Source organism: Candoia aspera, chromosome 8 (assembly GCF_035149785.1).
Source record: "Candoia aspera isolate rCanAsp1 chromosome 8, rCanAsp1.hap2, whole genome shotgun sequence".
Classification (NCBI taxonomy): Eukaryota; Metazoa; Chordata; class Lepidosauria; order Squamata; family Boidae; genus Candoia; species Candoia aspera.
This window is the reverse complement of record NC_086160.1, coordinates 55561480-55705658: the sequence shown is the minus strand read 5'-3', so window position 1 is coordinate 55705658 and position 144179 is coordinate 55561480. Positions and strand designations below refer to the sequence as shown.

The 144179-nt window shown below is 38.4% G+C and overlaps 1 protein-coding gene across 1 annotated transcript; it reads right to left on the bottom strand.

Annotated features, from left to right (window-relative positions):
* Positions 1-73310: 73310 nt before the first annotated feature.
* DKK2 (dickkopf WNT signaling pathway inhibitor 2) lies at positions 73311-131592 on the bottom strand. Its single transcript, XM_063310370.1, has 4 exons — positions 130761-131592; positions 79870-80020; positions 77693-77842; positions 73311-76153 (listed from the first exon to the last, which is right to left on the bottom strand). Exons 1-4 carry the CDS (start codon positions 131007-131009, stop codon positions 75903-75905), a joined length of 801 nt encoding a protein of 266 aa, XP_063166440.1. The 5' UTR covers positions 131010-131592; the 3' UTR covers positions 73311-75902.
* Between the last annotated feature and the right edge of the window lie 12587 nt (positions 131593-144179).

Here is a 144179-nt window from a genome sequence, read left to right as displayed (position 1 = left end):
CAGGGGGAGATGGTAGTAAAACGGTGGAGCAGGATTCTCTGATGGAGGCTGGAAGGCTGGGAGAAGCTAGGGCACATGCTGGAACTGGGATTGAACGACCACAATCTGGAACACCACTCGAACTAGGCTGGCACCAGAATGCTGGGTGAGACTGAATGGAGCCCCCTGGACAAGTCTTGGTTCTGAGGACAGGACTGTACTATACTCAGTGACTCAGGCTGGACTGGATACTTGAAACTGGGGACTCGGAACAAGGCTGAGAACTCAAAGCAAGACTAGATTCGACTGGAGGCACTGGGCTGGGCTGGATACTCTGGACTAGAGACTCGGAACAAGGCTGAAAAGTTGAAGCAAGACTGGATTCGGCTGAAGATTCCTGGCAAGGCTGGAAGCTAGGCACATGACAAGACTGGACTGGAAGTTCTGGACTGGGCAAGGGACTTGAGACATGACAGGACTGGACCACAGGTTCTAGACAAGGTTGCAAACCTGGTTCACAACAAGATAGGTGTGAAGTTCCTGAGCAATGTCGTGCAACCAGGGCGCAGCTAGACTGGGCTGAAGATCCAAGGCAAGGCTGGAGATTGAAGGCACAATGAAGCTCTACTGGAGACTTTGGACTAGGCTGGGAGCTAGAAGCATGGCAAGGCTGGACTGGAGACTTGAGGCAAGGCTGCAGACTTGAGGCATGATGAGACTGGACTGGAGACTCTGGACATGACTGGAAACTCAAAGCAAGACTGGAAGCACACCTGGAACGCACACAAGGAGGACGCAGAGGTCCAAAGCTGGATGCGAGACTAAGGTTGCTGGGTCTGGCAAGGAGAAGATCCTTGGTGGCAGTGGATGCAGGATCCAAGTCCTCTCTGATGGGAAACACTGGCGCTGATTCCTCTCCAGTTACAGACACTGTTTCTGACGTGGGTAAGGACTCTTCTGCTGGAACTGCGGGCTCGAAGGATCGGTTGTCTCTGGCAGCTTGCTCTTTGCGTGTCTGCCTTTTATGCCGATCTTTTGCGTGCCTATTCCTTTCTGCAGCCAATCGGGCTGCCTTCTCCTTCGTGCGCTTTTCTGCCCATCATTGGCGCACGCTGATTGGAGGATTCAAATCCTCCTCCAAAGACTGGCCAATCAGCGTCTGTGACTCTTCCCATGCTGCTGACTCATCTCTGGGTTTCGCTTTCCTGGTTTCAGCCTGGTAAGTTTCTATTTCCCACTCTGACTCCGAAAGGGTTTTGTTTTCTGAGTCAGAGGCTGGCTGGTATCTCACAGAAACTGGGGATACTGAAACAGCTCAATGTGTGTTATGGTACTGTAGAATCTATAGGGATATCCACAATGCTTAATCTTACCCCAGCTTCATCAGTACCTCAGAAGAACAGATAGCTTTTATATCAGTTTACTTTTCTCAGACTTCAAATCTTCTATAACCCCAATTGTAGCAAAATACTGTGCAGCCACAGTGAAAATGAAGCACCAACTAATGCAAGGTTTCCCATAGTTATAACTCAATTTATTTGTTGACTGCCTTGATATCATCCCATGTTTTATTTCATGTTATCTTTACTAATGTTTAATATTACTGGACCTTGGCTGTAATAAAGAAGGAGAAGGACAGTAATATGTTGGAAATTTAAATGGGTGAGGGGACACACATGTGATGTGGGTTTGCCCTATTATTGCCTTATTTTGGTTTAATGTTCATAAGTTTGCTAATATGGTTTTGCAAAGTGTAATATGATTTAATGATGTGAACATGATTTTGAATTGTGTGTGGCAAATAAGATTCTTCTTCTTTAGTGGAAAGTTAGTGCCACCCCAGACTTACAATCTTGCATTGATTATCTGTGTTTGGTCTCCGCTTATGAACTGATTATTTACTGATGTAAGTAAAAGGCAGATCAATATTATTCAATATGTCAAAGCTTTAATGATGAGTTCAAAAACATAGCTGTTTTCTATATATTACAGCTTGATCTTGCTTCTTTTTCTTTACATTCTCTGTTTTGGGAGGGGGTATATCTTTTTTTTCCTGGATATTACAGCAATTTCAATAATCACATTTAATCTCTTTTATTATGCTTTGCTTCATTGTAATTAACATTGATGTACAATTCATTCTAACTACCTAAGATAATTTTGTGTTTTAGAAACTGATATCCTCCCAGGGCCAAAAGAACCACCATAGTTATAGTGTTCAGTGGCTAAAGATTTGTTTCCTAACTAAACATAAGATTCAGAACTGTATTTCTAATTTTAATGCACATTGTCATGGATTGAACGAGGAACAAGAGAAAAATATAAAGAGAAATATCCCAATGTGAGTATGAACTCGTTACTATACAGGAAATATTTCATTCTATGATGACTGACATGGAATGACAAGGAAGAGACCTTTACTAGCATTGTGTGTCTCTGTGTTTTAAAAGGATTTTGTATGGAGCAATAATTATGTTTGGCTCACACAGTTTTGTTTTCTGTGCAATCAATATGTGCTTTTCCTGCATGCTGCAAAAGAAAATTGCATTTGAACTTATTGCCAAAGAGACTGACGCTTCTGGGTAAATCATTTATGTGTTACAAATAGTAAAACAATTGCAAACTCCAACCCTTTCTTAGACCTTAGTACCAAGAGATTCCTTCATAATCTCACATGTTATATAAACCTGAAGTTTTAGTCAAAAGCCACATATGCTGTGTTATAGTGTATGCCAGGAGCAGAACTGACTGGTCCCATTGCTGAGGCCAGTAGGATAAGGGGCAGCACTTTTAATATAAATAAAGTTCTCTCCTGACTAGAGGAACGCACATTACAAGGCTATGAGGAACAGCCCTCAGTCTTCCTCAATGGGGCATCCTGCTTTGTGGCAAAATATCTCCTAGAATTCAGAAGGCATTAGTTAGGAAAGGCTGGCCTTGCTATCTTTCCCAAGGCCTTACACATTATTTACCATGTTCAGTAGCCTTACTCTTCATGATACCAGCATTGGAAGAGGTTATTTTTCTCTTCCAGAGTAAATTCCTGCTCTTGGTCAAGAGCAGTTGGACCAAAGGAAGGTTCCTTGATCTTCAAGCAAAGCTTGCCATGTTCAGAGGAGCATGCCATCTTTGATTTTTATATCTGAAGCACATTCATAACTTTCTACTATTGCCAAAAGGGAGTACATTTCTCATAAGCTGCTTTCTCTCCCTTCTTACAGTATCTATTACAAGTGTAAAAGGAGATAGAATTTACTCCAAGGTCACTGCCACCCTGGGATGATGATGATGATGATGATTTGCATGGCTGCCCATCACATCTAAGTAACTCTGGGCAGCTCACAACTGGTAAAAACAACAATCCAATAAAAGCAAGTTAAAAAACTAATATACAAACATGAAACTATTGATCAGTATCAGTAATTCAAAAACTTGCTTAGCCAGGCAAATTCAAAGTGACATCTTATGTTTCATTTTTATTGTTTTCATGTGGTAGTTTCATTCTGAAGCTCAAAATACATCATTTCCAAATGCTCATAGGTATCTTGTCCAAGAAGATCATTTATGGCCATTAATATTTCTGCCCACAAAATTTGGGTCTTAGGACATTTTCATAAAATATTAATTAACAGAGCACTAAGATGTGACCTTTCTGGCATACATTATCCATTTGCCACACTCCCTAATTTTGTGTAAATCTTGGTATTTTATAACTGCAGAAAATTAAATCTGCTATTATAACAGACTTCTTAATCCTGAGAGTGTCATAAAATTTTAATGCCTTTATTATTTAGTGTGTTCTGTATGTTTAGAACAGTTCTTCTGTTTTTTCTCCCTTTTTTCATGGCCTCAGAGCCTTTTTTTAAGAAGGGGCTGCAGGATGCATGTCCCCCTTGAGGCATCTCTATGTTTCTAAAATAAACTTGTGTGGTGTCACAGAATGAGTTCAAGAGCAATTCTTTGGCAATTCACAAATGATATATTTTCAGATACTGCTGTATGATTGGCTATTTAACAGCCAGACCTCTGTTTCTCTCATAATATTTCACTAATGTACATTTCTTAATTTCACCATAGTAATTTTCACAGACACTATCCAATTTTTCTCCTCTGTAGCTCTGGCCAGCTGTGATTGCCTTTGTGTTACATTCCATTAGTTTGCTCATTACCCCATAACATATTTAGATAAAATATGCAGAGGAGACAATTTTCTGCTGTACATTGTGTGGCCAAATTTTCCACTCAGATGATTATTTAATTTCCATAGCTACTATTTTTCTAGTTTTAATCATATCTACATTTAGATACAGGCAGGCCATGCTTCAGGCTATTTGAAATGGGGAACATAATTATCAGGGACCATTCCTATTTTCTGGTATTTTCTTAGAAAGCCACAGAGCCCCTGCATCCTCTCATCTGAATTTTAGGGCTGCATTGTCTTTTTCTCTGTACTGGTGAGCACATGTCCAGAAAAAGCACAGGGCTGCAGCCTCACAGTATTTTACAGCAGGTTGTCTTAATATTTGACATGTTTATAAAGGATCTTTGAGAGCCAGTTTGGTGTAGTGGTGAAGGCATCAGACTAGAACGGGGAGACTGTGAGTTCTAGCCTCGCCTTAGGAATGAAGCCAGCTGGGTTACCTTGGGCCAGTCACTTTCTCTTAGCCCTGGGAAGGAGGCAATGGCAAACCACCTCTGAAAAACCTTGCCAAGAAAACTGCAGGGACTTGTCCAGGCAGTCTCTGAGAACTGGACACAATTGAACAGATTAAAAAAAAAGAATCTTTAAGACAAAGGGGTGGATCAGGTGAGCCTGATAGATGCCAAGGACATTATCCACAGAAACATGATGCTTAGAGATCCTGGAAATATGTAGATCACACTATCATAGATTTGGAAGGGGAGTGCATTTAGGTCATCCCAGAACACCAGAAAAAGGAAACAGACCACCTATACAACATCTTCCAACAAAATGGATATCCACGCAACTTTATCAAAAAGTGCCTGACCACTCAACTCACTACAGCACAACCAACACAAGCTATGAAAATGATAACACTGCCATATATCAGAACCATCTCAGAAACAACCAACAGACTCTTCCAACCACACAGCATCACCATAGCACAAAAACCAACTAAGGCCCTCCAAAACATCATAAGTAATGCAAAAGACCTAGTAGCCCTAGAAGAAAAAAACAGGAGTCATCTACAACATACAGCCACTATGTAGGACAGACAGGCAGAAGACTAGCAGAGCACATCAACTCACAGTCAGGAGACAAGATGAAAACTCCTTAATCTCATGACACATGGACAGAACCAACCATACTTTCAACTGGGAAAGTGTGAGCATCCTAGACCAAGCTAAGTCCAAAAACGCTAGGGAATTCCTGGAAGCTTGGATTCAAACAAATCAGCCATCAACAGAGACAAGGAGATAAACCATATTTACACCATTCAAAAGAGACAATAAAAAAGCTAAGAAGGAAACAAAAAGACCAGAACACATCCTCTCCAGCAGCCAACACCCAGATAAGCAGAGATTAACCCCAGACAAACCATCTAGCAGAAAACAGTACCCCAATCAAGGAACTACCAAGGAGAAAACCACACCTCCACCAACATTGTCATGGCAAGCTACTGCATATAAACAAGGAGCAAACCCCACACTCACTAGCACTGATGATGTCACCTAGTCAGGTAATGAAATGTCTGCAAGCAGACAGCAGACTCAGAGAGCACCAAGGACTCCACAATATCTTATTTTTAGGAAGTTCCACTCATCTTGAGCTCCCTTTCACATTATCTTCTCTGCTACGGGAACCTATTTATTGTCTTTATGAAAGTGTGCTTTTCTGAAGTCCAAGATGCATGTTTGACTGCACTCAGTTTTGGTTTCAGGAACTCCAGCGTTACATTATGACTTTTCCCCAGTGTTCCGGCTACTTTCACTACCTAACTACTCTAAGTCTTCCCTATTGATTAGCCTGAAGTCAAGGATAATTGATCATTCTGTGTCTCCCTCCACCTTCTGAATGAGAAAGTTATCTGTGAGACAGTAATTTCCTGAAAGGACCATGCTTGGCAGAGTTTTTTTCTCTAAGTTGTACTGATTAAAGTCTTCTGTTGGTACTACTTCATGCCTCTGTAGTTTGCCTTTGAAATGCATCAACCACATCTCCTTGACTGGGAGAGTAAACTCCAGCTACAGTATTGATTTTATTCATTCTTTCACTTATTTTAACGCAGATCTACAGATCTACAGTGTTGCCAAGTAGATCAAGTTCTCCTGTGTATTTAAATATGCAATACCACTCCTTCTTTTTATTGCTTCTCTTCCTTTTGAAGAAATGATATCCCCCCTCTCTCTATTCCACTTGTGGGATTTATCCAAACACTTCTCTATCATATTTACTAAATCATATTTGTCTTTGTATATGAGGAGCTCATCATGTTTAATTCTCTTATTCATACTCTTTGAGCATTAGTGTACACTTAATGAAGGCCATGAACTTTATGACACATTTTTTCTTTAAGTAATTTACAAGTCACCATTTCAGCAACACACTCATTTTCTAAAGTGCATAAGTCTTTATCTGAGGCTCTTATTTCCTACTTTTTAACCACTCTCCACTGGGTTAAGTTTAAGGCCCTAATTGACATTGTTGCCTTTGACCAAACACATTTTTACCAGTCCTTCTGCAAGGTATCTGTCCTGTTCAGACTATGCAGCCAAGCAAGTTCTTAAAACACACTTTATTAAGTAACTATTTACAATAATTAAGTCTTTGGATATGAAGACTCAAATAAAAAAAACCAACTGGGCACAACAGGCAGCAAAACAGGACTCTCTCACTGGACAGGAAGGTTGGATACAACTGGAACACAGTGCTCTGGAAACAACAGATCTGGAACTGGAACGGAGTACTGGAGCTATTCTGGCACTGAGTCACTGGCAATCTGGGACTGGATTGGGACTAGACACAGCAACTGGAGCTTGGAGCAGGACTCAAACTTGGAACAAGGCTAAGCTCAGCTAAAGGACTTGGACTAGATGAAATTCTCAGGACTGGAATCTTGGAACAGGACTTGGTAATTGGAGCAAGGCTGGGAACTGGACCCAAGGCTGGACTCAGCTGGAAGCCCCGGACTAGGCTGGATTCTCTGTACTGGGAACTTGGAGCAAGACTGGAGTCTGGAAGCAAGGCTGGACTTGGCTGGAGCCCCAAAGTGGCCAAGAACCCAGATCCTAAACAAGATAGTTGTGAAATCCCAAAGCACGGCTGAGTCTGCGAAGCACGGTTGCACCGGACTGAGGACAAGCAGTGGTGCAGAAACTTCTTGACTTGACTACGCTGCTGAGGAGATCATGGAGCTTCAAGGCTGGCTGCAGGGTGAAGGCTGCTGGGCACGGCTGACACTGGTTCCTCAATTGCAGCAGATGCAAGATTCAATTCCTCTTTGGAGTGGAGCTCAGGCACTGATTCCTCTTCGGCCACAGACTCTGCCTCTGATGCTGTTAAGGACTCTTCTTCTGAAGCTGCAAGCTTAGAGGATCGGTTGTCTCTGGCAGCCCGCTCTCTGCACAGCTGCCTTTTGTACTGTTCTTTGGCACACTTGGCACACTGTAGCCAATCAGGCTGCTTTCTCCTGCACGCGCTTTTCAGCTCATCATTGGCACACGCTGATTGGTGTATTCAATTCCTCCTCCGAATCTTGTCCAATCAGCACCGTGGATTCTTCCTGCACTGCTGGTTCAGACTGGAGTTTTGTTTTCCCAATTTCAGGCTGGTAAGTTTCCAATTCCTCCTCTGACTCTGAAAGAGTTTCACTTTCTGAGTCAGAGGCAGGCTTGGTTCTGACAGTATCTCATTGTGTACTAGCAGTTCATTCTTCAGAAACCTCAGAAACCAAACACAACTCATTGACACGTTTTGTGCAGGCATTCATTGCCTTGCAATATTCTTTCCAGTTTGCTTCCATGGGCTGGAAGCATGGCCTTATCATGAGCTTTGTTTCATGGTTGACCAAGAATGTGGTGATATGCGTGCATGTGAAAAAAAGAGACAGGGCTTTGATCACATGGTCACACCTGCTATTTTGACTTTTTTAACTCTCCCCCCATCCCCAGGATGCTCTTGGTTGCAAAGGCATTAAACCTTTGCTCTCCACGGGTTCCCAATGAAAAGCTTACATTGACCCAATAAAAGTTTTCTTCCAGTATAAATAGTTTTGCAGGGAATCCCTGAACTGGATCAGGAACACAGCACAGTCATGGGACAGAGAAAATTAAAGCCAATATTTCATCTCATACTCAGCAGGTTGAACTCCCTCTAGGTACAATTTAATTTTAAAATTACCAATTAAATGAATAAAGTCTTTTCTAGTTTGGCTCCATGTAAACCTTCCTTCAGTTTAATCCTTCATTCTGATGGCACTTCAGCATAAATGGTGATGTATTTTTGACTATATAAATGTCATATATGGAACGAAGGCAGTAGCTGTAGGAGAAGAGGGAAGGCTAAGTGGTCTCCTAATTTAGTTCTATGCAAATCTACCTGAATATCACCTCTTACAAACTAAATTAAACTTCATATAGGGAATTTAACATGAGTTACTTTCACATCCACATCATCAGCAAAGCATTGTAATTCTACTCCTATTGTTATAGCTGCTCATTGACTGAAATTGGGAATCAGTGGAGAGCTGGAAGACATTCACTTAGATGGGGCAGGATTAGTTTTAAGTGATTTCAGCTGATGTGGACCTTCCAAGTCTAACTTTGCAATAAGGTTTGTATTATTCCTGAATTCTGTCAAGAAGGTACTTGCTCCTCATTTAATATCTAAGCAAGAACAGAGTTAACGATCCCTCAAAATACAACAGGCCATTATTTTTCCAGTAATGGTTAAGAAGTTTGACTAGGTAGGCACAGCTTGATGAACAAAGGTCTTACTTCTTAATGATAGACATTCTTGCTCTGAAGCCAACAACAGTACTCATGTGTAAACCATTCATTCACAGATGTTATGATGGGCAAGAGAGAGTCATCATTATAACTGAAAGATAGGAGAGAACAGTGTCAACAATTAAAGATCAGACAGTTCAAAAACTGTTTTTATCTAAACATGAATAAGCTAAAAGTGGGGAACTTTTAGAGCTGGGCACAATTTGGGGCATCACAGTTCAGCTCTATATCATCTTTTTTTTTTTGATGATGATGATGATGATGATAAGAATTGTAGTCCATCCATGTAAAGATCACTAGACTGGGAAAGGCTGTTACCATATCACCAGAATAGTTCATATTCACAAAGGGTAGTCAATAATAATAATAATAATAATAATAATAATAATAATAATAATAATAATACCCTAAATACTGTATGAACTATTGTTTTCATTCCAGTCATTATGGTTAATATGTTCCTTACACTTGTATCTCTCCTTTCCTCAATGGAACTCAGGAGAATGAAACTATTTTGTTTATTCCCGATAACAGCCTTGTGGGAATCTGAGAAATGATGAACCTGAGAGCTCATTCAGTAAGCTATCTAATATAATTTATTACAGAAATGGGATTTGAACCTAATTTCCTGATCCAAATTCAGGTCTTTAGTCATTATATTGCATTGTATCACTTGCTGTGATCTGCTTCTTGTTAGCTTTGCCTTCTGCATGTTAGGACAACATTTGTATTAGCCCTGTGCTAATTTTTCCCTGTTCTTTTTTTTTAAATCATTCTCATTCACTTTGATGCAAAATAAAGTCAGCAATTCAATCTCTTTTTTCTCCCATGTTGTCAGACATTGGCTACCTATGGTAATTTGTTTCAAAATATGCCAATAATAAAAAGTTATCAATGTGGATTTCAAAAATTAAAACACAAGCTTATAGCATTATAGAAGCCATTTAGCCTAGCTCCTTGTCAGTATCCCAAACTAATAATGTCTCCGCTTGAACACATCCAAGGAAAAACTTTCAGACTTGCAAGATTCTGTTAACGTAGCTTTACAATAAAGTAGAAATAGCTCATCTGGTGTGTCTCCTGCCTGGTTTACCTGGGAGGGCTGACATCAATCTTGCAAGTCTGAAAGTACAAATCTCCCACTGTCCCTATTTACTGCCTGATCCTTAGGGCAGGTCCTTTCTAAGTTTCTTTTTCTACTTTCTTACTCTATGGGTGCCCTTACCTAGGTTGTTCCTACAAGTAAGGGGGAAAACTAGAAAGGACATTGGGGATATTGGCTATGAGAGAAATGCTTCTTTGAGCATTATGTCCTAGTCACCTCCCAATTGGATTACTGTAATGCACTCTACATTGGGCTGCCCTTGAAAAGCTTCAGCTGGTGTAAAATGCAGCAGGGCAAGCAGTTGTGTGTGCTTCTACAACAGCACATGAAACACCTCTGCTCTGCAAGCTGCATTGGTTGCCAGTCTGCTTCCAGATCCAATTCAAGGTGTTGTTTTTGACCTGTAAAGCCCTTCATGGCATGGGGCCAGGTCATCTGAAGGACTGACCAACTTTCCCAGATTACATCTGCCTGTCCCATCAGATCCGGCAGGAGAGGCATGCTGTGGGTCCCGTCTCTCAGGGAACTATGGTTGGCAAGGCACCCACCTTATGGAACATTCTCCACCCCAAAGAGAGGTCAGCACCATCCCTACTTATTTTCCAAAAGTCCCTCAAGACTTGGCTGTGTCATCAGGCCTGGGAGTGCCAGGGGACTGGTGAGATCTTGAGATGACTCCCTTGCTAATCTAATCTCTTGTGTGCCTTCTGCTTTTTAAACTTTTTAATAATGACTGTTTTTTGACATGTTTATTGTTTTATATCTTTGTTGTACACTGCCCATAGTCACTTCTTGTGAGATGGGTGGCCATATACATTTGATATATAAATAAATAAATAATGTCACAACGGTGCGGAGTTCTCCACTTTAGTTCCTTTTCATTGGGTGCTTCCAGCAGTGGAAGAGAAACTCCTAATGTATGGAATCAGTCTTGTTGCTGACAAAGAATGGGGGTGGGGAAAAATACAGATTTTCTGTTTTCCTTACTTTCCCAGGTCATATATTATATCTGGTCCTGCCTTTACCTGGATACAGAATGTTCATTTCCTCAAAAATACTCAGAAGAATATTAGAAAGTATATTTAAAAAAAAATAAAAACCTCACTGGTGATCTGATCTGCAAAGACTGATATATATATTCTCACATTAATTCCTTATGGCACTCTTCCAATCTGTTCCACACACTTCTCTAGGTATTATTTGTTTCTCTCTTCTCTCTCAAGGTTTTCACCTATTCTGTTTGTTTCTTTGGCTACAGTTCAAAGGACACACTTGTAGTGCCAATCATGATAACCTCATATGTCATCCTGTAAGTCCAGCACAGTTCAGCTGGATCTATACCATCTCAAAGAACAAAGCAACAAATTATATGCATGTTGGCCATTTTTGAAATTGTAAAAAGCCATTAAGAGTCAGAGCTTCAACTTTTATCCAATTTACTATATATCTGGAGGCTTAGCCAATGCTATTATTGTGTAAAAGAATGGAGAAAATTGAGAACAGGGCTCTGAGATTGTTAACAAAACATGACCCATGTACACACAAGCTACAGATTGTCAATGCCAGCAAGAATTCTTTTTGTATTTTTTTAGTGCCTAATTAACTGTGTCAGGAGTTCAAAAACAATTAGGAATTTGAAAGAACAAGGAGAGAAAGGGGAAAAAAGAGGGCATTGCCTAATTCCTCAGTACATAAATATTTCCATGTTATGCTGCAGGACTTCATCAAACTTAAAAGAGCACTTCAAGGTAGTTTTCAGAATGTTTTAAAATCTTTCCCATTCAAAAGCTCTTTTTTGCTGTGCGTAATCACTCTTTAGAAGTTTGATGTTAAAATCTGTTTCCTCCTGACATTTAAAATGATCTGTTTGATTTTCCATGCCACTACAATGCAGTTCTTTCACCCTGGCCCAAGTGAGTTGCAGCTAGAATGAACTTATGACTGGCCGAAAATACCTGTGTCTACATCCTGACATGACAAGGATGCATAAGCAACATATTAAAGTCTATTCCCCTCTTAATATTCCTTGTTGTTCCTCTCACCATCTTCTCAAAAACACATGTCAAGAATTAAAGAGCTGCAAGGCTGAAAGCAGATAGGAAGGTCCTTAAAAGTCCAGTTCATTCTACTGACTACTTTGGCAAGGCTGCCTTTTTAAATGGTACTTTTAAAGCTAATACTTTTTAATTAAAAATAATAATCAGACTCGCTGTGTTGCACTTAGCTTTTTTTTTTTTTTTGACATACAGGATAGTTAATCATTTGCTTCTAGCTTTAACTAGAAGTTGCATAAGAAAGTTGCATAAGAACACCAGCAGTTGGCTGTTTGCACTTGTCTTTCTTCTTCTGTAGTGCTTCCTGGAATGACCAAGTGTCATGTTTTAGAATAGATCTATACTGTATCTTAACAGTTTATGCAAGGTGTAAATTTGCTGCATATATCAGATTTGTACCAGCACTGCCTTAAAAGCTGAACAGACTGCCTAAATTTCCATTTATAAAAGACAGAAGAGTTCTATCCAGTATTGTGATGCTTAGTTATTTGCATTACCCAGATACATCCTTCAGAGGTGTCTCTGAGTTGGCATTGTTGTACAATTGCCAGGACCCCTACTGCAACAAAAGTCCAGCTGTATTATGTGTATAAATAATGGCTCTGCTTTTCTCTCTCCTTGATGTCTGTTGAACTAAGTGAAGATTCTAAAAATCCCCAAAGTTTAGGAGGAAGTATAGAGATCCAAACTCTTAAAATCTAATGTAAATCTAGAATTGACCTGCTATTCTTTTAAAGTCCTTGCTAAAAAATCATCTGCAATAACCTCTTTTTCAGAACCTTGAACATGTTAAAGTGAGGGAATGAATAGTCTGATTTGTGTATTCTTCTAGATGTTCTATTCTTCTGCTTGTATTTTGCTAGCAGGATAGTGGGGCATCAGCTGTTTTTCTTTGTGGGAGCCAGCAAAGGCCTTCCCTTTGAAGCAAATTACTGCATTGAACCACGGCCTATCACAGCAGTATGTGTGTGTGTGTGTGAGTGTGTGTATCTACACATAAACATACATGCATGTATTACATTTGTATTCTACCCAATCCTGAAGGCTCTAGGTAGCTAACAATATCAACATAAGATTTAAAACACCCATAAGGAAAAAAGAACCCTCAAACACATAAAGAACAAATTAGAATTTAAAAAAACCCAGGAAGTACAGAAGTGTGCTCACAGATCTGACTTCTAAACAAAGCCTACCCTGCTAGATGGAACAGATGCATCCTAGCAGCTTCATTAAAGGAGGACAGAACTGACCAAGTTGCTATGAGAAAGGAGTTCCAAACTGTGGGGGCAGCTATTGAAAAAGTCCAGTTCTGAGAGTCTGCCATATGGTCATCATGTAAGGATAAGATCTGGAGAGAGTTGACCTTGTTTGATCTGATCAGTCGGGCAGAAGGTGGTCACTTAGATAACTAGATCTAAATGACAACTCAGTCCTGTGAAACGTGTAAGAAAGAAACTCAAAATAACCTCATCTCGATTCTGTTTAGTATAAGAGGGATGGTAGGGAAACTCTGGAATGCTTTCAAGATTCTGTCATTATACTATACAACAGTAGGGTAGCATTTCTGCAGTTCTTGTGATGTCTGTTTCCTCACCTGGTCTACCTCAAAAGGCTGACAATAATAAGGGCCTCCAAGCAGAATTTTTCTTCTCCCTCCCCTCCTCCTGGAATTGCCCATTCAGGAAGGAGGAATATCACTTCGAAACAGTGCTCACCACTTTATTCTCTTCAAGATGATGCAGAAAGATACCAAGATTTTTGGTATTAAAATCTGCTGCAAGGTCAAGGAGGACTGAGAGAGTCATTGTCTCTCCATAGGTTATCCACAATTGCTACCAATGCAGTATGGGCCCTTCTGATTGTGGAAGCTTCAGCCCCAAGCTTCAGCTCCAAACTCTGATTCAAATTATTCATAATGACCCTCAGATCTGTGGAACTGATGCAATTGATAGATGATGATGATGATGATGATGATGATGATGATGATGATAATTCAAATTTGCATGCCACCTGACTTCCAATGACTGGGAGGCTCACAACAACTAAAACAGAGAAAATACAATAATAACCAGTTGATGATGATGATGATGATAAATAGATGGTGAAAATGACAGACTGGACAAGGATGAAGCAAAGTCTCTTCACTCTCCCTCACCAAAGGCCTGGGTGAAGAGCCAGGTCTTCAAGACTCTTCTAAAAAACAGCAGGGTAGGGGCCACCTGTATCTCCGGAGGAATCTCATTCCAATTAAAGAATCGAGCTACCAAATCCATGCCACAAAATTCAGATAACCAATAAATAGCAGGAAAAAGTTAGAGATCTTAGTATTTCTTTCCTGCCACCTAGTGGTTGTTTATTTGTTTGTTTATAGCCCAAATCTGTTAACCCTACAAGAGAGTCAAAGGGATAAGAAACACAAAAATGCAAAACTACAAGAAAAGCACCTTGAAAGTATTTGGAGTCACTGATATTCCTGAATGAAATTAAATGCATTCTGATTGTGTTGAGGATGGTGATATAAAGCTTTTTGTATAAAGCTTTCAATTTGATGGTAGCTAGGATTAGAAATGACACATGTTCAGGTGTGTTTCTGTGACTTGGTGTCTTGATCTGGCCCTAGATTAGCTAATTGTACTTTGCTTCAGTTTGTATGTCATCTTTTCTTGTATGCTCGATTAACTGGCTTGGCTGATTCTTGACTATCTCTAGACTATGTTTTCTGTTTGGCCTTCTGTCTGCATATTGGTTGGGAAAAGCTTTAACCCAGCTAACTCTGGTAATTTCCCCAAGAGTGACTTATACTACACATCTAACCATTGCTGAAGTCATATAGACCTATCAGTGCAATGATGGTTTAGTGAGTCACTAGTGGGGAAAAAACTTAAATTTGCTCAACTTTGCTGAGTCTGCTGACAAATCTGCTAGGAAGCGTATCACCTGATTCCTTGGAATGGCTCTTCCACAGGTGTTTTAGGAATTATTCTCAGAAGAGAACAAATAAGAAAGCCTGAAGATTTCTTCTCCTTGAAAATTTCAGAAGTATCCATTTGAATAACATTGCTGCTAAAGGCAATAGTGTTCAGTACAAATGATTATGTAGAGTTGAAAGGGACATTTTGACAATTGAATTCAACTCTCTGCTCAATGCCCCCCCCCCAATGTTTATCCAATCTCTGCTGAACACATTCAGCAAAGGGAAGCTCAACATCTCTCTAAACATCAAGCTGGGATTGCTAGAAATAACCTTCATGATAATAATATCAAGCATACTTTGTGATTGTGTTGGGATATTGTGCAATGCCCTGAAAATTAAATTATTAAATAGTTTTGTATAATGGATAAGACATGTATGTTCTAGGGCTGACATGTACCCTAGTGGACACTCTATTCTATGCAAATTAGTGACTTAGCACAGAATTAATAGTACAAAATTCATCTATGGGTTTGTGTGATGCTGGAACTAGGCTTGCTGAGATTAAACAGTTCAGGATTTCCCAAACTGCGAGATGCAGACAGAGTCCAGGACAGGTATGAAGAACCTTTTAGTTGTACATTGTTACAATGAATCCACCTTTCCCAAAGTTTCATTGTATTGTTTTCATTGTTCATTTTTGTTCATTATGGTGTTTGGATTTTTAGGGGACATTAAGATTATACTAGGGAGGTGTGATGGCAAAAAGTTTGGGAACCCCTGATACAGTTAATTGCAGCTAAGGGCAGACAAATCTATCTCACTTCAGTGCTTTGAGATGTGTAGGATTTCAATGTCCACAATCCTAATTCAGCCTGTTATGAATTGGAATAAAACTTGTGAGAAAAGCACTAACAACAATCATTTCAAAGTCTTTTTCTTTTCCCAATGCATTGTAGACTAACTGAGAGAGAAAGGAAGTTATGGGAATTGTTCATTTGTGATCTCCCTCTTACTTTCTGGTGGGCTTGTTTTCTATTAGAAAAATGGAAGGAAGAATATCCTTTTAGTCCTTCATCAGTTGGGAGGATAACACATTCTCCACCTATTTCTTTTCCATTGCAAATTATTCACCAGCTATCCTCCCTGGATTCAAATGCCCTCCAAATTATGTACATACGTGGGTTTACTATGGGCACTGAGTGCAATCTGAGACAGACAGACAGACAGACAGAGTGAAGGAAAACACTATTCACTTGTTTTTTGCTACAATTTTTAGGCTGAAATCAGTCCTTTCTAGAGATTGAAGAGAATTCTGCACATATCTATCTTAATAAAACATGTAGTTGGCTTCTAAGAACCCAACTAAACATATGATCCAAAAATATAATTAAATCCAAGACAGCATTCTTTAATATTCAGCTATGTAGTAGTTTTAGAAATGTGGCATCTGATCAGATCCCTAATTCAGTGAAGGAGATAAAAGACAATGAGCCTTGTATTGACTTATAAAGTCTTACATCAGGAAACATGGGATTCAAATGACTTTGCATTCTCTATTGTCCCTTGATTATTCTTGAATGAATCAGAACACCTGATGAAAGTATAATCTTATCCTTTGATACTGTGGAAGATACTCTGCTACTTCTTGGAAGGTGTACATTTTTTATTCAGCCCAAAAAATTACATACTAGTTATCAGTTAGTGATTTTTTTTAAACAATGAAAAAAGGAAAAGCTTGAGTTAATTATTCTTTGTTCACAAATTTTCTCTCATGAAACAGAATGTTATTTTACTTTCAGGGCATGGAGCAATGAATAGAAGACCAAACATTTACTCCTTTTACTGTCTTTAGTTATGGGCCATTGTCACAAAGCAGTGACCCTTCCTAATAATAAGATGTTGAATACAATAACAGTTGTGGAGTCCTCAGTGCTCTCTGAGCTTGGTTGTTTGCTTGCAGAGATTTCATTGCCAAATTAGGTAACATCATCAGTAACAGTTTCCCAAGGGGTAGCTGTATTAATATTTTTTAAACAAAACAATGAAGAGTCTTATGGCTCCTTAATTTAAAAAAAAATTATAGGATTGAGGTTTTGTGAATCACAATCCACATTAGCCAAAGCACTGAGCGCAGTTTTGTGAAAGGAAGATTAGATATGTAGAACTGTTCTTGGGAAAGAGGGAAAGGAGGGAGAAGAAATAGAAAATGAGAAGTGGAAGACAGTGGGAATTACCTATGGTGACCATAAACAAAGTAGTAGTTGGAATTCACACATACATTTTTTTCTTAGGTTGTTAATACAGTATACAGTGTGATAAGAAGCCCTGGTCCTTGTTTAATGGCACAGGACCAGGCTATTTATGGGACTGCCTGCCTCCAACTGTTTTTGGAGATCTGACAGACTGGTTATGCTCCAGGTCTTCTCTATGAGACAGTGTCATCTAATGGGACCCAGGAGATGTGCCTTCTCTGTCCTAGTGCCTGCCCTATGGAAGAACTTTCCCTTTGAGATCCAGATGGGCCCAACCATGTCGGCCTTCTGTAAAGCCTTAAAGACCTGGCTGTTCTTGGCTCAGGATATTCAGAAGGCATGGTTTGTATGATAATTTGTATGTTTGAGTGGTTTGAGTCAAACCTTAGAATATGGCACTATATTGGCTGCTTTTATACTTATTTTACTTATTTGTGCTGTTGTTTTTAAATTGTTGTTTAGCTGCCCAGAGTCATGCAATGAGATGGGTGGCCATATAAGTCTGATAGGTAGATGATGATAGATAGATAGATAGATAGATAGATAGATAGATAGATAGAGATCAACAAATCCTTGAGAAATTATGTAAATCATCAAATTCATTGCATGTTTCACTCAAATGTTAACTTGGATATTTCACTCAAAACAATCTGTAATTTCTTTTCTTCTTCTTCTGATGATGATGATGATGAGAGAATAGCCTGAATAGCCCAAATTTATGCTTCATAATTATAACATTTCTTACTTTTCCATCTTCTGCTCCTTTCTTTCATTTTTCAAAATGGGTAAAGATATTTAGGTAGACAACAGTTCCAGGGCCACCAATTTGTATTGGGTCAATAAATGATAAACAGTTATTTGCTATAGACCAGCTATTTTTCAATGGGTTTAAATGGTAACATTACTGTTTTTATTTTTGTAGCCACACTGAAATCCAAGCATGGGAAAAGCAGAAAATGAATTAATTTAAAGGATGCGATATACTCAACAGTTGACATTACAGAAGTTGGATATACCAGTGACTTAATAATTACTTGCTGATTTAGTAAAGTCAAAGTTGGTTGTCAAAATCGATTAATATAATGAATGCCAATAAGGGTACACTGTTTAGATGACTGATACATAAACATTATTGTATTAAAGACTGGCCATTCTGTTTGCTTACTTCTAGGGCTCACTAAATTTTCTTATCTCTTAAGTATGGAAAGAAAATAGAAGATATTTGTCCAGCTACTTCCACCTGAAATCTGATTCTCTCCACTTGATTTGATTCATCATACTATCTTTCCTTTTCCTCCTCAAAATACTTCTTCAAGAAGGGAAAGTTTCTCCTGTGAACTTCCTAAGACGTTTGCTAGGCCCACGTCCAAATGCTTCCCAATGGGGAACTTAATCCTTTCCACTGAGTTCCATTATTCATCTTTCCATTCATTCAGATTTTCAGTAAAGCCTTTGCAGTAGTGCTGATGACACAAGCTGTTTTTTCGGTTCAGGTTTACAATTTACATTGAAAAATCAGATTGCTTATAGCAGGGATGTTTCATTTCATTTTTTTAAAAAATTCCATCATCCAGACATACACACGCTCATACATATGCACACATACACATGCATACACACACAGTTTAAGAACCAATGTCTTCAGTAAACAAGAGAAGAGGACTCACACTGACATTAAAATTGGGGTAAGAATCAGATTAAAGAGAGACAGTACATAACATCCAGCTCATTTTCCCATGCCTTAATCTGAATCTAGATTTAATTATACATAAGATATACCTATAGAAAACACTGGGATTCTGTCGTCATGAATTAACAATAGATCTACTCTAATTTATTGTTTGGTTTATTTATTTATTTAATCATCTTATATGGCCACTCATCTCACAGATGCAAATCTGGGTGGCTAACAACACATAACAACAGCTGCCTATTTCATATTTCTAATTTTATGCTATGTCTTTAGAAAACAACCAGCACTAAATCCTAAAAAAATGTTTTATGTAAAAAATAGATAACATCTCCTTTAAATCAAGCTTAATGTTGATTTAAATATCAATGCTGTTTTTGTAGCAGCAATGGAAATTACTCACTGTCTTCTTCCAGTAGAGTTCTCCATCCCTCCCTCTGTCTCTCCTCCCCTCTCCCCATTTTTCTTCCCTGTCTAATCTACAGCTCTGGAATTTTTGAGTGTGGTCTCATCCAAGCAGTAACCAGATCTTATCCTACTTAGTTTTTTGAGATCAGCCAAAGTCAGCTAGATGCTGCCACCTATCTGCATTTTCTTATGCTAGATATAAATATATATTTCTGCACTCCATAAAAAATAGTGTATTGAGAATTAGGCTCACTGAAAAAGAAAATTTAGATATAGATGGCAATATAGAGAATATACATTTCATCAGCATAAATTTAGAAGAAACCCAAAATGGGAAAGCATCACTTGGAATTCCAGAAGGAGATACTTGAGTGTTTTCTGCTGGCCTAGAATCTATTGCTAAGATAAAGGGCTTTATAATATTTTGATGCTGAGAGAAATGATACAAAACCATTATCTGATTTCACAATGGTTCAAAAGATGGTTGGTTTTAAGGATTTTTTTTTTAAGAGTCAAATCATGGTATTATCTAGCTTGCCTTCGTTAGTTGTCAAGATTCTGTAAACTTCCATTCAGGAGCTTTTGAAGTCCTCTTTGGAGATGCTAGAGATAGGAGTGGGCAATTTAATTTAATTTAATTTAATTTAGTATTTGTTCTTAAAATGTTTCTACCAGTTCTTAGATGAAAGAGATTTTGCTTAGAAATTCTTTCAAAGGAGAAAATAATTTCAGAAAAATCCTTGTGAATGCAGTAGGTAAAGGTAAAGGTTTCCCTTGACGTAACGTCCAGTCGTGTCCGACTCTAGGGGGCGGTGCTCATCTCCGTTTCAAAGCCTTGGAGCCGGCGTTGTCCTTAGGGACACTTTCAGGTCATGGGGCCAGCATGCAGTACCATGCATTTATTTCATTTGGAGTTCGCCAAGAAGTGTGAGCAATCATTCTGCCTTTCTTTGTAGAATCAACTCTTCCATATTCTTCAGGCTCCCTGGCTTCTCACACTTCAGTTAAATCCCAAGTGTAGATCTCAAGAAGGATTTCTTCCATGGATTCTTTCAGGACAGTGCTACTGTCCTTGCTAATAAAAACCTTGAGAACTATTGGAGTATTTTTGTTTATTTGTTTATTTTATATGGCTACCCATCTCACCAGGCAACTCTGGCTATCTAACACCCTAAGATCATCCATATGATACATATAAAAATTAATAAACACATACAAATGTACCAAGCAAATAGCAAAGAATAGCATCTGAGGATAAACCCAACAAATTCACACAACTAATGAGCTCAGCTACCTCCTGATCCCCATATCTGGGAGAAAAGCCAGGTCTTAAGAATTTATGAAAGGCAAGCAGGGTCAAGACCAATTTAATCTCAGATGGAATGGTATTCCAGGGGTCAGGTGCTACAATGGAGAAAGCACACTTCATGCATCCTGCCAAATGACACTCTTTAATAGTTGGGACCCAGACCCATGACCTCCTATCAGATCTGATTGGATGAGTAAAAATCATTAAAGAGAGGTGGTCCCTCAACTATTTTATTTGTTTGTTTGTTTGTTTATCTATCTATTTATTTATTTTATTTATCAAATTTGTCACCACCCATCTTCTTCTACCAGAGGGACTCTGGGCAGTTTACAACAAAATAATCAGAAAGACAATACATATATAATACAATTACAATATATAAAAATATACTATATAAAACAATTACAAATAACAAATATAGATACAAATAAAGTGCAGATGGCTATGATCTAATTCAGTCCGTGTATCGGAGGAGCATTTTAGGGCACTAGCCATCCCCAGGCATGACTATTCCCCTCCCTGCCCCAAGCCAGGTGACAGAGCTAGGTCTTCAGATTACTCCGGAAGGCCAGGAGCAATGGAGCTAACCTCACCTTTGGGGGCAGGATGTTCCAGAGGGCGGGAGCTACTGCAGAGAAGACCCACCTCCTGGACCCTGCCAGATGGAATTCTCTTACTGATGGGGTCCACAGCATGCCCTCTCTCCAGATTGGGTGGGACAGGTTGATGTAACTGGGGTGAGGTGGTCCCTCAGGTAGCCTGGCCCCATGGATGTAGGGCTTTAAATGTGATAACCAACACCTTGAATTGGACCCAGAAGCCAACTGGTATCCAATGCAGCTTGTGTAGTAAAGGTGTTATATGCACCTTCTAGGGACGCCAAAGATAGCCCACATGGCTGCATTCTGGACCAGCTGTAGCTTCCGGATACCCTTCAAGGGTAGCTCCATATAGAGTGCAATAATCAATATGGGAGATAACAAGGGCATGAGTGATCATTCAAAGGGCCTCCCAATCCAGGAAAGAGCATAACTGGTGCACAACATGAAGCTGCGCAAATGTGCTCCTGGCCATGGCTGCCACCTGCTCTTTCCTCTTTCAGGAGGACCCCCAAATTATGCACCGGGTCTGTCTGGGGCAGTGCAACCCCATCCGGAAACAAAGATGACAAAGTCCCAGATACGGAAGAGCCATTAACCCACAGCCATTCCGTCTTACCAGGGTTCAGCTGAAGCCTGTTGTTCCCCATCCAGACCCCTACAGCCCCCAGGCATGGAGAGAGGGTGGTCAGAGCATCAATTACCTCACCTGGGATGGAGATGTACAACTGAGTATCATCAGCATATTGATGATACCTCATCTCGTGGTGACGGATGATCTCACCCAGTGGTTTCATGTAGATGTTGAATAGGAGAGGAAAGAGTACCAAACCCTGAGGCACCCCACAAAGGAGGGGTCAAGGGTCAGATCTCTCACTCCCTATCACTACTGATTGGGACCGGAGGAAGGAGGTGAACCAGTGCAAAACCACATCACCCACCCTTAACTCCCTGAGCTGCCCCAAAAGGATACCATGGTCTATGGTATCAAAAGCTGCTGAGAGGTCAAGAAGACCCAGGATGGATGCACTGCCCCTGTCCCACTCACACCAGAGATCATCCATAAGTGAGACCAATGCCGTTTCTGTCCCATAACCAGGCCTGAAACTTGACTGAAAGGGGTCTAGATAATCCGTTTCATTCAGAACCCTCTGGAGCTGCAATGCCACCACCTTCTCAACCACCTTCCCCAAAAAGGGGAGTTGGGAGACTGGACAAAAATTGTCCAGCATAGTTGGGTCCAGCAATGGCTTCTTGAGGAGGGGGTGCACCAGCGCCTCCTTAAAGGCAGCTGGGAACACCCCCTCTCTCAAGAATGTATTTACCATCACATAGACCCAACCACATGTCACCTCTCGAGCTGCTTTCACCAGCCAGGAGGGACATGGGTCTAGATAACAAGTGGTGGCATTTACTGTCCAGAGGATCCTGTCCACTTCCTCAGGTCCAGTAGGATCAAACTGTTCCTAGATAACTAGGTAAGTACACTCCCTTGGTATCTCCACGGACCATGAGTCACTCTTGGAGTCTAACTTGGAGCAGATACAAGCGATTTTATCCTGCAGATGCTCAGAAAACTCCTCTGCACAGCCCTGTAGGTGGGTCACTGGGCCCACCATCCCCAAAAGGGATCAAATAATTTTAAAAAGGGCCATCAGGTGGCGTTCTGTGGACATAATAAGAGCAGAGAAATATTGATGTTTCGCCACTATTATCGCCACAAGGTAGGCTTTAATAGTGGCTCTAACCTGTGTTCAGTCGGATTCGGTCTTTGTCTTCCTCCAGCAGTGCTCTAGATGTCTCTTAACCCTTTTCAGAACCCTCAGCTCCTCTGTAAACCATGGGGAATGTCCGGCTTGATGGGGCAAGAGAGATTGCACAGGCGCAATCCTGTCCAAGGCCGCTGCTGCCTCCCTATTCCAGACAGTGGCCAGGGCCTCTGCTAGACCATGTAGCAGATCCTCAGGTATAAACCCCAGCTCCCTCTGAAACCTTACCAGGTTCATCAGTCTCCGGGGGCGGACCAGTTGAATAGGTCCTGCCTCCCTGCAGAGGGGGGGGGCAGCATAAGAGAATCTCAGGGCCACCAGGGCATGATCTGACCATGACAAGGGGGACAGCTATAACTCTCCCCTCAGATCACATTGCCACTGCTCCAACAAGAAAACGAAATCTGGGGTGAGGCCACTCTCTCGAGTCAGGTCCCAAATAATCAGGGACAGGCCAATGGCTGCCATGGTGGCCATGAACTCCCAAGCTGCCTCTGAGGCACACCCCAGGGACAGCAGGTTGAAGTCCCCCAAAACCATAAGTCTGGGGAATTCCACCGCCAACCCCAAGACAGCCTCCAGCAGCTCAGGCAGAGAGGTTGCTATGCAGCAGAGAGGCTGGTACAGTAGCAACACTCCCAACTGTTCTCAGGAGCCCAACTTGAAAAACAGGGCCTCACAGCTGGCCACTTGTGGAGCAGCACCCCTGAAGGCCATTAGAGACTCTCAGATGACAACCGCCACCCCTCCTCCCCTGCCCTGGGGTCTTGGCTGGTGACATACCGTAAACCCAGCCAGGCACATTTCTGAAAGGGGCACCCCACCTTCAGGGCCCAGCCAGGTTTCAGTAATACATGCCAGGTCTGCCCCCTCCTCAGTGATCAAATCACATATGAGGGTGGCTTTGTTGTTGAGTGACTTGGCATTAAGCAGCAGCAGCTGGAGACCAGGGCCCCTATTAATCTGCTGACCAGGGCCTGGGTTTGAGCGCAGAGGGACAGAACACGCCACTGGTAACAAACACCGGGGGCATCTTCCCTGAAGATGGCCTGCCCTCCAGCTCCCACCATAGCAACCCCTACCCATCACCACCTCAATGGTATGACCTGCCCTCCAACCCCCAGAGACTCCAAATCTATCTGGCCCCACTGCTGCACCTCCAGAGTCCCTAGTTCGAAGTAGAGGTCCCTCCATCCACTCACACACCCTCACACATACAAAATTACCCACAGGGCAATGGCAGGCCCTCCGGCGCACCAGCTTACACTCTTGGTGCCGTCAGGACTCAGCCATCACCAACCCATTCACTATTCACTCACAATGCCTCCTGCTCAGCCTCTCTCACTGGTCAGCAAGGGGGCATCTCATTTTCTCCCTCTCACCTCCTGTCTCTCACTCAGGAGGTGAGTGCTGTCCCACACTATCAAACACTCCTAGACTCCCCCTGTCTCTCACCCCCAGGAGGGAGTCCTTATTCGCACTGGAGGGGCCCCAACAGCTCTCTACCATCTCTGGGCAGGTTGGGAGGGGATGGCCATGTTCTCAATTCCAGGCCCACCACTCCTCACCACCAAGGCCTGCTACACCAAGGTCCATAACTATCTCAGCCCCATACCATTTCCCTGCCCATACTTTTGGTGGGAGACTATGGAAGAAGAAGAAACAGACAAAGCAAGTTTTCTTTCAATGAGCTAAGCCCTTTCTCTGCAAATTGTTATTTCATGAAATGGGTGGAAAGGATTGATGGCTGTGTCTTGTTTATACCTTGGGCCCTGGGCATATGAAAGTGCACATCTGGCTTGGTGCACTTCCCTCGGCCCTACCTACTTGTGACATACTATTTATCAAAATAATGTGAGTTAATTCTTCAGCATAGTACTTTAAACCAGATCATGTTCTGGTTCTTTTTTTCAGGCTAAACATGATATGATTTAAAAGGCCCTTTTTCCCATCCCACGCCTTTGATAGACAACAATATTAAGAGATTGAAAAAGCACACTGAAATGAAGTCAAAGTCTCACACAACGTATGTGCAACTCCCACTTCTGCAGACTTGCTTGGCTGCAGCTGCAATCATATGCTTAACCTCAGAGGTTGAAAGGTTCTGCAGAACTGGAGAAAGCTCACCTCTGTCTTCACAGGGGATTTCTAAGCACTTTCTTGGCAGCTGACCACCTCCAGGTGACCCGCATTGAAACATAGCAGGCAGACAGTTCTGTGTTCTTATGCAAATATTCCCTCCTTCATAATTGGCATATTGTTTTGATTCCAATTTAATATATTTAAGTATTTCTGATTCCTAATACTTCATTTAGAAAAAAATATTTACGTGAGAATATATAAAATATATACATTTTTCCTTTTCATTGTATAAGCTGGATAATTTCTACCTATATGCCATCTTTTTGAGGAATACTTCTATGATTTGCCTGAGAAAATAAGGGTGATACAGTATTGTAGCACAAGCTTTCATGACCTGGAATATTTTAGAATGGATAATATGGAATCTAGTCCCCCAAGGCTTACACCATAATAAATGTGTTAGTTTTTAAAGTCCTATTAAGGCTCTGCAGTTATACGCTAACATAACTTCTCCTCTAGCAGTTGATACTCTGGTTGTAATTAGCTACACTATATATTTTCAATGCATTGTACAATAATTGATAATTCCTCAATGCAATTTGCACTGCATGCTAAAAATGGAAAGGAGATTCATCATTTCTCACTTACAGTTTTCTAATTATTTGTTTGATTCATACAGCAATTGCAAATCAAGAACTTAATAGGGATTTTGCCACATCTAGCTTCTTCTCTTCTCATTCTAGCAGAGGACACAGGCAACAAACAAGAATCAGACCTTTGATTAATGTTGTATTTGGATAACTGCTGAGGCCCTAGCAACTATCATGACAAACCATAATCACATTTTCTTGGGCATTTTAAATGTTTGCAATGATTTTGTTGTGGTTGGTCACTATTTTGCTTTTTTCCCAATGGAATATAATGTTAAAGAAAATTTGTGGGTGGCTTTGTAGGGAAGAGAGTCAGTTTCAAGTAGTGGTTAAGGCCCCAGGCTAGGAACCAGGAAACCATGAGTTCTAGTCCTGCCTTAGGCACAAAGCCAGCTGGGTGCCCTTGGGCCAGTCACTCTCTCTCAGCCCTAAGAAGGAGGCAGTGGTAAACCATTTCCAAAAATCTTGCCAGGAAAGCTGTAGGGACTGTTTCATGAACTCCATTCTGTTGCTGCAGAAGTGAAGAAACAATTTCTGTCAGGCTTGATTGAACAGAGACTTGAACTGACCTGACTTTTCAGTATTTGTTTCTTTTAAAGAAAGATTAAAATAATTACCTGTGGCAACCAGTTTGCCAGGCGCTAGATCCTAACAGCTAGCCAAGATCCCAGAGAACTTATTATTTGGAGCCACAGCTAAAATATATGGCACTTGAAGGCTTTGCAGGAAAAGCATGACCCCTGGACCACTGGTTGTCTTTCCTCAATTCTAAGTATGGATCCTTTTCATTCTACCCTATAGAGGCATCTATTTTGGGTTGCAAAGCAGAGAATTTAGCCTCAGATGTGGATCTCAAAGCGCAGAAAGGTTCCTATGAGAAAAGGTAGCTGCTAAATTATCCTACAGTGCAAACAATTTGGATTTTAAAGATTAGAGCTAAAAGTTTGCAGTGAGCCCAGAAAACAACCCACACCGAGTAGTATCTCCAGTCATGGTTCTCTCAGCATGATTGACAAGAGAAAGGCAGGGAAGCATCAAGTATAACACTCCTCCTTAGCAGAATTCATTTTATCCTACATAGCCTATATCAGTAGTGTAGATTAGACAGAATAATGTGTGTGTATTGTATAGTGGTGGTGGTGGGTAGAGTCAATCTTTCTTGGTAAAGCAAAGGGAAATATTGAAATGAGCTCACAGAAACTAAAGTTGTTAAATTCCATTTAAGGGCCAATGGACTAGGATCTTTTCCTGTATTTCTTGATTGCTGAACTACAGAGAGCAACACCACAACCCTTCCCCCAAGCAATGACAATGCCTGTCTTACAACTTGGCAAGAAGTGGATATTTAAATGGTGTAAAGTACTGCAGCATATATTTCCTTTGGTTTCATTTACAGTTGGCTGCATGCATTCTTAGGATTGCATGCCACAATTATGTGGTCAGTGTGATACTCAGTGTTTCCGCCACAACAGACTTCATGAAACTATCCAGGTACATTGGCTCTGAGGTTGCGGGTAAGTCTGCTAACCCTTGGCCTGTTAATCTTTTCAAAGATTTCTGCAGCATGTCAAATGTGAAATGCCATTGCTGTCACGACAGATCAAACTTCTTACACACAGTCCTTGGAGTTATTTTCCTTCTTTGTTACTAGGATATTATTTACATTAAAAAAAGTTTCATGTAGGTTGTAGCTCTGGGACATTGGAAAAATCTTTTAGCATCACTCAACACATAGAACTAAACCATCTGTTATGAAGCTTCAGATAATTGAGTCTAATGAATTATCTATGGATTTAAGCCATTCCCAGTTAATTAAAATTACCACTTTTCCAAATCTGTTCTTCACCCCCTACCCATTCAAATTATTCTTTCAACCACTGTTTAGAAAAACTGCTGGTTTGTTTCAGCTCTGAAACTAATTACTAAGGATTCATTACTCCTAGTTACTTTGACTAACCTATACATCCTCAGTAAAATGTAAATTAACCTCATATTTCTCTGAGTGGCTGGTGATGAGCAGTACACACAAAGTAAATGTTCTGTCTACCTGTATTTTCCCAGCTTGTTCACATAATTTTGCCAAAATAAAAAAGATAATCACAGTCAATCACTGCCGTAGGGAAGCAAAAAAAAAGTTAATAGTTTTAACTGGATGTGGAATTAAGAAGATTGGATGCATACTAATAGCAGGAACAAATGTAAAATTACAAGGACTGGTGATGAAGTCAGTGTTGGATTTGAGGAGCTATCTCAGAATCCACTTCAGAGAAAAGTTAAACAAACAGCTTTCAGCCCAGCCTTTCCTAACCTGGCCTAGCCTTCCAAAGTACTTGGAGGACACTAAGCTCTGGGAGGCTATTCTGGCCTACATTGATTAAACAATGAAATACAGGATACTCACATACCTTTCAGGCTGTATGTAATTAAGTTAAGTACAAAAATCTTGCAGCCCACTGTTTTTTTAACTCATTAAAATTCATAGGCTTCTGCAGGACAGAACAAAGGGAGAAAATGACAAAGCATGCATCATGACATCACAGTGCAAACTACTTGACTTCAGTACTTGTATCTGACATTGCTGTGCAAGCATGAAAGGCCAGGGTCTGCACTGCAATATTGCATCACACAGCTCATCACAGTTTTATCAGTGTGGTCTGCACTGGACACTTACGAACCCCATTCTAGTTTTTTGGGGGGGAAAAGCCATAATCAATTTCTTTTATATCATATTGGTTGTGTAAAACCAGAAGAATCCTTAAGCCTATCATTGGTACCAACTGGACTTTAATACAAACCAACCAAATCATGTGCCTCTAAAGATGTTAATTGGCTTACTCACTTAAGTTAGCTGTGGTCACCATCCCCTAAATCTATCCACCTGCAAACTGCACATGGGAAAGGACTGTATGCCATTACTAATTCATACAAGGAGGAATCCTCATACTGGAGAAAACTTTTATCAAGCTTTGTATTATTTATATTATTACATCATTTACAATCAATCCTTTGCTGCCATTTTAAACTTCATTATGAATTGTATACATTTATGGAAATCATCCAGTTCCTTGGAATGTGTTCATCAGTTATGTTCATTAGTCAGGTTGTCCATTATATTAATAGTCAGAATAGTTTTGTGTGTGTGAGTTAGTGAGTGTGTGGCTATATTTACTTCAACCTTTTGCTCCTAGTTATTAAGGTTTTGCCAACTAGCATTGTTAGCATTTATTTATAAGATGATTGGCATATTTTAAACAGAAAATTAATGAAGAATAAATACTTCTTCATGATTGTTTGGGTAAACTGCTTTGATAATATTTATAAACTTTCAGAATTAGAAGTTTCAGAGTGACAGATATCCAGATATGCTCCAAGGCTCAATCTCTGTATCCAGTTAGAAATTATTAGTTCAATGGGCATATTATGGAGAACAGAATTTCAATCTAATAGTACAGAGGGCACCACGTTCCAGAATAGAGTCCAGAAAGTTATTTTTTTGGTTTGCCCATAGAAAACTGTCCATTATATGGGAAGAGTCAGAATCATTGTAAGGAATCATCACTACACACATTAGTAAGCTTATTATGGCATGCCTTTTCACAAATCCAATGACCTACACTACTACAATAAAGCCCTTGAGTCTGACAAAATCTGATATATTCAAATGTGGATCAGGCCTTCCAAAGTCTAGTGCTCTTATACTCATTACTAAAAAAGGGAAATTTGTCATTAAAAAGAGGATGAGAGAGATGGGTTTTCTACATGCGTGTGTGTGTGTGTGTGTGTGTGTGTGTGTATTCAAGACAGAAGTTTCCATAGCTTATATTGGATGAAGGCTTTGGGAACTGTACATTTTTATCTCTTAGAAGTGACACTGCTTTTTACTATGTATTTACTTGAAATAGGGCTCATTGGATCTCTGTGCAAAAATCCAGATGTTCAGTAGATGGCAGCAAACAGGGGTTTCTGTATTTCCTCACTCTCACCTAGTGGTTGTCTAGATTTTTGCAGCCCAGAGCAGTAGTGTGCTGGAAAGCAAGACTGGTTTTATGTTTTTATACTTATCCTCAAAATGGAAAGATCATTTTATATTCATTGAGAAGACAGTCATGGACCAGAGGAGATTTTTCTGTAAAAGCTTCCTTCTGGGAAGATTGTCTTAAATTCAGGGTTGTTTTTGTTTTGGATAAGTATACCACACTATGCACACATCTGCAGCATCTAGATGTCATATAGCCTCAAGGTGTTTTCATAAAAATCCAGAGCAGTCTATGGAGAAATGCTTTTATTTTTATTTGCTAATTGAAAAGCTTATGTTTTAAGAATCATCTCTTAGATTATAATGCAGCTGACTAGGCCAGTGGCCTAGTTTTGTTATGCTTTATGCAACATTGGGTCCAAGATAGTTGTAACTGCCTTGGTTACAGTTGCTGTGGAAGAGAATCTTTAAACTGACTAAACTGATTAGGAAGTTCAGTAGATATGGATTAGAAATGAGAAATCTCTAGCCAATATTTTTTAACAAGGAATTTAGTAGACAGTTGCAGAGCTACAGTTGGTAAACATAGAGCAAATAATAAAGGACAGTTGAGAAATCAGTGGCTCTAACTCTGTCCCACACAAATGACCCATTAACTAATCTCTCCACTTTTCTTTTGGAGAGAAAAAATAAGTAAGATTGCAGAAACTGGGAGGACTTCTAGCCTTCTTTAAGACATCTAGTAGGGCTAAAATGTGGTCATTGTATAACAGACTCTGGGTGGTGTCATGCCAGCATACAAAGATGAATTTATTGACTGGATGAGTGGGTGGCTGGATAATTTGTGTTGTGCAAACACAACCACAGAGTTGGCCTGTATGAACCTTGAGGGAATGAAGCTCAAAGCAGAGTGGGGATTCCAGAGAGAGAAAGAAACTAGCTGAAGAAGGCTTTATGGCCAGAGAGTTGGTTGTAAAGAAGCTTCAAGCAGAGGGCAGTCTACCTTTAAAAGGTCTCAGAAACTTAAGGTCAAACAAGGCCAAGTCTCAAAGTTTTAAAAAATTAAAAGCAAGGTTGGAGAAAGGAATGAGATAAATGATATTGTGGAAGATGGGCAGCATCCACCATTTTTTCTTTCAGAAAAGCAACTGATTTGAGATTAATTCAAGATTAGCATATTTCTTTGATCTAAGCTCTAGAAAAAGATGCAGCTAATGGTTGTTCCAATTCCAGACATGGAAGCCTATATTTACAAAGCAATGTGTATTGTGTGTGCACATATAATTAATTATGGGATTTCAGCACTCAATGTGTATGTTTTTAAAAATATATGTAACAGCTACCAGGAAAGAAATATAACAGGGAGTAGAAGTTAAATTCTAAATTCAAATTTTGCAATGAACCTTCAAAAATTGGCTTTTGGATTTATAAAGAAGACAATATGTACTTTAACTCCCTTGTTAGTTGTCTTACTGATCTATTTTTTCAAGTGGCAATTTCTAACAAATCAAGACTGGTATCCCTACAATTGTTCCACTATACTCATATCTCTAGAACAGGTTAAGAAGCTAACTGGTTAAATCTCTAAGGATTTTTAATATATATGGGGATGCAAAGCCTAACAGCATGGAGACAGGTGTATCTTTGCTTTATCTTATTCCAAACAATTATTATGAACTTTTATAGGCCTTATTATTAGCTACAGTATGAATTATTATCAGTGGAAACTACTGCAAAATTTCAGCTCAGTTTCAGCTCTTAGCTGGAATTCAGTTCTGTCTTGAAATTAGCTTTTCAGAAATAAAACTTGTATAACTGAGTATTGGACTTTAACTGGGAAGAATGGAGTTCATATTCACACTGAGCTATGTGCCATGAAACTCACTGGGTGATCATCATAAAATCTCTATCTCTTAGCCTAATCTATTTTGCACAGTTATGGATTATCTTAAAAAACAACAACACCAACAGTGTAACCCTCACTTATGCCACCATAAGTTCTTTCAACTTTCTCATGTTTGACAGTTCTATATACTCAAAATACTGTAAGATTTTCATCCCCCTCCCCTTTTTTTTCCTTTGAAGAAGACTTTACAGAATCCAAAATAATTATTGGTTTCAGTAACTGGATGGCTTGATTAACTGCATTTTAAGACATGTTTATTCTTTCTACTCCTTTTCATGTTTCATACATTATGTATTCTTGTGGTATTATTTCCCTGTGATGTTCTGCTGAAAGAATACCATGGAATCTAACTGTATGCCGTCAAACTCATTTTCTCCCCAGACATGCATGGGGTCTGACAAACAATTTTGGTTTGGGGAAAGAATTTCTGCATGCCTTGAATTTCTCCTACCACATGCACAGGTGGCCAACACATTGGATGAAAAGTGTCCAGCCACAAGACTGGGTTCAATTAGGAATCTCAGAAAGCCAACAGTCTCATACCATAGATCAAGTCACTAACTGGGCTACTTGTCAGGGCAAGCTGATAAGTGCTTGCTGCAAAACCTGTTATTCCTAGAAAGCTATTATTACACATATCTGCACCACCGAAGGCATGGTGCAGGCCTTTTATAAGGAAGGGAAATGCAGGCCTCACATGTGGAATGGGCACCCCTAAAAGTATGCTGTTATAAGTTAAATAATCAGTTGGGCTGACATTTTTCATTTTAGGCAATAACTTTATTTGAATATTTTGGCTGTCCTCCATACTCTCATTTACTGAGCAATTGCCTTCAATGAAAAAAAAAAGAGTGGAGGAAAAAAATACTACACTGAGATATGAGACAAAATGGTGAGAGACAAAAATTCTGCCTTTGGCCTGTCAAAAAGGTCCTGGGCAGAAGCAATTTATCATTTTCTAATGGCAGTGTTTAAATGTTTTTCTTTTAAAATGGAAAGAATATAGATGAGTGTGTGTGAAATATGTAGAATATTTAGAAAGCAGAAAAAAACAGTGTCCTATGGTCTGTTTTATGTTTTGTGTGGATGGTGTAAGGAGATTCCTGAAAAAGATGAAGGAAAATATATCCAGTACTTGTAAGTTAGAGAACAAACAGAAACAAGCAGGCTATGACAATTATTAAAAAAATAAAATAAGATGCTTTAGAGAACAACCACTGTAATCCTAAAAGTAAGCTCCATTGAAGTCAATGGAAGTTAATTCTGTTCTAAGTAGAGGCAAGTAAGAATTGCCTACTTCATTTTTTCCATGAAGGACAAACCAAAAAAATCCGATTTCTTCCTTTGTAATTTCCATAATAATGCAAAGTTCTTTTTTGAGTAATTTGTCTTTATTGTTCTTTCTAAATATGTCACCTTGTTTGATGAGGTCTTGCTTCCATTCTGTTGGTCTGCAAACAATAGTGAAATGAGTTCTGTTGATTTGCCACCATGTTAGAAGGCCTTTTATTATAGCTGGAAATCACTGTCATTTCACAGATTCATCACAGCTGTTCATAGTACAAGTCTCCATGCAAATATTAGTCTCTACCTCTTTGTTTCGATTTAAATTAGAACATAAACTTGCTAGAAGAACAGGTTTATTTATTAATTATATATTTAAATAGCATTAAATATATAATAATGAGAAAGACTGTTGGTTAGAACATGGATGTGGTAAATATAAGTAGAATTGTCACTGTGTTTAACTATATAAATTAATAATTCTTATCCTGAAAATTCTATTTATTTATTACTCATAGATGTTCATACATATTACACCAGTGTCACTGGGAGTTGAGTGGCATACAACTTTAATAATAATAATTATTTCCATATACTTTTGTGGGCTACTGTTTGGTAAAATTTAAATTACATAATATGACATTCATCTTAAAATTACATGTATTATACATTCCTTATGTGACTCTTCTATATTCACTTATGTGGTGTATTATATTCTACCATCAGATTGTAATGTATTTCAAATACAATGAAAAGATAAGAAGTGCTAAATGAGACATTATATAAACCTGTTTCCAAAATTTCCAACATCTCTGCAGATGTTTCAATTGCTACTCTGCAGGTGAATCACTGGACCATGGCAGCAGGTCTTGAAAGTCCATCTGTTCTGTCACGTGGATAATGGTATTTGCTATTAGCATGTACGGTAATGGGAGAAGCTTATATCTGTATTTCTTTCATAATAGACCTCAAGATGTTTATATGGAAAAGACTCAGCAATGATGCTGTATCAACATGCCTTTTCACTTTCAATCTGAGATTGGTGATGAAGCTGGAAGTATCAGAATATCCTGTTTTTATACTTCTGAAGTCTGCGATGTGATGAATCAGTTCTCTGAGTAACAGTGATACCATGTTAGCAGTATAACCAAAGAACTCAGGATACGTTACAGAATAAATTGGGCCAGCGTCTGTTCAGCTTGATCTACAGGTAGTGTGTAGACATGCCACTCCCAAAGAGAAATGCCAGATTTAAATATATTTTAGCAACAACAACAACAAATACCCTTACACTTTGATGACTTCTAGGCAACCTTCATATGAAAAGGCCCCAGAATATATAGTTATTTCTTGTCCAATTCTATATTACCTTCGGCTGCTGTAACAGGAAAAATACAATACAGTATAACATGTCCAAAAAGCAAAACCTTTCTTCCTCCATATAAACACCTTCATACTATCCTGTTACATTTCTACAAGAATATTGTTATATGAATATCAATGATTTCTCCTTTGTTTCCTAAAGTAAACACACAGCTGCCTTAGCAATTTTAAGAGCTCTTGGGAGCTATCTTGATGAGTCCTTCTAGGAAAAAAAAAACATAAGACTAACATCTCAGCTGCTGGAAATTTGCATCTTTAATGCTAATGTCAATAAAAAAATCCTGATGTATCCCAGCTAAGATGCTGCACCACATTTATTAATATATAATTAACTTGTTGGATGCAGAGACCTTTTCAGGAGATGCAACACTGCCTTATGTCCAGCAGTTCTATGACCTCCACACTTAGTTTTATTGTGGGACACATTCAATGTGCATTTTTCTGCTTAGGGTTTTTTTTCTTCTTCTTCTTCTTTTTAAAGGCAAATAAGCAAGGAGAAAATGTCTAATGCTATATACTGTTGTAATAATGTAATCATTAGCTTACATATGAAAGATGCTACATGGAATCTACATGTACTGAAATGCTTCCAGGGGCTGTAATATCTGTTGACAACAGCTACCATAGTGACCTCAGGGAAAAGTACTTTAGCCTGTCCTCAATATGAGCTCTTGACTACTCACGTCCTGCGCACATTTTCTCACTTTCTAGCAAAGGTCCTCTTCTAGGAGCTGTGGAAAATAGCAAATGATATTTTGTTCTATATAGCTAACACTTCCTTGATCCTCCAGCAAGAAATGAGTCATTATCAAACAAATGAAGCAAATGGGTTAACAAAGAAACACTGATAAGAAAGGAAGGAAAAACATGTTTTGTGGATATAGTAGCTTCAATGTCTCCAGACTATAATTAGGACTTCTGCTTCAATCACATCCTAAAGTTATAAATGAAATTCATGCCTTATAAGGCTTTGAAGGAGCAGAGTTGACACTTCTTGACTCCAACTTCTGTGGTATTTTACAAAGAAAATCCAGAATGCTAATACTTCAAGAAAAATGTAATATGCAAAGCAATTTTGAACCATCTTATTAGCTCCTGTGCTATTGCCCAAAACAGTCCAAAATGCATTTTTGTAATGAAATTCTTTTGTTAGCAAAGATAAAAAAAAAAGTTAATTATTTGTGTAGAAAAGATCAAAGCTGTGATGGATAGCTATTTTTCTTACACTTCTATTGGTATCATCTTCAGCAATGAATGAAACAAAATTATAACACAAAGTTTTCTGACACTTCCTGAGATTCAGAAGCTTGACCTCTCTTCTAGTTCCTTGATGGAATGTTGGTTTAGCAGACTAAGAAAAGATTAGAAGGCAGAAGAGAGAAAAATGTTGAAGAATACATTGGTTGCTGGAAGAATAGACATACTTGCTTATGGGAGCAGGAAATATGATGATGTGATTTCCAGACAAATAGGCTCATCAGCCACAGGTGAGGGCTGGGTTTGGAAAAACAAGAATGGACTTCTGAGACTGTACAAAATCTTCTGCTCATATGTGTGTTACAGGGGGAAAATTGCTCTTCTCTGGACAGGTTACTCACCAGATGTGCCTTAGTACATCATCTGTACTACTGAGAAACCAAAATACATCTGGTGATTAAATACATCTTTATATAGTTGCATGATTTATTCAAAAAGTATGTTTGCAGCTATAGAAAGCTGGAGAATTCCATGTAAATAACTCTGCTAGAATTTCAGTAGAGATAACATACATAATTGAACATTAGACAAAAGTGCTGTTGTTTGCTGCGGAAATACTTCTGAGGTCATTACATAGAGCACAACCTTCTATTTACATTCTGCTGTTTAGGTATTCTTCTTACAGTCAGGGGATTTAAATAAACCTGCAGTCTCTGTGGATTTTAGTTATGTACTGTTTTATACATATTGGAGAATTATAAGCCTGCAGGCTGAGATAACTGCACAATAAACATATATTTTAGAAAATAATAACTTTAACACATGTTAGTTTGAGAAAAAGAGAGAAATCCTGAGTTTAAGAGAGAAATCTTGTTCTTCGATATAGCTTCCACCTTAGACAACTTCCCACATGAATTGCAAAATTGATTTATTATATTTGAAAGTTTCAGGAGGAAGAACTGACTCAGACGTTTTAGAAGTGGCCTTGGTATAACTCTTTTTCATATAACTGGCTGAGGATCTGGGCACTTATATGAATAAATTGGCTACCTATATCAGACTTATAATCCTTTCTCACTCCAAACTCAGTCTTGATGGTGCTCAGTACAAAAACCCTGTATCTCTCCTGTAACAAATTAGGTTTTCTACCAAGGGGCAATTTTTTTTTATTTTCTATCCTGCCTTCATTACTTTTATAAATAACTCAAGGCGGCAAACATACCTAATACTCCTTCCTCCTCCTATTTTCCCCACAACAGCAGCCCTGTGAGGTGAGTTGGGCTGAGAGAGAGTGACTGGCCCAAGGTCACCCAGCTGGCTTTCATGCCTAAGGCCGGACTATAACTCTCAGCCTCCTGGTTTCTAGCCTGGTGCCTTAACCACTAGACTAAACTGGCTCAATTCTATAACGGCTATTATTTTTGTAGAAATTGGTGATAAAACAATTGGGCTGTGCATAATTTCAGATTTGAATGCAAACATTTATTCAGAGGGTGCTCAGACATACTTCTGGCAATTACTAGGAATACGTTAAAACAGTAATATCTATCCTGAGATGACCTGGCTGATCTCTGCAGCTGACACATGATACCTGGAAAAAACACCTTTGTTTGAGGTGTTCCAACAGGGGCAATGTGAATGGCACATCTTGCCCTTTCAGATTGGGTCTCTGCAAAGTCCTATAAAATAATATCCCAATTTACATTTTTTTAAAAATCTCCCAATTGTAAACATTCACTTTGCATAAAAACCACCAAAACCCAATCCTATCACAAGGGAAACTATACCTGGAATTTGTCATGAGGATCTGCCTAAAGTAATATTTAAAGAAATCTCACACTTACATTTACACCCCCCCCCAAAAAAACCCCCAGTCTTGCTTATCTGAAATTTGGCAGGCTTCATCCTCCTGAAGGACTAAACTTTATGTTAAAAGTTTAAAATAGCATTTTGTTCATTTCAGATGACAGTGCATGAGAGGGATGGAACTGTGGATTTCTGATTTTTGCCTTTGACTCTGTCCAGAGTTCAATCTGGTAGCCTCAAAATCAGTCTGAAGCTAAGTGGGCTGTTTTCCAGTTGCTGAATTGCCATCCAGATAAGGTTTGGATTAGAAAGAGCCTTAAAAGCACACTAGCTGGATTTTATTTTACCTTTAATTTTGATATCTTTCGAAAAGGAGTGATGAACCTGGTATCTGTTGCTTTTAATTCACAATAAGAAGTTTGTTTATTTAATGTTATAAGAATCCACTCATGTCCTTGCCATTTCCAACTGTGGGGACATTATCAGTTACTGGTTACAATGAAAGGAAATACTTCACCTCAGCTGTGGAGAATCCAGCATCTGTTACATTTTAGCTATTATCTTTGGCCAGAGAGTTATAACTGATCTCACAATTGAGACAGGAAACATATGCAATAGAAACACATTAACCCTGTCATAGCCATTGGGGGGGGGGTGTATATTCACACACACACACACACACACAGACTGTAGTGTATACATTTGAGTTCCAATCTTGATTTGGTGATCTGGAGCACAGCCCAATTTTTCCATGGTCTCATTCAACATGGAGGTCCAATTTGGTCTCAGTTTAGAAAAACAAATAGATTATAAAAATAAATCTAACAGATTTATCTAACAGATATAGATAAAATTCCTGGGAAGACAAGTATGGTTAAGGATTGTGTGTGCATGTGTGTGTGTGTGTGAGAGAGAGAGAGAGAGTAGGCAACATTTCTGAGAGAAGGGGTTCAAGATTTTTTTAAAAAATGTATTGCTTTTTGCTTAAATGACGTTACAATCAGAGAAAGTGCAGTAAGATAGTTGTGGAACAAAAGTTGAAGCACCCAGTGCTATACTGTCCCAGACACTCCCAAGCCAATACATAAATAATGTATAAGGCAGCCTGTGACATTAACTTTATCCTGAAACATGCCACTTCAGAATTCATCCCACTCTATCCTCCCATTGGAAGATGCTATGACTGGAGAGACCTAGTAAAATTTGAAGCTAGGGCTCCCAGTTAAAAGCTATCCCTAACCTACTGTTCCCCTCATTTTGAAATGTTATTTACATGCTGGATGAATCATTAAGGAAGCTCTGGAGAATTGTAATATAATCTTTGCCCCTCCAACATGCCTTCCATTGTACAATATTTAGACAAGCTTGACAGACTCACTGCAGATTAATTTTTAAAAATAGCTAACAAAAATGAAAAAAAAAATGCTTTTCATCGCTTCTGCCCTGTGGAACTAGTTGCCACAGAACTGGAAACAATGGAGTAGTATATGATCAGGGCAATCTGACAGAAATAAGATTACGTCTTTGTAATTATCAATATAGATTTATGATAAATAAATATTATGTAAAATTGATCCAATGTATTACATATATAATATGTAGATCCCAAATACTTCATAAGTGTTTGACAAGCTAAACTACTAATTCTTATAAAATCCTTTCCATTTCGTTCTAAGAACAGATTCTAACCATGTTTTGAGGTAATGTCATAAGAACATGAAGTCCAAGACGGATAATTTAGTTGGCAAATACACAGGCCTATTATGCAAAGCTTTGTATAATGTTTGTGTGTATGTGTGTATATTAATGTACAAGATACACTGCAGCCTACAAAGTGAGGAAGAATTTTATATGCAGAGAAATCTGAATATAAAACTTACCATATTTTATGTTCTGATACCACAGTGAATTATATAGCTTTTTCACTTATTTCACTATGCAAACGTGAACTTAATTCGACACTTCTTTCCTATGTATATATGATTTACAAGCTCTATCACATTGTTTCGGCACAAGTGAGTCCTTTTAAGATAGAACAGCTCAAAAGGAAAAGAACAAGAAGAATAAAATAGTGATGAGTGATCTTGCTTCCCTTTGGACTTGGAAAAACATGATTTCAAATGATGAGGAAACATTCTGGCAATGGAGAATAAAAACCCTTTAAAATGCATTCCTCATTTACTCTTGTGGGTATCACATACTGTGTATTTTCAAGAATGTATTTCAAGAAGGACAGGTATGCTATACATTGAACCTTCTTAAGAATTTCAGTTAGAAATTATTTATATTATGTTTTACTCTACTATATGGAGATGACAAAGCTTTGTGTGGCTTCAGAAAATATTTATCATTGTTATATAACTGTTGTACTATGATATAAAGCTGCTTTATACTTTTGAGTACAAGATAGAATCTAATACATAAATAATAACATTTGGCTTAATTATGAATGAAAAGACTAAATGTATGTCAGAAAGTACTAATATCATTTAGGTTGGATGTGTATAAAGGTAGGAATTCATTGTTTAGAGTATTAAAAAGTTCTGCTTTGTGTTATAATAGAAGACCCAAGGATGAGCTCTGAGAAAAATGTACAATATTCTAAATGAATGCAATCCATGGAAAAAAATATTCTTTGGGAAAAATAAATGGGGATGAGATGATAGGGTACAGAAAAAGGTATTGGGGTACTCTGACACCCAAGAATTAATGAGAATGGTGGCTGATGGGTATTTAGAAAAAGACATGTTGGTTTCAAATATGTGGTTTTAACGTAAGTCCATATGTACACATAGAAAAGGAGTGAATAAAAAATAATTTATTAAATTGATTATGATGAAAGATTAAGAGAACCAAAAGGTGTAAAAGAACCAGGAGAACTCACTATCCGTACTGAGGTCCCAACAAAATCCTCCAGGAAAGTAACAATGCTATCTCAATCGCCACACATGGGTTTGAACTCTGACCGAAAAAAAGTCCAGATAATCATCTTCTTGTAGGGCGTTTGACATGTTTACTGAAGATGAAAAATAGATTAACCAAAGTGAGTAACCGGTACAAAAGAAATAGGTTGAATTGGTTTGAATAGGTATCAGATTGCAAAACAAATATATGAAGAAAGAATGAATGGGGAGAGGAGGGGAAAGACTGAGAAACATGTGATTGGATGGAGCTGATGAGATCCTCAAAAGGAAGCAGGTGAGAAGTTTAAAGAGAACATGCAATATATAATATGATGTATGCACATAGTGAAAGCAAGGATGGTTTGCAAGGATAGACAGTGAATTGTGAATTGTGTTGTTATAAACAAATTTTAGCTGTTTACTTTTCTTTTTCTAATCTCAAGCTTTGAATCTCTTTGTTTCTTAAACCTTTGATGGTTTTTGCAAAACATTGCTTATCCCAAAGGCAGTAGTGTTAGAGTACACATCCATAGAGGAGAGCCCTAGAAGTCTGCATTCAGTAGGCAGCGGCATTTCTTCTCTGTCTGCCACTTATTTGTAGCATGAGATTAGATGGAAAATCTACTTGATTGGTTCTTTTTTTTTCAGTTCCAGATATGTGCCTTTCTGCCACAGCTACCCAGCAGTTTGGTGCTCAAAAATCTGGAGCTGCACCATCTGCCCAAGGTAACAGTACTGTGGTAGGTAGACAAACAGTAAGGCTATTTCCTGTGTGTCAGATGCAAATTTGATGAAATGAGGAGAGCTTTAAAAACCTCCATACACATCTGGTGTTTAAGGGCTCACATTCTTGAATGTGACATAGAACACAATCAATGGCCATAATCTCTCTGGAATTGTTGCTATCTGTTTTTAGCAGCTCTTCCAATTCTTACAGCATCTAGAAATCTGTAACTTGGAAACTTGGGTGGCTGGATTTTCTGACACCAGCTTCTCTGCAGAAATAAAGAGTTTTGTCTTCATTTTAATCCTTATGGGGGCAGATTCCCCAGCCAGAATCCGTGAATGAAATAATGGATGCTGCAGGGAGAAAAGGTAGTTTATAGAATAGATGCCTATTATTCAAAATCAGGGAGGCAGTTTTATAAGGCCTAAGAGTGCACATTTTCTAGCCTTATTCATCTTAAATTACCAAAAATGAGGGAGGATGGGAGGGGGTAGGACAAGAGGGAATACCAATAGTTTGACTTCTTAAGTCACAAATTGGATTGGTATACCACTAAAGTGCATTGTAAATATGTTTCCCATTATTTAGCTTATTTAACATATTCAGCAGTGAGCATGTATGACTGTTGTTGCTGTCATTGTCGTCGTCATCATCATCATCATCATGGAATTTGAGGATTTTCCAGAACATGGAGCTGCTTAAAAGACTTGAATGTACCAGGCCCAGTGCTAACAGGTTATTATAAACCATCTGGAGGCAGATGCCCAAACTGTAATGCAGTCAGTATACTGTTGTAGACTTTCATGGGCAGCATCAATCAAGCAGTAATGAGTTTTGGGCTGAATAGCCATAGTCTAGTTTTTCTGGTGTCCTGATGTTTCACTGGCAGCTGTGGCTGGCATCTTCATAGGCAGACACTGTTTTGTAGTGTACTTCTCAGCAGCTCACAGACAACTGAACAGGGACTGGCTGGGCTATTGTATTTGAAACCTGGAAGCTGATCTCTGATTGGCCCATGTCTATTTGGTGAGGCTGCTGCAGATTCTTTTTGTTGTTGAAGTCAACAGGAAGGAGGAGGAGAAATCAACAACACATGGATCCCAGCTTTATGTCACACCAAGACTCACACCTTACCTCATCAACAACAAAAAGAACCTCTAGCAGCCTCATCAGAAAGAACACCTAGCAGTACAGGTAGTCCTCTGGTTACCACCATTCATTCAGCCAGTGTTCAAAGTTATGATGGTGCTGAACGAGGGGGACTTATGACAATCTGTCAGAGTTCTGACCATCGCAGCATCCCTGCAGTCATGTGATTGCAATCTGGGGGCTCAGTGCCCAGCTCATGATTACAACATCACAGGAAGCCACCATCACCTGACTGCAATTTCTGATGTTCCCTGCTCACTTTCCACAAGCAAAATCAATGGGGAAACCAGCAGGAAGTTGAAAGTTGCTTAATGACCCATGTGGTCCTCATGTAACAGTGGCAATTGGATTTCTCCTAAATAGACCAATTGGAAGTCTACCTAGACAAGGAAACAATCAGGGATCGGCTTTCTTGGACTACCCTGCCATGTATCAAACAGTAGCTTGAAACTGGTATGTGTGTTTGTGTATGTTTAAATACTTTCCACCATGAATGGATTCTCTCTTATTCCCAAAGCTGGTTTTTTTTTAAAGAAACTGATCTGATCATAGGTCTCCCTATAACATAGCGAGCTGAACTCAGTTTAATTATAAGTCTATTTAGTTCTAAATTATATTGAGTTTACTAGGGGTTACTCCTGGTAGACGGGCACAGAATTCATTGTAAGCTTTCATTTTTTAGTATTGTGAGAGTGCTATGATAGATTTTGCTACTATGACAAATGCATATTAAACCTTACTTTCGTTTTAGACTTGGTATTCTACAAATATCTGTGGGCTTATTTTGAGATTTCCCACTGGAATGGCAAGGATATTCAAACAAGGAGTGACAAAGATAATGGAGCAAGGAGTTTGTATGTTGTTCAGCAAAAAATCCAGAAGGTCCAACCCTGCTTTATTAACATCAGTGGATTTTGCTACTGATTTCAGAAATGCAAGAATCTACCCACAATAAACTACTTAGCAGCCCCTACAAGCTAAGTAAACCCCAGATTTTATTTAACACTGGTTTAAATGCAATGAGCTTGGCTTTTGTATTTACAGCTCCCAGGCCTGTTGAATGCACAGGCTTGATGCCAAATGAAAATAAAATTTTAAAAAATTGTGCTGATGATCTGTAATGTTTCATCAGCTTTTAAACTAATACAGTACAATATCAAGCAGCTGTACTTAAATCTAAACAGTACATATGGTGAATAAATTCATGCACTTTCCCAAATTAGACCTTTTGCTGAAAAGATTTACAAACATTTGTTATGGTTAGCTGGAGAATAAGCTTTGGATATATTAAAATATACTTTATTATTCTATAAATTAGAAAAATCCATTTATAAATCCAATATTAATATATATATTCAAATGGTAGGTATGGCATAGATTAGTGGCAGCCTCTATACTTACATTCTTTCCCCTTATCTGTTTAATTTTAGGAGCTAATAAACTTTGGTAGACTGACGTCTTTGACAGTAAACAAACTAGCAATCAGGAAGTGTTGGGTGACTGCTTCTGCATGTTTTCATACCGACAGAACTTTTAGCTTGTTTCTACTTGGAATGAGTTTGCACTGCACTGTTAGCACTGGTCTTACTATTGTAGAAAAAAATAGAAATTAAAATGGTATTAAAATTTGATACGTACAGTATGTTAAAAATAGAAGACATATTATCTGGGCAAAATGTTATGATAGGATATGTTAACCTATCCTAATATATCTGCTAGGATATGTTAACAAGTAGAACAACACCAATATTACACTGTCCCAAGATGATAAAGATGATCCTGTGCATAACATCATTTAAACTTGTAAATAGGATTGTCACTCACAGCTCCATTGTGAATTTGAAAAAGATACTACTGTATCTCTAAATTCTTTTTTCATCATGCTGGTCAATAGCTAATCATATTGGTTAAAAGAGCAGTGTGTGATATTATTTTTGGGCATTTATAATTCAGGCTTTCATGTTCTACTGAAAATTATGCCCTGATTTAAAAGGAGAAGAATGGTTTCCTTTCATTTTCCATCTAGGATATTTAATAAAATGATCTATAGTAATCCCTATAAAAGAGCAGGTGGCAGTCGTGGCACAACTTCATGTTGTGTGCCAGCTATGCCCTTTCCTGGAGCGAGAAGCCCTCTGAACAGTCACTCATGCCCTGGTCATCTCCCATATAGACTATTGCAATGTGCTCTACATGGGGCTACCCTTGAAGAGTATCCAGAAGCTTCAGCTGGTCCAGAATGCGGCCACGCAGGTAGTTATCAGTGCCCCTAGATCAGCACATGTGACACAACTCCTATGCGAGCTGCACTGGGTACAGGTTTGCTTCTGGGTCCAATTCAAGGTGTTGGTTATCACCTTTAAAGACCTACATGGCATGGGGCCAGGGTATGTCTCATCCCCATCACATCATCCCATCCCACCAGATCATGCAGAGAGGGCATGCTATGAACCCCGCCAGTGAGGGAATTCCAGCTAGCAGGGACCAGGAGGTGAGCCTTCTCTGCAGTGGCACCAACCCTTTGGAATATCTTGCCCCCAGAGGTGAGGCGGGCACCTTTGCTCCTAGACTTCCTGAAGAATTTAAAAACCTGGTTCTGCCGCCTTGCTTGGGATGGGAAGGGCAACAGCTCTTCCTGGGGGTGGTTGGCACCATAGTGCCCTCCCCATTGAATGAGAGCTTTTCACCACCATGGGTCTTATATTTATCTATTTATAATGATAGTTTGTATTGTAATCTATGTTTTATGGTTTTAACTTGTTTATTGCGTTGTAAACTGCCCAGAGTACCCCTTTGGAGGAGATGGGTGGTGACAGAAATTTGACATATAAATAAATAGATAAATATAAATGAAAGCAGGATGAGACCTACAATTAGTAATCCAGGTGATTTTACTGTTCTCTTGTTTTACTTCTTTCTTACATTTTTCTCTCGCCATTGTGTCTGATGAAAAACTTGTAATATCAGAAATGGTAGAATGAAGCTCATTTTATTCCTTGCATATATTGTTTTATCTAAGCAATTTTCTGAACATGTTTCATTAAAATAATAATAATAATAATAATAATAATAATTTATTAAATAATATTGTTGAAAAATACTCCGCTAATGCCTAGATTCTGGGTGGTAGGCTAATAGAATGTATATCTTTTCTGCATACAGATAAAATGTTATCTACAGTTCTTTGACTGATGCGAATATGTAGGATGCAAAGAATATAGTAAAAATGTAGTTATAATAAAGCTCTAAGGAGAATTAGAACATAATGTTAATAATAAGCATGGATAATGGATTTCTGTAAAATATTCTGAACAGCTGGTATATTAGATTATGTAAGAAATTTCTGGGACTACAGAGTCCATACATCTTCAAGACTAGTTGGTAAGTGGATAAATATTGCAATACTGTAGATAAAAAATGCACCTGCATAGGGGCTTTTTTGTGTTCTGTTGCAATGATTAAATTTGGTGAATGTTACCCTATATTATATTATTCTTCTGTCTGCTCAGATTGTACCCATTATAGTTGACTGAATAATTGGAAAATATTTTGAGGCAATTTAGCCTCAGAACTGGAAGTGGCCAAATTGAACTATTAAATGCACAGTTATAAGAAAGCAGAGAAAAGAGATGAAGAAACAGACAAAATTATATTGGGCTGAAGAGAAGGGAGTTCTCTGGATTCATCAGCCTTCCCAATGTGGCATCCTCCAAATATGTGAGACTTAAATTTCCAGTTTCTGGGAGATGGTTAGAATTGTTGCATCTGGTATACCCAGGCACCTCTGATTGTATTTATTCTTTCAATTCTTCTTCTTCTTCTTTTTTTTTTTTTACAAACACAGCACAAAACTTTGTTTAAAAAATTCTGCTCAGGCCCCAGAAAGGTCTGCAGAAAATAACCCCTGGATTGAAAGAGGTGGAAACTTAAGAGCCATTTCTGTTCATTGGGGAAATGGCATAAAATACAAAGAGATAGAAAGTGGAAATACTGAATTTCTACAAATGTGTTTTAAAAGTAAATAGCAAAACTCTCTCTCTCTCTCTCTCTCTCTCTCTCTCTCTCTCTCCCACACACACACATTAATAGGCTGAGTGTAGTGCAACCAGACTTCTAAAGCAGATTGAGTGAGTCTTTGCTGATCGTTAGTGAGGTTTTGTTGCTTATTTTCGAGAGGAGGAGGCAAAGCTAATAAGGGGTCTTCATATATGCAAGGAATGTATTAAGATGTTAAAGCATAAATTCTTTAGCAATTCCCTTTATAGACAAATAGCACATTAATTGAGGAGTAATAGTGTAATCAAATCCTGCTATGAGACAGGGAAAAGTCATTTTTCTTCTTTTTTTAACTTTAAGAATTTAGCAACCTCTAGTAATCACACTGATATACACTAGGCTCCTACATTCTCCCAGTGAGAGAAATCAAGGGAATAATAACAGATGCTAGGCTGAGTATCAGTCTCATGTGAAATTAAAAACAACACTGACAGTGTTGAATGGGGAAGTTTAAATTCAGAAAGTGTTGGAAGATCTTGTTGAAGATCAGTCTTAAGCCTCACGTGGGGGAATGGGAGATGAAACCTTTTCCATAAATCATCCTAATACTTAATTTGAACATGCACCTTAATATGTATCATATCATCTGATTTAATACACCTGGGGCTTATTAAAATGGTGTGAGCCAAAGAGTATAGTTCTTCAGACAAGCCTGAGCAACTTGTATGAAAGGCAGATCTACCTTAATTTGAAATTGCCTTGAAATTGCCTTATATAAGAAAAGAGAGAGACAGAGACAGAGAGAGATGTCACCAATTCTCATATTATGAATTCCATCCAATAAGAAACGATGTAAGGCTGACAAGATTATTCTGAGCAGCAGTGGTAATGAAATAAGCTTTCAAATATAGACAGCTTCTCAGGCTGTACTGTATGTTGTTCATGAAATAATGGATGAAGGATCCATGACCATCAGACCAACAGATTCATTTTGTATTCATTCATTTCTATGCTATTTGAGACATTATAGAACTTTCTATTGGTGAAATTCAGAGTTGAGTGTCAGTGATACCATCTGAATAAAAGAGGGAGACTTAGCAGAAACCTAACATGTTCATAAGAACAAACATGTTTTGTGGGGGAGGGGGAAAATTAAGAGAGAACAAAATAGAACAGCCCAATGTGCATTCCATGATCAAAGAATGTTAATTTATTTGGAAAATAAAACTGGGGGAGGTGATGGAATTTGCTTATTGAAGTGGTTGTTGAGGAGCATAGTACGGCTGCAGCAAACTTATAGGTTTCCAATTATGTCACATTGTCTTTTTCTTCACCTTTGCTAACTGTTCCTTCATTTTATTTTTTTTATTTATTCAATTTCTATAGCTGCCCATCTCAGCAAGTGACTCTGAACTTTGCAAGTTGTAGCTGTGTGAAATCAGCTAATTTAAGCACAGCCAGAGTGCATTTCCTTATACTGCTACTTATAGATACTATACTGGGTTTTGAACTATCAGATTTGTCTTGGTAAACTAATGGAGAGCCAGTTTGGTGTAATAGTTAAAGCACCTGGCTAGAAACTGGGAGACTGTGAGTTCCAGTCCCACCTTAGGCACAAAGTCAGCTGGGTGACCTTGGGCCAGTCACCAGGAGTCAACATTGATTTGAAGGCACTGCCCCCCACACACAAAACCAAAAGAGGGTTGTATTAAAGAATGTGAAATCTATTAGCTTAATTCAACAACAAGAAAAAATTCATTCAAGTGTACTAGATAATTTAGAGAATATTCAGTAAGGGTTAGTTACAATCACTTGCAAGATCGATGTGAGCTGTTCAAGGTAGACCAGACCAAGAAACAGATGCCATTGGGCCTAAAACTACTTTCATTAAGATTGGCTATAATAACAGAACCTTTCAAGTCTGAATGTGCTTCTCCTCCTCTCTTTTTTATCTTCATGTGAATTCAGGGGTTTTTTGTCTGAGACACTTTCATACCCCTCCTCCCTCATCTGGGCTTCTGCAACATCTATCTGCTCATTGTCTTGTACTTGTAATGCACCTTCTCTCTCTCCAATAAGGTCATTCTCTTCATTGTCTACAGTGGTAGACTATAACATGGCAATACAAATTTTATTAGCATTCTTCACCATGTTGTGCACAGTAGATTCACCCAGATAAAAGTTTGTCCTAGGTGAGGATCCTTCAACAGGTTTGGCATGATGTAATATGCACAGCTTTTCTGAATGTTAAAGGGATCTTTTTCCTTCTCATTTTGGATAAGGGGTTGGAAAAAATGTTGATTGCCAGTTTTTGTTTGTTTGTTCATTCATTTAAAACATGAGTATAGCCACCCATCTTAAAACCAAACTCTTGGAGTCTTGCAAGCCAAGAGTAAAAACAATATATGCAACAATAAAAGCAAAGAAGCCAGTAAAACCAAAATCAGAAAAACCTGGCCACAGTCATACTTCATGGATGCAGCCTGTCCTAACAGCCAGGAACCATGCTGAGACAAGGAATAGGTCTCTAGTGTTTTATTACTGCTACATTAGACAGAAAATCCTAACAAACTGAAGAAGCGTGGGAAAAACCCAGACAGACAAACCCCAAAAGTTAAGGTGGGTCTGATCTGTGTCTCTTTGAATGGCTGCTTAACTCCTCAGTACTACGCATGTGTTTTCCCCGCTGGATAGGGGCCCCCTCCTGCTCACCATCAGTACTCATGACACAGCCCACCACACTCTCATCCTACTCTGACCTCACCCTATCCCAGCACCTGCAGCTGCGGGAAGAGCCAGGTCTTGAGTGCTGTCAAGGGTAGGGGCCTGTCAGATCTCCAAGGGAAGGGTGTTCCACAGGGAAAGGGCTGCAATGGAAAAGGCATGCTTCTGAAGACCCACAAGCTGGCAATGTCTAAGGGAAGAGACCTGGAGCATGCCTACCCTATCTACTTTGATGGGATGGGCAGATACCCTCAGGGAGAGGCAGTTCCACAGATAACCTGATCCTGTGTCATGTAGGGCTTTAAAGGTGATAACCTGTGCCTTGAATTGCAGCCAGAAGGATACTGAGAGCCAGTGCAGCTTGTGCAGTAGGAGTGTAATGTGGGTGAACCTAAGGTAGCCAACACTCTGCACTGCTGCATTCTGGACCAGTTGTAACTTCCAGGTGGTCTTCAAGGGCAGTCCCATGTAAAACACATTGCAGTAATCCAAATGGGAAGTGATCAAGGTGTGAGTGACCATGAGCAAGGCCACCCAGTCCAGGAAAGCGTGCAAAATAGTGAATTTGCAATAAAGTGAATTTGCATAATGCAAGCAAAACCTGTAAAATGCCACATCACATATATTCATAGCAAAATGATAATTCAATATTGAACTGAGTTATATTTGTTTTGGATCATTTTAAAGCAATTCTCAATCCTCATTATTCAATCATTGTTCACATATTATTTCATTATGTTTTACTGCTGTGATTTCCAGATTGGGCTCCCTAGGTTCTTGACAGTTCCTTGAAAATTAGCCAGATATTCCTCCATGAGAAAATCTCTCATAGTGAACAGATCAGAAGAAAGCTTAATCTGTGTTCTCACTTGTGGTCCTTCTTCTGCAGTTATGTCTAAATATTTATTTAAACTCTATATTCTACTTTTCTGTCAAGCAGGATCAACAAGATGAGATTTATAGCTAAAGAAGAGTGTTGGATATGCTTCAATACATTCTTTTAGTTCATGGGAGAAAATGAGAAGCCTAAACAGCCTGGCTGCGTTTGGTGATGATATGGTTTTAGAAGGCCTGGGGACAGCTTTGTAGGAATGCTCAGCTCAGCGAAGCTTTGGCTGAATCACCCTATTGAAGCAGATATGCAAACTCAAGTGGGAACCTACTATGAAGCAGTGAACTGAATCGCATGGCTTCAGAGCATTTTATAGCTTTTCTAAATCACAGATTCAATGGCCTTAAAGGATTGATACAGGCAAAGTCGCTTCTTCAATTCCATGCACAGAGAATGCTGATAGGAATGATGAATAGTAGGTTCTCCGACATTACCATCAAAGCAGCCAGGCCATCAGTTTAATGTCTCATTAAAGTCACTGCCCATCAGACCCCTTTTGAGATAACAAGATAAACATTCATTACTTCAGAATGTTTATGTATTACTTTGGAAATTAGAAACACTACTTTCTCAGTGTTCAACATATATAACACGGCCACATGCCTCAGCTTTGCTGTCTCTTGTTGGTGCTGCCAACATACCTGGGAGTGTAATTTGGCTTTTAGCATTCTGAATATGGGTCAAGATCATTCAAATTTCATTCTCTTGATAGTGAATAAAAGGGGAGGGGAGGCAGGCAGGCTAATGCTTAAAGGTGCTGGCCTAGACTTTTACTTTTAAAATAGAGAATGGAGTGGCAAGGCTACCAGTGTAACGTTCTCTGTGGCTTGTGTTCTGGGTGACATTATATTCCACCATGCCGTCTTACATCTACAGTCTGTACTAGCTAACATAAAAGAGTTGCCAGCAGGCCACAAGCCTGACACAACTGAGACCTGCCAATAAAGAGGGGGTCTTTTCCAAACCAACTATGCCAACTTTTCTGGCACTCCAAAAATCCCAGGGATCAAAACCAGAAAAGCCACATAATCTTAGAAGGCAAGCCAGCTCTGCCTAGAGAAGAGACCAATTTGCCTGCCTGTGTCAGCCCTACAAGATAGACCAGATCAAGAAACCAACACCACAGGAAAATTAGAGATATACTTTATTGATAAAAATTCCTGTCTTGCCCCTATGGGTGGTATGTGTCTTCCTCAACCTCAGGAGGCCTGGGAGTTTGAAAGTTCTGAGCAGTATCTTGGCTGTTCCTAGCATTGCACTCTTCTGGACAGAGAACTCTGAGGTTGTTCCTGGGATCTGTTGGAGCTACTCTCCCAGCTTAAGAGTCACAGCCCCAAGTGCTCCTACCACCACTGAGACAACTTTGGCCTTCACTTTCCACATCCTCTCTAGTTCCTCCTTCAAACCGTGGTACTTCTCCAGCTTCTCATACTCCTTCTTCCTGATGTTGCTGTCACTTGGCAATACTACATCTATCACTACTGCTGTCCTTTGGTCCATGTTTACTACCACGATGTCTGGTTGATTGACCAGTACCTGCCTGTCCATCTGGATCTGGAAGTCCCACAGGATCATAGCTCTGTCATTCTCCACAACCTTCTGTGGTATCTCCCCTCTGGACTTGGGAGGGTCTAGCCCATACACTGTGCAGATGTTCCTGTACATAGTGCCAGCTACTTGGTTGTGCTGTTCAGTGTATGCTGTTCCTGCCTGCATCTTACACCCTGCCACGATGTGTTGGGCTGTCTCTGAGTCCTCTCTGCACAGTCTGCACCTTGGGTCCTGTCTAGTGTGGTAGACCCCTGCTTCTATGGATCTGGTGCTTAGTGCCTGTTCTTGTGCAATCTGATTGTTGCTTTACCTCCCCTCTCTTTTATAAGACAATGAATCAGGGAGGAACCTGCCTGACTCTCTTCCAAATATGATCTTGCTTCCCAGGACTTTAGGAATGTTTCACCCCTCTTTGCTTATGTAACATTTCTTGTCTATATCACTAAAAGTCATCTCCCTGACTGTCTACAGCTTGTCTCTTTCTTTGTGACCTGTTTATCTCTAGGGCACTATGTTTTATCATGTCCTCCTACATTGGTTGCCTCTGCTAGCTAACTAACATAAGAGTATGGGGAACAAGCAATAATCCTGATACAATTGAGTCTGGCCAATGGCAAGGGCATTCTTACTAAGAGAAGCCATATTTGCCAACATAAGCTATGCCTTCCCTCCTGGCATCTGGGAAAACCAAATGACGGTCAGAAACCGCAAAGGACACCACAGTGCAAGGGGAAGTCAGTGGGTACTATTCAGTATCATGCAAAAACTGATACACCAGAAGAGCAAGTGGAAGGATGAAAGTTCTGTATTGGTTCCACCAGCTTTCAGTAGGCGATTTGCTAACTTTGGAAGTTGTTGCCCTGTCCTCCTATTTGCCATCTCTGCTCTGAAAGAAGTCTGGGGAGATATTTCAAAACTGTTAGTGAACTTTTGAAGCTAGCCAACTGGATCTTGGCCAAGTTACATTTCTCTAAAGGGTCTATCCCTGTTGTTTTAATCCAATTCTGCCAGAAATGAACAGGCCAAGTAATCTTCTGACACACACACATACACACACTCCCTAGCATAAGATTTTTCAAATGTTTAAGGCGACCAAACGCCATATGTAAATATACACATAATATGACAATCCAATGTTTGAATAATATTCTTTATTTTCCATCATATTTGTTGTATTTTAATAAACATTAAAACATTATTGCAAGTTAATAAACATCAATCATTGATGATATTAATTCCTTTACTGGTACTCTGCAATCAGTATCCACATCTGGCTCCTATAAAAATAAATTTAACTTCAACTGTTTACTCGTTTCACAAAAAAGAATAAATTATGATGTTACTCATATATTTAGAAAACAGCAAATGTTTATTGTTGCTGTCACAATATTTAAAAATAAAAAATTATGTTAATATTTCCCATGACTTACCACTGCAAAATGGTTATTTTCTGTAAAATTCTGATTTATTGTAAGAAATCCTCCCACCAAGCTGTTCACAAAGCAAAACAGAAGTACATGAGTTACCCGCAAAAGGAACAGAAATGAAATGGCCTCTTACATACCACACCTTCCAAAAAGAGCAAGAAACTGCATTTGTAAAAATGGTGATAAAGAGATTTGCAGAAGCTGTTTGTATGTACAGTGTATGGGCAAAATTAGCAATAAATACTATAATTTAAATAGATACATTGCCAAATTTATATATTTATTGCTAAATATTATATAAATTATAGTATTTATTGCTATAAAGTCCCTCCTTGTGGGGGGAGATGGGCAGTGATAAAAATTTGATTAATATAATATAATATAATATAATATAATATAATATAATATAATATAATATAATATAGTATTTCTTTTTCCTGCAGAGAAGACAGTGATGGGGTGACTTGACTGTCTGCTCAGTTGGCTGACCAGGTGCTGTTAGTGGACAACATTACAGACTTCATTTTAAAGGTTCTTTATTTTTAAGCTACACTTGCACCAAAAGCCATTAAGAGAAATAGAGGACAATCTATTTCTGACAATCAAGGACTGTTCTTTTGTCCATTTCCCCTGTAAGTAGGACCTACAGTGACTACACATCTGCAGTTGCCTTATGCTAGCTCAGACATTGGTTACTCTAATTCTGTCCACCTCTCTATGGCTTTGAACAGGAGCCTTCCTTCACCAAAGTTTTTTACTTGCAAAGCATGTGATCTGTGATTGAGTCTTTTATTATTTTCATGCTACAGTAAAAAGTAAAAAAAATGGGAAATTTCTATTGACATGTATTTGTGCAAAATAAGATTAATAAATAATATATCTTATTAAAAAACCTAATGTCTTTAGTAAAATGTCTTAGATGCTTAAGGAATCCAGGTAAGATAGATCAGAGAAATGGGAGGTGTTTCCAGCTATTACATGTGGGTAAAATAAATCATATTTTCATAATGAAATCCTAACTCACCCTTTTATGCATAATCATAACCTCAAAGTTCTTTGTCTTGACATTGGGCTACTTCCAAGAGAGAAATGTATAGGAACTTTCCTTTAAGAAATCACCTTCAGAGATTTGCCAGTGGAAATCAGTAAAAACATATAAACTTTAAATTCCAGCATTGTAATCCTGAGATAATAAGACGTGATAAAGAGTCCTGTGATAAAACCTTTTTGTTGGGGAACAAGTGGCATTTCAGATTACATTCAGGTTGTGCTAAGCAGAGGTAAGGCAATCAAATTTAATCACATTTCCAGAGATGTTCCTTTTCCTTTTTGGAAACAAACTTCAGTGGGCCCTGCATTGTTATAAATAATGCCTTTGAAACTCTCAGGTCTATAATGGGGCACAAGCACAGCTATAATTTCAGCATCTTTCCCACCACTCCAAAAGACAGCAATAGACATTTAGGTTAAGCACTGTAATGGCAGATGAAAATGCATGCTAGGTATATATGAAGAGAGCAAAATGAAAAATAAAGAACTGTTATATTATAACTAGGCAGGGCAATTTGGTACTGTATTCAGATTAGAACCACAGATGTGTTTATTTTCTCAGAAGAAGTCAAAACATCTATAAATATTAATGAACTGTATTAATGAATAACCTTCAGCAAAGGATCATTACCTTGTCGTGGTGCTGGAGCTTGAGCAGCTCAGTGATGCCATGAGCTAAACCGTGAAGGGCCACCCAAGACGGGAAGGTCATGACAGAGAGGTCAGACTAAAGGCGATCCCTGGGGAAGGTAATGGCAACCCACCCCAGTATTCTTGCCGTGAAAACTAAATGGATCAGTACAACCAGAGATATGTTGGTATACCATCGGAAGATGAGACCCCCAGGTCAGAATATGGTCAAAATGCTACTGGGGAGGAACAGAGGATGAGTTCAACTAGCCCCAGACGTGATGACGCAGCTAGCTCAAAGCCGAAAGGATGGCTAATGGCCGATGGTGCTGGTGGTGAATGGTGAATCCGATGTTCTAAGGATCAACACACCATTGGAACCTGGAATGTAAGATCTATGAGCCAGGGCAAATTGGATGTGGTTATTGGTGAGATGTCAAGATTAAAGATAGACATTTTGGGCATCAGTGAACTGAAATGGACTGGAATGGGCCACTTCACATCAAATGACCACCAGATCTACTGCTGTGGACAAGAGGACCACAGAAGAAATGGAGTAGCCTTCATAATTAATAGTAAAGTGGCTAAAGCAGTGCTTGGATACAATCCAAAAAACGACAGAATGATCTCAATTCGAATTCAGGGCAAGCCATCTAACATCACAGTGATCCAAATATATGCCCCAACCACAGATGCTGAAGAAGCTGAAGTAGAGCAGTTCTATGAGGATCTGCAGCACCTACTGGATAACACGCCTAAAAGAGATGTTATTTTCATCACGGGAGACTGGAATGCTAAGGTGGGCAGTCAAATGACACCTGGAATTACAGGTAAGCATGGCCTGGGAGAACAAAACAAAGCAGGACATAGGCTGATAGAACTTTGCCAAGACAACTCACTCTGCATAACAAACACTCTCTTCCAACAACCTAAGAGACGGCTTTATACATGGACTTCACCAGATGGACAACACCGAAATCAGATTGACTACATCCTTTGCAGCCAAAGGTGGCGGACAGCTATACAGTCGGTAAAAACAAGACCTGGAGCTGACTGTAGTTCAAATCATGAACTTCTTGCACAATTTAGGATCAGACTAAAGAGATTAGGGAAGACCCACAGATCAGCTAGATATGAGCTCACTAATATTCCTAAGGAATATGCAGTGGAGGTGAAGAATCAATTTAAGGGACTGGACTTAGTAGATAGGGTCCCAGAAGAACTCTGGACAGAAGTTCGCAACATTGTTCAGGAGGCAGCAACAAAATACATCCCAAAGAAAGAGAAAACCAAGAAGGCAAAATGGCTGTCTGCTGAGACACTAGAAGTAGCCCAAGAAAGAAGGAAAGCAAAAGGCAACAGTGATAGGGGGAGATATGCCCAATTAAATGCAAAATTCCAGAGGTTAGCCAGAAGAGACAAGGAATTGTTTTTAAACAAGCAATGCATGGAAGTGGAAGAAGGCAATAGAATAGGAAGGACAAGAGACCTCTTCCAGAAAATTAGAAACATTGGAGGTAAATTCCAGGCAAAAATGGGTATGATCAAAAACAAAGACGGCAAGGACCTAACAGAAGAACAAGAGATCAAGAAAAGGTGGCAAGAATATACGGAAGACCTGTATAGGAAGGATAACAATATCGGGGAAAGTTTTGACGGTGTGGTCAGTGAGCTAGAGCCAGACATCCTGAAGAGTGAGGTTGAATGGGCCTTAAGAAGCATTGCTAATAACAAGGCAGCAGGAGACGACGGCATCCCAGCTGAACTGTTCAAAATCTTGCAAGATGATGCTGACAAGGTAATGTGTGCTATATGCCAGCAACTTTGGAAAACACAAGAATGGCCATCAGACTGGAAAAAATCAACTTATATCCCCATACCAAAAAAGGGAAACACTAAAGAATGTTCAAACTATCAAACAGTGGCACTCATTTCACATGCCAGTAAGGTAATGCTCAAGATCCTGCAAGGTAGACTTCAGCAATTCATGGAGCGAGAATTGCCAGATGTACAAGCTGGGTTTAGAAAAGGCAGAGGAACTAGGGACCAAATTGCCAATATCCGCTGGATAATGGAAAAAGCCAGGGAGTTTCAGAAAAACATCTATTTCTGTTTTATTGACTATTCTAAAGCCTTTGACTGTGTGGACCAGAACAAATTGTGGCAAGTTCTTAGTGGTATGGGGATACCAAGTCATCTTGTCTGCCTCCTGAAGAATCTGTATAACGACCAAGTAGCAACAGTAAGAACAGACCACGGAACAACGGACTGGTTTAAGATTGGGAAAGGAGTATGGCAGGGCTGTATACTCTCACCCTACCTATTCAACTTGTACGCAGAACACATCATGCGACATGCTGGGCTTGAGGAATCCAAGGCTGGAGTTAAAATCGCTGGAAGAAACATTAACAATCTCAGATATGCAGATGATACCACTTTGATGGCTGAAAGCGAAGAGGAACTGAGGAGCCTTATGATGAAGGTGAAAGAAGAAAGTGCAAAAGCTGGCTTGCAGCTAAACCTCAAAAAAACCAAGATTATGGCAACCAGCTTGATTGATAACTGGCAAATCGAGGGAGAAAATGTAGAAGCAGTGAAAGACTTTGTATTTCTAGGTGCGAAGATTACTGCAGATGCTGACTGCAGTCAGGAAATCAGAAGACGCTTAATCCTTGGGAGAAGAGCAATGACCAATCTCGATAAAATAGTTAAGAGCAGAGACATCACACTGACAACAAAGGTCCACATAGTTAAAGCAATGGTGTTCCCCATAGTAACATATGGCTGCGAGAGCTGGACCATAAGGAAGGCTGAGTGAAGGAAGATCAATGCTTTTGAACTGTGGTGTTGGAGGAAAATTCTGAGAGTGCCTTGGACTGCAAGCAGATCAAACCAGTCCATCCTCCAGGAAATAAAGCCAGACTGCTCACTTGAGGGAATGATATTAAAGGCAAAACTGAAAGACTTTGGCCACATAATGAAAAGACAGGACACCCTGGAGAAGATGCTGATGCTAGGGAGAGTGGAAGGCAAAAGGAAGAGGGGCCGACCAAGGGCAAGGTGGATGGATGATATTCTAGAGGTGACGGACTCGTCCCTGGGGGAACTGGGGGTGTTGACGACCGACAGGAAGCTCTGGCGTGGGCTGGTCCATGAAGTCACGAAGAGTCGGAAGCGACTAAACGAATAAACAACAAACATCAATGAATAACATGCACTGGATATCAAGTGTGATTTTGACTTGTGTTGTCATGTTCTTCCAGTCATTTAAAGAAATGTTACCCAGTGTATGTATTTTGCATTATGACATAAGTTTTTGTTGCTATGGAAGCACACAAACTGTTGTCCTAGTTGTCCTAGGAAACACGGAAACAGTTTCCGATAATGTCTGTCACGCTGTAGCTGATTCCAGGCCATTCAGTTCTCTCTTTTTGTTTTTCCTAAAAAGCAGCATGTTTTGCCGGATAATGAGCTACAGAACTCCAGGACTGACATTTTAACAGGAGAGGCAGCAGATAAAACTCAGCAGTTCCATATCATATGGGAAGAGACACCAGATGGGAGGCATGTAGTTCCTAACATCCTTTTTTACACACGAACTCAAGAATGCACACTCCATTCATCACTTACATCCATAAGCATGCATATCATTTGATCCATCCATCTAGATCCCATTAATTCATATTAATGTTCGCTGTCTCACAAACAAGATGCACAGTTAAAAGGGAATTGGTTAATACATTTCAGTAGATGCAGTCTTGCAACCTTTTGTTTCCCTGAAAGCATCCATATAACTACGGGGGAATCACTTGGGGAATCTCAGTAGTGGGCCTGTGACATCTGAATAGATTGCTTTTTATTCTGAACATGGAAGCTGGATATCCTAATTCTGTATTCACATGGTTCATATTTTCAGCTGATTCTCCATCCAATTAGTTTGCTTGGCTGTGCATGCCATCCCAGTGTTAGGAAGGTTCACTGAGTTATAATTTTGCTTTCAGGCTGAGGAAGAGCTACAGTCATGATCTAATGTTTGTGGCTCTTTTGGGTGTGGTACCAGTCCCTGACTGAAGTTTTCAATGGACTTGGCATTCTGTGTCAACAGCATTGAGACCAGCACATCTGTGTTTTCTGGCATTGGATGGTTGACGTATTACTAGTAGTTGATTTCATCCATTTGGGAAGAATAAGGAATCTGCTCATTAGAGGAGGGACTCCAACAAAACAAACTAAATCATCCAATTAACTCTGCATCATTTAACAATTGTGTTGGAACTAGTGTGTTTTCCTACTAAATAGGATGGCAATTACGAACACTGCAATGAAGTGCCCTTTTAATTCAATGGGATTTCATTCATGCATTACATCATTCTATATTAGTCTTTTAGTTAAGCATGGGAATGAAATACTTTATAAAGATTATATAGAACATTAAAACAATTCTAAATGATTTTATGCCATTTAAACAGGATGTTTTAAAATAATCAAATTACAGTAAAGTCAGGATCTTTACAGTAAAGTTGGCGTCACCTTTTCAGGAGAGATGGGTGGTGATAGAAATTTGAAAAATAAATAAATAAATCTTAAATACAAAGAAGTTTCAAATGTTAGAGTTATTAATAACACACACACACACATATATATATTCATATCTTTCAGAATAAAAATCTGAAGCAATTTACAAGTAATATAAGCAAACATAAGTTTTAAGATTACAATAAATATAATTTAAAAGCAAGCAATAAACTAAGATCCTTCCTAAAGGACAGCTGGTAGTAATAGCCCTTGGAAGTAAGAAGGAAAAGTCTAGTTGAATAGGGATAGTCTTGAACAATCAGGAAAGAAATCCTATTTATGTAAAAAGGGAAGATAGAATATTCAGTTTATATAAAAATTGAGTTCTGCATGGATAAGAACTTGGGTGCCAATGGTACTTCTTTTTTAAAAAAAACTCTCTGCTAATTTGTGTCCATGGAGGGCAGGTCAAATTTGTCCATTCATATTGGATAATACAATAATTGCCCCTGTGCCTAATATGTGTATGTGTGTGTTTGTGTGTGGGAATAATGGATAAATAGAAGAAAGACAGACAGACCTTGGATTTATGATGGATCAGGAATAGTTAATCCCCTTTCTCTATTGGGAATGCTTTACTTATTTTTTTTTACTTGAATACTGTTGAGAACAGTCCTTTTACCTTTTAAATTGTTTTCAAAAGTAACATGAGGCTACAGGCAATAATTTTATGAATAAAAGCACTTTGTCTAGTATTTTAAAGGATTAATGGAATGACATACATGAAACAAAATGGGTGCCCCCTAGCGGTTGCACATTACCTCTGATTTTCTTAGCATTTCATCAAAAAATAAATTGTTATTAGATTTCCAGAATCACACAGAGTAAAAATTGACTTGTCACACTGTTTCCTCCGAGGCTGATTATTCAAATGCATTTTTTCCTTCCTGGTTTTCTTCATCACATTGCTGGCTTGAAGTTGTCATTCCTCCTTCTTTCTCATTTGCCTGGTTGCTTTCCTTTCAGTTGTTTAATATTCTATCTCTTTGTTTCTGTCCCAAACCAATACAATGTGTTCTTTCAGAAGCTTAATTAATTTGTGTTTCTAATAACTAGTTATCCCATTACAATAGTTCCTGAAAATCTGTCAGTTTCTCATTTATTTTCCTTTTACATGGGCAAAACCAGGCAAAAGATCAAATATATCCATGCTTGGCCATGTTTCTTCTACCCCAGAATAAATGATTATATTTTCAGTATGGTTATTCTGTTCACTTTGCCAGAATTCAGTACTATAGAGAAATAGATTTTGGGTTTATTTTGGAATACTATAGGTTGACCTCACTATGCTAAAAATGTGGTGTATGATAGCAATGCTTCATGAGAAAATTGTTGCTTTCTGCTTTCCTTTTTTTTGAGAGAGAATCTTAGGTGAATCCAGTCTCTCTACATATTGGAGTACCCATATCATACATTATGTTACAAGCATTGTAGATTAATAAAATATTAATACATCTTTTCCACAACTGTGGAATAAGATCCTTAGTCCAGGTAGATATCTTGTCCTCGCCCCTTTGACTTTTCACTGTGTAGTGAGAGATTTTGAGGCATTTGAGGTAATCCCTCAATTCATTTTTAGTCAGAAGACACCATTCTTCCACTATTCTATAATCCCAGATGATCTTCTTTTTCCCAGCCCTAGAAAACATTGAGACTGCAAAATCATATGAAGAGTATTCAATAACATTCTTCCAAGGAGAAGAGCAATAGCTATGTTAGTCTATTATAAGCTTCAGTTGTCTTTAGTGTCTTGCTGAGATCACAACTTCTTATAGTTGCCTTAATAGGAACCAGTTTTGCCAACAGTGGTCACTTAGAGGTGTCTAAGTCATGTCCAATGTGTTCTCTGTTTCATTTGTCTTGGAATTGCTTATAATAGTTAAAGTTTGAGAATGACTATAGTGATCCTGAAGAAATGGTCTGCAAAACTAGCGTGATCTGAAAATCTCACAATATTTTGTTAATGTTTATCTCTAAATAATAAAATCCTAAAGTGATCGACTAATTAAAATGCCACTTTTTAGTGAAATTAACTAGTTGTGAGATCCAATCTTCTTATCTCCATGAAAATATGGTTGGGTATGAACTTGGCTTTAATCCAACATAGAGGGTTAAAGTTTAAGCACTGTATCTTAACAAATAATGAACATCTCTTCAATACCATTTTAATTTCTAGAAAATATTACAAAATAGGATTTGGGGCATGAAAGAAGAGTTGCTGTAAATTTCATCACAGAGTGATACATTTCACTTGAGCGAAAGATAACATCTTTGAGGAAGGCCTGTAAAGACTATATGGCAATTTTACATTGATGTACAGCCTGAAAATGTGAAAGAAGCTTTTGGGAAGGTTTGCTGCTAAGAATATGTTAAGCAAACACTTTCACCAAGACAACAATATCTCAAAGCTGCTACTGAGGAAAAGCCACAGACTGGCTAGAAGTTCTCACTAGTTGTCTTCATAACTTTTACAACCTTTGTCCTTCTACTATCCTCTCTAAAAACAGAGAGCTAAGATTGAAGTGTTATGTCTCTCTTGGGAGAAGAAACTTGAGATAATCTGAAATGAAGACAGGATGGACTCTGGTGAAATAATAGTGATGAGTTGAAGGCACAGTTCACCTAGAGATGAGTTTAACAGTTGAACTCCTCAGGAGTGCAAGAGTCTTATTTATGGCAATGGAGCTGGAGACTATAAAATCTTGGGATTTTTTAGGTTTTAGTAATGGAAGTTTGCACTAACAAAAAGTTGGCCAGCAATTATCTTACAGGTAATTAAAACTGCCACATGTCTGACTTATTTGATTGGAAATGGCCAAAGCTATTTAACATGAAAGAAATTCAAGGAATGGTTAATGGCTTGCCTGAAAAATTCTATTATTTGAACAGTTACAAAATATGCCACCCAGAAGCTGTTTGGTGGTCACTTAATCACAGGATGTTCTTTTTGATTCATACATATGATTTAATTTATTCCCCTTCTTTTTGCTTATATAAATTCATAAAAGTATAAAAGTATAATTATATAAGCATGTGCCACACAATGAGTCACTAAATCTCATTTAGCTTTCTTCAACTCACCAATCAAGAATAAGATATTAACATAAACTTCTAACTGAAATTTAAATAGAATAAGCAGAAGCAAGACTTTGGGGGAGTTATTATCTATCTTCCAGATGTGGAGGGTGAGGAAAATATGGAAGGAACCATACATTTTGAAAAATTAATATTCTAATGGCCACAATCCAGGACTTGCCTAATGAGCTTGAAATGCTGTGGACAGAAGTTAAACAGGCATCTAGATCCAAATCCACAAGGGAGCTCTTGATCAAGGACTCTGCAAAGGGCCAAAAGTAAGGACTGCAATTTGAAGCTTGGCTAGAAACATAAAATCCGACCAGATCTGAGACTATTGTAGGTACTAACAAAGTGAATATATCCCTATGGGAGTAGGAGAGACAATTCAAGAACAAATAAACCAAGAAACCTGAACCTATGACCAAATGGCCATATAGATGCAATTTCTGCAAGGTATTTCTGGTATTTTATACATCTCTACATCAAAGCTCTGGACCAGAAAAAATGTACTAGAAGTCTGACTGAATAGGCAAACTTCCTCAGTATATAGCCATGTTCTTTTCAGGGTACATTATTTACAATGGCTTATCTAGAGATTTTGACTTCCAGTTAGAACAGTACAACAATGCACTAAAACACAACTCTCCCTCTCAACATTTACTGAGAGATATCACAAAATTTTATGTATGTATGTATGTATGTATGTATGTGACCGACAGGAAGCTCTGGCGTGGGCTGGTCCATGAAGTCACGAAGAGTCGGAAGCGACTAAACGAATAAACAACAACAACATGTATGTATGTATGTATGTTGCTGGTCATTGACCGAATAAACATTATTACTTACATATTTATTTATTTTATATCCTGCCTTTATTATTTTTATAAATAACTCAAGGTGGGTAACATGCCTAATATTCCTTCCTCCTCCTATTTTCCCCACAACAACAATCTGTGAAGTGAGTTGGGCTGAGAGAGTAACTGGCTCAAGGTCACCCAGCTGACTTTCATGTCTAAGATGGGACATAAGTAAAATTAACATATGCTACTCAGATCTTTCAATGTGCAGATAGAAACAAGACTGCCTGAGCTATAATTATTATTCAAATGCAGATGATGGCTTTCTAACAAAAATGTGGCATTCAAGGTGGCATTCAACAACTCAGCATCTGTGTACAGTTGCTGTGTTATTGAGGCATCCTACAGGTTGATCAAACAAACAAGCCAACTCATGTGTTATTCCTGAAAACAGCAACACTTGGAAGGAAGGAAGGAAGGAAGGAAGGAAGGAAGGAAGGAAGGAAGGAAGGAAGGATTAAAGTAGGCCATGCAACAGATACCATATAGCTAGGAGAAGAACTAAAACTCAAGCCAAAAAACCAAAGACCTTAAACTCAGTGGTGGGCAAATATACTAGGAAAAAAACTTTGATCTGCTACTACAAATGTTTGCTGAAAATAGTGCTTGAACGTAATGATAGTACAACATAGATAAGAGTTGGAAAAGTTAAATAGCTGAATTTGTGCTGGGATCTGCTACATGAAAAGAGAAATAAGTGAAATTCTATTAACACATGCAACTGACAGCTGTTGCCCTTATATGGAGCAGCTGTCCATACTATCTTATACTGGAGATTACCACTTACCTGCATTTCATTTGTGGTCAAAGTCTCTTAACAACTGAGAAGCATGCTTACAAGTTATGAATACATTAGATCCTGCTCTGCAAATATAGTGCATTAACTACTTTTTTTTTTTTAGAAAAAAGAAAGTTAAGTTAATTTAGGACATATAAAATCTGTATTCCAAAGGACACTCACACTTAGATAAGACAGATATTACAAAACTTGGGTGACTATGTCTTTTTTTAAATTGATCTAATCTAACAATAGTTCAGTCTTTTTATTAACTCTTTTTAAAATAACCATGGGTTCACAGAACTGGGATGCAAAGGAAAAATAAAATCATGCATTAAAACTGGAGGTCTATAACAGCTGCCACTCTACCTTATGCATTAGGTATGGGGGTATAACCCTTCACAATGTTGCATGAGATGGAAATAGCAGAATTCTGAAGAATTAATAAAAATAAAAATCTGGTTTGGAGGACTAAGATTAGGGAAGCAAGTATTTGTTTAACAATTAAATAGGTAAGATTAGTTTATTAATTAATGTTACCTTTTTTTAGCTTACTGATGTAGTGAATTATGTGACAAGATCTTTCCAAAATTTCCTTTAGATAAAGGATTTTTATACTGTTTTTAAATACCCCAAACTGGACAAGTCCAACCTCTGGAACACTTGGGTGGCAGTTAGCTTTGCCTCTTTTCACACAACTGTTCACAGCCCTGGTATGTTGGTACTATATAGTACCAATGCCATCCTCCAAAATATGCCATTAAACTTTATATTTAAAAAACTGCAAACTCTGAATATGGATCTCCAGATTTCATATCTACTTGGATCCTTAGATAATGAACACAAAGAATAACATGATTTTTTTTTTAAAAAGAAAGAAATCGTATTCAATATAATCTTGACATGCAAATAACAAGATTATCAGGCCAAAATCAAAGCTTATTTGTGAGAAAAGCAAGCCAAGGATTAAAACACATTGCTTGTCATGGCATAATCAAAGAAGAGAGAAATCACCACACTTTCCTGTCTAAAAATTTGCAAATGTGCAGTCTCTAAGAAGCATTGTGATGGGCTGCAAAATTCCCTACACTGTTGAGTCAACAGGAAGTCTGCTTATTTGTCACATTTCCTTGTGAACTATGTTCCGGTGGCTTATAGTGAAGAAATCATTTTATTCTACCAAGTAATAAATTTTCTGTTTCTAACAACATGTTTTCATCTTTGATAAGCTTGGAAGGGCTAGAAGCTCCTTCTTTCCCATTGCAGGTCAACCTGACAATAGTGCTTGGAATAATTTGTCACATTGAATCACCAAAGTATATGTCGGCATGTTCTGATTTTCATAGATTTTGTATACTGTTTTCAATTTCTACAAAATGGTTAAAAAAAGAGTGTTTATTCTAACTAATTATTTTAACTAGTATTAAAGTGTCTGCGAGATCTATAGGACAGAGATTAGCAACCTTTTTTTGGATTTGCAGCACTGTGGGTACACTCATCAAACAGCTGTCGTGGCCACATCATCCATTTGCCAGAAAGTAAACAACAAAATGGCTCCACATCACTTCTCCTCCACCAAGACCCCAGTGCCAGTAACCCCATTTTGTCTTTGACTTTTCTTCTAGGTAGGTAAGTACCTTTCTTAGTGGTTATGGTCAGTCATAAAAGGAAAACTGATAAGGTTGCTCCCCACAATCCTTTCCACTCCTCTAGGATGCTCTTGATCACCCCAATTTGCCTTTGTGGGTAAGGCTTCTGGCCAAGTGGACACATTTCCAAACAAAGTGTTGTTAAGTACAAGGAATGTCTATGGAGCATATGTGAAATTTACAGTATTTTGTTAATAAAGATGATGTAAGTGGCAGATACTTTGCAACCTGCTACATTAATTAATTACTTTTAAAATTGAAATAATATATTTAAAACGTTCAAGTCAGATGGGCAAGTGGGATGACTAAGCAAAGCTGACTCATGGTCTTATTCTGGAAACCTGTATATTTTCCCCTGGAAATTTAACCCAGACTACTGAATGTGCAGATTTTTTTGCCATTGCATCAACAGAAATACAGTATCTCTATTTCCCTTGATTGAGGTTGGCTTCAAACCAGAAGAGTTTGAGGGAAAAGCCACCCATCCTTTTCATAAACCAGTCCATTACTTTTCAGTTTCTTAATGGATAATAATAATGTGATTTGCAAAGACATCTTTTCTTCCTTATGCATCTGGCAGGTCACAATTACACCTGTCTTCACCCTTTCGCAACTGACAGTCATTTAATTCACAACTGCTTGGTCTTCATTCAGTTTGCAGTCATATTGGTTATATTTTCCAGGCCCTGGCTTTAAAAGTGATATTCCAAACCAGCGTTAGCACATAACTGTCACGCATCATTTCTTCTGAACTATGTGAGCTGAAAGTTCCATCTACAGTATATCCACTTCATGTAGTCCAGCAAAATGTAATTTAAATTACGGCAGCACTTTAGGAACATTTTAGAATCCCAACTACATTAATTTCATGTGATGTCATATGGTGGGAATGGCAGTTGTTCAAGGATTCAGCATCAGCTTGGTCCTCAGAGTTCTCCAGTGATGGAAGCCAACTGGTGGCAAATGATTAGAAAAGATACTTGGGGGATCTGCAGGGTGGCTAGCCATAGATTTTGGTTTTTGCCAAAGGCTTAGTAGGCTGATTGCCAGACCACTGAGAGCTGCAATAGAAAACTCATGAGATTAAGTATTCTGGCTGTACAATCAAGTATGTTATGGAATATATAATATTTGCACATTTTTCAGTATTGTTTTCCACTGAATTGAATCCTCCTGTCCTCTGGCTGGAGGTGGGGCAGGGGATGACACCTGCCATGTTCTTATATTATTGTTAGAATGGCAGGGAGCACATCAGGGTGGGGTAGGGTAGGATGGGATGGGGTAGGATGGGGTGGGGTGGGGTGGCAGGACAGCTAGTGAAATAGCAAGAAGCAGCTAAACTTATTTGTCTTTTGCAACTGGCCACCCCGCTCTCTCATAATGGCTATCTTTTGGGAGCACCCATGGCATACTCTCAAAATGCCAGCTGTGCTTACTGGCCTAGAAAGGTGCTTTAGGTGTTTTTATTTTTCCTGGTAAAGGATGGACAAGACTTTCATTTTATATAAATATGAACTTAATCCACATCTCTTTTTAAACAGAATAGAAAAATGGATTGAAAATAAAGAAAATAAGTGCAAAAGTACAAAAGGATGAGTCTGTAAATTAATATCAGCATCCTTGTTCTGAAACCACAATCCTCTTATTCTCTGCCCTGAAGAGAAAATGAGAAAACCATTGACAAAAGGAAAACCACTCTAAAGATGTAGAAAAATACAGTAGAAATAAACTTGCAAGCAGGTTGACTAGCAGCACACCAACAGCCCCTTATTATTAGCAATGATGCAAGATTCAAAAAGATGGAGAAAAACATTGTTCAGATGAGCCATTTTAATGATCTGAAGTGCTTTCAAAATGATGAGCATAATTAGGATGAATAAATTCAGTTTTTTTCCTGCCCTGCAGGCATCTCTGACAAATCTTCCAGGAGAGGTTCTGTATATAGAAGCTGATTTCTGGACACTGATTTCTTCTGCCTGGATTGTGGCCAATGTCAGAAGAATACTAAAAACATAGGCCAAACTGTCTATCGTCAATAAGCTAAAAGAGCATCTAATAAATACTGTACTACTTTTTATGCCCATCAGTGTTTTGGTTCAGCATTTTTTGGATTTTGATCAGACAAAGCATGTTGCTTTCTTGACATTGCTGGGAGTGGCTTGCTGGGGAAACAAGGAACCAAAAAAGCAATCTGATTTAGGACTGGGAAATGTATCTGAAAAGTATTGTAATAGATTGTATTTAAAACCTCTTCTTGAATTGCTTCCCTGAATGTAACATTATGATGCTATTTGAATTGTCTAAGTCAACTCACTCTGAACAAAAATAAAAGAGAACTAAAAGCAGAGGGTGAATGAAAACAGGAAAATAAAACCTTATTATTCACACTTTTCTTTAATGCAGGATGAAATGCATTAAAAATGACTCAAAGTCCATTTATAATTTTATAGAGAAAACATATTATTTCCAGTTATCTTTTCTCAGTATAGAACCCTTGCGGTGAGTTTTCCTAACCGCTCTGGCTTTCTCATGGTTTAAGCGCAGTGCAAATTCTTGACTCATATTCATTTTAAAAATGATAGAAAGGGTTAGATGTAGCAATACATTTAAGTGATAATAAAGCCACTTTTGAGTAGAGCTTGACTCTGGTTGTCTACACAGAGACACCTTGTACAGAGGTGGTGTTAGAAGAAACACGACAATGAATACTAGCTCTATCTTTATTTTAAGGTTACATTAACAGAATCTTACAAGACTGAAAGTACCCTTCCCATCCCTTACTTTTACCGTTCCCAAAACTAGGAAGAGTCCCTCCTGAGATGCTTTCTCTAGTCTTCTTCCTCTGCATTCAAATTTTGTTTATCAGACTGTTGTCTAGGTTGTGGCTCTTCCTCCTGTCTCCCAAGGTCATTCCCACATACCATTACAGGTGCTTTTCTATTCTCTTTTTCTAGGACCTTTTTTTTAAAAAAAACTTCTGAGTCTAGCCTACACCCTTAGCTATTCCACAGTGGTCTCCCTTCCAAGGACCAACCAGACAAGGTTGCCACCTACTGAGACTGAATGATAATAGGAATTGATAAATTAATGTTAAACAGGAGGTTCAAGATCAATTTTCCAATGTGGTCCATACCAGATAAGTTGAAGTACAGTTCTCATTATCCTTCCAGCCTACAGAATTTAAAGAAAGTTGGCTCCAAAGCATCTGCATTTACTTCTATGGAACTGGGCAGATTTGCTGGCTCTGAAAAGTGAATCCCATTCTGTTAAATGCTAAAAAGAAAATGGAACAGCTATCTGCAATTGTCCCATACTTGTCAACCAGAAGTATGACTCTCATTTCAGATTCAGGTCCCAAGTTGCTTTCAGTCCAAGTTGAGTCAGTCTATTTTCTGAAATCCCAATTCTGGCCCAAGCTAAATCTTTTAGTCAGTTCATCTCCCAAATGTAAAATCAGCTTTTAAAAAAATACCAAAATAAAAATGCATATTTTAGTCTTGCATGCATCTAGAAATGTGTGTTTGGGCATGTGTATGCATGCATTATATGAGAATGTTCATGCTAATATATTTTTTTAAAAATCATTAATATGAAATCTGGATGGAATGGATTTATGAACAGACACAAAGCTGACATAAGTGGACATAGGCTGATTCCCCCCCCCCTCATCTACCCCAGATCTAAGCCATCTTTGGTTATTTTTCCTAAGATTCACCTTTAGACTGAAAACTGTCTTTCTGTCCAAGTAGAAATGCTATGAAGAGACAAGCTTTCCCAGAGCTCTTCTGGCAGTCCTACAACCTTGGCTTGAACTGGAAACTCCAAAGTGCAGTGAAATGAAAACACTCTGGAAAAAAAATACATAGCTCTCTGTGTTATGCACACGATGGCCTGTCATTTTTTTTGTGAAAACAGCAGGATAGAAAACACCTTCCCCTCTTCTCTCCTCTGAAATACAAGCCTTTTTGGAAGAGAAGCAAGTGCTTTTTCCTCATACATGCAAACTGATAGAAAAAGACAATAGATACATTTGAGTAGATTTCAGAAAATAGTGTGTTTGAATTCCATATTCTGGATCCCATGGGCATCCCAAATTCTCTCACTGACAGTTTCTCTCTTTCAGAATTAATGCAGAGGTTACTCTTTATGCAAAATTGAACAGCGAGAAGGAAAAGACACAAGTTGCCATATTGTGCAAATTAATTTTCCTTAGCTGATAGAGAGAGGAAGAACTGTGTGTGGATGTCAGTCCCTGCCTTGCAGTTGGAGGAAAATAATCACTTATAGATCCTGAATAAACACTTAATAAGCACTCCTGCACTCCATTCTTCAACTTATGGGTGTAACAGGGGGAAAGGGTTTACCGCAATACAGAGCAGTCGTTCTGAGGCACACTTGCCTAATGTTTCAGTCTGTGATATATTTCCAATAAAAAACCCTCCCTTTCCCCAAAACACCTCCCAATTCCTCTAACTCAGGCCCTCAGACTATTTCACACTGTATTTGACCTGAGCTTCATGATATTTGAATGAATTGCATGTACACTGGATCAGAGACCCAAAGCCCAAGGCTCCATGTGGTTGATCATTAGAGTGTTTTCAACAGAGCTCTTCCAGAAGTTTCTGCCAAATTATCCTTTTAATATTATCCTTTAACAAGGTAGAAGAGAAACTAATTAAATGCTTGGTGTAATACCACATTTAATTACATTTAATATTAATCAGAGAGCCAGTTTGGTCTAGTGGTTAAGGCATCAGGCTAGAAACTGGGAGACTGTGAGTTCTAGTCCACCTTAGGCACAAAGCCAGATGGGTGACCCTGGGCCAGTCACTCTCTCTCATCCCTAGGAAGGAGACAATGGCAAACTACTTCTGAAATCTTGCTGAGGGACTAGTCCAGGCAGTCGCCAAGAATCAGACATGATTGAATGGCAGAAAAAAAAATTATCAATCAAGTTTAACATTTTAAAAAAATAATGTCCCCTAGGACATCACTGAAAGGCTAACTGTGGCCTTTGGAGCACAAAATGTTGCACTCACAAATGCTAGACTCTGTAAGGTCTGTTGACAAAAGAATAGTTTTTATCTGGAAAAAAATGGGGGGAAATGAGAAGGGGTCATGCACTACATTCATATTTCCTGGATAGAGCCAATGTGGTTAAGCTGCTGGATTCAGCACCAGAGACACCTAGATACAAGTCTACCCTCAACCACAAGAGCTCACTACTTTAGGGAAGTCATGGTCTCTCTTTCCAACCTGCCACATTGGACTGTTGTGCAAAAATGGCAAGAAAGAGTGCCATTTTGAAGCTCCTTGTGGAGTATAAGTCTTACAAATAAATAGATGGGAAAGAACTTGTGCATATGGGAGATCTAACTACAGAACGTGGAAACAGAGTTATGAATAGTAGAGGCTGTGTTGATGGAGGCTGTAGTTATTAATCTGGAAAAGAACTTGAGGGATGTTCAAGGATCACTGAAACTAAAATTGGTTCCTGCTGAAGCAGAACCCATTCCACTCAGATTTTAGCAGAATATGACTTTGCTCAACAGGCTCTTGTTCTTTCCATGAGTGAAAAGGAGCAATCACTGAAAACTACAAAGAGAAGATGATGTTTATCTATGTATGTTTTTGTGTTTACAATGTTTGTTTTTTGTTTTTAATGCGTGCTGCTCTATTTAAGCTTTTCTGCATGTGTGCAAAGTGCCATATTACATAGATGTCACAGTACATTCATTTATAAGGCCTAGATATATTTGTTTATTAACAAAACAATTCAGAATGGTTTTCCTGTGCTAGCAACCTTCAAGGAGTTTAGGAAATCATCAAGGAAAAAAACAAATCTGTGTGAATGGAATTCTTCCTAACACTGGGCCTTGATTTTAAAGGAAAGCTTGCACATCCAGTCTGTATAACCTGGCTTCATTGTTACTTCCTGGGTTCAGTTTTCTAGTTAGAATATTGAATTCACCAGACTGGAAGTTGAGAAATAGCTTTTATTCAAAGAAAGCATTGGCAGTTCACTTTGGCATGTGAAGGGAAACTTCAACTTCTTCTTTCTTGACTCAGAATAATTTGAAATTGTTTCATCCTTCTTTTGAGTGGGTAAAGTTATGTACCAGTATGATTTATGAGAATGAATGTACATTTCATGTGAATGGTACTCCATCTGAAGAAAATGGACTAATAAATTAAAACACAGCACTAAAACAGGAACATATTTACTGTTTTTACTTTACATTTCTTATTTTCTTATATGAAAACCCAGTCATTTCATGAGAACTGACTTCTAAGATAGAATTTCTATCTTAGAAATTTCTAGTGCAATCCTGTGTGGTTACTCAAAATTACTCCCACTGTATTCAGTGGCTCGTATTACTAAATGATTATCTTAAGAATTGAAGTTTTAGTCATGTTTTGCTTAAGTATAATTGATTCCACTTGGTTCCATTCTACAATCCTGTGTGGATTTACTTAAATGAATTCCCAGATCTAAATCCACTATAACATACAACTTTATGCTTTCATTAGATTTACAGTACAAAGAAAACACAACTGATTACAGTGAGTGATTAAAACAAGTATGCTTCTTAGAGGGTTGGCTTCACACATTACAAAAATTACATATATGTATAAATTCTCACATGCAGATCATGTTTCACACATTTGCAGATCACTGCATGCACATACAGTATTCTCTATCTGTATATATGATTGCCACAAATAGTGACATAAATGTTCATTTAATTGTATACACAGAAATGGGTTTCACATTGGACTTTTATAACATTTGTAGGGCAGTCATTTTTCACAAACTCAAAAAAATTATCAATCCCCAGAAGTTTAGCATCCTGTGAAATGATCATAGGAATGCAAAATTCAGTTTTCTCTACAATTAGGTTCTAAGTTCAAATGTTTATGTTAACTTCATTTTAAACATGAAACAAGTTGTGTTGGTCTGTAAGAAAATTCTGAAATGCACAGCAAGGCCATATGCATAAATATGTGGGCAATCCTCTGACATCGTCATCAGATAAGATTATAGAAAATCAGCTAGCTAAAGGAAGGGCATGGGCAAGGACCCTGTTTGGTGAAATGAAAGGTATCAAGAATGGTCAGAATCTTGAGGGAAGTGAAGGGACATTCAGACATTGGTCTGCTGGGACAAATAAAGAACTCACAGCGACTGAGTTGTCAATTTAAAAAATGTATAATCCTATAAAAAAAGTATGGGCTATCCTCCAGGGCCTTTGAAAGTGGGCCCTTCCCATAAATTCTGTACATTCTGTAAAAAAAATTCTGGTTTGTGGAAATAGTTCAAACAAGTGGCTACATGATTCTGAAAAGAAGTAGAGACAAAGGACTCCAAATATACAGTATGTATTGATTTATATTTATCTCTGGCTTTCCAACCTTCCTAAGGTTATCATGTTGACTGACACACATCAATGAAAATAATATATATCCCACTAAATAAAAAATGAAGGATTAGGGTTTTTGAATATTATCACAAAAGGCTGGGATGGGCGGATTAAGTTTAAGTAAAATGCAATGGTTTGGGCAGCATACTAAATGCCAAAACAGGGACCCAGGCAAAGTGCAAGACCAATTAATTGTTGGGAGAAATGAGAAAGGAACTCTTATTTCACTTCTTCATTGATGCTTTCTCTTATGCTAAATAGGAATTATTAAGAGTCAGGTATATTTAGTTTGAAGAAGAGAAATCAAAGATAGACATGATCACTATCTCAATATGTGAAGCAGTATCATGCAGACAGAAACGGAACAACCCTGGGAATTCCAACTGACTTCGATCAACAACAGAACGTTGCTTACGGATTTCAATGAATTCTGAATGTGATATATTACCTTTCCTAGATAGCTCCCTCTTCTGCACTTCCCTTTAGGAGATGGAGAAAGAATACAACGAAGCAGTGTGGAAAAAGAAACATTTTAATATATTTAATCTTATTATACATTTCTTTCTAAATTACAAAGTCAGCAAGTTGCAAGTATAGTTTGCTACAAAGCTTTCTGTAGGAAATCTCTTCTATAAGAAAATACATCTCATTAAACATTTCCTGTAAATAAATTACTTCAAAAAGTAGATATGGGGGAGGGGGGATAGAGTGGGGAAGGGCATGCAGGTAACATTTCAGTGAGTCAGGGATGTAGTTTGTAACTGCTAGCTGTGCTGAGAGGGCAAGGACTCTTTCCTGTAATCTTGCCAAAGTAAAAGGATGTCAGTTACCTGCTTCCATTATTTAAGCAAAGGAAGTGATACACTTTGCCCACCTCCATCCTATTTTCATTGTAAACTGAATAGAGCTTCCTGTATTAAACTCTCAAATCAGTTGGACCTCTTAAACTTTAAATAAGCTCTCTATTTAAGCTTCTTATTACTGAGAAAAATTAAATATTCAATCTGGAGTTTCAGGGCTAATAATCTGTAGCAGGAACAATTCATGGGCTTCTTTTAAAAAACAGTTTTCTCTTTTTTTTTTCCCAAGCTGCTTTTCTGAATGAGGTTCCAGTGAGAAGTTGGCCAAAGGAAATACATATCTGGAACATGGATGGATGGAGCAATGTCTTGGGGATATTTTAAGCAGAACAATCACAAGCAGAGAAAGCTAAACCTGCATTGTTTCTCTACTATCTGCCAAAGCTACTTTTCATTTTAAACAATTCTGTCTAAACTTCGTAAAACAAAATTGCATGTAATATCCAATTTTCCTCCTAGATCATGTACATTATAATAAACTACATGAATAGTATGGGAGGGAATTAGAACATAGAGTATCCTATTAATACTGGAATAAGGAGTCTACCAACTATATTGTTACTGTAGCACAGTTTTATGGCTTCTCTTGAATTCCATCAAAGGTCCAAGGAATTCTGTTTCTAAAGCAAAAGCATAGAGAATTATCAGCACCTCTGCCAAAATCCAGTTTCTTGACTTTTTTGTGTATAAACTATGAAGAACAGGTTCCAAATCATTTTACCACTACCATATGCCTTTAGATAATTTTAGGTACTTTCTGAAGTTGCAATTTGGCACAGAAATGGAAAATTGTTTGACAGTGTTTTTTTAATACATAAAAAACATGCAGCATTTGGCTGATATTTACTCAGAGGTTTTGAAATATAAATTAATTGCAGATAAACTTTAATTTTTGTAACATTCAATGGCCTCAGAAAGTCAGGAAAAACACTTGCCAGCTATAAAACACATTGTTGTTATTGTTGTTGGTTAGCTTTGATTGTTCCATTTTAGACAGATATTACATATGACATATTGCCTCAGCATATTGAATTCACATCAAGTAGCCCCCAAATAAAACAAAAATGAACAGAACAAAGAACACACACAAACATTTTTTCCCCCTTTTAGGCAAAGGGGAACCATCCAGCCTCCTAAACGTAACCCAGATCATACCATGGGGGTATCAGCACTGTGAGAAAACATACAGGGATGCTGTGAGCAGGGAGGGAAAGAGCAGAAATCAGTGTCCATTTTTACCAGCCCATTAATACTGCTATAGTGAACTCCACTGCTATCCACTGATAAATGTACAGCAATCCAGTAGTGGCAATGCCAACCACATTCCTAAGGTGCATTCAAAATATATTCACCATATTCATATGGCACATCTCCATATTAACCTCAGTACTTTTAATGTTATGACCATTTTTTTAATTTTATCACTGACATATCATGCTTCACCATCTGACCTAAAACCCTTACTGACATATTATTTAGGGGGAAAAAAACGATTTAATGTTCCTGAATGCCCACTTCAAGGGCAAAACTGAAGAAGAATTCAAATGCAAACCTCCATTCTCTAGTATTTACAACTAGCAGCTTAGTATACCATTCCATTTAGGATGTATCAATGAATAGTTTGCTTTGTCGGTTAGCCCATGTGGCTATCAATAAGCCAAGATAATGGAAGCCACTGGCTACAGTAAATGAAGAAGGATCAGTTCGAGTTATGAAGTCTAAATGTTTATATCATTATATGAAAGATTGTCACCCTTGCTTAACTGCCTCTATTCAAAGTAACATATATCTTGATGGAGGCTAAAACTCCCTATGCAAGTGAGAGCCTTGGATTGTTAAAAGATAAAATCCATAGTTACCTAATGCAGTAACTTCTTCCTGTATTTCTAATACCTTTAGCTTATTAGGGACTTTTGTTGTTGCTATTCAGTACACAAGAATGTGTTGATAGAAACATATTTTGGCAAAGTCCTGCTTTGTATTGTAAAAATATCCTATTTTACAATCAAAGTGGGAGAAACTAACTACAACTAATATGGAGAAGTCACGAGACTATCGGTTGGGCTTTGTTGCAAATCTTTAGCCCCACTGGTAGAATGGCATCACACTAAAAGGAACAGCCATCTGCTCCCATCTTTACTTCCAGGCAGAATTATAACTCATTTTGGGATGATGCTTTTTCCTGCCACAAAGGATACTTGGGCCCGTCATTTCTTATTTACAATTATTTTTTCCCACCACACAGCAGTCTATGTAGTATACATTTGTCAAGGCCTGCCAATGACAATCTTCAGATCCCCCATCAGATCTTCTGGCACACATGAAGTCTTGCTTTTGAAGAATAAGTGGCATCTTTCCAGATTTTACATGATAACCCTTTGGCACAGTCACAGCGCTGGAAAATCTCCAACCCATGGGAACCTTTCTTCCGCTGTTTGGTGCATACCTCTCCTTGGTGTAGCACAGGCTTGCAAATTTTGGTCCAAAAATGACGAGCACAACAAAACCCCTCTGTGCAATCAGAGGACCTTAAGCAAGGGTCTCCTTCATGACCTAAAAAAAAGCAACTGCATTGGTTAGTAACCCTAGGAAGGGCAAATAAACCAATTAAGTATTTATTTTATAAGTATGTTCTGATAAATATAAACTCGTTCATCTTTCAGACCATATAAGGAGAACATTCTATGTATGGTTACAGAAGTTGAATTGAATGGAAAAAATATTTTGAGAGCATCCTTTTCCCTTAACAGAATATATTCTATTCCCTTATAAGACTTTTGCTATCCAGTCATGTCCCCTTCCAGAATACAATAATCTGTAAGGCAGGGGTAGAGGACTCATTGCCCTCCAGATGTTGCTGAACTCTCAGCAGTCTGAACCAGTGTGGCCAATAGTAAAGATTTCCTGTTCAGTGAGGTCTGTTCCTACATGGGATTGCAGACTTTGTCAACTATCTCTATAAATTATGCAGGAACTCCCAAGTAATCCCAGATTTCACTGTCATCTAGAGGAATATGCAATGTCTACTAAACATGTAGAAAAGTCTTTCATAATTTTTTCTTTTCTGGTTTCATCCAAGTCAGCTCAATGTTTGGATGGGAAACCATCAGGAAATACCAGGACTGTAAGTTAGACTGGGAAGTTGAAAAAACTTCCTGGAAGAGAGCAATAGTAAAATGTGAGAATTTTCTCACACTGTTTTCAGTAAGACTTAATGTTGACTAACTGTTTGAGATCAAACTTTACTCAAACACAAGATGTATTTACATGACCATTAGCCACTAGTTACATGTGAAGAGAAGGATCCAATGGTGCCATTCTTAATACATCTTCCATACTTTGTACACTCCTCAAATCTGTTCCAGGGGTTTGGGGACCTCCAGACCAGATTTGGATAAGAGTTCCTCCTATACATAATGAGATCTTATATACTCTGTAACAGGAAGAAATGTGAAATCTCTGGTGTAGCCCAGAGATCTATATTATGGTGAGTAACAAATATTAAATAAATAAACAAGCAAATAATTTACTCCATATGTAGCTCAAACATGAGCACTTATATAAGAACTACTAAATAAGTGTGTTTAAGACTAGAGTCAAACAGAAAAATTCCAAAGTGTGTACCATTGGCTGAAATGAAGATATCTCCCCTTTTTAAACTCTGCCACTGCTTTAAATAAGAAGGAATTTGCTACACAGCTCCTATCTTAAGTAGTTGCCAGCATGTCAATATATAACCTAGAATCCTGTAGAACTTAGATCATGCAAACCTCAAACTGATTATTCCTGAGGAATGTGGTCCTCAATGAGAAGAAGTTCCCCAATATTTAAAGAGTTGGAGAGGATGTCTTCAAATAGATGATCTTCTATAAAGTTGGGCACAGGACCAGCTTAGAAGATATAGAAACAGGCATTATCAACATTTAAAGAGATGCTATTTTTCTAAGTGCCTCCATGCTCCCCATCCCACAAGTGAGACTGGCATTGAAGAGATTCAAAATGTTAGGGCACAAATCTACTGCTTTTGCAGGAAGATGTTCTTCCCTTTTCAGAAGACCATTTCAGGACTGTTTATGAAGTAGACCATCCTACCTTTTGTGTGTGTCAGCTTTGACTGTCCTTTCCCTATATTCTGCCAGCCCAAATCCTTGGTGGGATAGTGATTTTTTTTGTTGTTGCGAGGTACTTCCAGAGCTGGGATATGGGGTGTGAGAATGCTCTCAGTCACTGGTATACAAATACCTAAATTAATGAATAAAACAAGTCAGAACTTGGAATACAAGAGATGATGATTTTTGTGGAATGTCACCAAGGAAGAAGCTATTAAATTTCATAAAGAAAGTGAATACTCAGATCATTGCATGTTTGATGCCTTCCATAGCTGTCCCATACAACATTGGTTAATTTTATAATCAACAAACTGCAGTTGGGGTACTGAGGCTAAGAGGATGGTCTTTAGCAGGATTCCTTATCTAGAAACTTAAATATAGTGTTGGAATTTAACACGTTCCTCAGTCATTAAGTTGAGAAGAACAATTTGAAGGTAAGGTTGGACAACCTGTAGCCAGTGGACCCCATGCATCTGCCCAGTCTAATTTCGCATTCCCCAGAGTACCCCTGGAAGTGGTGGAATTAAAATGTTGAGCCCATCTTTGGTTTGGTGGGAGAGGGACAAAATGAAAGCCCTAAGTCCAAGGATCATCTGACTATATCAGGACTGCCAATCTTATGGCCTGCCAGTGTTATTTTAAAAAGCAGTTCTGGCTCAACACAAAACATTTAATTAGCTTAAATCCAAACTTCAGTAGAAACTATCCCACAGAAAATTAGATATTGCTAAATATCAATGGCTGACAATAGTTTATATATTACACTTTTTATTCCACCCTCCGGTTTATATACAGTATCTGTGTGTGTGTGTGTGTGTGTGTGTGTGTGTGTGTGTGTGTGTGTTTCTAGTCAGCAAGATGTTTCAGACTATGAAGCCCAATTCACACAGTATTTTGTTGAAGGTAATATCTTGCCATAACTGATGAATTGGATCTCAGCCCTTTCTCCTTATGTGCTATCTAGCTAGTCTGCAGGTGTGCACTGTTCATGTGCAACAGTTCATCAATTTTTTCAGGTCTCAGGCATTGCCCCTTAAAATCTGCAAATATAGAATTCTCATGCCATTTTGGGGAAGAATGGTGATATCTCATAATTTGGAGCAATTAAATTAAATTAAATTAAACATTTTGATGATAATGATAATAAAATTTGGGGCTTTCCATGGATGTTATGTTGCTGATTCCAGATCTACAAAGTACAAGTTACCATTTTCATGTAGGATCCTATACCAGATCTCCAATCATACTGGTGTCCCAATGCTATCATAGTTCCAGGGAAAGCAATTTTCTTACATTTTTTTTGTTGTAGCACTCATTCAATTTGTTGAAAGAAAAAACTCCTAAAATATGGGTTTAATTTTTGAAAACAGTCACTCTAATTCATCAAAGTAAGGGTGTGGGGAAGGGGGGAAGAGAGAAAAGGTTATTTCATGGCCTTCAATAAGCTGGTCTTAAACTGCTCTTAAAATGCAGAAGTGTGCAAAACAGTGGCAGGCTGTAAGTTACTTGTGGTGCTTTTTCTCCCAGTATAGCCAGCCACACTGAGATAACAAACAGCTCAGCTTCTTTCCTTTCCAGCCTGGTGCTGGTAGTTATAAAACCCCTCCCCTTATTCATCCTCTTGCTGTAACTTATTACTCCTTCTTCTTCCTCTGTTATTTTTCCTCTGCAAGAGTGGGTTGTGAGATGGTCAGAACTTTGCAAGGAAGCCTCATGCCCTCCAGGTACAATTATTCCTTGTTTGAAAGGAAAATGTGGTGGTAAGAGAAAAAAAGAACTTCATGTCTTCATGCAGGGCTCTGAAACCATCATATGCATTTAGTATTCTTGTGTATCAAACTGGTGCACTTGCCAGGGAAGTACTCTGGTGACCCTGTATCCATTGTCTTGCAACTTCTCTAGTAGGTGCAACTGCTGAAATGCAGTGGAGTAATGGATTATGAAGGAATGCATGAGTCTAAGTCATGTGAAAGAAAGTTCCATGGCAATTTTGATAATCCATAAATTCAAGAGATCAACTCTTTCCTCATCTCCTTCTCTCATTCTAGAATCTAGAGTGACTACTGATGTCTTGCATTCTGTCTTGGAGAACAAATATGAGGATCAATCACTAAAACACTTCACACTATTTAAAAAAAAAAGTAAAAGCCATGCAAATACCATTGTTACAGCGGTTTCCAGGACAGCACATGCCATCTCTGTGGCAACGTTTCTTCTTCCTTCTACAAACCATGCAGGCAGATGTAGCTTGATGGGGACTATGACAATACTTCCCGACTTCACATTCTTTATCATTAGTGCAAGGATAAGCCTGAGGGTAGTTGGAGAAAGAATGTCATCATGAGTCAACCACACCTTGTAAAGGTTGAAACAAATGATAGTGCAGGCATAATTTCAGATACCAACTTGAAGGGCTTTCATACATTCAGTGCTACTAAAATTCCTGGATTTATGGCATTCCAGTCATTATTTGTCATAACTGATAGCACATAAATTATAAATTTTCTGTGTATTAGAAGACTATCATAGAGGTAGGATCAAGAAGTAGGATTAGATGGATCATTTTCTATATTGCTAATAATATGCATCAACTGAATCTTTCCCTTTAAGATTTAGATGAACAGATTACTAAAAAGTAAATATTACATCTTATAGGAATGGTATTGAGATAGTGGTAATATTTTGTCCAACTGAATCACTTGTGGGGAAAAAACAAGCAAATAAATAAAACGAAAGTCACATTTTCCCATGGCAAAATGCAAGAACCTTCACATGCCACTATATTCATGAGTGGTCCTTTGGTAAAAACAGAATCTCTGCATTCATAATCAGTTAAGCTTCTTTGGTATCTTTAGAGAAAAATGCATCTTAATATGCTCCCATAAATCTTTCCTTCTCTAAGGAGTCATGATTTGGCAAAAAAATAAAACCTGCAGTTAAAATACTCAAGGAAATTTATTGCAGCCCCTTTGATCTTGAACATTTGGCATGAGAGCCATTTTGCTTTCAGAATCCCACTAGGGCGCTTCTTAATATAAGACAGCAGAAAAATTACTAGGGAGTATAAAAAATAGAGATATTACAGATAAATAGACATCTCTGTCTATAGATTAGTTTCTTTTTTTAAGAAAAAAAAATCTTTTATGAAACGAAAAGAAAAAGAAATCATCAGGAAAAATCTTATCTTTCCATTCTAGGTTTTTTTATGCCTTATCTAGATAGGGTGGGTTTTATGCATTCCAACAATCTGTCTGCTGATGCTGAGTTTAAGAGAATCAGCTGTTGTTTGGTGCTGCTTCAAATTTCTCTGAATAAATTAATTTCTGAGATGCCTTTCATATCTTTACATAAGTACAAAGTATAAGTTGTTCCCTAAGATAGCACACCGCCTCCTCCAGATGCCATTGCTTGACACTGGTGTTCTGGGTAATTATTGATCTGTCTCTAACTTCCCCTTTCTGGGGAAGGTTGTTGAGAAGATGTCCTATTGGCATCAAGAATTATATTTTCTGTTACACTTCATTTTCACAGAATGGTGCCACTCTCATGCCAAATCCATTGCTTTCTCATGAAATGTTAAACCACCCCAGAGCATCTTGTTACCTCACTAAATCTTTTCTGGTCAGCTATAGGAAAATGCAAACTCCTTTTTACAATGAGGTCTTAGCCAAGTGCCCATAGGTGAGACCATTGGTTGATGCCAAAAAAACATGTGAGCAATCTAGTTTGTAGAAAAAAATATTTCCTGATCATTCTTCCCCATGGCTGACCTGATACTTCGTAAAATACCCTTCTTGGGGTTGAAGGGCTTTTTGGAATAACATAGGATTGGGCACAAGGAAGTCTGCACTGGAAGTTGAATAGAGAAATGTGATAATTTTGCCTTCTGTGAGTAGTGTTTTCCATTCACAAAAGCATCTTAAGAATCAAGCGTTGTGTTTATGCAGACCTAAGAACTAGTAAAATCTCTATTTCATAACTCCATGAATGAACCTATGCACATATAAATAGCTGGTACACTGAATTAAACAATTGAAAAAATACTGAAGCAATGGCAACTTAATTGAAAGCAATTCCATTTCTCAGTCAAAACTAACTTTGAAATTGACAGTATTGGTGATTTCATTCTTTTCACTTCAGTCCCACTGTTGTTTCCTTCTTCTTCCTCTGAATATGTTTGACATACTGAAATCACCATTGTGATTTTCAAGCACATCATTGTTGGCTATGTCACATCACAGAAACTTATGAAGTCTAAGAATACAGATTCTATTACATTATTAGAGTCTTTTGGAGGGGGCAGTCATAATATATTATTATACACAACAACGTGAAATCATGGCTGCCAGTTCTTTAGGTGCTGTTGCCCTTCATTCACATCAAGTTCTTCCCAAAAACCTAGAACATTGCCTCTTCATAATATGGCTGGCACCATATTATATGGCTGGCACATCATAATTCTAGAGCAATTGTGCAAGAAGAACTTGTCAACTTTCCCAAGAAAGTGCCCAAGAGAGTGCCTGAAATGTATTGGCATAGTATATGCATGGATCCAAGCAGGGTGGCCTTTTGTAATTGACAAATAGAAATTTTGTCAATGTGCAGATTCTCTAAGTGCCATCCAAGGCTTTTTGGTACGGCACCCAGTGTGCTGATAACCAGTTTATGCCATAATCTTTCAATTTAGACTTTCAGATCTTTTCCAATTCTTTGCCTCCATTATATTATTATTATTACTATTATTATTGATATACTTGTTTTATTGAGTAATAAATTGAGTAATTGATATACTTGTTATATTATTATTGATATACTTGTCAGCAGGAAATTCAGGGCTCATGTATACTTTCTCATTCTATAACTCTATAAAAATGCTGAATATATTTATCATATATGGAAGCTAAGGGCAGGCTGACATGGCAGAGGGGCAGGCTTGTTAGATTTTCCCCTCCTCTTCTTTTCATTTAGTTTACTTGACTGTAACATTTTGAAAATACTATTTCTATAGAAAGACAGACTTGTTATCAGAAAAAGATATTTGTATGCAAGAAGTGTTAGTGTGCCAATTTTGTAACATCTTCTGCTAGTGAGAACACATAAGCTTTTGAACTCCACAAAGCTCTTTTTCAACAAATCCACATGTTATTATTGCTACCATTTCAAAGTGGAAAATGAAGGGCTTCATTTTCCCACAGACTGGCTGTTGCTTGCATCCAGGATTTCTGGCTTTTTCTTATGACTTTACAATTTCCTCTGAGAATTGTTATGGTTCATTCAAAGCCTTTAGTATTACTAGCACAATTTTAGATACTATTTTGGGAGGTTCTTTCTTCATTTTATGTCTATGCCTCTTCATAATATGGCTGGCACATCATAATCCTAGAGGAATTGTCCAAGAAGAACTTGTCAACTTTCCCAGGAGAGTGCCTGAAAAGCTTTTATTTTAGATCTCTGCATAGTATTTTAAAACAATCAGAAACCTCTTTCTCCCTTAATCTAATAGAGGGAAAATCAACAACGTAGTTAAACCATTAATGACATAAATCACATCTATAAAACAGTGAACTGAGCTCATACTACTAGCCCCTCTACCATTACCAGTTAATGTAGACACACTTCCAATAGATTTGGGCAAAACATTCCAAAGAGATGCTTTACATAATGTTAGTGCAAACTAAGCAACTCTCTTCAAAACATGAAAGCAGCCATGTTTTTTGTTAGTTTCATATGACTGCTTTGAAAGCTGTCCCTGGCTATCTCAGCGTGTGTGTACATGCACAGACATTTCCACTGGGACTATCACAATGCCAAATAGTTTTGGGTACATATACATGTAGAGACAGCTGGGACATTTTTGAAACAGCTACATAAGCTTTACAAAGGACACAGCTTCTTTAAGGCTTTGAACAGAGGGATTTTATTTATGCTGATGTGCTTGGTAAGCTACCTTTTTCAAGTTCTCCATGGATTATTATTATTCAAGTTCTCTATGATTATTCATTTCTCCATGGATTACTTTATTGTTCATTATCTCTTAGGTAAATCTATCATTTGAGTGTGGCTGAACTTCCAGAGGTAGAATTCACAGTATAGACTAGAAAAATTCTTCATATTTTAGAATACCAATTCTCATTCAGTGTGTTAAAAGAGAATTAGCTTTTATTTTTCCCCAAAGCAGAAGAGAATATAAATTAATGAAATATAAGAAATAAATTCAATTCCTGTTGGTAGCTCATAAGTTTGTTATGCCAATGCATTAGAAAACAAAAGTGCATTTTTTCTTCATTGGATTAGTGTTAATTAAAAATGTGAAAAATTGTTTTTCATTTAACTCAACCATTAAACAGTTTTAAGAAAACCTACAGTTATCCTAAATATTTTTTTCCCTTAGTAGACTAGCTTCATATATAAAAATATATTGAATACAAATGTTTACGGTGTTTGTAAGTTTTGGTCACTGTAAGTTTTGTTCTCAGCCTAGTTTTCTTCTTGATATTTCCTTTCTCCTATTAGAAAAAGGGGGAAAAACTATCCCACAAATGATATTTTCACAATTGTACCAATTAAGTTATAAACTGGTCAAGCAATATATATGAGTATCTTCTATTTTACTGTAAAACCATCTCTCCAGAAGTCTGCAGCCTCCCTGTCTGCCCACACTTCCATTAGATGCCAAAGGAAGAAATAAGCGAATTCCTCCCATGGTGTTTTCAGCACTGCATTAAGATATATGTCCATTTCCTAGAGGAACACAGATGAGGATGCAATCCCATTTCTTTCTATTCCAACACATGGACTTTGTCTGCTGAGTTGAGAATGATGGTACTGCTTATTTCTCTAATTATTGTTTTAACTGTGTTTAAAACTGAGCTGTCTCCTTTCATTTGCTTCTAGCCCTTCAGTTCCATATATTGACAGAAAAGTGTGTTATAGTTATAGCTTCAAATAAATGAAGAACTGTCATCAGCCTTGACCAAATGTAATCATAGTGTCCTCTCAGACCTTACCCCAGGTCAACCCAGAAAAGTTAAGCATGGAGGAATAAAGCTAACATGTGTATTCCTGTGTTGCTTCTGTGCTTAAAATTGTACAACCATGATTTAAAGGTCACACTGAAGTAGGTATAATAGGTACATGAACCCATCTTTGATATTAATCCTTAAAATAGTACCAGTTCCAGCATTAATGGAATATGCTGATTATTTTCTTATTCCGTTTGATTGAATAAGCAGTTATCCTATGTAAGGATGCTGCTATGAGTTAGGATACTGGGTTTGGGACTTTTTGTTATACTATCCGTGGACTCTCTCCAATTTTTTATGGTTACTGGGTTCATATTTGTACACTATAACATATTTCACAAACAAAAGCTGATTTATTAACACTTACTGTTAAAAAATACCGATTTATATTGCTTACAAATGTTCTTTTCTTAATACATAGGAAATAAGGCTATTTTTTTAATTAATAAGGCTACTAAAATTCATAAATATTTGTGAATACCTATACAGAGAATGTAAGAATGCATAAGGTGCCACTGTGTTACTTCCCCCATTTCAAGTGGCAACTATTAAAAATGTTACATATAATGGCATTTTAAAAATTACAGAATCCTAGACTATTAGGATACTTTTAAATATCTCCATTAGAAGCTAGAAGGAATATAGTCCATAGAAGAGAGGCAGAGTGGTTTTCATGACATTTAATCCTTCTCCACAATGAGTAGAAGCAAAATGACATAAGATTAAGCAAATATATGTGTTAGTGCTCAGTTTGCATAATTGATTCCAAATTGCCAAATTCAGCATTAAAGCCTCAAAGGAATATGTTTAATCTCTTTCATAGACCATGGGAAAGTGCTTTGGGAGATTCTGCTATCTATCTTTAGTAGATAATACTTCAACCCAGTTCAAAGTATTCCTTCTGCATATCTTATATTCAAATCTTTACACTATTGTGTTATATACATATGAACAGTTAATTCATTTAAAAAATATAGAAGATAATCATGATGAGCTAGTACATTATAAAAAGGAAGGGTCTCTGGAGACATAAGTTAATATATTAATTCAGTGAAAATGATCCTGATGATCTCAGTTTTGCCTCTAGTGGATATCCATTCCAGTCATAAAATTTCATTGCTCCTCCTGATGATCTGCAGTTATTTCCTGCTTTCATTATATGGAAATAACATGTTTTTTGTGAGTCAGTACCGAATGGAAACTATTTTGGTTACCTTAACTCTTATTAGCAGTATGTAAAAATCACTTTGCCCATGTGTATTTTCAAAATTTAATTCCAAAGGACAAGCAAAAGAAAAACAAGAGAAAAAGCAAATTGGAGATTACTGTATTCAACAGGATACCACAAACTAACAAACTAGAAGACGTATTCTTTGCATTCAGCTCCCACCAGCTCTTGAAGCTTCAGATTTGAATAATTTGCAGGTTATCAATACCTCTTGAACCTCCTTCTAGACTCTGAAGGCATGGCTCTGTCATGATTAGGAGTATTTTCTGTAGCATCTCTTCTTCTAAAATACAAATCACTCACAGGCTATTTAAGGACTGCAGACAGCTTTTAGGACAGGGGTGGAGCCAGTGGAAGGTTGGTCCCTGTTGGCCTTTTTCAAACTTTAAGATGATTCTGGGTTCTTCAGTGAGACATCTTTCTATCATTCAGCTAGCAGAACCCACTGGGAACTATCCAAGGTTCTGATCATTGCTCACTGGAACCAGATGTAACTATGCAAGTGGGAAATTGACTCACCTTGATTTGATTTGTCATTTACTGATTTATCCCAGCTTGACTTACTTTGATGCAAGATTTTTTTCTTTTATCTTAATTTGATCAAGAACTGTTTGAATTTTTTGTTGTGTTTTCCTCTTTAAGCAACTATTTAAATACATAAAATATCCTCTCATATATGCCTTGCTAGTATCCCATACTGTCCCAATACTCACTTCATTATTTAAATTCCATTCAAAGAATTCTTTTAATTTCTTTTGGCAATCTTCTACAAGTTCTTTGTTTCTCAACAAGGTTTCATTTAATCTCCACCTATAACTTTTTGGGTGGAGTTTTGTAACCAATTGAACTGGATTATGGTCTGAGAAGGATCGGGGGAGAATTGATACATTTAACATTTTGTTTGCCAAATTTTTAGATACCCATATCATATCGATCCTGGAGAATGATTTGAATCTGTCTGAATAAAATGTATAATCTCTAGCCGTACCATTTTTATATCTCCAAGCATCTACAATAGCCAAATTTTATGACATATCAAAAAAAGATTGGGGCAGTTTTCCTTGATTTTTTTTTTATTTGTTGTTCAGATTTTCTGTCAATAATTGGTAAGGTAACTCCGTTCCAATCTCCCATCATAATCCAATTGTTATAGGATAATTTGGAAAGTTCATTTGATAAATTTTGATAGAATTTATTCTGATTATCATTAGGGGCATATACTCCAACCAATATTGCTTTAGAATGTTGTAGTTCTAATTCTATTATTAAACATCTCCCATTTTTATCATCACTTATTAATTTAGGATTTAGATGGGGCTTTACATATATTACAATTCCATTTTTTTTTTATTTGCTGCTATAAATTCATTTCCTAATTTGTTATTTACCAGATATTTACTATCTTTTTTGCAATATGAGTTTCTTGAAGACATATAATATCTTGTTTTAATTTGTATAAATAGTGAAAAACTTTTTTCCTTTTAGCTGGGGTATTTAGCTCCATTTATATTCCAGGAAAGGCATTTTGGTTCACTCATTGGAGAGGAGTATTGCAAATTCTTTAGAACTTGAAGCTAGTTCCTCTGCACTTTGTTCCTCTATATTTAAACATTTCACTTTACTTTCTTTACTTTCTGGCCTTTCCCTTCTATCTGTTTCTGGTTCTAAATCTTTCTTATATTTTCTGAGAAATTCCTGAGCCTTAAAAATAGTATTCAGTTTATATCTTTGTTGTTGGAATGTGACACTAACTCCTTCCAAAACTTCCCACCTAAAGGGGATTTTATTTCGTTTAAGGACTTCAGTGAGAAAGAAATATTCTTCTTTTTTTTTAATATTCTCAGTGGTATGTCTTTCAATATCATAATCTCCTCTCCTTCGATATTAATTTTTTTCCCATAGGAGGCCTGTATTATCAATTCTTTTGTCTTTTTCCTAGCAAATTCAATTATTATATCTCTTGGTTTCCGGTTAGTTTTTGCATATTTTGAGTTAACTCTAAACATTTTTTCTATATCTTCTTCTAACCTTTCTTCCTCCCATTCAATTAAACTTGCAAGCATTTGAACCACTATTTCTCTTATTTCTGCCTCTTTTTTTTCAGGTCCACCTCTAAGTCTAACACAATGTTCTTTTTCTTTTAACTCTAACACAGTTAATCGGTCTAATTCTATATCATTCTCTACTTCTAATTTCTCCACTCTTTCTCTTACCTCTTGAATGTCTGCTTTTATTCTTTTGTCCATTGTCTCTAACTTATGATTTAACCTTTTTTCAAATCCATCTATTTTCTCCTCTAATAATTGCGTTAAATTTTGAGTAATATTTTGGATTGTTTTTTGCGTAAAATCTTCAAACATAGCTTTCAACCATTCTCCTTCCCCGGTTTCTGAGCCTCTCCTATTCTGTCTCCTTGTATTCATTTTGTTCTCATAGAAATCTTTATTTACTTATCTTAATCACTACACCTAATGTTATATTTATCTATATAAAGCAATGTATAATATTTATATCAAAACATACAAAGCATACAATTCAAAATAATCTTATAAACATCTACAATATAGTCCAATATGGTGTTAGAAATTAATTAATTAATTCAGTTCCTTTTAAGTGAGGACTGGCAGTAAAGATTTTTTGTCTCCAAAGTATAGAAAAGTTTTTTGTTTTTTTCTGCTTAGAAAGTTTCTTCTTTTTCTCTTCTGTGGTCAAAAGTTGTTGTTTCTTTTAATAGAAATGAAGGGGGCTGCAGAATTGCCTAGCTAGCTAGGCTACTCACGCGGCTTCTACAGATGTGCCTCCGGGCTTCCTGGCTGCTTTATTGTTGTGGCGAAAGTGAAAGTGTTGAAAGAGAAAGCAAAGCTTTTGCCTGCCACTCCGAAGCCGCTGGAGTCTTTCGCCGGCAGCACTCCTTTTCTAGCACTGCCTACGAGGTCTGCCCGTCTCTTTCCAACTCCGCAGTACTCTCGATCTCCACGTTGTAGATATTAATTTTTCCGAGCTCTTACGGAGCTCGACCTGCCGCCATACTCCTTCACCGGAAACCCCCCGATAGACCACTGTAAATCTAACTTGCTCCTCCTGTAATATATTTTCTTGATCCAGCCAATCCCAAAATTTCCAACTGGAGTGTCAAGCATAGAGTTTATTTGTTTATATATGGAATTATTAATTAATTAATTAATTAATTGTATCCAATCAGACTTTAGGCAGCTTATATTCAGGAGACTAATGGGCCAGCTAATGGAGTCAGCCTTGTCCTTTTTAAAAAAAATGGGAATTATGGCTATGCCGCAGTGCCTGGAAAATTGGCAGTTTGCTCAAAATATGTGAAAAGAGATTCCAGGAAGACTTCATTAATCAGCATTAATCTTAATTGATTCCACTAGGATATACTGTATAATAGTGTTGGATGGATGGATGGAGGATACTGTGATTAGAGATTGAAAGAGTCAGATTGTAATCCAAACTGTTCTGTTGTGAATGGTGAGACCTTCCAGATATTTGTTTCTTCTTAGTTTTATGGCATTTCACCTAACCATAGCACAGTCTGGCCCTGGCAGCATTTATTTCCTGAATTACCCCCATGTTATCACCTTCATTTCATCTGCAGCCAGTGAGAAAGGCCTTTTTTTTTTCAGCTGTACTGGTGTTAAAATAGTGTTTCCCCTCTTAAACTGATGGTAGCAGCATCTAGTGATAGTTCCATGATATAGAAAATCTTAAAGGAACTCAGTGACTTGAAACAGGGGCAGGATAGGGTTAGTAATGCTGACATAGTTTTCTGCTGATTCAAGGATGGATGGATAGCACTTTAACTCAGCAGTAAGGAAAGACCTCATCATATTTTATTAATAGCCATCAAGTAGGTTCCCTCTCCCCCAACAGATCTTCTATCCAAATAAGTTTAGTTAGGTACAACCTAACTAAACCATAAGGTACAACCATATCAGTACCCCTATGTTCCTTTTCATGTAGAAGCCATTAACCACCTATGGTTAATTCTGGGAATGAGTCACAATAAAGTTGGAACAGTCAAATTCTTGTGGGCATAAGCTGTTTTCAAGCATGGGCTAACACAAAAATTTGTAGCTTCATGTCTGGTTGAAGTCAAATTGTTGTTTTCTTTATATGGTAATAGAGAAGGGATGTTCTGCACTTCAGATCCAAAGCTGAAAAGGTGATTCAGAATGAATATAGGCATGCACCCTGCCTGCTAAAGAAGCTGCCTTTTTTCCTGCAAGATTCCAGGAAAATGCTCATTTGAGGAGGTACTGATAGTGGGCTCATGCCCATGCTCATGCCAAAGCACTTTGTTGCACCTCACTGGTACCTCCTTAATGCAAGCATGTATTTTCCTTTGATCACACAACACCTTCCCACTCCAAAACACTTCTGTATCCAAAGTCCAGCTTTTTGCTTCCTATTATTTGACCTAATGGGAAAAGAATAAGAGTATCATCCTGCATTTTCCCACCTGCTCGTAAGTTGCTGATCTTATCTCACTTGGAAGACTGCACAGTGTTTGCACTTACTCCCACTGAGAAAAAAGAAGTATGTGCATTTTTATACAAGTTAACACATTTTTAAACACATTAACCTTAAAGAGTTGGAATCTCAACAAATAGTACATAGAAAAAGAAGTATTAAGAAGTATTAAGCCAAGGAAATTAGAGGCAAGAGGTAAGAAAAAGAAAAGAAAACCCAACTACTGTGTATCCAGTTTATACCAGTACTGTTCACTACACCTGACAAAGTTCCATTCACAACACAAAATTATTACAGAGTGCAGAAATGCAGAGAATATAAATATGCAACTGGCTTCAGTGAACAGGTTGAGTGAGCATGCAAACAGGTAGACCAATGTATCTGTATAGAGGAGAAGGCATGCAGAAAGTGCTCCAGAGAACTGAAACTGAATTGGGTACACATGTTATACCATCTTTCCTACTCACTCTGAGACTGTCAATTTGTTGTAAGGAGTTTCTTTCCCACATTACAATAAAAACTTTAGTTCCAATCCATGTTGATCCAAGCCTCTTGGGACTTCCCTGCCTAGCTTCTGTCTGAAGGACCTTTGTTCAAGCATCAGTCTCAGTCTTCCCACTCCCCTTGACCATTCATTCTTTCTTGTAATTTGATCATCATTCAGTCATTCTATATAACCAAATCACTACAACATAATTCTTTTTGTACTGGTCATTCATATTTGTATTTAATCCATATTTATTGAACACTTTCATTCTTTTCATGATTTACTTTCATGATTCTTCTCTATACTGAACTCTCACTTCCATATAATAGTAGGTAGAAGCACATACTTATGCACAGCAATTTTCTTTGCAACAGACTACATACTGCATACTGTCTTTCTGCCTTGCATTTGTACATCTTAAAAATTATCCTCCCTTCTAATTTGTAGTCAGTATTATATCAAAGTACATAAATTTATCTACTTGCTCTAATTTTTCATGATTTATGCACAACTTGCAAAATTTTGTTCCATTTTTCTGTCAAAAATATCTATCATCAATATATGAGCTTCCAGATCCATCTATATTTCTTGTTGCATCATACAAATCATTTGGATTCTCAGCCAACACACACATCAACTTACATCCACATCCCCAACTAACAGATGATATTATTGTTAAGGAAAGTAAAAAACAAAAAATAAAAAGTAACTTATAAAAGTAAAAACAAAAAATGAAAAATCTGGATCTTTTATATATTAAGAAAACAAGGATGATGCTAACCACCATGCTGAGGGAACTCTCACTTGACAGTGAAAAAGTTAAAATTCTAGATATATTTGTTTTCTTGGGCTCAAGAATAAACAGACAGCATGAAACGGTTTAACTGTAGGGAGGAAGATCTGAAGGGTAAGGTTCATTCTGTGAGAACAAAGATTAAAACACTTTAAGGAAGGTACTTTTAGTGATAACATACAGCTGTAAGAAAAACCAAGAGTAAGGTAAACATCTTCAAAATATGAATCTGGAGACAGTTACTAGGAGTATCATGGACTGTAAAAATCCTAGTCAAACAACCCCGGACCAAACAGACTGACTGATTCCTTGAGCTGCAAACAAGCAAAAACTCACATACTTTGGGCCTATGATATGAGCATATGATAAACTAAAGAAACAACTGTGCAGTGCAAATTGAAGGGAAAGGGAATGGGTAAGGTTGTCATGTTCACTGTTTCAATGTGCACTGTACATCGTAATGTTTCACATGCCATGGCGCTGACGCGCATTTCTGTTTGGGAGGGAGCTGCTGTGAAACCTTGTGCCAAGCTCTGTATCTATGTTCATTTCAATGGAATGTGTTTGGGTTATGTGCTCTGCTCAAGGACTTTTCCCGCGGACCATCAGAAGCCGTTAGGAGCACCTGGGATTGTGAGCTTGGGAAGATTCTACGGGGGGAGGGATCTCATTCATACCGAGGGTTTTTAGTTTGCATTTGGCACGCTTTTTTCATTCTCAGCTTTCTTTGTGATCCTGCATACTATTCTTTAATAAATCAGATATCTTTGTGATCCTGCTCATGAGTCTGATGGTGTTTTAGAATAGGAAATCTTTACAAAGGTGGATAGTGTCAGAACGAAGCTTGCCTCTGACTTGGAAAGTGAAACTAATTCCGAGTCAGAGGAGGAATTGGAAACTTACAATGCTGAAATCGGAGAAACAAAACTCCAACATGACTCAGCAGAGCGGGAAGAATCCACATCGCTGATTGGGCGAGATCCAGAGGAGGATTTGAATATGCCAATCAGCATGCGCCAGAGATGGGCTGAAAAGCATGCAACAGAGAAGGCAGCCTGATTGGCTGCAGGAGACTCCAAGCACGCCCAAAATCGGGATAAACGGCAGCCGCGCCGACAGTGAGCTGCCGGAGACAACCAATCCTCTAACCCTGCAGCTTCAGGAGAAGAGTCTTTACTGGTATCAGAGTCAGCGTCTGCAGCTGAGGAAGAACCAACGCTTGAGCTCTAGCGTTGAAGAGGGATTGAATCCTGCTTCAGCTGCCAGCGAGGAGACAGTCAGCCTTGCCCAGCAGCCTTCACCTTGCTTCCAGCCATGAATCTCCATGATAATCTCAGCAGCGTGAGTCGGCTTCAGCTTCCCAGCACTGCCATTTGTCCACAGCTCTACGTGACCACACTTCACAGACTCCAGCATATTTCGAGGTTTCACATCCATCTTGTTCAGGATCTGGATTCGTGGCACACACAGTCCTTCCAGCCGAGTCCAGCCCAGTTCTGAGTTCCCAGCCTTGCTCCAAGTTTCCAGTCCAGAGAATCCAGTCTAGTCCGGGGGTTCCAGCCAAGTCCAGCCTTGCTCCAGTTTCAAGTCTTGTCCTTGAGTCTTCAGTTCCAAGTACCCAGCCAAGTCTAGAATCCCCAGTCGAGTCTAACCCTGCTCTGAGTTTGAGTCCTGATCCAAGTCTCCAGTTCATCCCTGTCTGCTGTTCGTAGTCCTGACCCCAGTTCCAGCGAGTCAGAGATTCATTGTCAGCGTCATTCCAGTATTGTTCCAGTTCAAGAACCGTTGCCTCTGACCTTGTGTTCCGGTCAAACCCAGTCAGCCCAGTTGGGCTTGTTCAATCCAATCTCGCATTTCAAAGACTTACTTATTGTAAATAGTTATTAATAAAGAATATTGTTTGAGAATCTTTCTGGTGCTTAGTCTGAACAAGACAGATAGATGCGATTAAAAGACGATAGGAAAATCCTTGGAAGACCTACAGTACAGTACAGTTCATGCAGTTACCAGAAACGAAGCCCAATTTGATGGCGTTTAACTGACTACTAACTATTGAACACTGCAGACAAGACCTAAGTTCAGACTCCTGGACTTTAGGGTTGACTTAGAATGTCAACGTCTTGTTCCATTTAGTTGTTCTCCAGAGTTACAAGCAGTGGCCTTCTTTAAACTTAAAGGATGTTGGGAATTAAGGCAGAATCTTCCATATCTTTCTTCAAATGTTTGTGTCAAGGACACCATGAGCTTGCTCACAACTATGAGATATAATTGTATTAATTAAAACCAGGCATGGCATAATTATAATTAAATGTATTATTTCAGTATTCTAAATATTTCATTTAAATGAGCATTTTAAAAGTGTTATTATATATTTAGGTTTTGTTGTTCATCCTTAAAATGTTTTGGGTAGACATTTCGAGCAAAAAATGTTTGCCCAAAACAAATGACACATTCTGACCTCCACTGAATTGGCTTTTTCAATACACTTCAGCATCTGCCTTGTCTTGTTTTACAATAGCCTTTTGATCTGCTGCAACATCCTGACTCCCTTGAAAAACATTTTTTTAAAAAAATTTTCATGTAGGAGCCTCATCTTTCCACTTGGATGTCTTAAAAAGTAGTCAGTGTTAAATCTTTCCCTTTTCTGTTCCTCTTGTTTTAAAACAGCAAATCCTTTGGGTTTGGCATAACATCAGACTAAAGGCTGCTTCTTTGTAGAATAAATATTCTTTAAAGTTTTTTTTTTCACACTGGTCATCCTTTCCTTCTTGTCAAGCGGGTGGCCGTATTGTCCATGCAGCTTGTTGCGTGTTCGATCCTCAAAGATGCCTACAAGAACTTGGCAGCACATTTCTTTTTTGTTTTCTTTAAAAGTAAAAAAAAATAAAACGTCATTGTGCTGTAATTCCATTCACATGTGAGGCCTGCTATAGCTGCAAGGAACTTTGAATGGGATACAACCCATATCTGACAATACCATCAACAGTGTTAAAATTATGCATCTTCTTTGAAGTTTTCTTCATGCTAAAACCCAAAATCTATTTTTAAGTTAGTAATAGATTCCAAAGATAAACTTGCTTTATATTGTCTGAGTTTTCAGAGCTTCTGGTCAAGAATAAGAAGCACCATGCTTAAAAATAATCCCTATGGAACAATGAGCACTTTTCTGCTTAGTGTTCAAACATGAAGAGTTCATGAGAGCTGAGTTCCTCTTTGTGTAAGAGAAAGCTGCAAGCTCCTGTTGGAGTGGAAGTACGGAGAGCAGTAGGAGAAAGCGCTGGAAGGGCAGATTGCCAGTTCTCCACTCCCAGATGTCCTCTGGCCCATAGGGTAGACAGAGGGGAAGAACACAATCCATGATATAAAAAGAAGATAGGCAATCTTTCGTTATTTGTTTTTGAGGAAAATATTCTCATAGGAGGAACCACAATACTGTATATGTCAATGATGGCCAGAACTAATTTTGGGTAGGACCAGAACAAAAATTGGGTTTGGCCACTTATTCTTTCTCTTTCTAATTATTCCTTTCCTCCGCCTCCTCCTCCTCCTCCAGAGGCTAGAATTCTAAACTCCTTAATTTAAAAGAACTTTGACTTAAGGCTGCATTTGGTTGCTCACCTGACGTGTTAAATACTGCAAGCTTGTATTATTATGGCCTTAACCCCTCTCTCAAACCGCCTATCTTCTCTGTCCAAAATATGAACACTGTTGTCCTCAAATGAGTGTCCTTTTTCTTTTAGATGAAGGTAAACTGCTGATTCTGGTCCTGTGGTGTTGCTCCTCCTGTGTTGGGCCATCATCTTGTGTAAAAGCAGCCATTCATGCCAAAGTGGAAAATCCTTCCCTCAGTAGAGGCAGAGGCCTCAGATGCAACTTGTCCCACATTTTTCATGCTGCTCTTTCAATCAGTCCCCAGGAAGATTAAGACCACCAGGAAGGCCACTCTTAATGATCCACTTGGGGATGAACATGACATGACATCCCAAAGGCAATCCACACCTCCGTGGCACAATTAACAGCCATTCAGGTGTAGGGACAATACAGCCACCCTGGAAGACATATATGGGGTCCCCTCACCAACCTTTGCTCAGACCAAAGAAGCTGCTTGGACAAGCAGTGAAACATTTCTACCAAAAAGAAAAATCCAGTTGCCATGACTCAACCTACAGACAATTCCACCTGGATGACTGAGAATCTTCATCGACATATTAAAGCAAGTATTTACAAAATCTCTTGCCACTTCTAAAAGCTGTTGAGAAATATACTGTCTAAAAACCAAAATCTATGAACAGCTGAGATTTCTTCCAAACCCTGCTATCTCCAATTTTGACACTGTTGGGAGGCTTGGAACAAAGGGAATGGATGCTATGAAGTACAACTTCCACAGAGAGGAAGCTGCTGCTGCTGCTGCTACTGCTGCAAAGCAGATCCATAGATCTTTCTTCAGCACGGAATGTCAGATATCAATTTCAGACTGCACTCTAAGACACCTGCCTTGTGCAATATATATGCAACTGTCTCATGCTGTAGGTGTGCTGCCACTGAGTAAATCACTGATTGCTGGGTGGACAGGGACAGAAGACACATTTATAAATTATATATGAAGACTGCCTTGTCTCTGATACCCAGTGGAACCAACCTGAAGCTAAGACAGGATGCTACGGCTTCCTCTTCTATGCACACAAAGCTATCTAGCAGCTGGCAGATGACTCTTTCTTTACCCTGGACAGCATTCTCATGGCAGCAAACAATTCAGGGATTGCAGGGCAAGCGTTGTGGTGCACAAAACTTTGCTGCCACCTTGAGCATCTACAGCCTGAAACAACTGCACCATTCTGTCTAATGATAGAGCCTATTCCAATATTCAACCCTTATCCTCCTTTGAAATTTCCTGGTTTCACACTCTTTTATATATTTACTTTTTATTTAGGATCATAGACTTGAGAGCACCACTGAGCTCAAAGCTCTGCTTAGCATAGGAATCTACAATAAAGCATTCATCACAGATGGGAGTCCAGCTTCTTCTTGAGCAAATCCAGTGAAGGGGACCTTTCTGGGTAATTAATTTCATTGTTAAACTGCCCTGATTAGGCTGAAAAATGGGCCATTTTGCTACTAAATTTTCCCCATTAAAAATTGGAGTGAAATCATGTCATGGCCTGGCACTTTTCTTGTTTTTATATTTAAGTTCTTGGTTTGATGCCATGTTAGCCATCCAAATTTACTTGATTAAAGTGGGCTTGTATATAAATTTGAAGAAGGAAGGAAGGAAGGAAGGAAGGAAGGAAGGAAGGAAGGAAGGAAGGAAGGAAGGAAGGAAGGAAGGAAGGAGGCTTGGCACTGAATTTCAGCAGCTTATCTTGAAAGTTTCAAAAGCTACAAAATGAGGATTTAGAGGTTGGGTGTTGCCTGCAGCCTAATAGTGCAGCATTAAACAAATGGCATAGATACTCTATTTTTAACTTGGTCTTGACATATAGTCCTATAGTTGTTGCCCAGGAAGGATTCTAACTTGCCCAGGAAAAGTTCATACTGTACAGGAAGCAAGGAAGGATTGCTTCTATTCTTCATTACAGCTTCCTTTTTCAAGTTATTCAGCAAACATCCAGAAAGATTGTACATAGAAGAGAATTGGGGAAGATGCAATTATTTATGGTTTAAAAAGCAACATGACCCCTGGATAAATCCTTCTTCCATTCTTGTTCTATACATTAAATAGAGATTAGGCTTGATTTCATCATCATCCAAAACATATGTATTTGGAAGTGATTCCCATTGACTTCAATAGGGTTGTTCTTTCATATAAGTGGGGTGAGAATCACAGCTGTGGGGTGGGGGAATTCATTTCATTTCCTTCTCTCTGTTCGAAGCCATTTTCTGCCTTTTTTTTTCCTTTTATGAGCTACCAAATTACATATGACCAAATGTACCTATTTAGTGAAAATGGGTTCCATTAGTTTGTAACTTTAGCCAAACGTTGTTTTTGTTTGAAGGGAGATAATGGAGAACAGGTGGGGATGTTTAGCATCAGGCTGCTGTTTCTAAAATTACATATCTTTTGGGAGTTGCCAGCAATTTCTAAAAGCTGTCAGAAGAGCTCGGGAACAAGTAAGTTCCAGAACACATTCCATACACGAAACCCCCTTCAAAAAAATAAGTAGGTGAGAAAGGAAAAAGTTATCTGGCTGGCAAAAGGGCTTTAAAAGCAACCCTGTTAAAGGTCAGGGCTTCCTTCTCTGCCCCAGATTAACTTGGCTTCCAGGTATGCAGGATAATCAGGCTACTCCTAACATCTTGGAGAAGAAGTACTCAAAAATGTACAGTATTTTAGTTTCTTCCAGTGCTGAATTTTAATGCTCTCAGCAAAATCCGCACTGTTTATATGAAGGTAATTAAATAGACTGCCTCCAAAAAAGAGGAGTATAAGACAAAAACAGTCATATGCAAAACAATCTCTTTGAATTCTTACCTTCTCCCAAACAGGTTAACACATTTGAAATTCTGAGTTTCATGAATGTTTTCACAAAATGAGAACTCCATTCCCCAAATTACTACTATGGTGGCCCTGATATGATCCAAAACCATCCCTTTGTCAATAGGAAAACTAGTGTGTTCAAAATAAAATACATTTACACTCAATAACCTACATTAAAGGCAGAAGTTGGATCTACATTCCAAAGAATGAAACCACCCTTCTGAATCCTTGTTTTTGTCTGAATTCATGGAAGGTGAAATAATAAGTCTGAGAGGTACTTTTGGAAATAAAGGTGATACAGAAGCCTGATACTTTGCAGCATGTAGGCCTGACAATTCTGATTTTTTAACTATCGGGGGAGATAGGGAATCTGGCAGTTACCAAGAGAAGAGTCTTGAGACAGAGTTTGGGGATAGGGCAGTATTCAAATTCTTACCGTCAATCAATTCAGCCTAAAAAGCCTGCATGTACACTCTGGTGACCATAAGCACCCTGTGGGAGAATCCAGCTTTAAAAAGGACAATATTTCAGGCACAAGACTAGTGATGTGAATATGTGCTATGGAATCTCCATAATGGGTGGCCGGGTCTTTGAGCAATTTTTTTTTTAACTTTCTCCAAAGCCTTTGGCAGAGCATCTAAAGATCTGTGGGAAATATAAAGTAAGATGATAGGTCGAATCCATCTGCTACTACAGCTGCAGGCAAATCCATGGCTGTAGACCAACTAATATAGGAACCAGCCTATTAGAAAGCTTTTTGCTAAGGATCCTCTAAAACTATGTTATGAACCTATATATGGAGTTCACAACATGATAGAACCAGTGTACTCCACAAATGTTTTAAAATTAAGGCCAAACAGCTTGATGATGATTAAAATCTATATGCCATCCAACTCCCAATGACTCTGATTCTTATGAGAGTTCAGTGTTCTCATGTGAAATCATGTGAGATTTTAGCATTCACATTTGAGACTGTGTTCTTGTAAGATTTCAATAATTTTTCATTTAAAGTTTTGGTGCCTATAATTTTAGGAAATGACACTCAGAACCTGAAAAATTATTGGTTCCCACTCCTAGGTACAAGAAAGAATTTAGGGCATGATCCACCCAAACAAATCCAAATAGCTTTCTTCTATGGACTTTAAAAGTTGTTATAGCAAATCAAGATGGGAGTAGCCTTTTCTAAGCTCCAATTTGTAATCCTGGACTTTTCTTTTGCCTGCCCTTCTCTTTCCTAGTTTTCTTACACTCTCAGAGGCTCTTCTCTGGTTGGCCATCTGTCCCACTATAGAGTGCAGAGTTCCTCTTTAAATGTACCCTTTATTTGAAGAATTGTCCAGCCCAAATCAACTTCAAGACAAAGACTCATAAAGGAAAATATTGGAATCTAGATGTTTCTTCCATAGGATTAACACACAGGTACCCTTTTCTCTTGACTGCAGTTTGGGAGTGGCCATTCCATTCTCCTCTCTCAACTTTCCCAGTCTTATGTCACTCCCTCTTCTCACAATTGCTGTTTTTTTACTCTTAAATTCCTCTGTATATTTGCTTCTCTCTAAAACCAGAGAAATCCAGTGATAAAAGCTAGCAACATTTCTACTGCTCTTGCTCCTCTGAGACATCATGGTACATCAGCCCTCTTTTAGGCTTCATCATCAACAGTAAAACCATGATCATTTCAACATCGTTTTGTGCAACATTTCTATCTAAGAGTTGTCCAGAAGGTCTTTAATTACAATCTCCAGAATAAGTCATTTGGAATATTCTATACTGAGGAAAGCAGTTGTATTATGGGCTATTTTCTCAAGATGCATAGGCTTGAGCTTCAAAATAGGTAAAAAAAGTAAAATAAAATAATTCTTTACTCAAACAAATAACACAATATACACTAAATGACATATTTGGAGCAATGTAGGTATACAACAACATAAAACAGGAGACAATCACTTGCTTGCCATTTTGGTCACCTACAAACCTGCCTAAAAAGGGAAGCTTTCTGTGTCCTGCAAGAGTTCATTAAATGGAACTGGTAGACTTCTTTCCAAGATGAATTGCACAATTGTGAGGCTGCAGCTGAGAAAGCCTGATAATTAGTAGATTTCAGTATCACTTTTAGTGTTGATGTTGGCATCTGTCACAAAAGGGCCCAAGAAGACAAAATGGACCATATCCATATGTAGATATGGTGCATCCAGATTCTAGAAATAGACTAAACTGTGGAGTCCTTGGCATTCTCTGAGCTTGGTTGTTTGCTTGCAGTTGTTGTTTCATTACCCGACTACATAATATCATCAGTGCGAGGGAGTGTGGGGTTTGCTCCCTGTTTATATACAGTGGCTTGCCCTGCCCATGTTGGTAGGGGTGTTTTTCTCCTTGGTAGTTCCTTGATTAGGGTGTTGTTTTCTGCTTGATTGTTTGTCTGGTAAAACCCTGCTTATCTTGTTGTTGGCAGCTGGAGGGGATGTGTTCTGGTCCTTCTTAGCTTTTTTTATTGTCTCTTTTGAATGGTGTATAAATGTAGTTTATCTCTATGTGTCTATTGATGGCTGATGTGTCTGAGTGCCAAACTTCCAGGAATTCCCTAGCATTTCTGGATTTAGTTTGGTCTAGTATGCTAATTTTTCCACTTGAAATTATGATTGAGTCTGTCCATGTGTTGTGAGATTAAGGACTTTTCATTGTGTGTTCTGACTGCTAGTTGGTGTTCATGGATGCTCTCTGCTAGTCTTCCAGCTGTCTGTCCTACATAATGACTGTTTATACACTGTCTAAACAGTCTACTGTGTATAAACAGGGAGCCAAACCCCACACTCACTAGCACTGATGAAGTTATCTAGTCAGGTAATGAAACGTCTGCAAGCAAACAACCATGCTCAGAGAAGACCAAGGATTCCACAATTCAACCCTGAACTACATATGTTCTCTTCTATTAAAAATAGACTAAAGTCACATCAAGAATTGTTTGGTGAGGGCTGAAATTTACCATGGCTGATGTATTTACAAATTGCTGGAAGGATAAAAAATGACCTCAAAAAAGAAGGAGGGTTTTAAAGACAAATGACAGAATTTGAAACACTTCTACAGAACCAAGATCACCAACTTGGATGGATGGATGGATGGATGGATGGATGGGGATATATATATTGTTATTAAAATATTACACTGAGAAAGTAAAAAAAAAACTGTGATAAAGAGGATGCAAAAAAACCCAAGAAATTACAACTTATGGAAAAACTCAGTAAAATTTACCCCAAAATTGGTACAAAATGTTTTAATATGGTACATAACTCCTTCCATACTTGCAAAAATAGATTAATCATATAATAATAAATGGTGGAAATGGTGTGATAACAGAAGGAACATCTTACCATATCTGGTAGTCATATAAAAAAATTCAAAAGTACTGGAAAGAAATAAATAGCATTATTGAGAAACTTTTAAAAACAGCTTGAATTGAAACCTAAACTCAACCTCAATTTTTTTCTACTAGGAAACTTTCCAGAACCAATAAATAAACAATATCACAATCTATTAAGATATATGTTGATGGCTACAGGGACAAGTTTGGCCCAACATTGGAAAAGAGATACTTTGCCAACTATATCAGACTGGGAAACCAAACTTGAGAAATACTCAGCAATGGCAAAATTAACAACATATATCCAGAACAGAAGTGTGATTAAATTTAGGCAAGAATGGTTAAATTTAGATTAAATTTAGGCAAGAATACTGCATGTCACACAACAAGGGAAACTTAGAGTACAGCTTTTAAGGGGAAAATAATTGATGTAAAGATAGTAACCAGAAGCTATTGTAATGTCTATAAATAATTTGATGTAATCGCCTGGTGGGTAAAATGAGAAGGAATTTAGAACTGAATATTGTTATTACTTATATTTTTTAGTATTTATTTTTATTTTTCAGGTTTTGTGTATTTTTTTTATTTTCATAAAATCATGTACTTGTATTTTAGATAATAATAAGTAATGGTAACATCAATATAAATATCTCTATTTAGTTTTTCAGTGATTTACAGTTATTTCTCAAAATGATACAATGACTTTGGTCTTATATATTTAATTAATTATTTAATCAATAAAATAATAAATTCTAAATTTTAGGACAATCATACATTCTCCATTTATTTGCTGATACTTTATTTTCCAGTCACTGTATCTTTTCTTATTTTTTTCTTTTTTCTTTTATTTATTTAGTTATTTGTCATATTTATTTACCACCCATTTCATGTATGACTCTGGGTGGTTAATGTAGTTATTTATTTTATTGTTTAAATGTTTTAAAACAAATAAATAATGAGTTCAGGGGAAAAAAGAATTAAAACAAGAAAATAATATTGTGTTAAAAATCTAATTATTGTACAAAAAAAACCCTATGGACATGCTTTTGCTAATTTTGTGGGATCTGTCATTAGAGTGCCAAAATAATATTAATAAATAATTCTCAGTTTTATTTCTTCTCCAACTATATCATGAACTCCCATATAATGTTCAGTTCCATGCTGTACAGTATAACAAGGATATTGCTATTACTACTGTGTTAGAGTTATGTGACCATGATGGTCAAGGTCATCTTGCTGAACCAGAACAATTCTGTGCACTATATATGTCTAAAGATGCTACAAAAACATGTATATGCTAGATTACTGTCTCATATGGTTTAATGTTAACATAAAATGCTAAATTAAGAACATAGGAAGGGCATTTCCCCATATAGTCCCATATGCTCTATATCAGTTATATAACTTGCAGTTTGGTTGAAGTATTCCTCCATCATGCACAGCTTGCAAGATCAACACATCTTGGGACAACTTGGGTCCCAAATTGGAGAAATTCTCTCTACCCTGACTGGGAATAACTCTGGGGAGCTTTCAACAAAGGTTGTTCCTTTTACTGTCTATCTGTTTCTTTTAACAGGGATTGAACATGAACCCTTTCATGTTCAGGCAGACATTTTGTCACTAAGCTAAACCCTTCTCTGAAGCATTGAAGTCAGAAAAACTTTTGTCTCACCAATGTTGACTGGAGTTTCTGTGGCTTATATCTTGTGGAACAAAACAAAATCCAGACAAGGAAAATAGTTTGCATCTCTTGTTTTTCAGTTTATAGTAGAATATCAAATGGATATTTTTCTAAGTCAAGCGTTATAAACTTCAAAGCCACACAATTTCAACAAATACTTGAATGTTAGTAAGAAAAGATTATGTTAAATTATAGTCCTGATGTTTAATCTGCAAACTATCCATCATTAAAAGTGGATAGTTAATACATACATATCCACAGGTACAGCTACAGACACTGGCATGATTACATTCTCTGGCCTAAATGTTTCATAAGCAGTTCATTTAGCTTGTTCAATACCTCATATTATATAATAATAATAATAATAATAATAATAAGGCATCAGCATTTAGGGCCTTTATAGGAGGCTATAAAAATCTTCAGGGACATATTACAGTTTTGATTGACTGACTGATTGATTGATTTGATTTGTATCTCCGCTTTCTGAAGATGAAATCTTCATATTATATCCCACAGTGGCCTTCTCTTGACAACTGGCCTTGGAAAGTAGATTCTGACATCAGGTTCCGTCTCCTACTTTCTATTGGCCTCTAGGGAGGAAGAAGAGAAAGCAGAGCAGCAGCAGCAGCAAGGGGGCCACCACCAGTGCCATGAATTGATGTAATTGTTGAAGAAACAGGGTGAAATTGTAGTTTTCTGCCTAAAAGTGTTCTCTGCTGTAAATTTCTCTCACACATACTAAATCAAATATTCAGGAGTTTATGAAACAAATCATTGGAGAAGTCCTAAGGAAGAGCTCCAGGTCCCAGACTGTAACTGACAAGGGCGGTTTCCAGTATATTGCTGTTGTCCAGAAAGCACTAATTACACCATACCATGGACTAGAAGGCATCCTTCCCTCTTTGATCCACTTGTGACGTTGGCAAAACCAGGGAAAGATATTAAATGGGCTGCCTCATATTGCAAAGAAAATATTAACACGGTCCTAAGAAAAGGGACGCGGTGGCGCTGCGGGTTAAACCGCTGAGCTGTCGATCGGAAGGTCGGCGGTTCGAAACCGCGCGGCGGGGTGAGCTCCCGTTGCTAGTCCCAGCTCCTGCTCACCTAGCAGTTCGAAAACATGCAAATGTGAGTAGATCAATAGGTACCGCTTCGGCGGGAAGGTAACGGCGTTCCGAGTCGTCATGCTGGCCACATGACCCGGAAGTGTCTATGACAACGCCGGCTCCAAGGCTTAGAAACGGAGATGAGCACCGCCCCCTAGAGTCGGACTCGACTGGACTTTACGTCAAGGGAAACCTTTACCTTTACCTTTAAGAAAAGGAACATGTGGCAAAAGTTGCTATCAATAAAAGCAGAGTATATGTCCAGAACATTTTTTTTAGACTGTCACTGCAAGCTCTTGTGTATGTCTCATGCTCCTATGCAATTTCAGTTCAGTCCTTTGCAGCTTCAAAGTGGGTTTCTAGAAAGCACATACAATTAATATGGTTTTCCAATTTTCACCTTTTAGCAATTTTTCTTATTGCATTATCTTTGCTTACTTGCATATTCATGAAAGGTAAAAATAACAGGTCCAATTGCTCCCTCCCTTTGCATAAGCTACAATGTACCTAAAAGTGCACAGAGAAAACAAGACCTGATTTTTAGCTACCAGTATGTCTGCAAATAACCCTCTCTAGATATTTATGTTCAGTATTTATAATCACGTAAATATCCACCCTTTCCTCTAGGACATCCTTATTTTCTCTGGCTGATCTCCAATTTCCAGAATTCCCTACTCATCACAGTATCAGGTTTGAAGTTAGCAAAATTAGCAGAGTGGGAAGAGGGGAAGAAGGGAGTAGAAAAATCCATTATAAAAAAAAATTATCTATTATATATTGATCTAACCTGAGGAAAGGATGGCTACCAGTATTTAATTATAAATTCCAATTGGCCCCATTTCTGTACCATTTTACGTATATGGCCAAAAAACAAAGTGCATGAAAATCCATACATTTTTGTGCACATTATATGTTTCTGTATATATAAGTCCAGTTTAACCATCTCCAGCAGTCAACCAGGCACTCTAATGAACCTCTTCACCAACCAGATAAACTAAACACACTGTTTGCACTGAAGATGTTGCCTAGTCTGGCAATGAAACATCTGCAAGAAAACAACAAGGCTCAGAGAGCACCAAGGACTCCACAGTTCAACCCTGAGCTACAAATATTTGCTTCGATTGAAACTAAACACAGTTTACTTTCCACTGTTTCCACTGGCAACCATCAACAAACCCTGATCATCATCTTTTTTAAAAAAAATTCTTGTCAAAATGCAGAGACATCATTTTCAAAGGCCAGCTGCCTCAAGGTAACGCTTAGTGAACAACAGACACAAACTGAGCCCTCAAATAAATAAAATGAAATGAAGCAATTTGTTTGGATTACCTATGGAAGCTTTGACAAAATTGTGGGGAAAAAAGTATGACCGTTTTGCAAGTTGCTCTGAATTACATAATTTAGCATAGTTCTCTTTCTTTCATTTCGGGGGGGGGGGGCTCTGCTTGTTCTGAAATAAAATAATTCATTTCTCTGAAGTACAGGAGGAAACAAAGGAAAGAATATGAAGAGATGATGCAAGAAGCAGCACGAATTGATTTTTTTCCTGGAGTGGTGTGTTCAATTTCCCATTTACCTCTTAGTTATGTTTCCTTTACAAATGTAACATCTTTTAAATTGGATGTTTGTGATAAAAAAACATTTGTTTCCAACATGATTCATTCTAAGTGGTTTCTTGACAATCTAAATCTTCCGAAAGGAGAGAAAACACAGCCCATTCCATGGGGTGAGAAAAGAACAGGCAGTTGGTGACAATGGATGCAATCAGCTGAAGCTCAGCAAGCTGAAGTCCTATTGATGTCAGGGTAGGGATTAAGCTTGCTACCTTAGTAGGAACTCTTCTCTAAAAACTGATGTTGCTGAAGGCTTCTTTCCTCTTCTAATAAAAGCCCTTATTCCCCTTAGCAACATGGCTATTGTTCCTTTGCAGACTGCATTCCTTCTAGTTCATGTTTGCTCTGTTAATCTCAGCATGTACACCATCTAGCGGACACTATGAAAATTTGCAATGGCTAGTAAAGAATTCTGAATTATTGGTTTCCCTAGAATTCAGCAAGTTGACTGCAATTATTTAAAAAAAAAAGTGGAGGGGCTATCACATTTTCCATGTCCAGTAAAGAGAACTTCTGAAGAGTCATGGAAGATCTTTTAAAATTTGGAAAAACTATATTTTCTTGTTGACATTTAACAGGACATGTACAAGAATTCACAAAAGTGTTGCCAAAAATATTGAAGCCCTGAAGGTTTGGCTCCTGAATACCTTTGATACTGCTTTCTCAGCAGGAGCAATCCATCTAATCTGCTCAGCTCAAATAGAACTGTTATGTAGACTATGTGAGGTGAGGGTGAAGTGAAGTCCCCAGAAATGGTGTTTTTTGGTAATGGCTCACACCTTATGGAACAACCCCCACTCCCAAAGTCAGACTGCTGAACTGTAGTTTGGATCCAGACTTTCTCTTTTGCAAAAGAGGACCCTTTGAATTTGCAGATAAGATTGAAAGTTAAGAAGAGCTTGTCTAGAGCAGGGGTCCCCAAACTTTTCAGCTCATCGACCCTTCATCAACCCTTTCCTGAAGTATCAGATTGTTCATGACCCCAAAACATTTACTATATGAAAATAATTTAATAAATATTATTTTAATTAATAGTACTACAAATAATAACACCGACAGGAAGCTCTGGCGTGGGCTGGTCCATGAAGTCACGAAGAGTCGGAAGCGACTAAACGAATAAACAACAAAACAAATAATAACAGCAATAATAATGACAACTCAAGGCTGCTTTCACTGGCAGTTGACCCTCCAACACTGGGTAACACTGTTTCATGACTAGCTACCTCACCTTCAGGACTAGGGACTGGTGTGGAGCTCTACAGAGACCCCCAAAGATTAATTGACCCCAATCAACCCTTCATTATTTATTGACCACCTACTGACCCCGACACATTTACTGACCCCCTTTTGATCCCCAACCATTTATCAACCCCTTGGATAGTCCCATTGACTCTTGGGGTTGATTTTGACCACTTCGGGGAGCCTTGGTCTAGAGAAAGGGAAGGGAATGAATTTATTTTCACCATTTCCTTTTTTGCAAGCAGCCTCTCTATATATCACCTACCTTGTTCACAAAGGTATCTAACATGAGCATGATTTGGCACAATGGAATACTTGGACCCCATTTTTTAAATTGTAAATTTCAAAATTTCAAAAATCTCACACAATCTCTGTATTACCATTAAAGATTTTGTGAGATTTGGTGTCCCCTAATGTACCTACATGGTTGTCTTCTCAAGAAGCTTTTTTCAGAAAAGAGATGGCAAGCAAACTAAGCTGGTTGAAATATGAAGATCTGTTGAATTTTGAGGAAGATGCAACTAAACTTAAAACAAGGAAACAATTAGAACTGGAAGGTCATATTTGTCACTGGTTTACTTTTGCACAACTGTCAGAACGATTTAATTTGGACAAGAAGGTATATAACTTTTTTAATGAAAAAAGACAATTTGAAATGGAACTTTGTACAAATGATGAACATCTTATTAAGAAAATGTATAAAATGTTGTTGCAAGTGAACTTAGAAGATGAATATGTTAAAGACTGTATGATTAAATAGGCCAAGAATTTTGGATATAATATTATGCTTGAACAATGGGAGAATTTGTCAAACAAAGGTTTGAGATTTACTTTGAATTATAATTTGAAAGAGATTTTTTTACAAAATGATGTATCACCTGATAAGTTGTCAAAAATGTACAATGGGGTATCAAATGTTCATTGGAAATGTTTATAAAGTGAAGGAACTTTCTATCACTTATGGTGGACTTGTGGAAAAGCTAAGAATTTTTGGAATCAAATATGTATTATTATTCAAAAGATTCTCAGAGTGGATATACAAATGAAACTAGAGCTGTTTCTCTTGGGTTTGATGGATTAACAGTTTGAGAAGCAGCATGGGACTCTGTTCTTATATACGATAACAGCAGCAAGACTTTTATATGCTCAAAGATGGAAGGATTCACAAATTCCTTCAATGGATGATTGGATGATTAAGTTAATGGAACTGGCACAAATGGCTAAACTGATAGCATTGATAAGAGAAAATACCGTAACTGGATCCATTTCTATTTGGAAGCCACTTTTGGACTATTTGCTTGTAACTAAAAAAAATGAAGTTCTGATTTTGGGTTTTGATGATTAAATGGTTTGATTTTAGAGAAATAATGTTACTAAATGTTTAATTAATAGTAAAAGATTAATTTTTTTTAAATAGGTTTTTATATCTGTGTTGAAGAAGGTGGGAAGTCACTTGTCTTTTATGTTTTTCTATCTATTTCTGCACTGCTTTAGTTTTCCTTGTTTCTTTTTAGTCTTGTAGTCTATCTGTTCTGTATTTTATATTTTCTATTTTAAATATATTTTGAAAAAAATAATTAAGCTTTAATAAAAAATGATCTTGTGAGATTTGGCTATTTTTTCACTTTTTTTCTTACTTTTGTTTTTAGGTAGTCTTTAATTTCTGGATGCCCATAATATCAGATACAACCCACTGAGTAAAAACGTGCTTTCTTACACATGCTTCACTGAAAACATTCTAGAATATAACACAGAACTGTGGAAGAAAAAACATTCAACATGAAGCTACAGATTAATCAAGCAGTAAAGACTTCTTTCTGCCAATAAATTGGTTTTGCGCTGGCATCAAAATGATTGCAATATTGGCACTTGTCAGAAAGACCAAAGAGAAAGAGAATTCCAGAAAAAAAGTCACCACTGCAGAAAAGGCCTTTTCAGGGGCCTCCAGGAAGAAATTCTATAAAAGATGTAGTCATCTAGAATGTAATTCAACTATAGAGTTGAATGTTACATTTTTAAAAACTACTTTTGTGCATTGTTTATGAATTAGATTGTCATATTTGTGATAGGGCTACCATTTTTAATCAATTAATGGTTAAAACAGAGAATTTCAAATGGTGGATGATGGACCACTGATTTTCATACAACGGTACAATCTGCTAAAAATGTATTTGTCAAAAAAGATTGCTCATATTGCATATCCATCATGTTAAAGGCAAAAGTATTATCATAAGCAGATTATGTAAATGCTTTATCAAACAATAACAAGAAAAGTTTATGAAGTGACCTATCACCCTGCGTTTTTCATGGAAAAAGCAAGTTGAATGTCTGGGTTCAGTTAATCAGCTGAATGTTATGATTGGCTGAAAAAGAAAGAGGAACCTCAAGTTCAAATTATTCAAAGCCATGTAGGAGGGAGGTGTTCATGTGAGCAACTGAGACCATGAATTAGCATAATCAAAGGCAGTGGAAGATGTGGGTTTTGCCACACTATTATTGTCTATCTCACCAGGGGGCGATTTCTCAAACTCCTGCCTATTTTAACATGCTTCCTTTAGGGCATGGCTGGCTGAGGAATTCTGGGAGTTGAAGTCCACACATCTTAAAGTTGCCAAGGTTGAGAAATGCTGCCGCCGAGGATACTTCAGGAATGATTCCTCTTACTCCTAGACTGTTCAGAGTCAGCCCTTTTTGGAAGCGCTTACAAGCAGCCAAGGGAGGCAGCAGTGCCTGCTGGGGGAGAGATCCTTGGAGCATTTGGGTTTTTACAGTGACATTTCCTTGTAAATAAAGCTGGAAAGAAATGTGCCATTGGGCTCAAATCTGCAGCTGGGAGGTTGAGGGGGATTCTAGGAGGAACAGCAATTATTATTTTCTCTTTAAAAAAAGAAGAAGAAAGAATTAACATTAACATATGTATGTATCGTGGCCCCAGCTGGAACAAGAAGGGCATACGAGCAAATTATTTTTTTATTATTTAATATATTTATTAAACCACAACTTGTAACAGGAAACTGCAGCTGTGGGAGGGAATGAAAAGAATGTTTTATTTTTTTTCAGACCATATGCAAGCATTTGCTTTTAATCGGCATAGGAAGCCAGACCTTTCTGATTCAACATCAAAGTAGACAAGGCTCCCCTTTAAATCCATAGTAGCCATCCATCAGCATTCTTAAGCTTCCTGCATGCTTGCTTTAGGTAAAAATGACTATAACAACAGTAATGAGAACAATAAAACAACAAGAAGATGCAATCATAACCCTGGAAGAGGACTCCAGCCATCCAGTGCAGGTGTTGGTTCAAAGCAAGATTACCATGCAACTTCCTCCAAATCTCTTCCTTTCAATGGGGGGCATCTAGAGCAGTGGCAACTTTAAGATGTGAGGCCAAAACGCTTCTCACCCCATTTCCCTCATACATTCATTCATTAACTCACAACTTTACTCACAAACATCCAAGCTGGCATTCCAGCTGCCTGTGATCCTTGAGCCACACCCTGGCATTTTCAAGGACATACTGACATCCAGAGGCAGCCCCACCCCACCCAGGTGCTTAGCTTACAAAAGCAAATGCTAAGACAGAGTGGGGAGGTGTGTGTAGGAGGAAAGGTGATGAGTTAATGGCATACAGATGGAGAAGCAGAGGTTATGTCTGGAAATTGAGAGCTATTATAAGCAGGCAAGAGGACTACCATTCAACTGCCAGGACTGAAAGTGAGCAGCATATCCTGGTGGTAGTCTTTCTTGGAGCTTTGCTGAGAGCCAAGTAGCAACTACAGTAGAAGAACAACCACCACACTGAAGCATCACCTCATCCCAACTAGTGCAAGAACTTTTGGAAAAAGACAAAGGTTGTGTGCTACTTTGAGACTTTGTTTGAACTGAGTATTAAAAGACTGGGTATAAAGGACTGAGTATTGAAGATGTAGTTATGTGGCAAGAGCAACTTTCAAGTCCTCGATGGGTGGAGTTGATCCAGCACAATAGTTTGTTGTTGGGGAAGGTATGTACTGCAGTTAAGCATTTTGAACAGATTTGCTATATGGTGGTGTATCCAGTCCTTAGAAAGCGAAGACCCCTCACAGTGGACTTCAACATGCTGGCTGGGGAATTCTGGGAGTTGAAGTCCACACATCTTAAAAGTTGCTAAGGTTGAGAAATGCAGATCTAGAGAATAATTGTATAGGGAAAACTGTAACGCTTTGCATCAAAGAGTATTGCTGGACTAAGCTAAAGATCCATCTACTCCAGCATCCCAGTTTCCATAGTTGCCAACCAAATGCCACCAAGAAATTTACAAATAAATACTTTCTTCCTGCCAGTTTCTCCCTTGTGCTTAGTACCTCCCTAACAGCTGGTATTAATTGGTATAATGTGTCCTAAAACAGGAGGTTTACGAAGTCATTATTGCTAGTCTTCTTTTCAAAGTGGCCCTTGTTACATCTTGGGGCATCTAACTCCAAGAATGTGAGATGCAATGCATGAAGAACTGTCGGAAGAGTTTCTCTGAGTAATCAGACTGAATTGGAACTGAGCTGGAACTTGGAAAACTGCTTGGTTTGGAAGAAAAATGAACTGAAGACATCTAAAGATGCAGAAATGATAGACTTGCGAGTAGAACACATATGCATACATTAAGTCTAGCACCCTTTCTGCAACAAAAAAAAATTAAGTCCAAAACCTGATATCCTACATTGCATCTATTTGCTAGGCAACTATACATAAAGCAGCTGATTAGGCCTGTGCATTCATGATACTACTGCTATAGATTTTAAGACTTTCAGCACAAGTTACACTTCTTGGTGTAGTTTCATGCCTTCGCTATTCCAGCAAGAATCAATTTTGTTTTGTCTGCAATCAATATCACTGAATAATCCCTGAATTAAATTATTATGGAAATTAGCCAGACTATATGCCATTAGAGAGGGACGCGGTGGCGCTGCGGGTTAAACCGCTGAGCTGTCGATCGGAAGGTCGGCGGTTCGAAACCGCGCGGCGGGGTGAGCTCCCGTTGCTCGTCCCAGCTTCTGCACACCAAGCAGTTCGAAAACATGCAAATGTGAGTAGATTAATTGGTACCGCTTCGGCGGGAAGGTAACGGCGTTCCGTGAGTCATGCTGGCCACATGACCCGGAAGTGTCCTATGGACAACGCCGGCTCCAAGGCTTTGAAACGGAGATGAGCACCGCCCCCTAGAGTCGGACACGACTGGACTTTACGTCAAGGGAAACCTTTACCTTTACCTATATGCCATTAAGGGCAAACCAAACCAGTAAATATCCAGGATCACTAACTAAGCTGACCTGTGAAAATATCTTTCTGGTTCCAGATATGAAATTCACTCCACATCCTATTTAGACAACAGTACATGGTTGATCTATCTTCCAAGATGATAATAAAAACTCCAGTTAGGTGATTATTTGGCAAAGTGTGTTAAACTGGAGATGTTAGAATCACTGTGCCCTCCAGAACCTCTTTAATCTAACTTTTCTGCTTACAGAGCTGTGTTTTTAAGAGATAACGATAGCATCAAATGCTTGTATGAATAAGCTTACAGCTTAAGTTGATGATATCTGGTGGGCTGGTACATCCATCCTGACACTCCTTTCTCTCAGCAGCCTTTGATGCTACAGGTAGTCCTTGTTTAACAACTGCAACTGGTTCTGGCAACATGGTTGCTAAGTGGTATGGTTGCTAAGCGAACCACGTGACTGAGAAAGACGCTGTGATGATTGCTGGTTGCTGCTGTCTCATTCAGATAAAGTTCTCTCATGCACCAATGCAAGTGTTACACTCACTCCAGTGTGTATTGTTGTCAGTTGCAGCACATTGGTTGGAAAATGATTCTTTTACTACCATTTATTGCCGAAGTATTTGTGAACAGATGCTATACGAGGCAGTTGCTAAATGAGGACTCCCAGTATTGATAATGGTATCCTTCTAGACTGATTTTGAGAATTGGGAATAGTGGGAAGCATAGGTTTGTGGTGGATTTCCTTCTCCCAGGTTTGGTAAAGGAGGAGGGATCTAGCTCTAGACCCCTAGTGTGTGAAGTCCCTCAGGGCTCTACACTCTCTCCTTTGTTTAACATTCACATGAAGCTAGTGGCTGAGATCATGCATTGGATTAGGTACTGTAAAGGGTAAGGAAGATGATCTTGCAGAAGTATGCAAGCTCCATTGCCGAAGTGACAAGAGCTAAAATAGGTACCATCAATATGCTGATGATACTCAGTTGTATATCTCTAGCCTGAGCCAATCAAGTGATGGCATCCTTATTACGTATCTGGAAGCTATGGGAAGAACAAGCATTGGCTTAACCTAAGAAGACCAAGTGGCTGTGGGTTTTGGGACCTCCTGGAGCTGGGGATTCTCCACCTTTACTTCTGGATGGGTAGCACTGCCCACAGAACTGCTGTACAATTTGGTGGTCCTCTTGGAGATTCAGTTCTTGCTTGAAGAGCAGGTGACACCATAGCCAGGAAAGCATTTGCACAAATCCATCTTATGAACCAACTCTGCCATGCAGTGCCCATGCTCAAGAGGCCTTACTCACACTCATGCCTTGGCCCATCCCTGTTGAACTACTGCAATGTGCTCTACGCTGAGCTGCCCTTAAAAGAATTTGGAAACTGCAATTAACCTACAATACAATGGCCCAGGTAGTTATTGGTGCACCATGGTACACCCATCTAATACCACCCCTTCATGAGTTGCACTGACTAGGCTTCTGGGTGCAGTTCAAGGTGCTGATTACCACTTACCATGAATCCCTTCATGTCACAGGGCCAGGTTACTTGTAGGACTGCCTGTCTCCAATTGTTTTTGCCCTCAGGAACCACACATTCTCTGCCACACCATCTATCCTTTGGCATAGCATACCCCCCTCCCACCCCAAGATTCGGATGAAGACCTGGCTTTTCCCCCAGGCACTGGGCCAGAGCACTGAATGAGCCTGTCTGTAACAGCTGGAATGCTGAATGGTTGGGGGTTGGCATAAATTTATGCTATGTTTTCTTTTCCATTGCTGGTTTTGTTTTTAATCCTATGTTAGCCACCTAGAGTGTAGTCTGCAAGTTGGGTGGCCATATACTGTATATCAACTAAATAAATGATAATAAATGTTTATAACCATTAATCATCAGTAAGGGTTGTGGCAAAAATGTTGATATACCAAGCTAATCTAACAGTAGTGGCTTTCTATGAAAGTGATGCCTGGGAAGTCTACATTTTCCTTCTAACCCGATGCTCTTCTTTTTATGCAGCCAAAACACTGCTGAAAGATGAGCCATAGAGATGCTATCCAATGAAAGACAAAAAGAGAAACCAGGAATATGGGCTGCATAAACCTGCATCTTCCATTCAACAGACTTATCCTATATGAGGGGAGTCCCACCTCACATGCTGCTTCCATTACCATCATCATAACCCTGGTCAGTGGGAAACCACTTAGATGCTTTTCTGGAGAACAACACGGTGCCGGAGCTTCTGGAAAGCTAAAGTCAAAACAGACACAGATAGTTGCCTGTCTGAATTGGCACCACTCTTCCAGCTGCAGAACACATGGGGCACCAGTTTGTCGTCTTAACATCAGCAAGGCTAGGAAGGGATTAAAGAACCGAAAGCGACAACTTGGCTTCTAACATCCTTGCATCCCTATCCAGTTTTATATAGCAAACATTAGATCAGTAGAGAAATAAAGGATTATGCATATAAGGGATGCTTCAAGCAGATGAAACACATCCTATACAGCTATTATCTTTCAGCTTACCAGTGTGCTTTTCAAGAAATATGCCACAGACTAGCATTTGGTAGAGCAGCTATGAAGGTCTTGGAAAAGATATTCAGATGCCATTATATGTATGTATCTACAAATATCATAACAGTGCAAGCCATGGTATTCCCTGTGACACTCTATGAAAGTAAAAGTTGGACTCTGAAGCAGGATAGGAAGAGTACTGATGCTTTTGAACTTTGGTGTTGGAGAGGGCTCCTGAAAGTACAGTGGACAGTCAAGAATGGATCATCAAACAAATCCAGAGTTCTCACTGGAGGCACAAATGATCAGACTCAAATTATCCTACTTTGGACACACTATGCAAAGACCTGGCTACCTAGAGAAGACTGTACTGCTGGGAAAGGTGAAAGGAAAAAGGAGATGACCAGTAGCAAGGTGGATAGACTCAGTTACAGTGGCAATGGGCGCACCATTGGAAGATCTGAAAGACTAGGTTAGGGACAGATCATTATGGAGAAAATCTATCAGTTATCTTCTTTGAAGAATACTGCAATTGCTTATACTGAATTTTTTTTTAATCTGTTTCAATTGTGTCCAATTCTCAGAGACTGCCTGGACAAGTCCCTGCAGTTGTCTTGGCAAGGTTTTTCAGAAGTGGTTTACTATTGCCTCCTTCCTAGGGCTGAGAGAAAGTGATTGGCCCAAGGTTACCCAGCTGGCTTTGTGCCTAAGGTGGGACTAGAACTCATGTCTCCCAGTTTCTAGCCTGATGCCTTAACCACTACACCAAACTGTCTATTTTGAATGACTAAACTTCTAATTCCTTCTCTGTAAATTCCCATTAAACTAGGGAGTTGATTTGATTTGAAGCCAGGGCTTCAGCAAAAACCACTGAAAGACAGAGTAAGGATACTTTCAGGAAAACAATTGATCAGCTACCATCTAAAACAGCCCACAGAGTGCTGAATTCTTGACATTCAGATTCCCATCTCTGGCTGTGCTGGGCTGAACACCAAAGCAAGTCTGTTCCATACCACTTGTCTGGGGCCAGCCTGTCATTGGGAGAATTCTGAACAAACTAAGCATCCTTGGTAGTGATGCTAAAGTTTAATGCCATTCCCAAGATGCTTCAGCAGCACAACAAAATCCACACATTATCCTATATTGCCTTAGCTCAGTGTTTCTCAACCTGGCAACTTGTAGATGTGTGGACTTCAACTCCCAGTATTCCCCAGCCAGCATGCCGGCTGGAGAATTCTGGGTGTTGAAGTCCACACATCTACAAGTTGCCAAGGTTGAGAAACACTGCCTTAGCCACTCAACCATAGCAACATGCACTCAAAATTAAGTACACTATGATGTGAAATCTCTGGTTAGCAAGACGAGTTCTTACAGACTTCTTTCATTCCATAACTCTACCTAGCTTGTCTTACCATGAAGTAACCTAGTAGACAGAACTGGAAGAGATTTGATTGTTTGCTTGCTTAATCTGTAGGTTTGTATGAGCAACATGTACCAACCTCAGTGAAGGAATGGAACAAATTAAGACTGATCTTCATGACTATCTGCTACATTTCCAGTTATTAAATCTTTGCTCTCTTGCACATCTTTTGTCCTAAAAAGTACAGAAGCATTTAAGGAAAAAGGCAAGAATTATTGAAAGTTTAACTTTATGAATTTCTCACAGAAGGACAGGTTCAAATGTGGCCTATATATATAAATGAACTTAATTGGGATATTTTTAAAGCTTTCTTTGAAACATGAGAGATAAACAGTTTTACAAATAATACTTGTTCTGCTTTGTTCATAAAATCTTAAGGTCCAGTTGCCTAAGAAGTTGTCATGCAGGTTATAACAACCTTATTTACTTGGCAATCCATATCTAAAGCTCCAATGGAGGCTAAACTTGAGTTTCAGCTGCAGCTGCTGGGTAAGAACCCCTTGGAAAAGTAATTTTAAGAGGATTCTTCTGTTAAAAAGCTATTTCCTTACATGGGAAGTTGTAGAAGATGACAAAAGTGGGGGGAAAAACAAGCCCAGAATTTTACAAGCAATCCTAAAAAGCATTTTGGAAATGCTGTATTAACTCAAACAATTGCAAAAACTCTTTTTACAGACTCAAAAAGAAGTCCATTCCATGAAACTTTTACTATAGAGTGAATTTTTATTTCCATTCTTGACAGACAGCTGCTGTGCTTCAGGGAACACATTATCCTTAACAAGACGCACATGCACGGAAAAGCATCACTAGATTTCACTCTGGGAACACTAGAAAGGGAGAAGTCTGGCCAGTTCCTTTGTTGCTCCTTCTGGAGGTTAATGGAATCCAATATCTGCTTGCATGCTAATTATTAGATCTATGAAGGTGGCTGTGCTTCTCCTCAGTGAGGCACATCATGTTAAGGAGATGATGGAATTCTTCACATCCAAGTGCAGAGGTGATAGGCTTCCTCACGGAAGCCTCACATCACTTGAGGCCTTATCCAGCAGTTCCAGCAGATCTTGTCCGGCAGTTCTGCATTCATGGAAGCCTCTTTAGTTGTTCCCAGTAGTCGATTGCATGCGCAATGGCTTTTTCAGAAGTTTTCCCAGCCACTGGAACTACCAGATAATGGGCTCAAATCAATTTGCAGAGCAAAGCAATATGGCTGCTTCATTTTGCATTTAGAAGCAGGGGAGGGCACAGGTTGCAGCTTCGAAAGGGTGCTTTGTGTGAACTTACATTAAAGTGAAATAGCCTTCTGAAGCTTAGCACAATCCTGCTAGCTATGGGATATTTAGCTATGGTGAAATTATTCTCTGCAGATCAAATTTGTTGCAGGTTGATTGACTTGGTCCTTCATAATAAAATTTGACTTCATTTTATATCATGCAGGGAAAAAAATCAGCATATAAATGAATAATATATATTGCTATAACACGTATTGGTAGCTCAATAACTGGGATTTCATATTGGTAACTGAAATCACACGGTCTGACATGTATTTCCTGGCTGGCTAAAGAACTTCTAATGCACTAAATATTTGTTTAAAAACTGAGGAAAGGCTTCCCCACCTCTTTTATGTTGTCATTGCAAACATCTGGGGTTTCAATATATTGGAAGGTCTCTTTCCATATGTTCATACATAACTTACAGCATTAAATAAATTAGGAAAAAGTCTCCCACCAGGTTTATGACACTGGATCTCCCTTTTAAAAATCCTGCAGTACCTGGGGTGCCCATGCATGAAGCTTAGATTTACCACTAAGTTTATATTCAAGACTGATTTAAATAGGAATCTAAAATATCAGTCCTACTTGGATGTTATAAGCTGTTCTAGAAATATCACCTTGTGCAATCAAGCTCAGAGCCACTGTGTGTTTTCTCACCCGTTCTACCATGGCATTGTTTTCTAAAAATGCAGTGCCATCCAAAAAGGAAATCATTTATCACACCAAACCTTTGATTGTTTCACAGCATTACTGCTTTGAATTACAAAAATATCCAATCAAGGATCATCTTAAGCTAATGCCTTTTGTACATGGCTCAGTCTTGAAGCTGGTCCTTATTACAGTAGAGATAATAAAATACCGTATGGTATTTCGCTACCCCCCTTTCATGTTAGCATATTAAAATACAGTAAATCAAAGGCAACTCCAAGAGAGAAAGGGGGGGACAGGAAAACAAAAGGGATACCAAACAGTTAACTAATTATTTGGCGACTTCTTCTTATAGTGCATTTGTGAAGACCTGTTCTGATTCCTCAAAAGACTAATCAGTGTTATGCAGTTTTAATTGCTCACTGGTTGTCAAGCACTCTTAGCCCAGCTAGGTGGTAGCACTTAGCCATCCCTAGCTGACTGTAAAAAAATAATTAGGGCTGAACATAGTTATTACTTGGATGGGGCAACACCAGGAAATTCCAAGGCTGTATGCTAGACTGGAAATTAAAAAAAAAAAAAATCTGGAAGAAGGCAATGTCAACCATTTTATTTATTTATTTTTCAAATTTTGTTACCACCCGTAACAAAAGAGGGACTTTGGGCGGTTATAATTAATATTATAATAACAAATGATTAAAGTCCCATAAAAATAGCAAGTTACAGATATAAAATACAATATAAATAAATATAAAATCCAAGAGGCTATAAAAATTCTAATCTGGTGGGACAGGCACTAAGGCACGAGCGTCCCCCAAGAATGGCTACCCACCTTCCTGTCCCACGCGAGATGGCAGAACCTGTCACATAGTTGCCACGAAAATGGCTGGATGTGTCCATGAAGTCACCAGGTATCAAGCTAGATTCAAAGGAGATTTTATATTAGGAAGCACCATCTAGCTATTTTCTGAAAACGCTTCCATCTCAATTTTAATGGCAACTTCTAATGTAGGAAATCTTGGTATGCAAATGGTCCAAAAAGCCCTTTAACACTAGAAACATTTCTGGTTGTATTTAAATTCTCCCATACATAGCTTTCTCAGAACCTTGCACTTTGGGTGATTTAAAAAAAAAAAAAAAGAGAATCAGTAAGAGAGACTAAATGCTCATCCAGCGACTACATAACTGATCAAAGAACTGAATCATTTGGCCTAAGACTGTAGTACTATCAGTCCATATGTCCACATCTACCCCCTTGCAATTAACTTTTTGTTCCCAGCAATTTTGTATTGGAATTAATACTTTTGAAAAATTCATGATTTTAAATAATTTATGCTAACACATTTCATAGCAACAGGTTTGGGCCTACAGTGTTTCCTATGGATTGAAAGACATGTTCACCAAAAAAGAAAAAAAATGGCCTGATTTTTAAATTTTATTTATTTATTTATTTATTTAATGGATTGATACACCTTAGAGTGAACAGAATCCATTACTATGTTATTTTGTCACAAGTAAGACAAATATCTTTTATACTTGGACAGCCAGATTGGTATAACAATTAGAATGCTGTTCCACTCGTATGAAGCTGGAAATTAAAAAAAAGTTTGTATATATAAAACAGCATTCATGAATGTGTATATAGGTAGTCCTGACTTACGACCACAATGGGACCAGAAAATACATCATTAAGCAGTGTGGTCATTATGTGAGGCATCACATAACTGCACCTGATTTTACAACCTTTTTTGCTGCGGTTGTTAAGCAAATCACCTGCAGTTGTTAAGTGAGACATCACGTGACCACGACTTGTGACCTCCTGCGGGCTTCCCCATTGACTTTGCTTGTTGAAAGCCAGCTGGGAAGGTTGCAAAGGGTGATCACATGACTACAGGCTGCTGCAAGTGTCGTAAGTGCGAGCCAGTTGCCAAGTGCCCAGATCGCAATCATGTGACCGTGGGGATGCTGCAACAGTTATACAAGCGAGGACCAGTCATAAGTAATTTTTTTTTTGACATCGTAACTTTGAACAGTTGCTAAACAAATGGTTGTAAGTCAAGGACTATCTCTGTAAAGAATGTTTAACACAAAAGCTTTATTAAAGGATTACCATATCTCAGTGTGCTTATCCATACAAATCTATGTCTGTAAGCAAGAGGTTCATAAGTCACAAATAACATCAGGATTTCAATCTATTCAGCAATCTGACTCATAAATTTATCTTCCCAGGGTTGAAAAACAAATCTCTTGGCAATAAGAGTGGCAAAATGAATCCATTTCCATTGTCCAGCTATCAATTTCTTTGTAGGATGTATGGAATTCAAAAGAATATGGACATAAGCAAATATTAAAACATTTGTCAAAGTTAAATTAATCTATTTCTTCCTAGAATATAACAATTTAGGACATTGCAAAAATGTGTGTTTGAAAGAAGCATTCTTGCTGTCTCTCCAAGAATATAATGTACTTATTCCTTTTTTTTTTAACAAACACAATGGGGTTCAATAAATCTGAAATATTATTTTGTTGTTGTAGTCTAAGATCTACTGAAGATTTTGACAGATATTCTCCCATTCAGACAAAAAGAGATCTCCAATTTCTTATTCCATTCTGTATTTAATATTTGCATATCATTGATTTAGCAACAAAGATTATTTACAAAAACTAACTGTAGGATTTTTAGTCTTATAAGTTTTGTTAATTATAATATAGGTGTCTCTGAATAATTCTATTAATTTAGGTATCTCTGAAGCTGAAAATGCCACCCATCCAAATCAAGATGTCAACAGATGTTAGCAGTTGTAATTATTACCACTGGGCAGGAAAAGACAAGTGATATTTTATCCCTTAACATAAGATATAATAAAATTTATCATTCAATAACTGATCTAAAATAAAAATCCCAATATCCATCCAAATCTTCCAAATAACAGGGTGTTTTTTAAGTTTTAAAGTCTGAATTAATCCATAACATTGGATTGATTTACCATGAGATCAAAATGCAATTTTCCAAAAATAGTGTATCAGAATTTTCAATCAATATAATAGTAACAGATACATCTAATCTCATATATTTTTAACCCAAAGTACTCCAATTAATTAAAGATGCTATGTGTGAATATTCCAAAAGTGCCTAGAAAGGAGAATTTATACCAAAGTCACCCAAAATTTAGAACTAGTCAGAATAAGTATAATTCAAATATGGAAACCCACCCCTTTTTAAATTGACAACTGCAAATTTTTTCAGGAATATTTTTGGAATTGAATTACCCCACAGAAATTAATGGGACAAAGTATTGACTTCTTGAAACTGTTTTTGCAGGGATTCCATTCAAGATACAAAACATCCTGAGAATTTCATTCTGAGGATTTACCCTACCCAAGCTTTAAAGACTCTTTACCTATAAATATCCACAAAAACCTCTTTCTATATCTTATTCATATTGAATGAGAAATATCACATGGAATAAAATATATCGTTAATAAATAAATTAAATACTCATATGGAAGTAGTAACAAAATGTAAATCTTTGCCTATCTTGGCATCAGTTCCACCTTAGACCAATTAACGAAGTATGTCACAACTCACTCAAATGCATTAATCAAATGCATCAGTACTGATATTGAAAAGGGTGAAGTTCAGAAATAATTATCCTATAATACTGATTTATATTCTAGTGAACTGTGATAAAAATTACAGATATGATCTTGTCTAAAAGCACAGGGTAGTGGTTCTAAACACACATTAAAAAATTACAGCAGAAAGTAGATATCCTTGTTTAGTATTTTCCTTAAGTAAATGAAAAAATAGTCATTGATGTTCAGTATAGATTTGGAGCCAAATACAAAATCTGTCCCTATTTTATAAAATCCTTTGCGAAATCCAAATTTAGCTAAGGTTACATATATTTCCTATTGATTTTATATTAAAAAAATTCTGCATCAAGTGACAATATTCAGATCAATCAAATCCTCTACCAGCCAGCCATTATTTGATCCCTATCTAGTTTTGACAAATCCAACTTGATCATTCTTGAAGCCTCCTCCACCCAAAACTTCCCTAGAGTGTCTCATATCATTAGGGGAGATGAGTGGGGACATAAATTTAATTAAATAATTAAATAAATGTCAACAAGCCATCTGACCTTGTATAACAAGGAACATTATACATCCTACCTGAAAAAAGTCCAGGTCTCAGGAATGATGCTTGTCTTCTCCAACCTTTCTGAACTCTGTGCATGACCTGTGACATGTTCACTTATGTCAACTGGGGAGACCAGCTAACTAATTCCTTGGCAAATCTCTTCCATAGCCAAAATGGAACAGCAATGTAAGAGACCCTGCAAATGAGTCTTGATAACCTGACTACAAAATCCAGATCATCACAAAAGAAAGGTAAAGTCTCTTCTGAGTCAAGCTCAGTTTTCTTGGCAGTCTTAAAGAAATGGAATGAATCTCAACTTCCAACTTTCACCTAGAGCCCTGGTATTCCCTGGTGGTCTCCCATCCAAGTACTAACCAGGTTTGACGCTACCTAGTTTCTGAACACAGACAAGAGTAACCTGGTGCACATTCTAATTGACTAGCAATAAAAACACTCATATATTTCAGGAAGTATATAGAAAAGCAGATCAGTGGAAAAGAGAGCTTTTGCTAATAGGATGGGTCACTCTTCAGACATCTGCCACTAGCAACTCTAAGGTGGGATAAGCAAAGCTCTTATTCCCTGGCCGGGGATGCTGAAGGTTTTCTTTTCCTTGCTTGATTGCCAGTTTGCAATCCAGAGAACTGTTAGCACAAAGATTAAGTCTGCAGCTGTGGAAACTTCTGCCTGGTCTTTCCATGGCTGTTCTGTTTGTTATCCAGATCCCTTGCTGCCGTCCTCAAGCTGCTGCTGCTGCTGCTGCTGCTACAATACAGAGAAGAGTCTACTCCTTGGCAGGATGGAGAAACAACAGGAGGAGAGATGTGTAGCCAAAGATATCCAAAGACCACTGTCAACACATCTTCCATGCCTATTCATTTCTTCAGAAAAGTATACAGAAGACTGGGAAAAAAGAAACACACACACACACACACACACACACACACACACAGATGATATTTCAAAACCACAACTGCTGACCTTCACCATCCTCATGTTTGCTGACATTGCTGGGAACTGTAATCCAGAAGTATCTGAGGGGCAATCAGTTCCTCATGGCTGATGTAGGCCGTTCTAATAATCGGAGGAGAACTGGACAGCCTTCAGTCTGTGAAGCTCAGTGTGTGATATCTACTCACTGATATATTTTTTAATAAAATTCTTTTTTTTTTTAACTTGGTACAGTGACCAAAGGGACGGGGTAGTGCTGCAGGTTAAACCTCTGAGCTGCTGAGCTTGCCGATCGGAAGGTCGGCGGTTCGAATCCACGTGAGCGCCCGTTGCTAGTCCCAGCTCCTGCAAACCTAGCAGTTCAAAACCATGCAAATGTGAGTAGATTAATAGGTACTGCTTCAGCAGGCAGGTAACGGCGTTCCGTGTAGTCATGCCGGCCACATGACCACGGAGGAAGTGTCTACGGACAAACGCCAGCTCTTCGGCTTTGAAACGGAGTTGAGCACCGCCCCCTAGAGTCAGACACGACTGGACTTAATGTCAAGAGAAACCTTTACCTTTACCAATACAGTGACCAAACAAATACCAGCCTTTTGCTTGAGTCCAAGTTCTACTCCTGGAGGTCACGTCCTGACAGATTACCTGCCCAACCTACATTATTTAAATACATGATTTAGAAGAATGTGTAGAAGGCACTCCACCAAGCAGGGCTCTTTGCATTTATGGAAGAGCAAAATAGAGGATACGATGTGCTTCCTATGTCGTTATACAGTGCATTAGAGAACAGAGAGGGTAAATCCAAGTTTACACAGACAAATAATTTATAATCATAGCCTGTAATTAGATAGTCCCAGAAAACTGAGTTACTTGATGCACAGGTAATCTCAGTGCTAACACTGGCGTGAGTCCTTTAAATGTGATGAGAGAAAAGCAGCTCCTTGTTTTGATGATGTGAGTTTACATTTCTGCACCATTTAATTTTTTTTAATGTATACTTTCTCCTTCAAATATTTTAAGTGAGTGAAAGGAATCAGCTCAAATGAATAGAACAACAGTCTGAGGTGAGATTCTTGATATTCCCTCTTACTCACTCTGGATGAATATAAGGGTCTTTTCAAACTAATCCTAATAATACATTATAAATAAAATAGAGGCGGGCCTTCTCTGCAGTGGTGCCTGCCCTTTGGAACATTCTACCCACCGAGGTGAGGCGGGCCCCTTCGCTCCCGACCTTCCAGAAGGGCTTGAAGACCTGGTTCTGCCGTCTCGCCTGGGATGGGAAAGGCAACAGCTCTTCCTGGGGGTGGCTGGTGATGTAGAGTTCTCCCTACCGAATGGAAATTTCCCACTTGGATTCCATATTTATATTTATTTATTATTTTAGTATTGTAGGTGTTGACTCCATGTTTTTATGATGTTGAGATTTTAAGGAGAATTTTATTGTAAACCACGCAGAGTCCCCCTTATGGGGGGGGGGATGGGCGGTAATAGAAATGTGAATAATAAATTAAATAAATAAATCCTACTTAAAGACAGATTCTCCAAATATGGTACAGATGTGGTCAGAGAAAATGGACTAATTTTCATATATGTTCTCTTTGTATGTATTACCTATCCCAGGGCTTATGTTTGTTTGTTTTTACGTTAGAGATAGCGTTATGGATATTGTCATGTAGTTCTTTGCATGCATCTTTGCACTCAGATGTATCCCAAAATATGTAATGCAGCATGCATGTAAAGAATGCATAAAGTTAGGAGAGAGCCAAGTTTAACAGCTGCTAAAAGAAGTTGGGGACAAATTGCGAAAAGGTGAATAGGTTCATGGCATAGGTGCTGTGTCCCAGTTCCATATGAAAGAAAGGAAAGGCCTCTTCATGAAGATGATAGGCAGGATGCTGGTACAAAATGGAGATGCAAAAGAAATCTGCATAGATTCTAGACTAGTTGTGCAAATGAGGTCTTTAAAAAATATTTTTAAAATTCCACAAAGTTAAATCATATCACTTTTTATCTCTGTATTAAAAATCCTTAACTGTATGCTTTAAAACACTTTTAAGTATATACCACACTTTAAAATAATACACTTACTAGAGTGTCAAGATTAGCTGCAGCTCCTTCTCAAATATATGTTCAGTGGAAACTCTGTATTTGTTGCTATATCTGGTGCAAAATAGCATCCCCATATAAACAGAATAGGAGTACAAAGTAGAAGAGGTAACAGACTGCTCTGTAGATGAGGCTCAGTCCTGGTGTGCTTCAATAGTAGCGTTTTCAAACCAAGTATGAAATATTGTGTAGGCAAATTGAGTCATTCCAGCAGATGCTGTGAACTTTTCTTCTATGCATGTATTCCAGAATCATTCCAACTGCACTTTTATTAATATACAAGGAAATCAAGTCTGGAACTTTGTAATAGCAATCAAAGGTATATATAGTTTCTTTTATGTCTAAACAACATTTAATGGCTCAAACTTTTTTTCAAATTCAGCTCTCTCGTTTTAAAAAGAGAGAGGTGGCATATATAGATGGTCTTTTATTTGGGCCTTTTGGCAGGAATGAACATTACATTGCATATAGAGAGCTTTAGGTATAATATTTATAGTCTTCCTTTTTCCAACGCAGTTACATGAAATCGCCCCTCATTTCAACTCTAAAGCAAGAATCTGGCGAGAGGCAGCATGATTATCCCAAATTCATCCAGTCTGTTTTGAGCCTGATTCTCCAATCCCACACCTTAACCACTACCACCATCACCCACAGACATTCATGTAAATGTTACAGCCAAAAAGGTCAAGGGGGAAAAAAAAGAGAAGGGGAGTAAAAAAGAGTCAGGAAGCCTTCCTATTTTGCAAAAATTTCCTGTATTCCTCTAAACCAATTTTATTAGCCTAAACAACTTAAGAACTACTAATCTAATAATGACTCTACAGAATAACAGGAGGTAGTGATCCACTCCAAAATATTTCTGCCACACATTCACTTCCCTGCAATTCTTCAAAAGTTCTCTTCTACTGCGAAAGAGGCTTCTGTTTTTCTACCTTATTCACAACGTGCTTGAAAATTTCTCTCAAATTTATCTGGATGTTTTTTAAGCTGACTTTATTACTTAGAGAGGCGAAGAATGCTACTCTCAACATTCTTCTTTTCTGCTACACATCTTTCTAAGTACAGCAGGCTGAAACAGAAGCAGAAGATGCTGCTAATGGGAAAATGATCATTTATCTCCTGTCCAAAAGCCCAATTTTTGATGTATTCCATTTACCTATAGATGAGGTATTCGTTTTCTGAACTATAAGTCAGCTACATAGTTTAAACAATCAAATTCTCTCAAAAAGCACATTGTACTCAATTTGTCCACAAACTCCCTAATGCACTAGATGGTTTTGTTCTGTCTGTACCTTTATCCACGATATACAAAGAAATATAATTACTAAAAGTTAGATCCAGCCTCAGAAATTCTTGAAATATCTCTTGATTTCAGTAGGTCAAACTTTCCATTTTCCCATCTTTTTAATGCCTATTTTTTATCTTCATTCCAACATAAAATTCCACAGTTAAAAAAAGACAAAGAAAAGGTTTTGGTTATTATTCAGATGCAGAACTCCTGTCATCACTCTGGAGCATGAAGTTTTCACGTACTGGTACAGAACTTGGTCAGACTGTGCAAAGAATAACCTAATGCTGGATCTTTTCATGGATACTTTGACACTTGGAGTCAGTGTGTGCACAGACTAGAAGACAAGCACATACAAAGCAATATGGACAGTGGAAGTAAACAGGCAGAAAGAGAAGTCATTCCTTATGTTGCTTTCTCCTGTAACTGCTAATCCTAAAACAGAATTCAGACACTTTTGGTTGAGATGCATCCTATCAGTGCTCCATAACTGGCCCATAGCATTTTGGCAGAGGCCCTTTGTCTCCCTAAAGTCTCCCAACCAGAAGGCACTCTGAATAAGATGAATTAATGAGTAATTATTCCTTGCTGCACCCTGCAGGGACCATTCTATTCCCTTCAGAAGGAAATGGGGAAAAGCATTCCCTCTACAGGAAGATATGCTCCATGGAAGACGAGGCAAGGAATAATCATCTGCCTTTTTCTAGGCAGAAGAAAGTGGAGAACAATTATTCCCTTTCTCCCGCTGCACAGAGAAAGTCTGCTGCATCTGACTGGAGGCAGGGAACAGTCCTCTAATCATGACAAGATAATTAGTACTGGGTAGGTTGTATACAGAATATACAAAGATGATGTTCAACATGCCCAGAAGGTTTATAATCTTCATCACATAGACATCAGAAGAAGTTAGAAAATGACCACTGCTTAATAGGGAACAAATGCTGAAATATTAGAAAGGATTGCAGGCGGAAAGAAGGTTCAAGTCAACCTTCCAAGACTGATTTGATAAAAGCAATTCTGAGAACATAAAACAGAAGAGGCAGACTTACTGATGAATAGAATTTCAGCTTACAACATGGCTTTGCCCTGAAAGTCACACAAAAGACACTATTAGTCTCGATGGATTATGGTCTAATGATGGTCTGCCTAAGGTAACTTACTCTGCTGGACATAGTGGGGTCTGTTCCAACCAGATGGGGCAGCATGGGCTAAGACATGGAGATGTGATGGGAGAAGGAGAAAAAAGGAAGTCACCATTATTTAGCTTGCAAACAAATAAGTTCCTTTTCCTTTGTGGAGAAATTAAACCAAGGTTGTCATAAAAATCATACCCATATAATATAGATGGGTCTTAGTGTTTTATAATAATGCAAGGTGTGGGTAAACCACTAAAATGTTTTCTATTACCTGTTTTGTAGCCTATCAGTCAGAGATACAGAACTAATGTCGGACAGGAAATCTCAGAAGACAGTCATTCCACTGATTGCTGTTTTCTAACTGTAAGATATTCTAGCCTAATTTCTAGCATTCCTTTAGTCACACAATTAGAAACAAAAAATTAACTCTTGGTACCTCATCACCAATATAAACCTCCAAATTAATGCTACCTACATCCAGATAGAATATTCAGAATGAAGGATTCTGCATTTCCTTGCTTGAGGATGCTACGTTGTTTGCCATGTTAATGGGAACGGGGTTTTGAATGACTATATATATTGGATAGCTTCCTATTAAAACAGACATCAGTTTCTCTATCTTTGCGGGAAGTCAAGGAAATGTCTTTTCATTTAGCGAATGGATTTGAGATCAACTGACTGGGAAATGGTCCAAAAATCAAGCAATTGATGGATGCAGTATCTCCTCCAGAAATGTTTGCTTCATAACAGACTTTATCTAAATTATATACAGTATAAGAGTCTATTATTTAGACTTTTTAAATTGAAGAAAATGAGGATCTGATCGGTTGCATATCCCATATCAACTTCTGAAAGACATCTGTTAAGAACAGAATTGATGCCTTTGGACCATTAATTGAATCTAAGCTATTTGATTGTCCCTGCTTTTTTGTTGCCCATTCAGAAAACTTGTGAATCAGTAGTGCAAGGGTATGGGAGTACATGACAATTATGCAGGTGTCCCACTCCCTTTCAAAAATAAAAATGCATAGCAGAACCTTTTATATCCTGTGAAATCGGAACCCTGCAGTCATTCAAGTCAAGATAATTAAAGTTGCAGTGACTCTAACCAACTCCTGAGAAGCCAGATTGGAGGAGAAAAGAGGGGAGAAAAGAAGGCAGAAGGGGAAAGATCCTGTGACAATTTGTGATCTCATGTGCCTATTTTGTGACCTTGAAATAGCCTCCTACTATTCACATATATAAAATTTGGAATTATTCTTAAGGCCATCTTTGCTATTATCAGTTTTCTGACCAGCATACTTAACAAGTTATCAAGTTATCTCAAAACTTTTTTAAAAAACTTAAAAGCAGCTGCAGGGGAGTGGGGGATTCTGAACGCAAATAGCACCAAGTTTATGGAGATGTTATTTAACCTGATTTTTTAAAATAAAAATTGAAACCTATTAAAGCTACTTAGTGAAGCACTTCTATGGCTCTCCAGATGTCTGGGGCTGGACCAAGACCCATTAGCCCAGTTATCACAGAAGTTCTAGTCAAACACATCGTATCTTCAGGACATCTTAGAGAAACAGCAGAGATTTTTGAGGCATCATAAGGATTAATGACTTCATTATTCCATAAAGTCTGTGGATCACAGCTGATATCTTATACTACAGTATAAAACTTTTATACTTAAAAAGTTCTTAGTTTTTAAAGTGCCATAAGTCTCTTTGTTGCAAGAGACGAATATGGCTACCCTATTAAAAGGATATTCTGCCCATCTTTATTTCTATCATCAGGCTAGCAGCAGAAGAGAAAGAATGGAAAACTCCTTTTTCCAGCTCTTCTTTCTCATTTCCACAGCTGCTTCTAAGTTTTTGTGGGGAAATCTGGCCACAGGTCTCTGGAGTTACATCTGTTCTGATGCTAAAACTCTGGTTTGGAGCTAGTATTACTGGAGGAGATTGAAAAAGTTCCATCTCACATCCAATTAATAATTCCTCACGGGAAGGGAGGAATCTCCTGCTCCTTGGGGAACTGGGCTTGCTGGTTTCTAATTTGAAATTTACTACTTCCACTTTCATCTACAATGGGAAGAGTATAGAATGTTCTATTAATTTATCTTTATTTTAAATGCTATCCCTCCTCCCCCAATTTTGAGTTTAAAGACTACACTGAAAAGTCCTGGCTGTGATCTTCCCAAAGCTAACCTATTGTCCACATTGTTTTTCATTTGAAACGTTACAATTTTTGCACTTCCTTTTCAATCTTGGTGCATTTTTTCTACAAACAACAAATTCATGACAAATGACCCTTTGGTGGTCATAATAGTAATATAATCATCATTGTCAATTACCGCTGAAACCAGATGTCCACAGAGTACTAGTAACTGGAGAAATTGACTCTTCAACCCTCCATTCATGCTACCTTTACTATTATTGTCCAAGAAGTATTTCAGAATTAGATCCTCTCTAGAAGCAGCCTACCTCTGAATGGTAGGATAGTGAGATACAAATCTTATATCACCAACTATGGTTATGATTACCTTCTTGAGGAACCTATACAGGTACATATCCAAGGTTATTGATAGTTCAGCTGCAAGGAGATGAGGAAGGAAGGACATCATTACTTGCAGGGGACCTTGGACGAGGTACCCCTGCCTTCCTGGCCTAACCTTCCCCTCTTCCTTGCCATTTGCCAAGGCCACCTGTCCACGATTTACCATTCAGCTGCGATTCCTGCCCGTCCCCAAAGCGTGGAGCCCTAGATCTGCGCCCTGTGGTCCAGTCCTTGCTAGACCCGTCTGGAAGGAAGCGAGAAGGAGGGAAGTCCCGGGCGACGCGGGGGCACCTTACCTCGCCTTGCCGGTGATAATGCTTGAGGCCTTTCCCCCCCTGGCCCAAGAGCTTGCCTTTCTTGCCGCTCCCCAGAGGCAGTCCTTGGTGGAAGGCGGCCGACCTGTTGGCCGCCTGCGTCGGCGCCTCGCCCATGAGGGTGGCCTTGATCGCGTTCGCCTTCGTGCCGTCGAGCTGGGAGCTCTCCACCACCAAGAGCGCGGCTAGGAAGAGGAGAGGGCGGGAGGAGAACTTGGTCCAGCTCTGCATGATCGTCTCTGCCCTCTTCCTAGGCGTCTTCCTTCCCGGGGCTGGGCTGCGCGGCGCAGTTTCTGCAAACCCCAGGCGTCGGCGAGGGAGACAAGCCCCTCCGGCCGTCGGAGGAGCGCAAACGAAGGGCAGGGCTCCTGATCAAGGTCTTCGGGGAGGCATGATGGGCGCCCCCCTCCTTCTCGGCAGGAGAGCCAGTCGCGGAGGAAAGGAGAGAGACGGAGACCCGGTCCCGGGCGGGAGGCGGCGGCTGAAGCCGGGGAGGAAGCCTCCCACCCGCGAAGCTCGGCTGGGACTTCGAGGGCAGGAAGCAGTCCTGGATCGCTTCCCGCGTCCACGCCGCCTCTTGCCGCGGGACAAATTCAACCCAGATCTGCTCCGAGCGAGGACTGGCCTGGCGAGCGAGGACTGACAGCTCGCTCGCTCGCTGTCTAAGAATCCAGTCGGCCTTCCACCTTCCGCTCGCTGGTCCGGGGCATCCCGACAGCAGGCAGATGAAAGACTTGGAGCGACGATCGGGCGATCAGCTTGCCATGCGTTGAGCCCGCCCCCCCGCGCCCCCTTAGTCCGCCCGTCCCCGGCAGCCTCCTTCTCCTCTGCTCGCCTTCTGCCCCCTCCGCTTTTATAGCTTCACCCGTGGAGTTCTCTCTTCCTCCGCCCCCCGGAGCCGTGGAGTGACAGGGAGGGGAGCTGACTCATTCCTGAGCCCATTCCTCACCATCCTCCGTCCCATCCGGCACCTTCTTTCCAACCTCCCGTGCTCTCGGGTCCCTTGCAGCTCCCTGCCCTGGAAGACGGCGCCTGGCGCGGGGAGCGCCTTCCCTCAAGCTGACGTCTCCCGATAAATCTGGAGGATAGCGACTGAGGGTGAATAATTGCGAGGGTCTTTTCATCCCGCTCTTTGTCTAACTGATTCAGGACGGCTAGACTTGGTCATCCCAGAACATTGTCTCAGGCTGGTCCGGAGCTCTGCCCAACCCAACAAAACGTGTGGAAATTTTTGCACGTTTAGATCAGGAGGAGGAAGAGAAAGAAGAAAAAGCAGGCACTCTGCCTCTGTCACTCACACAGGCAAACACAAATTTGTTCAGTTTTCACTGGAACTTCAAATACTTAGTAGCAGTTGAAATCCCATTGAAGTTAATAAAAAATGGGGTTTGTTTCTAGTTAAACTTATTCTGGAAAATGTCAAGGGACTGGTGGAACTCATCCCTAAGTGTTTGTCAATTATATAGGCTGCAGGCAAACAGACAGGGTGTTGCACTTATTCTGACCACATCTGATTATAAAATGTAAGCAATGAAAGGCAAGGAGTAATAATCTGCATCATTCCTATTCAGCTATTAAAACTCACACAGAGACACACACACACAGTCTTCGAGTAAGTGCTGACTCCTGGCAACCGCCTGGACTAGTCCCTGCAGTTTTCTCTGCAAGTTTTTCAGAAGTGGTTTGCCATTGCCTCCTTACTAGGGTTGAGAGAGAGTGACCGGCCCAAGGTCACCCAGCTGGCTTTGTGCCTAAGGCCAGACTGGAACTCATGGTCTCCCGGTTTCTAGCCTGGTGCCTTGACCGCTACAAGCTTCTCCCAACATATCTTTCAGTTGCCACCTACCCTTGTCTGTACTGGAAAATATTGTAGAGCAGAAGGAGACAGGAAAAAGACTTGGCTAAATACAAGGTGATTTGCAATAGATCAACAGTAGACTGTCAGACCTGAACTAGAACAGAAATAGGAAAAGGAGAAGAAAGAATTGCCTAACTGTACAGTTGAAATGAAGCAAGCTGGAAGTATCTTGGACTGCCGTTTTGTAAGGAAGAATTGTGACTTCCTTCAGTTCAGTTTCTGGCTCAGAACAGATTTCTGGGTTCCTAACACTTTAATTTGTAGTGATAATTTGATTTGGTTTGCATTACGTTTTGGTGAGTGGAACCTGAATATTCAGGAACTGAATAAACAGAAAATGAAATAACAAATCCTGTATACCTAAACTCAGTCCATTCCAAGGGTTCTGCCAGATCTAACTGCAAATACTTGAACAGAGGCCATACCTTCCTTTACAGCTACCTATCAGAGGATCACAATCCTCTCCTAACTGTTTTTTATTAGTGCTGAAGAAGAAGCAGGAGCTTAATGGTACTTTTGTACTACTCCTTTTCAAACTCCCCTAGAAGAATCTGCCTTCGGTGCCCTTCAAATATTCCTTCTGACAGTCTGCATGTGTTTAAAGGTGTACCTTTACTTTGGATTTCATAAGCCATATTGGGATGCTAAGTTAGTCCACAAATAAATAAGGAAAGGCGGTTATTACATTTTTCTCCTTCCCTGTATTGTGCATTTTCTCCTTTCCCTGTATTTTGAAGTGTTTTAAAGAGAAGAGCCCTGTTTGTCCCTTGCAGCAAAAAGAACAGAGTCTTAAAAGGGACACTTTAATTTGTTATTGCACATTCAGTGATTTAGTGATAACTATGTCGGTCTTTAAGATACCATAAGATTGTGTCTTTACAATAGCTTTATATTTATGGAGGAAATTTGGATTCCTCCACTGAGAGGAAGTTGGATTCAATTCTAGGATTCTGTGAAATACTAGCAATCTGATATCTTAACTTGAAAGCTAGATATAGTAATTTATTGGGAACGTAACTTTAAATCAAGATAAAGCACTAGCTGTTTTGATCTCTCATTACCAATACTGTATTTTTAGCAGCATTTCAGGGCTTCAGGCAGGAGATGTGAACTCTACCAGTTGATGCAAAGAACTGATTTTTTATATCACTAGCCCCCTCCCTTTTGGACTTCAGAAAACAGTTGAAAACCTGGTTGTGACCCCATGCTTGGAGTGGGGAGAGGAAGAGCCATTCTTGAGGATGGTTGGTTCCCTAGTTCTGCTGGGGCTGGTCTTATTCCATCATGGGTTGAATTAGATCTGCCGTCACTTGGATTTTATTGTATTTTATATTGGTATTTATTGCTTATTGATATTATTTATGATTTTATTGAATTTTAACTGTTTTTATTGTGAACCGCCCAGGGTCCCCCGTGTGGGGGAGATGGGCAGTGATAAAAATATGATAAATAAATAAGTAAATAATATAAATTACTGATCATACTCAACTTGGTTTTAATTGTATTTTTTAACCTTGTACACCATCTAATGTTTCTCCAGCTTAGGACTGTCTACACCACCCTTTATACAAGAGGACCGATGTAGGGTAAAAAACTTGCACACTGTTTTGTGAATTTGAGTTGCTGTAATAGAAGTATTAGCCAACACAGATGTGGAATTTTTAATATTTTTAAAATATGGTTGATTCAGAAGTTAAATGAATCATGAGTCATGTTTCTTGTTTCTTGTTCACCTTGCATGGACAGCTCCTGTGCTATAAAATTATTACTATGTATATCTGGGATGTTCACAAGTCACTCAATAAAGTCTTCCCTTTCCTTGAATTGAGGAAATGTATCTTCATACTTAAATAGTAGATGGTTGAGAAACAGGGTAAGAGGAGTCAGAGAGAACAAAATATATTTCTGTCTTATCCATAATATTTCACATATGGTATTCATTGACCTCCCTTTGGCTGTTGTTTATATTAGACAACCATCTTAGAATTGAGCAGAGTGATTTAAAAGCATGTTTTGTAATTATTTTATTCAGTGAAACAGTGAAGAAGCATTTGTAATAAATAGCTTCCACAATTTTATATAGCTGTGAGGCTTAAGTCATACCAAAATATGAGTGACAGTTTCAAGAACAATCAACAGATACAATCTGTGTAAAGTTTCTGAAATCTGATACAAATTGAATTGTTTTATCATACTTAACTCCTGAAAAGCCTTTAAAGTTATTTGAACTTCAAGACAATTAGTCAAGTATTTTGAAACTATATTTGTCTGAAGGTGAAAATGACAGTAGAATTCACACAGAGGGAGAGAATGTACACCCAACCTAGAGGCAATTTTTTCATCAAATCTTGTGTTAAAACACACAAATGGACCTATATACACTGCATACACTGTAAAAAGAGGAAATGCTAAATATATGGCACTTTTTATACAGTTGTTATATTGGATTGGTTTTTGTCAAGATTTTGTAATTGTTTATTTGCTTCCATTTCTGCCCTATTATAGCCAAACAATTGCAGCCTCTAATTATGCAGTAAGAAGGTTTTATTATTTTTTCTTAGTTGTATGAAAAGGAGGTAGAGTTGGTCATCAGTCATAATGTACAAACTGTATTTATGCATGATACCATCTAGGCAGCTGTTCACTTTGATATGCTAGATTTCTGCTTTCAAGGACTTATTTTCCCATTTTCCATGGGAAACATTGCATGTGGCCTGCTTCCTATGCAATCTAAAATAGAACACACTAATGTACAGTCTCAGGATTCTACTATTCCACATATGTAGATTCAGTTGCATTTCAGTTGTCTTACCCTCTCTATACCAAATGCTTTTTTAAGTCAACATTTATAATTCAAAAGCTGTGAGAAGTCTTTTTGAGATGTTGTACATACTCCTTCCTTCTTTAATATTATCTGCACTTAAAATGAAATGTGTTCTTAATTCTACACAAACTTTTACGGACAGTGACAGAATGAAAGACATTATATAAAAATAAGGCATTCATGCTCAGAATCCAAGAATTTCTGGCTTATGTGCAAAGGAATACAACTAACATTTACTTGATACATAAAAAGGAATTGCAAGCAACAAGGACACTGAGGATAATATAGCAGCTACCTCAGTTCAAACATTTAAAAGCAGGCTTCAAAATGTTCTGCTAAAAGGAGTAATCCACTGACTAATGCATCACCACTCAATACAATGCAATTGTTAAACAATTTAAGATGCGTATAGGTTCATTGACAAGCCATCTAATCATGACTATATCTCAGCTCTAAATCTTAGTGTGAAAGTACTTGTGACTAATCCAGGATGAATATGCTAGTCTCGTTGAAGTGATTGGTATACCCTGGTTGACATTGAACTATTTTAATTTAATTATCTTCTGTGTTTCAGTATAAATCCTAAATTTTAAATCCTGTTAAACACACTGGCATATGGAGTTATTCTTTACCCTCTTGTTTCAATACAGCCAACAGGTTCTGATATAAGCACATCGACTTTTGCTTAGTGCCATAGAGAAACAAAAATCCACTTTTTAAAAAATTAGTTGCTACTCGGTCTAATGAAAGAACAATTGCTTTTAAAATGTATTTCAGATATGAGATTCTGGGAAATTGTCATGATGGATGTTTGGTGTTTTGCTTTAATTTAATAATGAATGGCAAAGGATGTATTCTGTTCTAGCTCTCACTGCATAATCTTTTCTCCAGTGTGTGCAGCCTCCCTGGGTTTCCATACTTCCATTAAATCCCAAGGGAAGGCATTTTTAAAAGGAAGAGAGGGCAGCTGGGAAAACTTTGGGGTGATTGAAAGATGCACACCCAATATTAACCATATACCACCAATAAAAATTGGAGAGAAATAACATACCAGAACAGAAGCCTCTTTTTCAGAAGATCTTCGAGAAATTTCAAGGCAGATTTCTCATAACTGGTTCCTGTTCAACTATTTTTTCTGGGCAGATGAGATTTATTACATTATAATTATGGAAAGTTTACGCACAAGAGAACACATTCATATTTCAGATTAAGGGTGAATGGTGGAATAAACATGAGACCAAGACCTCCTCCAACATCCACCATATGTAAAACCAACACATTAATGTTCTAATAACATTCCATCAGTAAACTATAAAATGAAAAGTAGACATAATTTGGATCCAAGAATGACAATATTACTGTAATATCTTACTTGCTTTTCCATTAACACTTGCTTTACCTTTTCTTCATTCCTCTGTGGTTTTTGTAATATATCTTTTTAAGTTTTCTTTCTTCCTAATCTTCATAGTCTTCTCAAAGTATAAAATGAATGGGACATCAGGGAAGGCTGGCTTAATTGCCTAATTGGGAAAATGCTCCATATGAGGGGGGAGAGAGGGACCAATATACATCAATCTAGAAAGATACAGTGTATGAGCAAATTGAAATGCCAGTAGAAGTTTCAGAGCAATTTTTTTCTTTTTTTCAAAGCTGGAAGTCAAATAAAGAAAACAGCATGAAACAGAAACTGTGACAAGTTGAATGAAAAAAAAAAGAAATCTATAACAAAGTTGGTCAGGAGAGATTTTATCTCTAAATATATATCACTCTCACTGTGTGTATTGATATATTAGCTTCTCAGATAAATGGTACAGAAAACCTGAAAAGAAAAGAAGCTAACAAATAATTTCCTTGAAACAACAGAAATGTGTTTTTGAAAGTGCTCTCACCAAGATTTTTTTAAAGCACATATTACTACATTCAGTTAGATACACAATCAAGACAAAGGTTTACTGGTTACCATCAAATGTCTTAAGCCAAGAATCCTGTAACATCTGACCAGCAGGGCTTTAGTCCACAAAATTGTATGCCTCAATGAATTTGTTAGTTTTTAAGGTGCCAAAGGAGATGGTGGTTTTTGCTACTACAGACTAACATAGATATGCTTCTGGAAATCTTCTAAAGCTGTTTCATGCTTCTTTGGCCTCCAAGCAAAGTCATTTAGTAAGGTAATCTGTTGAGGATGAGAAGACCAGAAAAGGAGAAACTGTAAGTTTACTTTTTCATCTTTGTCAGATATGGGCAGATGTACATAGGTCAGATAATACATTGTTTGGGGGGTTATTCGATTTTTAAACAAAGGATTGCAGTTGATGGAACAATTGGTCAAGGAATAGTTAAGTAGGAGGAACCAAGATCTTATTTGTTATTGGGGAACTGTCAAGTTCATTAATTTTTTTAAGCCTATAAACAGATACGTTAAGTTTTTCACCCAAAATACAGCGGAAGACTGAGCTGCTGCTCTCCAGCAACATCAAAGGATATATACAAAAGTGCTACATGACAATTAGAGATGTATCAACTATCTGATCTCATCCAACGTTATAATAATTTGAATGTAAAAACTCTGGACAAAAGATTTTTCATTAAAAAAAACCCACCATATAGATAATTTTCGCTTATCTTCCCTGGAAAATGTTGGTAACAAGGGACAAAGGTCAGGAATATTACACTAATTTCCTTCTGAAATGTCAGAGACAGGAGGATGCCCCCAAAACCTTCATCTTAGTCAAGGAGGCACACTTGTTTTCAGATAGGCCTCAGTTAATCTTGAGTAGTCATCTGGAATCCATACATCAAAAAATTGGTAAAGCCAGGACCAATTTATATTTACATTTAATTAACATTAAATGTATTATATGTAATCATCTCCCTTTGTCTCATAAAAATCACAATATCATGGCACCTCCCTCTGGGTGCTACTCATGGACCAAATGTTGGATACACAAATTGTTTCTTTCATGGTGCAGAATAGAGGAAGGATCACTTGGTGCCCTACTTTCATCTCTGTTCTGCTGCCAATATGTAGATAAAAGAGCTAAGGCTGGAATAATCAAAAGGCACTTCCTTTGGGATTGTCCATGCTAATTACCCACAGTATTATTTCCAGTAGCTCTGGAAAATTTGGTCACAGTATTGGTCCAGTGGCTCTGGAAAATTTAAAGAGAGATATATAGAAACTGAACATTCTTGCCTATTGTTTATGATTCTTTCTCCCTGCTTTTGTTTGCCTTGTGTCTTATTTTGCCAATTTTCTATTTTAGATGTTTGCTGATGTTTAATAAATAAACAACAAGCTATATTTTTGCTAGCTGAACTAAGTGGCACGTACGCTTGCTCTCACCTGGATGTAAGGATTGACTGGAATGTGTTGGATGCAATCTAAACTGGAATTGCACAACACCAAAAAAATCAGATTGTGCAGCTTTATGATTGGCAGTAAGAAAATAGGATACAAGGAAATATCCTGAGTAGCAACTCAGCAAATATACGTTGCCACATTCAGATGAATTGTTTTAGCAATATTCCTGTGAACCTATGGGTGTCATGTGAGTTGCCGAAGGAATGCACCAGGACAAAACATTAAGGAGTTAGATATGTGTATATTATATGCATTTTTGGAACATCCTGTCCCAGTAACTTATAAACATCTACTCTCATGAGAAAGACGAGCATGTGCTTATTTTTGCCCTGCCATTAGGAAGGGTCTTCTCCTGTGAATCCAATGTTTTAATCCTATTTCAGATTTTATCAACATTAAATTTACTTCCAGAGCTTTAATTAGCTAGTTCCTCTCTTTTGTTTGCATACACCAAAATTCCAGAAGGCTGGGAAATAAAAATGAAGAATGTGTGGGTTTGGGCTTCAAGATCAGCCATGCTTTAGTGATCTAGTATGCCAAACTGTTTCTTATTAATGGATCATGCAAGCAATCCCCAGCACCCTCCCCCATCCTCACCTGCATAACCATTTTTTTTCCTGATGGAGCCCACCCTAGCTTTATTTTGTGTGCCTCCATTAAACACTAATATCAGATGAAGCAGAGGCTTTCTGATGTTGTTAAAAATACTCTCTTAAACAAAAGCACTCCCCAGAAGAATAATTTAGAATATAGAATTATACAAGACTATTCTGTAGTTGGATTTATTGGGAAAGACCCTGTGAGAGAAAACTTAGTGACAATTCCCACTTTACTATTGCTATTCACAGCAGAATGCCTTATGGCTTCCCTTGAAATATTTTTCTTTTCTTCTTTTTTAGTCTAAGCCCATTATGTTCAAGTTCTAGGCCAGCTTGCTGAATTGGGCATAGGGCAAGGTTGTATGGAGGAACAGCATCCAGTGTAAACCTTCCCCACACTGATATTCCCCAGGTATATTGAACCACAGTTCCAGCCAGTATGAAATCATAAAGGTCGGCCTGAAGAGCAATTAGGATTGGAAGACAAACCAAAAGGTAGAACTGGATTACAAAACAAGACCAAAAAGTAAGCCTACAAAATCTATGACAAGAACATTTTATACTTCATGTCCTTGAATGGGCCTGGATGATCTGTAGGCAAATCTTAAGACTTCGTTACACAATGCTGCAGCCTCCGGTTCAGTATTTCACCACATGGAGCATCAATATCAGTTTCTGGCACTTCACAACATGGCTGCAGTAGTTCCATACTCCATCACCTGGGGTGATGGTCAGCACTTATTGATACTTAGGATGTTTCCACACAGAGATTCACACTAGTCTAAACGCTGTTCTAAGCCTCTGTGTTCTGACAATGTTGACAGTGAAGGACTGAATCTCACTCCTTCAAGCTCTTGAGCTTCAAGACCTGTAAGGGAAATCCTAGCTTTCACAGCTTAGCAGTCCCACTGAGAAGTCCAAGTAAAGGAGCAATGCTGAAATTGACAAGAGTTTGGTAACTGTCCTACTTCTCTTCAGCCTGAGAAGAGATGCTTAAATTCCCCCCATTCCAACCTTTTCTTTCCCTTCCTTTTCTGTTGAGTAGGAGTTAAGAGATTTTTGTTGAAGCAAGACCTGGGGCAGCTAGGGTTTCCTCACAATTTCTTTTAAGCATTTCAAGATGGCAGAAATAAAGATAATTAGGAACAGTGGTAGTTGGAATTATCCTTGTGCTAGTGCTCAAGTCACTTCTCAATACTGAAGAATCTTACTGATTCCTCTTTCTCTTGGTGATAATATGATAATGTAATATGCTTGTTTTAACCTATAAAACTCTATACAGTTAAGACTGCCTGCTCCCTAACACTCTATTTCAAGTGCCTTCAGATTTAAAGGTGAAATAAGTACAACTATAGATAGCTCCTTTTTAATGCTGGTAGTCCAATTAGGAAATACTTTCCCAAAGCACTCAGCTATATTGGATGTGGATTATGGGAACTGAATTCCAGGTTCATGGCCATCCTCAGCCATGGAAATTCCATTTGGGCCAGTTGCTCCCTTGCAGGCCCACCTATCTCATAGGGGTTTTGTCCATAACCTTGGAGTTACCAGATTATAGAAGGCTCTTATAGAGTAGAAGGTAGAAGTGATTTTCCTACCATGAGATTATAACTGTGCTCCAAGGAACGTCCCAGGCTCTTCATAGCCCATGTAAAAATCATTTTAGGAGATGTATATGACCCACTGACCACTAGATGGCCATACTTGATTTGGGTTGGGTAATATACTTGTCAAATGTGTTCATTTATAGATTGATGTTAAGTTTAAAAAGTTTGAAGTCATTTACAGGAAAGTTGCAAAACAAGTGCATGCCAGACAGAAGGCATTAGAATCTTTCATTAATAAAATGATTAAAAGTACCTGAAATCCTGTAACTGAAAATTACCCAGTCTCTTTACATTCCACAGTAAACCTGTAACAGGACTTCAGCTGCTTGTATGATAGAAAAATTCATCAGTTTCTAATATTATGACCTGCTCATTCTATTTCTGTAGCAGTGTAATGTAGGGGGGAAAAAACAGTGTGAAGGAATGTCCACGCACATTTCTATGAGCCAGTGTAGTAAAGTGAGGTCTTGAACTAAGATTGTAGAGACCCAGATTCATGGTCATCTTCAGCCATGGAAATTCCCTTTGGGCTAGTTGCTCCCTTGCACCCCAACCTATCTCCTAGGGCTTTTGTTTGGGGATAAGAAGAGAGATCTCTGTATAAGGTGCTTTCAGCTCTCAGAGAAAGGGTAGGATATAAATTTAATAAATACATCAATAAATGTTTCCATGTGCTTGTATTTCAAAGTCATCTAATAACCACAATTCTCCAAAAGAGCTAGAAATAAGAATAATAAATGAAAGAATTCATTTAAAAGTGTACACTAAAATGATAAAATAAAGAGCAGTATTTCTTCCCTTTCTTTCAGCATCCTGGAGTCTTTTTGACTGGCAGGTCTTTGGTCATTGGTAGTTTCCTCTTTAATCTAGTCCAGAAGAGTCTCTTCATACTGGATCCTTTACTTGCTCCCTATAAGAATAATGTCTGGTTTTAACCTGTAGAGCCCTGGGGTGCAATCTCTACCTTATCTTTCTTCTCTTACTTTTTGGCATACTCCTCATCAGGTGACTCATGCAGTCTCACATTCACTTCTAGTACTGTAGTATCTTCTCCCTCAACTTCTTTGTGTTTAAAGCTTTTTTAGCATATGGCCCCTAGGCTATGGATTCACCCCCATTTTAACTTATTTAAGAAGGATTTTCTTCAGTCAGGGGTGTTTGTTGAAGAAGCAGAAAGCAGGATAAAGGCTAGAAAGAGTATTGATGCTTTTGAACTTTGGTGTTGGAGAAGACTCCTGAAAATATCATAGACAGCCAAGAAAACAAACAAACTGGGCTCAAATTATCCTACTTTGGACACATTATGCAAAGACCTATAGTTGCTCTCTGGAGAAGGCTGTAGTGTTGGGAGAGGTGAAAAGAAAGAGACGAGAACCAGCAGCAAGGTTGATGGAGCCAGTTACAGTGGTGATTGGGGCACTGTTGGGGGACTTGAAAGATCAGATTAGGGAGAGATCATCATGGAGAAAATCTATCTACGGGGTCGCTAAGAATCAACAATGTCTTGATGGCACATAATCAATCAATCAATCAATCAATCAGGGATATAGTAAAAAAAAGCTGACTACAGCATAGTCAATACTGTACTGCAAATTCTCATTTGTAGGCAGATAACTTAGCGGCAATTACATTTTGTTATTCATGGATTCTTTATTTAATTGAATTCTCTTATTGGTAATTTTAGTAGCATATAGGATTACATGTTTAATTGGTTTTGCTGTTACATGTTGTTTCTATTAGGTTATTACGTTTTTGTAATTTTGTTGTTTAAATTGTAATTTGTACTTACGTGTTGTACAATATATTCTGATGTGTCAGGTGTTTTTATTATTTGTTAAAGGTGTATCATGAAGAAGGAGAGGGAGGAGGAAGAGGAGGATTGCAATCATCATCATCATCATCATCATCATCCCCACAATAATAAAACTTGCAATAAAAAAGTGTGAAATTTGAAACAATGAAATGTTTTTAAAATACCAAGGAACATAAAATGATCTTCCTAGTGCCAAAAGGTTCACAAAGTAGGCACTAGATGGGCCTTGCCCATCCCATGAGTCTTGCCATCAGAAAGGACATACATTTATTGTATTCATCTGTTTAATGGAGGCACTTTTAAAAGGAGCTTTAAGGTAAAGCTTTTCAGGTGAAGACAGTAAGTGCAGGAGGAGACATTCCTTCATACAGCCTGACTTCAAGCAGTTTATGCAATTTGGCAAACAATTTTCTGTAATGCAGCAAATGTTTGTATAACATTTTCAGTGATATGCATTTGTTCTCCACACTTCCCTCCCACCTTCATTTACGTTTCTGAACATGGCTTGTCTATTGGAGAATTGCACCTCAAAATGGTGAGGTGCAAAATTCAAATGATAATTGAGCTGATTCTTAATAGTCAGTTCAATTGAAATTAAATTCATTCATTTTAAAATGTGAATGGAAGGCATTTTTCTTCCTTGTTGGAAACGTACCTTCACCCATAACCATTGGTGCTTTCCCCCCATAATTCCATGGCTGCACAATCAATATTAGATTCAAAAGATTTGCAGCCTATGGCGTTCAAACATGTTGCCAGGCTGATATCTCAGAATTTTAGCTTAGCTTATTTTTTCTGAAATGATGTCCCAAATGATATGATGCCCCATTCAGCTATTTGTTGGTCTGTGTGAAACAGTGAACGGGGAGGAGAGGAGGCAGGGAACTGTAGTTTGGGAGAAAAACTAAACATTCAAGTAAGTGATACAGTTAAGTAATTCTAAACTTTGGACTAATCCTTTTAACTGGGATTATGTTTTTTTTAAAGATAGCAATACACTTCTTCGAGTTCTGGTATGCCAGCCCTGTTTAGGGAACCTTGCCATTCATTCTGCTGATTAGGGCTCTTGACATCTGCCCCCCCCCCCGCCCCAAACCTTGACAATTTGTGTCTGTGTGTGTGTGCACGCACTTTCAAGTCAGTGTTCACTCCTGGCAACTGCCTGGACAAGTCCATCCAGTTTTCCTGGCAAGGTTTTTTGGAAGTGGTTTGCCATTGCCTCCTTCTTCCTAGGGCTGAGAGAGGGAGGTTGGCCCAAGGTCACCCAGCTGGCTTTGTGCCTGAGGCAGGACTAGAACTCATGGTCTCCTGGTTTCTAGCCTGGTACCTTAAGCACTAC

Excerpts from the sequence above, each read along its gene's own strand:
- DKK2 (XM_063310370.1), bottom strand. The coding sequence starts at position 131,009 with ATGCAGAGCTGGACCAAGTTCTCCTCCCGCCCTCTCCTCTTCCTAGCC. Across the intron at positions 80,021-130,760 it reads ATTATCACCGGCAAGGCGAG|GCTTATCCTTGCACTAATGA; the intron begins GTAAGGTGCCCC and ends AACTACCCTCAG. Across the intron at positions 77,843-79,869 it reads TGGAAACCGCTGTAACAATG|GTATTTGTATACCAGTGACT; the intron begins GTATTTGCATGG and ends TCATTAATTTAG.